Source organism: Barbus barbus (genome assembly GCF_936440315.1).
Source record: "Barbus barbus genome assembly, chromosome: 48".
Lineage (NCBI taxonomy): Eukaryota > Metazoa > Chordata > Actinopteri > Cypriniformes > Cyprinidae > Barbus > Barbus barbus.
Genome location: NC_136726.1, coordinates 2,829,374 through 2,973,552, shown reverse-complemented (window position 1 = coordinate 2,973,552; position 144,179 = coordinate 2,829,374). Strand labels below are relative to the sequence as shown.

The following is a 144,179-nucleotide window of genomic DNA, read 5'->3' as shown; positions in this document are numbered from 1 at the left end:
AAAAAAGATAGAAGAGACACCAGATAGCGCAACTGTTAGGTCACTATATTATTTTAATTAAAAAAACAAAACAAACAAAAAGCAGCAAACATGTTGATAGAAAAGAATTTAGGGATAGGTTGTAGGTTTCTAAACTAACTACTTTAATTTGCAAAAAATGTACACAGCAAACCATCAATTTGACCTAAATTAATTAAATGTTGTAATTAGGCTTTACTGCCTCTAGATGGCAGCAGTTGATAATTCTGAGCAGTTTGATGATCAGTGATCCGAGTCAAGCTTTTTATAACCTTTTACTTGTTTACATAATTGAGGCGATTCTCTCACACATCAACTTTGAAGCGAGAAACATCTTGGACATGACTGACCGAAGTGAACATTTAAAACGCTGATCATGACATAATATTCTCTGAAATAGCTTTTTCACCAAGACATTGTCCAAATAAACAAACCAAAGCACAACGGATAAAATAACTTCGAAATAAAAGAATATACCAGAAACTATGTTTAACCAAGTTACAGCAGAGAAAAGCAACTTGTTTAACTGTTATTTTAGTATTTACCCCCAATTCCAACAACATATCATCCAAGACGTTGTAGAAAATTTGAAGCTCTTAAAGAGAAAACGTGAGTGGCTCTAAAAAGAGCCTTTGTGTTTAGGAGCGCTGAGTTTAAGCGCGCTCTCCACGGATGCGGCGGGCCAGCTGGATGTCTTTGGGCATGATGGTGACTCTCTTGGCGTGGATGGCGCACAGGTTGGTGTCCTCAAACAGACCGACCAAATAAGCCTCGCTGGCCTCCTGCAGGGCCATGACAGCGGAGCTCTGGAAGCGCAGGTCCGTCTTGAAGTCCTGAGCGATTTCTCGCACCAGACGCTGGAAAGGCAGCTTGCGGATCAGCAGCTCGGTGGACTTCTGATAGCGACGGATCTCTCGCAGAGCCACGGTGCCGGGCCTGTAGCGATGAGGCTTCTTGACGCCGCCGGTGGCCGGAGCGCTCTTACGGGCGGCTTTAGTAGCGAGCTGCTTCCTTGGGGCTTTGCCGCCGGTGGATTTACGAGCGGTCTGCTTGGTTCTAGCCATCGCTGCGATGCACTTCGTTCTGCGTAGAAAATGTCGCTTTATCTCTTACGCGCCTGCTTTTTAAAGCATCATACGGCCACGAGCTTATGGCGTCATAAAGGGGCGGAGGCTTATGATTGGCTGATGTGTGACGTCTGCGCAAGACTGTTAGCCAATGACTGCGCAGCTTCTGTTTGCAAACGGGGCTGTTTGTGTGCTTTGTCCTGTTTATTACTTTACGCGGCAAAAGTCCATTTCAGGGATTTATTAGTCTTTGTTTACGCATCAAACGCACTCTTTACAGATTTCATAGTAAGCTTTAATGTATTCATTATGAAATATTAATTTACTCTTTGGCTTAATCTTCAGCTGTTGATGGTATAAGTAATTATCGAAACTCAACAGTTGTCATTTAGTTCATATCCATTTCTTCTTTAAAATAACGCATGTGTAGTTACTGATGAAACAAAAATAAAAGTGCTCTCTGGTAGATGAAGTGGGTGGCTCTTAAAAGAGCCTTTGGGTTTGAGAAACACAGGAATCTGCTTATTTGGTTTTGGCGGGTTTCTCGGTCTTCTTGGGCAGCAGCACGGCCTGGATGTTGGGCAGCACGCCGCCCTGAGCGATGGTCACTCGGCCCAGGAGTTTGTTCAGCTCCTCGTCGTTGCGCACCGCCAGCTGCAGGTGACGGGGGATGATACGGGTCTTCTTGTTGTCCCGAGCGGCGTTTCCAGCCAACTCCAGGATCTCAGCCGTCAGATACTCGAGCACAGCGGCCAGATAAACCGGAGCACCGGCACCGACGCGCACGGCGTAGTTACCTTTGCGGAGAAGCCTGTGAACACGACCGACGGGGAACTGCAGCCCAGCTCTGGAGGACCGAGTCTTAGCCTTCGCTCTGGCCTTACCGCCGGTTTTACCTCTTCCACTCATGATGTTATTACAATTTCAATCACTACAAAATAGAGAAAGTAGTGCCGTTATAGCGTGACACAACCTGTTTTTAAGGGACCGTGCTCGTCGTCTATTGGTCAGAATCTGTCACAGCTGCAAACCAATCACAGCGCGTCCCTCCAAAACTCCAAACCCCTCCCCCCTCTGCCAGCCTTTCATTCTCATCTGTCCTTGGAAAATGTAAAAGTTTTTTTCATGAGAGAACTGTGGCCTTTTTTTAATTAATTTCACATTAGTCCTATTAGTATTTACTGCGTATGCTTTTATTCAGAATGTCAACACATGTAAGCATAAACTACAACTATTATTATTCCTCCTAATACCTAGTGAGTGTATTGCAGACAGTACCAAAATATTTACTTAAACAACAAAACAAAAAACGCCCTGTTTGCATTCTGAAGTGCCTATAGAGACCATATTCAAGGACTAGGGTACAACGGCGCCTTTGATTTTATTTCCCTCTAAACCACTGGATGGCACAAAAACGTGGCACAGCACTTTCCAAAACATTAGCTTTTCAAGATGCAAGTGCAATTAAAAATATGCAATTTGTCTGATCCTTGATGCATCACGGGCAGCAGCGCAAAGTTGATTATGTGCTTACTTGATCTTGTTCTAATCTAATGTTTTTTGGGTTTTTTTAAATGTTGAAGATTTAAGTAGCAAATGAGAATAACTAAAAATAATGCATATATTTTGAGACAAATGTCTTCTTAACGATTTTCAGTTTTGTTTAAAATAATTAAAGCAACAGTTTTTAAATAATGAAAGAACATGTACAAGTATGGTATTTGGGGTAAAAGCGCCCCTACAGTTGGGGCTAAAGGCGCTTAATTAACATAATAGTTAACAGATGGCTGACTTTTCAATTTGTTGACATACCATGGTTAGATGGTAAATATCATATATTATGTTGGGTGTCCATATAGTCATAATCACCATGCTTAGAATGAAACAAGAATATATTTAAAAACATGATATGATATAATAAAATACCATTTGTTGTTACGACTGCAAATCTATATTCGATTATTATGGGATCTCCTTCAATGCTTTCCGAATCTTTACTTTATTTAAAATTATTTAGTTTCTGTATTTTAAAATATATTTTTACACATTTTACATTTTAATGACAGTATATTTATTGAACAAAAAAAAATATTATTTATTTTTTTCAAATAAGCAGAAAATAGTACAAACTTTGCTAAAGTGATTGTTTTGAACAAGCAGACATTATTACATTAACATTATTTTAGTTTAAGTATTCAAGTATTCGTATCAGTATTGTGTGCCTTTACCCCGTGTGTTAAGGTTGGAATCCACGCACTCTCCACTTTTTGTCCAGCGCTGAGGTCTATCATGCTCGTAACTTCATTAAAAAAGGTTCACTGTGTTGTCACATTTACTGGTTAAAACGGATCTAAGGTCCTGATGAATGAGGGACAGTTTTTAATACATTTAAATGGAGCGCTCTTTGCATGCTGTATAGGTTAATATATTCAGAATTTAAATAAAATGTTGTTTTTTCCATGCTTGACATGGCTCATTCTAGAATTACGGGTACATTTCAAGCTGAGAAAGAAAACAAAAACATATGAATTATTTTTGGTTATACTTTTTTATTTTCATATAGAACACACTTTACATTTAATATTTTCTATATTTGCTGATCTTAAACTTGTAAGATTTTAAATATTTATTCTGAAAATCAATGTAGCTACTAACAGAAAAATCTGTCATCTCTGTTGTAGACAAATTAGGTCAAACATATACAGTTAACAAATGTAACACAATTTAAAACCCTGTCCTAGGAGAACATCTGTCTCTTAATCCATTCATTTAACTTAAAAACTAAAACTTGAAAAGTTGCCAACATGGTGTGTATTTTCTGTAATCATAGCTTTAAAAATGAATTAAATTCTTAAAAATGTCATGTACTAGTAGTACTATTTAGGCTAATTAGATGAGCAATTTGTTAACATTAAAACACATATAATTATAATTTTTAAAGCAAAACTTTAAACAAACAGAGTTGACATTGATGGTAACAGAGTTGACATCAGAAAACAGAGTTGACCACCTGTAGTTAAAAGACCAAAAACAGCAACATTTTCTGCCAGATTCTGAAACTGAAACCATTTTAAATGTAACAACTATGTAATTTTATAAAATACATGTGAATTACAGATCTTTCATGTAATTAAAAATTAACTGCATTTGTCCGAAGATCTGGAAAATAAAAGGACATAGCTGCTCCCTCACCCTGGGCATGCAAAGCAGTTATTGGCAATTTCTGCCCGTCTTTATTTAGTATTTAAATGTGCACTATGCAAGTTTTTTATAGACATAATAAAAGATAGAGCTCTTGATTCAAGGAAAAGCAGTTTGCAAGAATTTTAGATTTACTTTGTAGCCATATGTTTACATTAGTATTCATACACATTAGAGCAAAACATTTATTTGGAGTAGTGGTGCTTTTTTCCCTTTTGTGCCGTCTATATCTCTCTATTTTCTGCCTTCCTTACAGGGTCAGTATGTTGCTGTGCCCTCTGTTGCCCTTCCCCTTCTGCTGCTGAGAGTTTAATTTACCTGTAATTCAATTTCTTTAGCCTGTAATGATATAAAACAAATGTATAATTTACAGTAAAATGACCCAGAATCCAAAATAAACACAATAATAATGCAAAATACTTAAATGTGATTGGGAACATTTGATTCTGTTACTCATTGTCAACTCTGTTGTCATTAAACGTTTTAAACCACTAACAGAGATGAAATCTTCCACCATTTTGTGCTTTAGTTCAAGATGCTAACCCTCAAACCAGATACCACATGGCATGTCTAAAACAGAATTTTATGGATTTCCATCATATTATTGTTTTTAAAAAGTGAATGAGAGATTCACTGCAAAATCACAATAACAGATATGACAAATAATTAATTTGGTGTATCCTAAACATTTTGTACAAATTATTGGGAATAAAGAATAAAGACATACATCAATGCCTTCCAAAGATTCCTACCAGAGGAAGTGACATCACTTGGTGCAAGTCACATGTTTTTTCTATGAATGCTTTAAAGATTTCTATGCCTTTTTATAACTCAGGTAACAGAGTTGACCAGAACGTAAGGACAGACACAAAATATATATATATATATACATTTTTTTGTTTGTTTTGTTTTAATGAAATTACCAATATTAGATATTTTATGCAATTGTTTAAGTAACTTAATAGAGTAAACACAAAAATATGAAAATTAGACTTAATACTTTTCATGATAATTCAAGCTGAATGTATGAATCAGGAGGCGAAGACAGCCAGTAGGTATAGTGGCAGTCTTTCTGTTATTATTTTCAAGACAAAATGTCCCTTAATATAGGCCTACATAAAGGCATTGTTTTTGGTGATGGCTTAATATAAATTGTGTTATTATTCAAAACTGATTCAGTGAAATTTTTGTTTTGAAAAATAACAGAAGGTGGGAGACGCAAAATGTACCCCCTATACTAGAACTGAGTGCATGAGATGTGGATTTTTATATTATCATATGATTAATGATAATTAAGCAATATCACAAGAGCAAGAGAACTGTTTAAAAAAATATATATTGCTTTTATAAAAACATTCAGTAATTTTTTTTAACATTATTCTCAACATTATTTATGCATTTGTAATTGTACCAATTCAGATGCAGCTTGTGTGCCACCACTGCAGTGTAAAGACAATTGCCTTGGTCTCGGCTTAGGTGGTCTTCATTACAACACAAGGTGCTACTTTGCATAACAGTGGAAACAAAAAAAGCTACAAAATACCACAAAAAAAAAAGTCTTATGAAGCACTATGTCACTATCATTTGGTGAATTAAATGTTTTAAGAAGAAGGAAGTTGTATTTCTATAGCCCCTTTCTGTAGATCAAGGTCACTTTACATATAACACAAGTTGTGTTCAACACAAGCAATATAGATATTATATAGCAATATAATGCCATTATCAAAAGAACATATTAAACAGATATGGTTTTAAATGACTCTTGAAAGCAGACTAACATACAGAGATTAAGGGATAATGAGTTGCATAATTTAGGAGCATTGACACTAAATGACCTTCCACCTACACTGTAAACCCCAAAATAAAGAAATCAAGTTATCATAACTTAGCATTACTTAAAATGACAAGTTTTGGTGGCAAAACTTAAACAGGTATGTTTAATTAACTCATTTGGGAGCAAAAATCTTTCGAATTAAGATTTCAAGTGTAATGAACTCAAAATGTCAATTTATTGTAATCTGTGTCTCTGTTTAATATGATTGGTCGTGTTTAAATTCTGGCTTGACAAACGCGCTGATTGGTCGATATAACACAAGGCGGTACATTTTTGGTCGTTGAAGCAGCATCCAGAGGCACTTGCAGAGTGAGCCATCTAAGATGAAAATCAAACGTTAAATTGGTAAATAGATATTAAAACGCATATATACACTTTTCTTAATTACCTTACAAGTTTTATTGTATTGTTATTTGAAAGGTAATTGCAAATTTCCCGTTTTTCTCCGGCAGCGGCACTAGCAGACAGGCGGTTGTCCTGAAGACTCATTGAAGTATGCTGGTAGGTTAAAGGGATACCTAAAAATGAAAATTTGCTGTTAATTTACTCACTTTGCTTCTCCAGCATAGTGCTGGTAGCCGTTGACTTGCATTATATGAATCACCAAAGACCACAGTTTTAGTTTCAGCTAAAAACTTCTTTAGTGTTGAACTGAAGAAGAAAAGTCACCTACATTTGGATGGCTTGAGGGTAAGTAAATTAACAGAAAATGTTCATTTTTGGGTGAAATATCCCTTTATTTTGCACCTTTTGAAATGTACGTGAGTTTGGATGCAAGTGAATTAATTTTAATTTGATGATGTTTATTCATCTTCTCTAGATGTCCGATGATAGCAGCATGATCCTAAATGTGTTCAGTGTATTCTACTTTCCATGGGGAAGAAAGACCTGCAGCCTAAAATGCAGTCTTTGGCAAACCTATTTGGTTAAAAAGTAAAAAAAAAAAATTTTTGCACACTTTGAATAGCTACTACCATTCACAAATAGTGTGCAAATTTCTATGCTCCATACAGATTCACATTTTGTTGACTTAATATGAGCTTACTCTTATAAAAGCATAGTTTCTGTTACATACATTAATGTAATGCAAACTAAATAATAGCTTTTAATCTTTTGTATCTGCCTTATGTTCAACTGTCCCAATACTTATGCTCACATCAATGAGTGGCACTCTAAAAGTGTTGATCGTTTTATTTGGTAAAACATTTTGCCGTTTAAAAACAATCTGGGTATAATAACCACCAGCAATACACTTAATTTCAACTCCAAGTAGTTAATTCACAAAACTCGTATTGTTAGTTTAAACCAAAAACAAATATCAGCAACATTACTTCAACTCTTTGTGTGACAGTGTGGGTGGCTCTTAAAAGAGCCGTTGTGTTTCTGGTAATACGGACGTGTTTATCCTCCGAAGCCGTACAGAGTGCGTCCCTGTCGTTTCAGAGCGTACACGACGTCCATGGCGGTGACGGTCTTTCTCTTGGCGTGCTCGGTGTAGGTAACGGCATCGCGGATCACGTTCTCCAGGAACACCTTCAGCACACCGCGGGTCTCCTCGTAGATCAGACCGGAGATACGCTTGACTCCGCCGCGGCGAGCGAGACGACGGATGGCGGGTTTGGTGATGCCCTGGATGTTATCCCGCAGAACCTTCCGGTGCCGCTTAGCGCCTCCTTTCCCGAGTCCTTTACCTCCTTTACCCCTTCCAGACATGGCTAAGATACTTCTTCTACAAAACGAAAACGAATGTGTGCCGCTACATGCTCCAGGAGGCCTTTTACATTTGCTTACAGGACCTAACTGAAACCAGCCCCGGTCACTTGGCGCGCAGCCTCACCCCAGCTGTTTAGAGCAGGAAATAATGTGGTTTAACCACAAACCTTGATCTAATAATGTCTGTTTGTGTTCAAATTCGTGTTTTAAAATGTTAATTTGACAAAGAAGATTTATAAGATCATACATAAAATTTACATGCATGCATTTGGCAGACCAGTGGCGCTCCCTATGAGCAAAGTACACAGTTTGTGTATAGGGTACCACAAAAAAACATTATATATATATATATATATATATATATATATATATCCCTCTATGGTACGTGTTGGCTCCAGGTTTTATTTTAGGGTTTTCAATAAAATGAGACACCCATTTAATTGATAATGCTATCTCAGGGTAGCAGAACTCAAACACTAATCAATGAAAATGCAAAAAAGTGGTCACATGATCCACAGGAGTCCATTTTGCTTCCAATTTCAGGACATGTGTACATAATAATAATAATAATTCATTACATTTATATAGCGCTTTTCTGCTTTTTCTAAGCACTCAAAGCGCTCTACATTGTGAGGGGTGGCGTCTCCTCGTCCACCACCAGTGTGCAGCATCCACCTGGATGATGCGACGGCAGCCATAGTGCGCCAGAACGCCCACCACACACCAGCTTACTGGTGGAGAGGAGACAGAGTGATGAAGCCAATCAGTGTAAGGGGATGATTAGATGTGTCATGACTCAATGTTTTCTCCAATGAAAAGTACATTTATCATCAATTTTCATGAAAAAATCTGAGTCTCCTTCATTGGTAAGTAAATAAGTATTTTCAAAAACTTTACATTATATATCACCATTATATATTTGGGGAAGTCGTGGCCTAATGGTTAGAGAGTCAGACTTGTAATCCAAAGGTTGCGGGTTCGAGTATCAGGTCCGGCAGGGATTGTAGGTGGGGGGAGTGAATGTCCAGTGCTCTCTCCACCCTCAATACCACGACTGAGGTGCCCTTGAGCAAGGCACCGAACCCCCAACTGCTCCCCGGGCGCTGTAGCATAAAATGGCTGCCCACTGCTCCGGGTGTGTGTTTACGGTGTGTGTGTGTTCACTGCTGTGTGTGTGTGTGTGTGTTCACTGCTGTGTGTGTGCACGTTGGATGGGTTAAATGCAGAGCATGAATTCCGAGTATGGGTCACCATACTTGGCTGAATGTCACTTCACTTCACAAATGTATTTTAGGAAATTACAAAAAAAAATACAAGTTTCTGATGTCGCAAACTTTTGTCAATGAACGATTAATATAAAATAATATTTATACATTTTATTGCTATAATATAACAAATGAAGTATACCACAGTAATATAATTATTTAATGAAGAGTTCCATGTCCCGTTTTGTGAGGCTTCTCAAACGTTTTTCACACTTCTCCCCTGGATGAAGAAACTCGTAATAAGTGGATTCAGAGTAGTAGATGTAAGGATTTTAACATCACTTCTGATACTTCAAGAAAGACGACAGCATGCGGTTCTACACCAGGTAAGATCTAAACCCTCATATACTTTACTATATTACCGAGCACAGTGTACGTCTATTGTGAATTTCTGTCGCTGTGGTTGCCAGTTTGTTTAAAAAGCTCTTCTGAGGGTCTGGGCAACACGTGTTAACGAGTTAACAGATGATTCACCCAAAAATAAAAATAAAGCTGTCATCATGTACTCACCTTTAATGCGTTGTAAACCCATATGGCTTGCTTTCTTCACTGGCATACAGAAATGTTGTAAATAATGTTCGTGTCAATCAGCTATTTAGATATTTTTTTCCCCCACGGAAGAAATTCACAATGGATTAGAATGACATGAGGGAGAATAAGCTAAAATCGTTTTTTTCATAAGAGTACTTGCATATCAATTTGAAAGTAACCTTCAGGTTCAGTGTAGGCAAACTGGCCTTACACAAAACACTTGGGATGGATTCATTTGGTTTTATTTGTACAGACTAGAATATAAAATGTAAATTAAATATAATGTAAATGCAAATACTTTAATACGGTTTCTTGCTCACTATTTTTAAAAAAATTAAAATCTTCCACCACTGTCATTACATGTTGCATACATTATGAATGGAGCCATATTAACCCCCAACCCCCAACTGCTCCCCGGGCGCCGCAGCATAAATGGCTGCCCACTGCTCCGGGTGTATGTTCACGGTGTGTGTGTGTTCACTGCTGTGTGTGTGTGTTCACGGTGTGTGTGTGTTCACTGCTGTGTGTGTGTTCACTGCTGTGTGTGTGTTCACGGTGTGTGTGTGTTCACTGCTGTGTGTGTGTTCACTGCTGTGTGTGTGTGTGTGTTCACTGCTGTGTGTGTGTTCACTGCTGTGTGTGTGTGTGTGTTCACTGCTGTGTGTGTGTTCACTGCTGTGTGTGTGTTCACTGCTGTGTGTGTGTGTGTGTTGTGTACTTGGCCGTATGTCACGTCACTTTCACTTTTTTTCAAAAGATGTTCCTATCAGAGCCACATATGCAAACAAACGTGGATTACCGGGAGCTCTGCTGTTATTTCCACTATCTCTTAGGAAATATAAAAACCTGCGGTGGACGGAGTTTAAAGCTAAACTCCAACTTAGCGATTTTAGCGCTGATCAAATCGGTGCAGCAACGTTATCCAGCCTTATTAGCTAGATTTGCTAGACGACAATAGAACAATACTCACCTTAAAGTTGTCGATGTAACTTGAAACGTTTAATGCCCTTTCTCCGTGCAATGAAATTCATTTACAGTAATCTGGGGAAATTCTTGTAAGGTGAAAAATCATCTTTATGGACTCCATACATCTTCTCCTCTTGTCATTTTGAAAGCTCTACGTATTAAGGAACAATGGCTTCCGGCACAGCACCGGATATAAGTAAGCCCCCTGAGGAAAAACGCGGAAATGACCGTGCATAGAGTCCATTGTGTGCAAGAGCAGAGCTAAACTGTCCAAATCGAAAATAATATTGATTTATTTTCTGCTAGATTCATAAATCGATACATTAAGATTACCAGGCTATCAAAACATTGTCAAAACACGTTGTTCATTTAAAAATCAACTACAAATATTAAGATCAATCACTTACATTGAGAATTTCTTGTGGCGTCTCAAGGAAATATCGGGTTTAACTGTCAACACTGCCGCCTAGTGGTCGGGAGCATTTCCGTTGTGTTGTGGCTTAATGTCGTTGTGTTGTGAGCTTATGTTTGCTTTTTTAATTGCGTTGTGTTGTGCACTACTGGGCCACCGTACTAACTTAATAAAAAAAACTTTATTTTTTAAAGAAAAAACTATTTAGTAACATGAATGAAATGGGTAACAGGAAGGAGTATCCATTATATTAGTATACAGGTTTGACTACACATATGAGGTATTAATGCCCGCACCGATATAGTGAAAGTGTTGAACACTGATTAGTGAGCTGACCTCACTGCTAAAAAGGCCAAATCATGTTTCTATCTCGTGGTCTGCAGAGGTTTTTGTTTAGGGGTAGAGGACAGGTTATTAGATAAGATATAAATAACGAAAAAAGAATAAATATTAAATGTTAAAGTAAAATTGATATTAACAATAATAAACTTAACAAATAATATGTTTTCAGTTTTTCTGTGGATATTGTTTTCTTATAGCGTAGCTGACACTCAAACGCCATTCCATATATGAGTCTAATACATAATTGCTACAGGACAGAAATTTCAAGTACATTTTCTGTCATACATGCAGGAATGTAATATAAAATGCAGGAACAACCATAGGTTTTCTGTGGGCAAAAGCATTGTCTTAGTGTGGATAGAAGGCCAAAACTTTGAGAAAAAGATGCATTTTCAAATTTATCTAGATTATTATGGATGTAGCCTAATATTTACATGAATAAATCTGATGACACTACTTACTCCTGTTACTTTTACTCAGTTACTATGTATAAGTATAGGATATACGAGTATGAGTAACAGGACTGAAAGTAACAGGATTGCAATTTTAGGATAAAATCAGCAAATACATATAATCTAGCCACATGGAGTACATGCTAATAGTATGAGAATACTCAGCAAATTATAGTGATTCACCAAAGATTTGTATTTTTAAAATAAACAAGTAACATTTAAGAAATTATTTGGGTAACAGGACAGTATATTTATAATAGCGCACCCAGCCACTGTTACAATATCATCAAATATACAGAAAAGAAAATAAGACCAAATGCTTCCGATCATTTCATTGCCTTCAGAAGATGTTGCAATATTATGGAAAAAATGTGTCTTGTGGAGTCTTCCCAGTTTTTTAGAGGGGGGATGTGTTAGGGTAACAGGACTCGGTGAAAACCTGGGGACATGACTAAAATGTGTATTTTACCCAAAATATTATACATTTTTGAAATAAAGGTATTTAAACCACAGATGGGATATGGAGGTACAAAATATGCAAAATAAAAATGTTTTAGATTTCAAGTTAGATTGATGTCTGTACCTATAATACCCAGGGGACACAAATTGCACCCATTCGGTGGAATATCCCATGTGCCATCTGTTACGTTTTGCCTGTGTCCTTTGAAGTAATGGCGAACTAAAATAAAGGAAGACCTAGACAAATTTAATTCAAGGTAGTCTTACATTCTACTTGTTATACAGCGGAAGTTGTCTCATTTAGCATGATTTTGGTGGCTCTGAAAAGAGCCTTTGGGGTTAAAGACTTATGAAACCAGGAGTTTAAGCGCGCTCTCCACGGATGCGGCGGGCCAGCTGGATGTCTTTGGGCATGATGGTGACTCTCTTGGCGTGGATGGCGCACAAGTTGGTGTCCTCAAACAGACCGACCAAATAAGCCTCGCTGGCCTCCTGCAGGGCCATGACAGCGGAGCTCTGGAAGCGCAGGTCCGTCTTGAAGTCCTGAGCGATTTCTCGCACCAGACGCTGGAAGGGCAGCTTGCGGATCAGCAGCTCGGTGGACTTCTGATAGCGACGGATCTCTCGCAGAGCCACGGTGCCGGGCCTGTAGCGATGAGGCTTCTTGACGCCGCCGGTGGCCGGTGCGCTCTTACGGGCGGCTTTGGTAGCGAGCTGCTTCCTCGGGGCTTTGCCGCCGGTGGATTTACGAGCGGTCTGCTTGGTTCTTGCCATCGCTGCGATGCACTTTTTTCTCCATTCTGCGTAGAAAATGTCGCTTTATCTCTTACGCGCCTGCTTTTAAAGCATCATACGGCCACGAGCTTATGGCGTCATAAAGGGGCGGAGGCTTATGATTGGCTGATGTGTGACGTCTGCGCAAGACTGTTAGCCAATGACTGCGCAGCTTCTGTTTGCGAACGGGGCTGTTTGTGTGCTTTGTCCTGCTTATTACTTTACGCGGTAAAAGTCCCTTTCAGGGATTTATTGTAGTCTTTTTTTAAACATCAAACACACTCTTTACAGATTTCATAATAAGGTTTTATGTATTCATTATGAAATATTAATTTGGCTTAATCTTCAGCTGTTGATGGTATTATTAATTATCGAAACTCAGTTGTAATTTATTTAGTTAACCATTTTTTCTTTAAGATTATGCATGTGTAGTTACTGATGAAACTAACAGAATAGTGCTCTCTGGTAGATGAAGTGGGTGGCTCTTAAAAGAGCCTTTGGGTTTGAGAAACCGGAATCTGCTTATTTGGTTTTGGCGGGTTTCTCGGTCTTCTTGGGCAGCAACACGGCCTGGATGTTGGGCAGCACGCCGCCCTGAGCGATGGTCACTCGGCCCAGGAGTTTGTTCAGCTCCTCGTCGTTGCGCACTGCCAGCTGCAGGTGACGGGGGATGATACGGGTCTTCTTGTTGTCCCGAGCGGCGTTTCCAGCCAACTCCAGGATCTCAGCCGTCAGATACTCGAGCACAGCGGCCAGATAAACCGGAGCACCGGCACCGACGCGCTCGGCGTAGTTACCTTTGCGGAGAAGCCTGTGAACACGACCGACGGGGAACTGCAGCCCTGCTCTGGATGACCGAGTCTTAGCCTTAGCTCTGGCTTTTCCACCGGTTTTACCTCTTCCACTCATGCTGAAGTTCGTTAAAGCTGATATAGAAATAAAAGCACTCCAGCTGTACAGTCAGTATTTAAGAGAGTGCTCGTCGTCTATTGGTCAGAATCTGTCACAGCTGCAAACCAATCACAGCAAGCCCCGCCAAAACTCCAAACCCCTCCCCTCTCTGCCAGCCTTTCATTCTCATCTGTTGTAATGAAAGGAGGAATGAACAGGAAAAAATAAAATGGAACAGAACATTTAAACGCAGAAATCATTACCTATTATTTTATATATGTACATTTGATGAATAGAAAACACAAAATAACAGCATGGGATACAAAAGTAGTTGTTTTGAATCATCTATTCTTCAAAGAATCCTGAAGAGAAAGAAAAACAAACTTACAACGGTTTCCAACAAAAAGCGTGAATATGTAACACGGAGTAGAAATCTTGTGATTGTTTCTTTATTTATCGCTTTAATAAAACTATTAGAATTACAATGATGAACACTGAGCTCTATGTATGCTATTGAAGTGCGTCACTGCGCCTTTTAAAATACTTCAGATGTTACTTTAGAGAACTGTTCTGAATAGTTTTTATTTGCGAAAAATGCAAATTCATTTGTAATAAAACGAATTACCACAAAATATTAAAACACCACAATCTCTTTCACTGATAAGTTGTGTGGCTCTTAAAAGAGCCTTTGTGTGTCGGGAGCTGGAGCGGAGCTCTACTTGGAGCTGGTGTACTTGGTGACGGCCTTGGTGCCCTCAGACACGGCGTGTTTGGCCAGCTCTCCGGGCAGCAGCAGACGCACGGCGGTCTGGATCTCTCTCGATGTGATGGTGGAGCGCTTGTTGTAGTGAGCGAGACGAGACGATTCACCGGCGATGCGCTCGAAGATGTCGTTGACGAAAGAGTTCATGATCCCCATCGCCTTAGAAGAGATCCCGGTGTCAGGATGAACCTGCTTCAGCACTTTATACACGTAGATAGCGTAGCTCTCCTTCCTGCTCTTTCTGCGCTTCTTTCCTCCTTTAGCGGCGGTCTTAGTGACGGCCTTCTTGGAGCCTTTCTTAGGAGCGGACTTTGCTGGTTCAGGCATGATAACTAACGATCAGTTAAACAGCACGATACAGTTCAGGGGCATGTACTGGGTATTTATGGAAATCTCATGCTAATTTAAGAGGGCTGGCTGCTATTCCCTGATTGTGTCTTTTCGCACAACGACTGAAAGAAACTAATTTCATTGGTTAGAAATCTGCTGCTAGACAGACATCAGCCAATCACAGGCTTCTACATTTGAAAGCTGTCGCCTCCCACACAAGCTTCTTTGTCTCACTTTCCCGCTCAACATATCTTTTTGATAAACACAAAGATTTAAAAAACATATTTGTTTTACAGCGTTTTGCACATTAATCAGCACGGATTTCATAATATTAAATCAGTTAATCCACCAATAAAACCATGTAAATTCGGTAAGAAGTAGAAGCATTTGTAAAACTTTTACTTCAGAACAAGGTTCTCTCTGGAGCTACTTGCCATATTTTGGGGACAGAATTGTAACGAAAGGCGCGCTAAATCGAACCAAATATTCCCACAAATATTAGTGGGAATATTAAAAGATAGTAAAAATCTGAATCCACCGTTATCATTTTATTTAGAAAGTGCAAAAATGCAACGTTTTCTGTAATAATTAAGAGTAAGATTTAAAATCTGAAGACTGCACAGAGCATAAAAATCTTTTATTTATACAAAACCTTTTATTTAATTTTTTTATAAACAAGTCTGATTTAAGCTTGTGGGGATTCTCCTTTTTTTTTTTTTATACAAACAGTATATTTTATATTTCTACACCTAACTCTCTGATGCACTGAGAAGAGATCCAGGCAGACGAAGTCTTTCAGTAGAAGTGTAGTTTATTAAAAATCAATTAGGATAAATATATCAACTTAGAAGACAGTGTTTAATACCAAGAAAAATTAACCCAGCAACATCTGTGCATAAGAAAAAACATGCATAAAGAATGAGTTTCCAACATCCTGTCCAACATAAAGGGAACAAGGTGTACTTATGTGAGACATAAGCCATAAAGGCAATACGTCAGAGGAATATGAACATATCTAGAATTAGGTATTAAAACAGACAGATATGAAAAATAAATGTAGTACCACTAAATCTATGAATAACTGCATTAACATTAAACTATAAATTGATACAATCAAATCATGACATTATATATCAAAACGAATACATGATGATAAATTAATATATTTTAAACACACCACACTCAAAGAAAATTATCTGCATTTTCACTTTTCAAAAATGTCAGTTTATTATCTTCTTGTTTACCAAAGACCTCAATATAACGTTAGATCCCCAGGGTGACACGAGTTGGTGTGTATTCAGAAGTTCCCATAAAAATATAATAACGCATATATTGAAACGCTCTTTTTGAAGATGTGGGTGGCTCTTAAAAGAGCCGTTGTGTTTCTGATAATACGGACGTGTTTATCCTCCGAAGCCGTACAGAGTGCGTCCCTGTCGTTTCAGAGCGTACACGACGTCCATGGCGGTGACGGTCTTTCTCTTGGCGTGCTCGGTGTAGGTAACGGCATCGCGGATCACGTTCTCCAGGAACACCTTCAGCACACCGCGGGTCTCCTCGTAGATCAGACCGGAGATACGCTTGACTCCGCCGCGGCGAGCGAGACGACGGATGGCGGGTTTGGTGATGCCCTGGATGTTATCCCGCAGAACCTTCCGGTGCCGCTTAGCGCCTCCTTTCCCGAGTCCTTTACCGCCTTTACCTCTTCCAGACATTATTAAGATTGATCGAAAATAATTGTCTTGCGATTGAACTTAACACGCTGCGTAGGAGCTTTACAGTCAAGAAGAGGACCTGTTTGAAACATGTCAAGGCGGAGCTATGCAATGTCACACTGGACTGGAACGCATCACGTGAGACCCACTTTAGACACGCCCTGCGTCCCGATGTATATACTATCCACCCTATCTGCCCTAAATAGTATTGAAATGACTAATATCACATAGAATTTAGGCTGGATAGTATGTACATTGGGGATAGTATGTACATTGGGACGCAGACCCAGTGTCACCAAGTAGTTATCGCTGCACTGTGCTCAAGATGGAACAGTAGCTTACTGCTTACAGACCAGTACACAGCACAAACTGCTCACTATATGTAGTGAATAGTAAGAATAGCATGTGAAACAGTATACAATAATCATACAATAATCAGCAAATAATATTCCAGAGTAGAGTACTGAATCAACACTGAGAAATTTCTTCTTTAAATGAACAATGATATTAATTTATTTTTGGCAATTGCAGTAAGTGGATAAAAGCGTCAGCTAAATGAATAAATGTAAATGTAAATGCAAGTGGAGAAAACGCTAGGTGCAAATCATGATAAATTCGGTTTACACTTAAAGCAGTATTTTCTTTAGCAATAGGCTAAGTTTAAATAGTAGTTAGGTGGCAGTTATTTATACTTTAGTGCTATTGTACATTATAAAAGTCTGCAATAGCATATTGAGTGTAAATTATTAGTATTACATGAATGCCACCTTATAGAGCTCCGGACCCCACGTGACCACCAGTGTTTGGCAGTAAAATGACAAGCGCCAGTGCCAGCGCCGAAGCTTTCAAGCCATCGGAGTACTCATCTCACTTTAATTCGCATGACATTGAGCTTTATATAAAAAAATTAAATAGGTTAAATATTACCGTAAATATAATATATTATATAAATATTATAAATAGAACATGTTGGTCTGTGCATCAGGTTTTTGTTCAGTTAAAAAGTTTCACCAAACCTGCCTTCACATGAAAAGGGTCCCAAAACAGTGGGTATGTCCCAGCTGCCGAAAAGTAATCAATGCCCAAAAAATAAAAAACCTTAGTGAGGAGACTGTGAAATGAGTTAATAGTAGTAGCTGATACTGTACTCTCTTATTTATGAATAAACAGTTGTTAAACCAACGTTGTTCTCTTCCCCATCATTAGTATTAAGTATCTGTAGCAATCAAGGATATGAAACATGGGTAGGTCATTCATATCAAACACACCAGAACATATATCTGCTTGGGTGGAACTCAGTTAGAATGGGTGGATGTGCAGCTTGATCTGTAAACAGAATGTGATCGCATCAGAATAGCGAGTGATCAAAATGATAAAAAGTAATGTCACAACAAGGAAGCAAGAAGTGAGAGTAAAAAAGGTTTATTTCCTGGTTGAGCACATCTGTAGCCAGTCACATCAGTTCAATTTACTGTACATCCCATCACTGGAAGGGCACCACAGATTCAGACACATTTGTAAGTGCACAACGGCTGGGGGGGTCCCATCTTTCAGTCTTGTGTTGCTTGCTTCTGGCTCTTTTAATGGCGCTGATCCACTAAGCTCGCCTCTCCGCATCTTTAGGAATGCGGTAAAACGACGTACCTTTCTTTTTCCCTCGTTTATTTGTGCAACCTGGTGCACAACAGTTATCGAGCATGTTTAGCCGCCTTCACCACAACAGTCTGCCAATCTGCCGAATGCTGCCAAAATGGCGGTGCTATTTCCTGTCACGTAACTACGTCATCCCCCGGAACTCTATAGGGACAAAGCCAGCCACCTACCGCCAACAATTTCCAATAACACGGTCTTATTAATGAAGCTTTTTATTTCCACTTTTCAAATATTTCCTTATTTTTTTGTTGAAAATAAATTCCTTTTTGATCTGATATGTAAGGGAGAGCTGCTTTACAGCAGAACAGGCCCGGTTCTACGGGGGTGCTATGGGGTCCTAAGTACCTTTAAACAAAATCAAAAGCACCCTCAATTAAAGCTGTATTGATGGCATTTTATTGTAGATTTGGCAAACTATCCAGTACGTAATGGTTTGCGCTCTGGAGATCGAGTTCTATTTTAATGTGTTTTTGCAGCGTTGAGCAATGTAGCCAATCAGAGACATATTTGTTGATTTCTTTAATCAGAGACGTTTAAGTTAGAATCCACTCACTGCACAGATCGCTGGAGTTTTTGTTCAGGTATTGTGTTCACCACAAATCATCTCATTATAACAAAGTGTTGATGATAGAGAACTTTATTCATAATAACGTATCTTTGTGAGATCACAATGAACTAAGATGAGTGACAGTAATATATATATATATAAATAAATATACTGCATATGCTGCTTTCAAAAGCTCTGTTTGTCTGAGCAGCTCAACTAACCCGACATCACAACAAAAAGCGAGACTACATAGCCCATAGTTACAGCACCCTCAGTAATTTAAGAAGCAAAGTGATTTGATGAAGGGCCTGCAGCGGAATTAGGTGCATTCCAGGCTTGCCATCCATCCATAAGACACGCCCCTTTACTGCTGATTGGCTATAAGTGTGTTTTGGGACTCGGTCCAACATTGTGGTCCAAAATCACTTAGTCCACCTTTAAATTCTGTTTGCATAATTGAAATATATTTATTTATATATGTTATTTATATATTATATTATTGAAAAATTATTATTATTCAATAAACAATCTATACAGTATAAAGCGCAATACAGATAAAGGTGACATCATTTGAGTGGAGATAAAACGTGCTGTAGATATTATGGTATAATTTATGGCCTACCAACAATATTGCTTTTAGATACACAGCAATAGTTTGTAGTTTACAGTAACATGTATATATGTACATATAAAAGTTCTGCATTTATAGTTACTATTCCCCACCTCCAGTTCACTCACGCGTTTGAAGATGAAACGTCACATGGAGCGCGTTGCATTCTGGGAAACAATATCCCATGCAGTGTCTTCAGATGCATACATCAGATTTCAGCAAGTGTAGCAGGTAATCCGGGAACTCCATGCATACAGAAAATTCACATACTATTCACAGTATACACATAGCATACTGCAATATAGCAGGAGTTGTATGATAGATAACAGCTTCTGCACTGATTTCAGTGTACCTGAGTTATATTTAGCAGATTATGGCAAATATAGTAGGTCATCTGGGTATTCCTTTGCCCAGACACATAGGCTGAAAATGGTGTAAATCATCATCAATTTAATCAAGTGACGATAACAGCACATAAGTCAACCTTAACCTGTTTAGTCCCAAATTTTCCCAGACATAAAAATATCCAAATGGTATGTCATTAGCAACCCTTTGAAATAACCAATAACTTTATGTATATATTTATTTATTATTATTTTGGAAAAGTGTGAGAAAAATTGTGTTTTATGGTTGGCCACAATTGTGACCGGTGGGTTAATGTGTATACTAAATTAACGCATTTCTGCAGTCATAAAATGTTATTTATTTTAAGCTATTTTAAACTCTGTTTCATCACATTCTAGGGTTAGAATGTAACTTCAAATTCTAGGGTTATTCTAGGGATTTTAGTACCGGACTGGAACCAAATTAGCTCCTACTCCGGAGCAGGGTCTAACCAGCACAATTGGTACTACCCATGGCGTAAGTAGACGATTGGCCAAAAGTGTACGAAAACGTCCTCACCCGCCATGATTTAAAACGCCGGGTAAACGTACTGTAAGCATTGTGTCAACTTAATTTGCAAGTATGGAGAACAGCGATAGATGGACGGACGCTGAAGTGCAGGCACTTTTGAACATTTATTTTGAACATTAGCACTGCCAGTTGTCGTTGGAGATTCTTAGTCCTCCTTTCCATTCTTTCAATCGCTTGACCTATACGTCGAAATTCCATGTCAATTATTGTGAAACCCGCGAGACACAACAAAAACACAGCGCCGATCACAGCATGCTCCATCCTCATGTTGTTAACGTTGTTCTTTTTTGTTTCCGTTGTTGATTGCCATGCACAAATGAGTCGCTGTCGACCGGCTTACGTCACACCCACTGTCGGTGCGAATGCGACACTTTAAATGGTACTGGGAAATAGTTTGCGCAAAATTGTCCCAGTACTTTAGTACTGTACATTTAGTTCTGGAACTAAAGCTGTGTGAAAGGCCCTTATTATGCATAAAAACCCTTATACAACACTAGGAAGACTAAAAGACAAATAAATAAATAAATAGTTGTTCTCAGTCGCTTTGGTGCATTTCTCAGATTAGAAATGAAATTTTCAAAACTATTTCTTCAGCCACCACATCATCTAGTCACTTGTGCATATCATAAAAGCAGTTTCTCATTCTTATGAACAAGTTGAGATTGTTTTAGTACATTCATGCAACTTATTATGTACATTTGTCTGCGTTTTCCTACATTTTCAGTTGCCAATATCATGTTGCTCCAAATCTGTTAGTTCTCTGTGCAAAAGTCTTACCCCTCAAAACATCTAGTCATTAGTTCATCGTATAGGTCATTAAATGCAAAATGGTTGGTCTAGTTGTCATAAACTGTCAAGCACATATTCTATGCATTTCTATTAGACTTTTTGTAAATTTGCCATGAATTGTGCAAGTGAATCTTGACTTTCACTAATGAAGAGAATACAGATCAAGTCAAGTCAAGTCAAGTCAAGTCAGCTTTATTGTCAATTCTTCCACATGTACAGCACATACATACAGAGAATTGAAATTGCATTACTCTCAGACCCTTGGTGAATACAGTTAACATTAAACACGTTCAGATACAGATAAATACAGTTTAAACATATGTACATACAACTATACAAATATACAAATGAGGATATTGTAGAAAAAAATAAGAATTAGATCGATAAAGTGGCATAAGGCGCATGGCAGATAGAGTGCAAAACCAGTTAAATAAAAACAACACTGTGTAGATATATTTGTAGTGCAAAAGAGCTTATCAGTCTGAGGACATTGTAGAAAATAAAAAAAGAGAGACAGATAAAGTGCATAAGGCACATGGCAGAATAGATGGAGTGCAAACCAGTTGAATGTACAAAAACAAAACTGTGCAGATTTGTTTTGTTTTGTTTTGTTATGAGTGTTGTGCAAGAAGAGCTTATCAGTCTGTTAAAGTGACAAGTCGAAGTGACTGTTCGGATAGATTTTTGTCAGACTATCCGAAGAGGTAATTTGCAGTCAATGTTGGATGAGTGATCAGCCAATGCTGCACAAGTGACAGGTGCCGGTCACAGTTTGTTGGTCGGTGGGGGGGTGTCACAGAGTCAGAGTTCCTAGTGTGTTGCTGTGTTAAATGGGGGTGAAAGAGGGGAGGGGGGGCAAGGACGGGAGGGAGTTCAGCTTCCTGACAGCCTGATGTATGAAGCTGTCCTTCAGTCTGCTGGTCCTCGCCTGGAGACTCCGCAGTCTCCTCCCTGATGGCAGCAGACTGAAGAAGCTGTGTGTCGGGTGGGTGGGATCGCCTGCAATGCGGAGGGCTTTGCGGGTGAGACGGGTGCTGTAGATGTCCTGGAGGGAGGGGAGAGAGACACCAACGATCTTCTCAGCTGCTCTCACTATGCGTTGAAGTGACTTGCGGCAGGATGCGTTGCAAGCGCCATACCACACAGTGATGCAGCTAGTTAGGATGCTCTCGATGGTGCCTCTGTAGAAGGTGCACATGATGGGGGCCGGGTCTCTGGCTCTTCTGAGTTTGCGGAGGAAGTAGAGACGCTGCTGTGCTTTCTTGGCCAGTGCTACAGTGTTGTTAGTCCAGGAGAGGTCCTCAGTGATGTGCACACCCAGGAACTTGGTGCTGCTCACTCTCTCCACAGTCGCACCGTTGATGGTCAGAGGGGCATGCTGAGTGTGTACTCTCCTGAGGTCAACAACAATCTCCTTATTTACATTTACATTTACATTTACATTTATTCATTTAATAAATGAATTAATGTAAATGTATGCTGACGCTTTGATCCAAAGCGACTTACAATTGCTATATATGTCAGAGGTCGCACGCCTCTGGAGCAACTAGGGGTTAAGTGTCTTGCTCAGGGACACATTGGTGTCTCACAGTGGATTCGAACCCGGGTCTCTCACACCAAAGGAATGTGTCTTATCCACTGCGCCATCAACACCCCAACATCCTTCGTCTTCTTCACATTCAGAGAGAGATTGTTGTCACTGCACCACCCGGCCAGGTGGCTCACCTCGCTCCTGTAGTTTGTCTCATCTCTGTTGCTGATGAGACCCACCACAGTCGTGTCATCCGCAAACTTAATGAAAATATTGGAGTTGTGTGATGGTGTGCAGTCGTGGGTCAGCAGAGTGAAGAGGAGGGGGCTCAGCACACATCCTTGGGGGGCCCCAGTGTTCAGTGTGATGGTGCTGGATGTGTTACTGCCGACCCGTACTGCTTGAGGTCTCCCGGTCAGGAAGTCCAACAGCCAGTTGCACAGAGAGGTATTGAGCCCCAGCTGGGCCAGTTTGTGAGTGAGCTGTTGAGGGATGATTGTGTTGAATGCTGAACTGAAGTCTATGAACAGCATCCTGACATATGAGTCTTTTTTCTCCAGATGTGTGAGGGCTGGGTGGAGGGCAGTGGTGATGGCATCATCGGTCGAGCGGTTGGACCTATATGCAAACTGGAAGGGGTCCAGGGAGGGGGGGAGGGAGGATTGGTTTATAACCAATTATAAACCAGTTCTCTGAAATAGCTCAAAGGTGCATCTCATGAACCTTCAATTGGAAAGCATATATAGACAGAGGACAACACAAGAGTTACAAATTCTGGCAGTGGATGAACATCCAGGAAATGATCAGGGTCAACAGACGAGAGGAAGAAGAGGAGTAAGGATGAATGGTGGAAGTGTACACAGGCAAAACAGAGGAAGAGGCAGAAGAGGCCATGGACAGAGGTGCATATCAGATGAAATTAGGGCCTCTATTGTGGACCATGTTGTCAATCATGGCCTTACATGTCTGAAGCAGCGTTGATCCTGTAATCACCGTGTCAGAGGATGAGGTTCGGAGGGCGCTAAAGAAAGTGAACGTCAGGAAAGCAGCCGGACCTGATGGGATAACCGGCCGTGTTCTGAGGTCCTGCGCGGATCAGCTCGCTGGTTTGTTCACTTCCATCTTTAATGAGTCCCTTGCTACCTCCGTGGTTCCCACCGCATTTAAAAAATATGTCATTATCCCTGTGCCAAAGAACAAGAAACCCTCTTGCCTGAGTGACTATCGCCCAGTTGCTCTCACATCTATAGTCATGAAGGTTTTTGAGAGACTTGTAAAGAGCCACATCTGCTCCTCCATACCTCCATACGTAGGAGCCCCACAGGGCTGTGTCCTGAGTCCCCTGCTCTACTCTCTCTACACGCACGACTGCGTGTCCTCTCACAGCTCCACATCTATTATCAAATTTGCTGATGATACTGTGGTTCTGGGCCTCATCTCCAACAACGATGAGACCGCATACTTGGATGAGGTAGAGAGACTCACATCTTGGTGCCAGGACAACTGTCTCTCTCTGAATGTGAGCAAAACTAAAGAGCTGATCATGGACTTTAGGAAGAGACAGCAGCAGCCCTACACTCCTCTTATGATCAGTGGGACCCCTGTGGAGAGGGTGAGTAACTTCAAGTACCTCGGTGTAAACCTCTCAGAGAACCTGACTTGGACTACACACAACCAAACACAGGTTAAGAAAGCCAGGCAAAGACTGTACCATCTGCGACAGCTGAGGAAATTCAGGGTCTCACCAGCAATCCTGAAAACTTTCTATTCAGGGACCATAGAAAGTGTATGACTCAGTGCATCTCAGTGTGGTATGGAAACAGCTCCAATCAGGACTGCAAAGCACTACAGAGAGTTGTGCGCTTAGCTGAGCGCATCTCAGGGTCTGCTCTCCCCTCTCTGCAGGACATCTACCTCAAACGCTGCAAAAATAGAGCTGTCAAAATCATCAAGGACTCTAATCACCCTGGCAACCGTCTATTCACTTTGCTTCCATCTGGTAAGCGCTTCCGTAGCCTGATGGCAAAAACTGAGAGACTTAGGAGGCGCTTCTTCACCCAGGCCATCAGGCTCCTAAACTCTAACTCTGTGTCATAACATCACTTGACTCCATACACTATATCAATAGCTATTCATAATTTTTCTACCTCATATTGCTGCTATTTAAATACCCTGGACAACGTTTTGCACATTCCTCTTATTACTATTTAAGTCAACAACATACTGACCTGCACATTTATATTAATATTTTTTATCTTTTATTTTATTTTATTCTCTTATTTTTTCAACTTTTCTTTTTCTTAATATTTGTATACTTTATAATTGCACTGTCCTTGGAGCGGACCTGATCTACATTTCACTGCTGGTTATACCCTATAATTGTGTATGTGACAAATAAAAATCTTGAATCTTGAATCTTGAAGTGTGCAGCTAAATATTGGGAGATCAACCATATCCTCAATAATTCAAACATTTCGAAACCGTCTCTTTCAATCAATATCCCACATACAGTAATGTGTAAATTTGTACTTTTGAAGTCGTGACGTATTGTCAAGTATGGTGACCCATACTCGAAATTGGTGCTCTGCGTTTAACCCATCCAAGTGCACACACACAGCAGTGAGTAGTGAACAAATGCACACACACACACACACACACACACCGTGAACACACACCCGGAGCAGTGGGCAGCCATGCTGCAGCGCCCGGGGAGCAATTGGGGGTTCGGTGCCTTGCTCAAGGGCACCTCAGTCGTGGTATTGAAAAGAAGCGCAGCCTTCTACATTTCAGTAGTAACTGTCATCCAAACTGTTGCCATAGTTTACATCAGGTAATACTGCAGAGTGCACTGTTATATTGACAACATGACTAAGCATTTTGACTATCTTGTTTGTGAACAATGACATAAATACTTACTTCTGAGAGATGAACTAAAGATTTTGAGTAAGTTATAGGCTTTTGCAGGTTATCCATTGTGTGGTGCTGTTTGTATGAGTTGTTTTGAGAAATGCACATACATTTTTGCAAATATTAAGGACGAATCGAGAAATGCACCAAAGTGACTGAGAAAAACTGTAAATAAAAAAAAAAAAACAATGTATTTCAAAATTCACTGCAACTTGTTCATTGCACCATTTTAGTGCAACCTTCACTAATAGCTGCAATTAGATTAATACGTATAACTAAAATGCACTGTATAATCCCACCGGTCACTATTGTTGCCATCAACATGTTTACTCATTCTATAACCACACTAAAAATTATGTATCTCTTCTTACAGAGAAAGAAAGCAGTGAACAGATCACAGAAGCCTCACTCAGAAGTGTCAAATATCTCACATCCAGCAGCTCTTTAAACGCTATAAGACATGTATGTTGATTTTAGATCACTGAACTATTTAGAAGTAGCTGATTCCAGTCTCATTTGAAGGAAATAGCCTGGTGTTGAAGCTCTTTCCATTACATCAACATAGAGTAAAAAATACCTCTTTGAATTGGTTTTGTGGATGCAGAACAACACAGAAGACATAGGGTTGAGAAGAAAGAGGAGTGAGAATGTGTGGACTGTGCAATTTTATGTTTTTTTTTTCCCACATGTGGAACCCATGAAAGCTTATTTCTGCCATGTAATATAAAGGCTAAAGGGTAATTGTGACTGTCTCAGAATTCTGATAAAGTCTGAATTCCAATTCCAATAACAGAAGTTCAAATTAAAAAGGTCACAATTACTGTTTTTACTTTTTTATTCTGTGATGGAAACAAGTTTGCATAGTAACCAAAGGCCATGTATGTTGATTTTTTTGTTGATCACTGGCATCAGCTACCATCCACATCCAACCCCCACAAACTGAAAGCAATTTCAATCAAGGCTTCCATTGAATTTCTGCAAAGGGGACCTAGTTTTTCTGCACATTCTATAAAGTAATGACTCATTCGGTTTTAGATAGTAGGTTGCCAAGAATTAACACATTCAACACTTACTAATGTAAAATGGGTTTCAGTTGAAAGTAAACTAAAGGCTAAATCACCAAAAAAAACAAAAAAAAACACTTTTTGCAAAACACAACACACAAAAATCTAACAGGAATTAATATAATGGCAAAGGTGTTTGCAAATGTTTGCTTTTGAGATGTGTTTATGATATTTTTAAGGCAGTGCTTGATTGTGCAAGAGATGTGAGGCATTTTATTTGTGCAATTCTTGGATTTGTGTTAAAAGTTTAGAAAAAAAATAGGCAAAATTTAAAACATTTTTGTTAAAACAAATCTTAATTGTTAGCATTTTGACATTATATGCACTATGACTGACCGTTTCTTTTGGAAAGAAAACCCAAAATTGTTTATTTGTGAACTGCACACTTGTAAATTAATTAATTTTTTTTTTTTTTTTTTTTTTTTTTTAATCACTGACAGCTATTTAATTTTGCCATTACTGCTGCAATTCTGTCACTTTTCTTTTACATTCTATACTGATGATCCTTCACTATGCTGTACACATAAATGAATCCACTGACACGCAAATGAACTTGCTGGCTGTATTATTATTATTATTATTGTTGTTGTTGTTATATAGTTTAATGGATCTCATATTGTATGTTCTCTACAGGTCGAACTGCATAATAAGTAATGCAGTTTTTGTAATGCCATTAATTGTTAGCATTTTGACAGTCTGCACTATAATTGACTACATGCTCCTATTGGATAGAAAACCAGTGCTAATGTTTTTACCGAATGACTCGATTTTGAATTGTGTTTGCTGTGTTTTAATAGAGTTAGCATATGAAGAAAAATGTATTCAGCATTTTGAAATGTAGAGTTTGTATTTATTTAACAAAATGTGGTTTTGACCAGAAAATTAGCTATTTGGCTAACTGTGTGATGTAGCAGTGTTGCTGTGTTAATAGTTTAGAAAAAGTACTTTAAGCATTGGTAAACACTTGTTAGCAATTGAGAAAATTATTTTTGGCATAAAAGAAAAAAACTATAATTTTGACCCATACAATGTATTGTTGTCTATTGCTACAAATAATGCACCTTGACTTTAGAATTTTTAGATATTTGTACTTGAAATAAGACAAAAAATACTCTGTAATCTGCATTTTTGCCAAGTGAATGAATGGGGTATTTAAACATTGCTTACACTTTAAAAAGAGGGTATGAGAGACTGAAATAAACTGGGTTTACAGAAGAAAACCTGCTCCTGACCAGGGGCCTGTACCATGAATCCAGATTAGCTGGCTAGTCAGGTAAATTTCAGTTTAGTTTGCCCCATTCCTGGATTTTAGGTACCATGAAAGCTGCGTTCATTGCCATAGTAATTTACACTGCACAGCTAACCTGCTCCCAGCAGGTTATGTTCTGGGTTAGAGATCTCAAACTGAAATTAGACCAATCAGATGTGAGCAAAGTGACACTCCCCCAGTTTCTCTTGCTCCAAATAAAAGGGCACTAGTAGTAAAAAAAAATAAAAACATGTCTGGCCAAAACCAAAAACTGAGTTATTTTATGTGATTTAAATATTTATATTATCATTATTAATCCATTACACACAAGCAATTTTAGTTTAACAGGTATTATAAATAATTTATTTTAAATGAATGTCAATATAATAAACTGTAGAATCAATAGATAACACTTTAAAAATGATTATGTGACCTTACATGTTCGAGTCTGTATCGCTGTATATTTCCAACTATATAACTTAAGTTTCACTTCTGACTGCACTGATGAAGCAAGATTTCATTTATTTGTCCTCTTTCATGAACAAGTACTTTTTTCATTGCGAATGCATTTAAATTCATCATGTTCTTCAAATCTCTTAACCTTTAGCAAAACCTTTAACCTTTAACCAAGGCTCATGATTGGCTTTTCACCATGATGTTATACATTCATGAGCACATGATCCACAAACTCAAAATCAAAGCCCGAGTTGACAAAGAAAGTTGATGAGCAGCATTATGTACCAACAAAGCCGGATTGGAGTGGTTTGGTTTTGTCAACTCGAAACTAATCCTGTAACTCTGAATTTGTTCATCTGCCATCATGGTACAGGCCCCAGGTGTTTGTGCTTCAAGCTGCCCAAAACAACAGCTGTATGAAACAATACACACGCCCTTCACTGATGCTCATTACATTATATTCACTGTCAAACTGTTTCTGAAACACACAGAGGACGATTTTAATCTTTTATCAACTTTTTCACTTAAATAAGGCATTAGATTTACACGCGGCTTTGTTCCGTCGCTGATGCTCGCCTTGAGTTTGATCTGACCGGGGCACAACAAACATTTCTTCTTCGCGTATTTCAGTCTCCAAAGAAAGCCAAGAGCCTATGCTTGGTGTTCGCTTGGTTTTTACTGCGTCAAATTGTTTTACCACTCGAGTTTACACTTCAATGTAGGAGAAGAAAACACAAGCGCTTCTCGCAGAGGCGCGCAGACACAGAGCGGCTGGCTGAGTCTATAAGGTTCTCGTGTGGTGTTTAAGAGCGCAGCGCTGCTGATGTGACACTCATCTTTGAACTCAGTATTTGAAAGACTGAGAATCCGCTCGTATCAATGGCAGAAACCGCTCCAGCCCCGGCTCCTGCCGCCCCGCCGGCCAAAGCGCCCAAGAAGAAGTCCGCTGCTAAAGCCAAGAAAGCAGGTCCAGGCGTCGCTGAGCTGATCGTCAAAGCCGTGTCCGCGTCCAAGGAGAGGAGCGGCGTGTCCCTCGCTGCGCTGAAGAAAGCTCTCGCCGCCGGCGGCTACGACGTGGAGAAGAACAACTCCCGCGTCAAGCTCGCCATCAAGAGCCTGGTGACTAAAGGCTCCCTGTTGCAGGTCAAAGGGACCGGCGCCTCCGGCTCCTTCAAGATCAGCAAGCAGCAAGCCGAGACCAAGAAGAAGCCGGCCAAGAAAGCGGCTCCTAAAGCGAAGAAGCCCGCGGCCAAGAAACCCGCTGCTGCCAAGAAACCAAAGAGCGCAGCGGCAAAGAAGCCCGCCGCTAAGAAATCGCCCAAGAAGGCCAAGAAACCCGCCGCTGCAGCCGCCAAGAAGGCGACGAAGAGCCCCAAGAAGGCAAAGAAGCCGGCAGCGCCCAAGAAAGCAGCCAAGAGCCCCAAAAAAGCCAAGACTGCCAAACCCAAAGCGGCAAAGCCTAAAGCTGCCAAGCCTAAAAGGGCAGCTCCCAAGAAGAGATAAATATCTACTGTTTTATTCCCCAACGGCTCTTTTCAGAGCCACCCACTAACTCTAAAGAAAGAGCCTGTTTGACTATTATATTATTGTAAGACTGCATCTGAGTTTACCTCGAGTCGCAATGTTATGTTGACTGAATGTATAGGAAAGGAATAGTTATTCACGTTTATTGATTTGAACAGCTTTAATGGATCATAGACCTAAATTTAATTAGTTTTAAAAACTATTAAAGCTTTTTTTGCATTGACTTTTTTATTTAAAAAAAAGTTTCATAAACCTTTTTATATCAACCTCCCATCACTTACTACTTATTACTTATTCAACAATTCACAATTTATTTAATGTTTTCTGTCATGTGCTCAGCTTAGTCTAAAATGCAGCACAATCTGAAAGCCAGTTGTGGAGGCGTGGCTTTGGCGGTGGGTGTTGGAGGGAAGTTCAGTGATTGGTTTAAAATATTACAAGGCTCTAAACCAATGGGCGAATAGCAGGTTCCTTTAAATACAGTATAGCGAGGCTCCCAGGTTTATCATTTCTGCTTTACGAACGTAGGAGTTCCATAATCGACAATGAGCGGAAGAGGTAAAACCGGCGGTAAGGCCAGAGCTAAGGCTAAGACTCGGTCCTCCAGAGCTGGGCTGCAGTTCCCCGTCGGTCGTGTTCACAGGCTTCTCCGCAAAGGTAACTACGCCGAGCGCGTCGGTGCCGGTGCTCCGGTTTATCTGGCCGCTGTGCTCGAGTATCTGACGGCTGAGATCCTGGAGTTGGCTGGAAACGCCGCTCGGGACAACAAGAAGACCCGTATCATCCCCCGTCACCTGCAGCTGGCGGTGCGCAACGACGAGGAACTGAACAAACTCCTGGGCCGAGTGACCATCGCTCAGGGCGGCGTGCTGCCCAACATCCAGGCCGTGCTGCTGCCCAAGAAGACCGAGAAACCCGCCAAAACCAAATAAGCAGATTCCTGTGTTTCTCAAACCCAAAGGCTCTTTTAAGAGCCACCCACTTCATCTACCAGAGAGCACTATTCTGTTAGTTTCATCAGTAACTACACATGCATAATCTTAAAGAAGCAATGGTTAACTAAATAAATTACAACTGAGTTTCGATAATTACTAATACCATCAACAGCTGAAGATTAAGCCAAATTAATATTTCATAATGAATACATAAAACCTTCCTATGAAATCTGTAAAGAGTGTGTTTGATGTTTAAACAAAGACTACAATAAATCCCTGAAAGCCGTAAAGTAATAAGCAGGACAAAGCACACAAACAGCCCCGTTTGCAAACAGAAGCTGCGCAGTCATTGGCTAGCAGTCTTCGGCAGACGTCACACATCAGCCAATCATAAGCCTCCGCCCCTTTATGACGCCATAAGCTCGTGGCCGTTTGATGCTTTAAAAGCAGGCGCGTAGGAGATAAAGCGACATTTTCTACGCAAAACGGAGAAAGAAGTTCATCGCAGCGATGGCAAGAACCAAGCAGACCGCTCGTAAATCCACCGGCGGCAAAGCCCCGAGGAAGCAGCTCGCTACCAAAGCCGCCCGTAAGAGCGCACCGGCCACCGGCGGCGTCAAGAAGCCTCATCGCTACAGGCCCGGCACCGTGGCTCTGCGAGAGATCCGTCGCTATCAGAAGTCCACCGAGCTGCTGATCCGCAAGCTGCCCTTCCAGCGTCTGGTGCGAGAAATCGCTCAGGACTTCAAGACGGACCTGCGCTTCCAGAGCTCCGCTGTCATGGCCCTGCAGGAGGCCAGCGAGGCTTATTTGGTCGGTCTGTTTGAGGACACCAACCTGTGCGCCATCCACGCCAAGAGAGTCACCATCATGCCCAAAGACATCCAGCTGGCCCGCCGCATCCGTGGAGAGCGCGCTTAAACTCCTGGTTTCATAAGTCTTTAACCCCAAAGGCTCTTTTCAGAGCCACCTAAATGCGTCTAAACAGTAGAATTTCCTTTATTTCTGTAGAACATGCTTGTGCTCCGAGCCCACTCAAAGTGAGCTTCGGAGAGGAAAAGCAACCTGCTTGTAACGAATTTATGAAAGAAAAAAATCAACATACAGGTTCTCCATGACGAGTGTGAAAGTGTTTGATTATTTTAGTTTGACTACAAATGATTCAATCCCAGAGTGCAACAAACTCTTTTTCTTTTATGATGTTAGTGTGACCAAGTATGGTGACCTATACTCTTAATATGTGGACTGGTTAAATGCAGAGCACAAATTCTGCGTACCTTCTCAAATCATGTCCAATCAGTTCAAAGTGGTCTATACAGGGTTTAACAGATGAAAATGCATACAAACCAAAGTCATTAAATAAAAAGAACTACCTGCAGGACTCAGACATGATTTCTGCTGCATTGAAGGTTCCCAAGAGCATTGTGGCCTCCATAATTCTTAAACAGAAGAGGTTTAGAACGAGGACACTTTCACATTAATACCTGGTGTAAACTGCGATTACAGGCCATGCGCACTTTGAGTCTTTAATACTATAGAATAATGAAAATAGAAATGCTAACAGATAGCTCTCACCATCTCAATCATTAACTTGAAAGACAAATGCACTCTAAAGAGACACTTCATTTACTAGATCATTTTCTTCCAAAAATGCTTTAATAAATGTTTGTAAAACATAACGCATTTGCAGACAGCATGGTGAAATCCATAAGTACTTGACAATTTAAAAAGATTCAATTCAAGATTCAAGATTTTTATTTGTCACATACACAATTATACAGGGTATAACCAGCAGTGAAATGTAGGTCAGGTCCGCTCCAAGGACAGTGCATGCAAAAAGCATGCATCTTAAATCTTACTTTTCATCATTTATTATAATGTACATGAAATAAAACCCACTATGACCAAAAAGACAAACTATGGCCGTGTTCACACTTGGCGTCTTTTTTGACTAGAAAAAGTTGACAAGAGCGTTGTTTTAATGAAAAACAAAGCTGGCAGCGTCTGTTACAAATAGCAGCTGAGAGCGTCTTTTGTTGTCATAGCAACAGCTGTAACAGTAGCCTAGCGCTGTGTACTGCAGAAATGTCAAGAAAGAGTAAAAAGTTGGCTCTTGCGTTGGCTTTTGAAGTTAACGGGAAAGAAAATTCTGTGAATCGAAAAAACTGTGTCGATTCACAACGACGTTTGTGGGTGCACGACATTATACGGGGAAGGAACCAATATTATGATAGAGTTTTGTGCTCATATCATACAGCTCCCTGTGCTCCGAAACTAGTACGAGCAGTCTATCTACCGGCACCTTCTCCATTTTTCTTCTTGTTGTTATGGAAACGACAGATCTCGCTACTCGCTTGTCATTGGTCAGCTGTCAAAAAGGCGCTTGACGTAGGGCGTTTTTTTCAGAAAAGTTGAAATTTTTTCAACTCGAAAAAACGCTCTGAGCTGCAGAAAAAGACGCCGGCGGTGGCGTTTTAAAAAGCGCTCAGGACTTTTTTGAAAACACGGTTTACTCCATAGGATTATAATGTAAAACAGACGCCGGCAGCTTCGAAAAAGACGCCAAGTGTGAACACGGCCTAATGTGATTAAATAGTTAAAAGTTCTCTAGCATTCAATGTATATTCTGCAAACACTTCTGAATTTTAATAAAAGACAAGAGATGCTGAATCCATGTCAGAGTCGGCTGTAGGAGGTGTGACCGCCCTCATGTAGTCTACAGTAGTCCTGACCCACCACAGCCCTCTTTTTGCATGGCTGACCCAGCCGAGTGATACCGCTGCACAGCGGGCGACCTGGATAAGAACTTCACACAAAATAAAAATAAAGTTTGAAAAGTTAAGTGAGAGAACAGTGAAAATAATGCATTTTCATGTAACGATGTCAAAATATGACGGTACAATAATACCTTGATATAAAGTGCATGGTACAGTATTTATTTCAATATTTAAAAAACAACCGAAGACTTTGCTAATTTGTACATCATTGTAATGTTCAAGCATTTAATAAACACTTATGGCATTTTTTTCCATGTCATATCGTGTCCTCTTTTCTTTAATCTTAACTGTTGCTTAGAGGTACAGGATATTATAAGATGGGTCAAATGACCTAAAACTTCCTTTTATAAAATAAAGCAACTGCACCAGCCGCACCTTGACAAAGGTAACATCTATTATTATTTTCCTCTATGAGGAAGGTAGGTAGTAGCATAAAAAAGTTAGATTAGGTATTAATTTAAGGGCAAAAAACAGTCAAGTCACATGTATTTCGCCACAGTCTGGTAGTGTCTGCATATCATTTTTTGTTGTCTGTCCATCACCTTTTCTTTCTCCTGTATGAATGATTATATGTTCTATGGTAATCATACACCAATATGTGACCCTGGACACAACGCCAGGGCCCAAACCCTCCTCCATCTGGTGTAGGTGAGACAAAAACAACTGATAACAGCTCTCAGTGATACGTGTCGGGTCCCCGCTATATTAGCAACGTCATTCACAAATGTTTACAGAACAAGCGGGAACCCAGTGTGCCTTTAGCCTCCTCTATTTCGGTTTTATCACGTGATAGAAAGTCTAAGGCCTTATCAGTGCAAGCAAATGTCATTTGGTCAGGAGTTGTCTTTTGAATATAAGTATTGTGCTGAAAGGAGCTACACGCACTCTGTTTATCATTATTTACAGGCCTCCAAAATATTCTCCAGCCTTTGTTGAAGAGCTCACTGAACTGTTATCAATGATTTCAACAGAGTTTGACCGTTTTGCTATTGCAGGGGATTTTAATATTCACAGATGCAGGAATCAAAACTACAAAATAACCATTTTAAACACTTTTGACCTGAGTCAGCATGTGCATGGACCCACACACAATCGTGGACACACTCTAGATTTACTCATCAGTAGAGGTCTAAACATTTCATTCATTGTTATTAAGGATCTGATCACTTCTCTATTTTCTTTGATATATTGATCTCGGTCACCACTGAATCTAGATCTGTCTCTGCAGAAATGCTTGGTGTTAGAGATATTGCCTAGCATTAATGAGAACACTAGTGCGCTATTTATGATCTCTTTCTGACAGAGTCTGTTGATCTTCTCCTGGATTCATTTAACTCAAAAGTTAAGAATGTTATTGGTGATATTGCTCCGTTAAAGGTCAGCAAGAAGACTGAACTGCTGTTGATTTTCTCAAATGATTTTTGTCTGCCAGAGTATGAAAAGACGATGCAGAAAAGCTGAGCGGATGTGGCGGAAGACGAAACTGGAAATTCACTATAGCATCTATAAAGACAGCCTTCATGCTCTCAATGTGGAACTAGCCACAGCTAGACAGACCTTCTTCTCAAACCTTATAAACAGCAACTTAAACAACACTCGCACTCTTTTTGCGACTGTTGAGAGACTGACAAATTCAGTATTCACCATATTAATAATGCATAGTTTACAACGGCAAGCAGATGAGGCCGGAATATGAACGCAGTCCGCTTAACGGTGTTTTCCTTCTAATGGTTTTCTATGGGAAGCCATTTTACTTTACTTTTACTTACTTTTGTCATTTAGCAGACGCTTTTGTCCAAAGCGACTTACAAATAAGAAAAAGTAACTAAAACTAAAAAGTTACAACTCTATAAATACTATCTACCCACATATTTAAGAAAATAAAGAAATTAAATAAAATTAACACATGCATATAACAACAACATTTCAATAATAAACATATCAATGACCTATGGTTCTATGGACCAAAGAGGCACTGCTAACCTCTGCCTCAATGGCCATGGCCTTGAATTTCCTGCATGAAACAATGGTTTTTAGGAGCAAACAATGGCAAAATGAGTATATTATGTGTATTCCTGAAAAACTGTGTTACAAAAAATAATATTTGGAATAAAATAAATGCAATTAATAATGTGGTTTGAGGTTAATTAATAAAGCTCTTGGAATTAATAAATGTAATGTCAACATTGGTGAGGCACTGCCTACCCTGCCTACCCTGACTGCACCTCCCTGTTCAGAAGAGCTTTTCCTGTTGTAATTTTTACGCAAAACAAACTACGTATGCAGTGTATTTTCATTTCACAAACTGTTTTTAAAAACCTAGTAACCAAGCAGGCTTATCTTAGATTCAATTACTAATGTCAACCCATTTAATGTGAAACTTTGCACATTGTCTATATTCTGGCTTCTTCCTCTTGCCTGTACAAAATATACATCAATAAGGTGTCCAATGAATCTCGCGTTTTAATATCTGTGTTTCACTACATTATTACTTGATGCAATCTGCGTAAAAATAACTGGCTGTCAGTGGAGCAAAGCTTCGTTTTGCCCTCCAGGTGGGTGTTCCTATAAGGGTGTGACGTCACATGAAAACTACCAATTGCTACAAATATACCCGTGCTACTCATGACAGGTTTTGTGGTCCAGGGTCACATAATATTTTGTATATGTGCCAGTTTTATTGTACACGAGAAAAAATAAATAAATAAAATAATAATAAACAAATTTAGCGTTAATACAGATATTGCACATCTATAGTCTTTGGCTGCATCCATTGCATCCGGCATGTTTAAGAAATTTTTTGTTTCCCACTCATAAGGACAACTGTGTGGTGGCTTTCATGTGCATTCAACTTGTAAATACTGGTGCTTTCAAGTCATGTTGGATAGATTGTAGAGGCAGCAGAGAGCAAAGGGCATGCATGGGTGGATGGGAACTTCCCTCTGCTCTATCGGGCTGAAAAAAACTACACTTTTTGAAGTGAAGTGAAGTGAAGTGAAGTGAAGTGACACACTTCCAAGTATGGTGACCCATACTCGGAATTCGTGCTCTGCATTTAACCCATCCAACGCCCGGAGCAGTGGGCAGCCATTTATGGTACGGCGCCCAGGGAGCAGTTGGGGGTTCAGTGTCTTGCTCAAGGGCACCTCAGTCGTGGTATTGAGGGTGGAGAGAGCGCTGGACATTCACTCCCCCCACCTACAATCCCTGCCGGCCCGAGACTCGAACCCGCAACCTTTGGATTACGAGTCCGACGCTCTAACCATTAGGCCACGACTTCGGGAGTGGTTCACGGTCTCCAACACACCTCCTAGGTTCCTCTGAGGAACATTCTCCAGCACTGCCTGCCAATCAGACAAAGACTTCAAAACATGCTCAAAGAAATGTGCAGTTTACAATCTAATTACTATTTATGATACAAAACAGCTACTCACTGCTCCAATGCTGTAGCGACTCTTGAGTCTGGGGGTTGAGTGGTTGGGTGTGGCTGACATTAGATGACTGAACTTTGATGGACCATGAGACTGAGATGGGGAAAGTATGCATGGATCACCTTCACCAGGAAAGGAAGTGGTGAAAAGAGAGGAGGGAAAAATATATCAAAATCTAGATTTTACATTTTCTGAAGCGGATGAGAGTTATGGTCGTCTGTGTTAAAGTGAAAACCCACCATCATCATGCTAGTGGTTGGCAGCGGATTACAATTGTGCTCGGAGAGGCTTCAAGACGGACCTGCGCTTCCAGAGCTCCGCTGTCATGGCCCTGCAGGAGGCCAGCGAGGCTTATTTGGTCGGTCTGTTTGAGGACACCAACCTGTGCGCCATCCACGCCAAGAGAGTCACCATCATGCCCAAAGACATCCAGCTGGCCCGCCGCATCCGTGGAGAGCGCGCTTAAACTCCTGGTTTCATAAGTCTTTAGCCCCAAAGGCTCTTTTCAGAGCCACCTATATCACACTGAATGAGAGAAATTCGGCTGTAGAGCTAAATATAACGTAGAAGGTAACACTGCCTTAATATTTTAAGGAATTTTGCCTGGGTTTTAATTTTATTTGATTCATCAATTTTAATTTCACGTTACTAAGAATTCACATACAGAGTCAAAACATAAGATGTTAAGTACTGTTAAATCACGGTTTAGCCAAGTGTGGCATCGCACACTTCTCTAAGACAAAAATATATATTTCTAATGTGTATAATTCAGCTACGTGTAACTTCATAGATGTTAAGTTCATAATTGTATAAGTTGTCAAAACGTCGTAGCTGTTTAATGTGTGTCGAGGTAATTTCATTATTATTTACGGAAGAATTGAGAACCACTGATTTATTGTTTGTTCTCAGTTTCCTTCGGAGCGCGTTCCTGCAGCTCAAATGATGAAGATATAAAAGTCTGCCAAATGCATGTAGATATGATTTTATAAATCATCTTTGTCAAATTAACATTTTAAAACGAACTTAATTAACATGACAGACATTGTTAGATCAAGGTTGGGCTTATAAACCATGTTCTTTCCTTTTCTAAACAGCGGGGGTGGGGGTGCGCGCCAAGTGACGCGAGGTGGGTTTCAGTTAGGTCCTGTAAGTCTATGTAAAAGGCCTCCCGGAGCATGTAGTGGCACACATTCGTCTTCGTTTTGCAGAGGAAGTATCTTAGCCATGTCTGGAAGAGGTAAAGGCGGTAAAGGACTCGGGAAAGGAGGCGCTAAGCGGCACCGGAAGGTTCTGCGGGATAACATCCAGGGCATCACCAAACCCGCCATCCGTCGTCTCGCTCGCCGCGGCGGAGTCAAGCGTATCTCCGGTCTGATCTACGAGGAGACCCGCGGTGTGCTGAAGGTGTTCCTGGAGAACGTGATCCGCGATGCCGTTACCTACACCGAGCACGCCAAGAGAAAGACCGTCACCGCCATGGACGTCGTGTACGCTCTGAAACGACAGGGACGCACTCTGTACGGCTTCGGAGGATAAACACGTCCGTATTACCAGAAACACACAACGGCTCTTTTAAGAGCCACCCACATCTTCAAAAAGAGTATGTCTGTTCTTTCACTTTTTTTTTTTTTTTTTTTTCCCACAATATAATAAAATTTTTGCGTAAAGAAAACTACTTGGAAAACCACTTTGGTTTCAAACTAATCTTATTTCAAGGGGTTTATTTGACCGGTAAAGAAGTACTTCACAAGTGTCCATTCTATGAGTTTCAAAATAGTGAAAGTTTTGATAATAAATGGTTACATTTGACCTTATTCTGTTTTACTCTGTAATTATAGACTATAGTAGACTGTTGCATCCTTGTTAGAGACATGAGCAACCGAATGAACGAGTAAATATAAAGTCAAGAGTTAACTAGAATAATCAAATATCAGAAGAATACAAATTAGAAATAGACAAGCAATCAATTTGTATTTCAAGCTAAATACGAGGTCGTAATAAAATGGAGTCAGATTAAATGATAAAATGGAGTCAGATTAGAGTTTAATTTAAATTGAAGAACTTTGCACACCGGAAAGACCGAACACGCAGGAAACCTATAACAGCGTTCTATGTTCCAACGTGTGTTTTGATGGTTTTATTACGTTAGTAATGCATTAAGTTAACGATAAAGTGACACTATGCTTTGAGAAATCACACCTTTTCAGAGATCTTAACCCTACTCTAAGCCTTCCCAGACACTTCAATGAACTACAAATAACAGCGGCATGATTTCCCGTTCCATTGATAGAATAACGGAGTGTTATGGGTAATGTAGTTTAAAACATTTAGTATATAAACAATATAATTACTATCTTTACTGGACAAGTGGATATGTAAGTATATTCATTATGAAAACCTCTATGACATATCTGAGAGGCAGGTTGAAATTTGGTGCATTACTGTGAGCATTTTAAAAAACACCCTTAAGCCACCTTTCCATATATGTCTGAACATTTTGCCCAACATTATTTAGAAAACAGAGCATAAGCAATTATCCTGTCAATTTTCTCTTTGGTATTCTTAAAGGAATTTGAGTTATGGCCGTTTGAAATGTGTATTTTTTTGCTCTTCCATTGGGCTGCTACTGGGCCCCTGGGGGTGGAATGGCAGTAAATTGTACACATATGTATTCTCCTCGTCATGGACAATAAACTGTGTTGAGTCACTTTTATGTCTAGTACTTTTTCTTTTTCCAAGAATAACAAGTTACACACACATTATGGCACTTCATACGTAATGAAACTACAAAATCAGTGCCAAATTTTCTTCTTCATTCCCATTTTCTTACTCCTCATGTGCTGGACATCAGTGATGTGCATGCTCTAGTTTTAATGCAATATAAGTTATATGTTGTTCATTCATTGATACTGTACATCATCCTCAGTTATGCATTAAGTGTTTGTAGCAATATAGCCCACTGCAGCCTCTTGCAATTCACAATCCTTCCCTTTATTTCACTGAAAATCACACACACACACACACTTGTTTGAGCTACATTTGTGGGGTGCAAATGTCCCCTAAAGATAGTCAAATGTTAAAAGTATGACATTAGTTGGGCCCCCAAAAGACCATACCCCTACAATAAACATATCCCTAAACCCACCCATCACCGAAAACTGCCTCAATTTTATCTGTGATGGGTAGGTTTAGTAGAATTGTAGTGTATATACTGGCAAAGTATGGTTTGGACGATATCAGCATAAATCCTTATAAATGTTTGGGGCCAATACATTAAAGTGGGAAGTCGTGGCCTAATGGATAGAGAGCTGTACTTGTAATCCAAAAGGTTGTGAGTTCGAATTGTAGGTGGGGGTAGTGAATACAGCGCTCTCTCCCAATACCACGACTGAGTTGCCCTTGAGCAAGGCACTGAACCCCCAACTGCTCCCCGGGCGCCGCAGCATAAATGGCTGCCCACTGCTCCGGGTGTGTGTCCACTCTTGTGTGTGTGTGTTCACTGCTGTGTGTGTGTGTGTGTGTGTGTGTGTGTTCACTGCTCCGGGTGTGTGTTCACTCTTGTGTGTGTACTATGGATGGGTTAAATGCAGAGCACGAATTTCAAGTATGGGTCACTATACTTGGCTGTATGTCACGTCACTTTAAAGTAACTTGACATTATCATTGAAGACCAGCAATAATAATTTTCATTTTGATTACATAATAATGTCAATATATGCATGTCAAAGTCAGACATGCCCCTTTGCCAGCTGTGATGCCTGGTTACTGGTTTAAACTTGGCCCAGGTTTTTAAAAGATTAATATATTATATAATATATTAATATATCAAGTGAATGTTTGAATAATCTGACAGCTCGGATGCCAAGATTATACAGAGCTGTAATAGCTGCTAATGGTGGATATTTTGATGAATCGAAAATGTTTCTTTCGTGCAGAAAGTCTGAAACGGCCTAGAAGTACTAACTTACGAGTCGTCGACGTGCAAGAATCCAGCAATATCCTGATTTTGATTCATATGAACATTTGATTCTGAATAATGCAGTGCTAGTTGATAGCATTTATTACACTTGGCAATAGATATGTACACTATATAAAATATATCTTCTGCCCAGTGTTGGGAAGGTTACTTTGGAAATGTAATCCGTTACAGAATTAGACTTGCTTTAAACTCATTCTGAGGTTAAATACAGATTTAAAATCATCAGATATAGTTTAATAGCTATCATAAAGTTTTTGAAATCAAATCTTTTCATAGCTATGACGAGAATCACTGGAATCTAACATTTCCTTAGAAAACCCATATAGGAAATATAAGAGTTATCGGATAAGCATGTTATAGTATAAACTTATGAAGCATTGGTGTTTCATATTTCGAGCAGTAACTGCAGAAATCAATTAAATCTGTACTGTATGTGGGAGTGTGTGTGAAAAAAAAAAAAAAATCACACACCGGGACGAATATCGGCGCGCGTTATTCGCCAGCGTTTTTCAACGCTTTTTTTGTGTTCACACCCAAGCGATTTTCGCTGATGATGAGCCGAGTGAACATGCAAATTCATTCCCCTGACATTAGATGGCGCTTAATGTAGAACAGAAATACCCCGGTACACAACTTTACGCTTCTGACACTCGCTTGTCACGCAGAAGAAGAGAGCAAATATTTATACGCGCTTGTCAAAATCATACAAAGAAAACATGGATATTTCAAGCACCAGTAGCTCCAGAGATGAAGAAATTATTGTTCTGTTGAATGAGGCAGGCTGTGTCCAAATTCAGGGTCTGCATCCTTCGGAGTACTCATTTGAAGGATGTTACGTCACAGCGCCGCGACGAAGGCTGTCCAAATTCGTAGGATCCTTCAAATGCGGCCCACAAATACGTCCTCCTTTTCCCCGAATTGGAAGGATGGGTGTGGTGGATCCTTTCCCGTCCTACCTATCCCATAATTCTTTTCGGCAGAGCGTAATGGCGGACGAAGCGAGCGGTAGCGGAGTGGGAGAGGAGTTTCTCTGACAAAACAAGCTAAAGTTTATGCTTCGGCTCAATGAATTTGTAGGAGACATTAGTAGAATACTTAAAAACAAATAAAAATAGGCTATAATGGCTTACCTGGATGTGACTGTCTTGTAGTCTGATATAAAAAAACTCCGACAACGAGCAAAGAAAGTATTTAATTTATTTAATTGCTTTATTTCTTCCAAAATAATTAAAATGAGGAGAATAACTCTTTGTTTGTCCATTTTCCCGCTTCTTGCTTGGCGCTGTCACGGTTGCTAGGCGACAGGATATGAGCAACGGGTAAGGGAGGGAACTGAAAGAAGGGTAGGCTGTCCAAATTCACAAACACCGACTTCCGGGTTTTGCGGACGTCGGAGGATCCCTCCTCCTTCAACCGGGTAGGAAGGATCCTAAGGAGGATGCAGACCCTGAATTTGGACACAGCCGCAGTGTAGCTACTTGGCGTATTTCTTCTTCGTCGTTGTATGTGTGCTAGGCAAGACCGTTTTGTGTTTGAGCGCCCCCAAGTTGTGTTTTACTGTAACTTCAGCAGCTCCAGACACGTGAGCAAAAGCGCCAATCTCATTGGTCCGATAGTTTTTGACGAGGCGCCTCAAACCAAAAAAAACAAACCCGAGGCGTTTTTTTTTTTAATGACGCTTTTACGCGTGGCGTTTTTCGCGTTGGTGTGCACACTCACATTGGCGCCCTTTGTTTAGTCACGAGGCGTTAAACGTCGGCGAATATCGCGCGCGAAATTCGTCCCGGTGTGAACAGGCCTTTAGACAAGAAGATAATAAGGTAAATAAACATAACTATGACTATATATATATGTAAGGAATAATTGACGACGGGCCGTTGAATTATTAGAAAAATAATGCACACCCGAGGTGGTGATGCGAAGCGGAGTGGCCGTTACACCTCGGGTGTGCATTATTTTTCTAATAATTCAACGGTCCGGAGTCAATTATTCCGCTTATACTACGGTTGCCACACCTCAAGACATCGATCAGATGATATATTTCAAGGGATTCGTCCGGTTTTTCTACTTAAATCGCTATTGTGAGTAGGATTATTTCTTCCGCATCTCATCCAACGACTCTTTTGCTAGTTCCAAAACGTCATTTTAAAGCTGGCAATGGAGGCTTGAGCCGTTGATAGCAGACTAATGCAGTTAATAATGAAGTTATTAGAAAGAGAGCGAGAGAGACAGAGACACAGAGAAAGAGAAACAGAGAGAGAGAGAGAGAGAGAGCTTGTATGAATTAGGCTACCTCTGTGTGTCCCTCAACGGTGTTCTGAAGCACCGTCTCTAAACTGTAAGTCTGCTTTAAGATGCAGCGCTGTTATTACCTCGCTAGTGAGAAATGTCATGTGTAGCCTTTAAGTTGCTACACTAGGCTAACTGATAAAATCGTCAGGGCAGCGCTGACAACGATGCGAAGTGATATGGAACTGTAATGCGGTCAAGAGAGCTGCCTGGAACTACGTCCGCCGTGCGTTTCCCTGAAAATAATTGCACACCTCAGAACGTTCGTCAGCCAATCAGATTCAAGCATTCAACGGCCCCGTAGTATAAATAATAAATAAGTTGACTAAAACTTAATAGGATAAGGTTGACTACATATGATTTAAAAACAACTCACAAGGACATTTAACACAGGACTAAATTGAAAATAGCTGACAAAATTAACATTACTGCTGAGGATAATGAAGTCATTTATTCTAACTTCGATTAGTTGTAGTAGTTGCATTTTAGTTATTAGCACTGTAAGCCCGGATAAGTTGAATTTACTTAAAAAATTTGAGGAAACCGGTTGCCTTAAAAACTTAAGTAATGGGTTATGAAAACTTGAGTGCATTTAACTTAAATGCATGAAAGGGTGGACTTATTATTTTAAGTTCAAAACACTGAATGCCAAGTTGATTTCACTTACAATCTCTTGTTATATTAATTGTCTTGTCACATGAACTCCACTTACTATTTTAAGTTAAAGTAACTAAACCTTTGTATTCATTGAATATGCTAAACTAGAACATTTAAATGAAGACAAATACGCAATACAAAAGTTATTTTTTTACCGTTTTATTTGAAAACAGCATCAACTTACAGGTTGCTGTCCCCTGCTTTAACAACCTTGAATAAGGAGCCTGAAACAGTGACAAAATGTGTCATTCATGCCCTGAACATTGCATAAAACAAAGCACCATCATGCCAACAAAAACACTTATTGTGCTCAAGCATGTGTACATCACAACAAATCACATTAAAAGCAGTTCCTGTTAGGGAAGATTTCCATATAGTTGAACATTCCCATTTATATGACTAAACATGACTAAAATATCTACTCTATATATCTTGAAAATCCAAAATGCACCAAGACATCTGCCTTTTAGTTGGTAATGTTACAAATACCCAACTAATTTGAAATGAAATTTTATCAAAGCCTGTGTCATGGAATCTTGTGCAAAAATCAGTGCAAATACCACAGGACACATGTACCCCAAACCATACACAACAGTAAACATTTTCATAAAAGTCCAACGTTACAAACTGTGGCAAACAAATCTGGAACAGTAGTAGAGCCACTTCGAACCCCGTTTTATGCTTCCAGCTGATTTTTCAAAGTTTGAATTTTACATTTATTAATTTCATTTAGCTGATACTTTTATCCAAAGCGACTTACAATTGCTATACATGTCAGAGGTCGCACGCCTCTGGAGCAACTAGGGGTTAAGTGTCTTGCTCAGGGACACATTGGTGTCTCACAGTGGATTCGAACCCGGGTCTCTCACACCAAAGGCATGTGTCTTATCCACTGCACCATCACCACCCCAATTTTGGGTACCAGCTCAATTCTACCCAGTTTGAGCATTACTTGCTGAATAAAGTTGAAAGTGTTTTTCATGCACTTGGGGTAGTCCAGGTGCAGGGCATAGATCAATCCAAAAAGGACACAGAAGGCCTGAGGCAGGTTGGCCAGTTCATCTATTAACACAGACCCTTCCAAGATGATTCCTACACTGGATGGGTTGAGCTGGGTATTTTCTTGACCAAGGCAAAGAATTCCCACTGGAGTTTCAATGTACAAGTCCTTGTCAGTTACATCCTAACAGAGAACATAAACATGCCAGTTAGACAATGGTGCTTTGTCCACCAAAAATAACCTGTGACTGTTTATAATGAAAAGTATCGTACAATATAAACCACACTGAAAGTAATTTATATTAAGAGGATGATACCAGTCTTGAATTTTTATCAAATGCCATATTCAGATCTGTACAGTTTGCAACACTTTGGCCAAAATATGGAGTTTACCCACTTTCAGTCACAGTCGTGCTGAAACATTTTTTTTATGACTCTCAGTACCTTTCACCTTAATTGCTTTTTTTTGTTTTTAACTTTACCAGTTGAAAGTAACATACACAATAAGATCTTTGATGACTGGAGCAACCAGAATCTAACAAGTGCAATCAGAACTCCCCATTTGAGTTTTAGACCCAAAAACAATTTCACAAGTTCCAACCAGTGACAGTAAAATCAAAAACTAATAGGGCAATTGTAAAAGGATTCATACAACCTTAGTTATTGGGAGAAATGTTCTACTTTTTCAATAGGACTGGGACTGAAAGTGGGTAAACTATCTTTGTTCGGCCATAAAATAGACACTTAATGGAGACACTGATGCTGATCAAATAATTCTGAAAATGAATGGAAGTGTTCATTAACAGCTAAAAATTAGACAAAAGGAGCATGCACCTGCAACATTTACAAAAACAAATTAACTTACAGAGCATGTCTTGAAGGCAGAAGAATCATCCGCCAAGATGACAGGCAGTCCCCGAAGACATAGGCACCTGATGTCTGTTGGCTCAGTGGTCTGCAAAATAGTGGACACAAGCGTTAAAACATATCTTGCTAAGCATACTCACATCAGGGTTTCCCATACATTCATTAATTTGTTTTGGCCCGCCACAATATCAATATCAGTGTGTGTGTGTGTGTGTGTGTGTAAGTCTGTGTGTGTGTGTCCACCTCCAGGTCGGTGTGTGTGTGTGTGTGTGTGAGTCGGTGTTTGAATCTGTGTGCGCCAGTCTTTTTGAATGTGTGAGTGTATGTGAGCCTGTGTTTGAGTGTGTGTGTGTGTGTGTGAGAGAGAGTTTGTGTGTGCGTGTGTGTAAGTCTGTGTGTGTCTAAGTACCTTAACGGGTGACAATGTTAATGTTCATCGACGTCAAACTGCTTCACTTGGACTTCTCACAAACAGCGCACCAAGTGAAAAAAAAAAAAAAAAAAAACTTTCAAACTGTAGGCTAACCGTTAACGTTCTAGCGGGTGAAAATGGCTGCCGACCTAACGTTAGTTAAAGTTATAGCGTCCCACTAACGTTACCCACCAACATCACCTTATATCCACACACAAACACATTAAGTTGACTGACTCCTCAACAGCAACGTTAGATAAACAATGGACATCGGGAGGGCGAGACCAAAGCTACTTACCGTCTCTGGCGAGTTTTAGCAGCAACTGGACTGTCTGGTGCGTGGCAGGAAAATGACGTCGTCTTCTCAGCAAAAAGCATAGACACGGCGGCAAAGTGACGGCTTTCACGTTCCCATCATGCATTGCATGACTAAAACTTGGGAATTTTAAGCTATTTCACTTAAAGTTATTCACAGACTCAACTAGGTCTACAAATTAGTTTAACATACTTACATTTGCTAGTAATGCAATCAAAACTTAATCGATTTGAGTCATGTAAGTACATTCTACTTGAAAATTTGATTAGATATGAAATCCGGGTTTACAGTGGCATGATCATAAGCTGTTTCAGACCTATTGCCAGACTGAAATCAGATAGTTTGCCTATTATGACTCAAATGCATTGTCCTTTTTTTCTTCATTATATCGACCTGTCTTATAAAACGTTGTAAAACGTTAATGTAATAAATATACAATGATTGTTTAGACTATTAGTTTGGGTTAACTTTTGATTTGTGTTGGCTGCCTCTTCAGCAGAAGCTAATGTGTTTGTAAATATATCTGCAGGTGCAAATGTTTTGAAAGTGCTTTATATATGGATGTTGATGCCCCATCAGCAGATATAAAGTGCGTCTCTATAGGCCTATATATCCATTAATTACCCATCACTTCGATCGGATCACAATAGAAGAGGGAGACACATTCCCGTTCACACCTGGTGCTTTAATCCGTCTCTTCTGTCTGCTTTCGACCATTTCTGTCCTGGTTTCTTCTGAGGGGATGCCTGGGCTTATTGTGATCGTTTGGTGTAATTTTGTAAGCTCGAGCAATTCACATAGGCATTTTTTATGGCTATTTTAAAATGTTATATATGAAATGTTAAATGTTATGTGTAGCGAGAGAGGCTCAGGCACGATCACAGATATTTGCGTGAAAAGGGGAAGGGGAGGGGGAGGGGGAGGGGGAGGGAGGGGGGGGGGGGGGGGGTATTATTAGGCTAAGACATCATTTGAAACTCTAAAAATGATGTTTTTATTTATTTATTTGTTTGTTTTTACCCAAATGCTGGGTTCAGCCTGTTGGGTCATTTTATTGGCTTGTTTTTAATATGTTTTACCCAGGTGGGTAGTTTTTCTTTTGCTGGGCCATTTTTAATGCTGGATTATTTTTTCCCCAACCACTATATTGAGCTTGTCTCCGAAGAAAAAATCCCAGCTGAGTCAGATCGCGTGTTTTTTGAGTCCTCTACAGTTATTGAATTTATATATTTTGTTACTGTGCTGTAAATTAGCCTGTATTATATGCAATGCAACATAAGGAGATGTCAGTCAGCTGCATCAGCAGAGGTCATTTCGCATGATAGAAACGCTTTGCCTTGCATAACATAAACTGATTTTATTCGTTATATAATACTGAATTTAGTTTAATTCGATTTTTAATTATGTTCTCTAATCTCAGTATAGGCCTAAAGTTTGTTTACGGCAGGTTATGGAGTCAGTCACGATATTTTCAGCTACGAGTAAAACGCGGTCGGAGGTTCGCAGTTCCCCGCCAACAGCAGCCCTTCACCGGCTCAGGTTTCGCCGAGAATTAGCGCTATTTCGAAAAAAATATGAAAATAAATAAATAATGATAAAAAAAAAAAATACAGAGAACGGATGAGTACACTTAAATTAAAACGATACATTTATTTATTTTTTATGTCTAAAATGCATGTTAAACAAGTCAAAATGTATATAGCTTGTAACCTAAACTATGCTTTATTCACCCAAATAAAAATATATATATATAGGCTATTATATATAAATATATATATATATATAATTTATAAATAAACTAATAAATCACGGATTTGTATTATTTGCCTCCAAATAAGATCCTGATGTCATGCCTCTTTTAGAGTTAAAATGCTTTAAAAACACTAGGATATATGACTCTTGCAAAGTGTAGAAGAAACAAACACAATCTAGTAACTGTTATAGAAATCGTGTTTACAAAAGGTCAAACCTTGATTGATTTTCTTTTAGTTGTAATGTTTTAATGCTGATACCTGCACCTCTATTCATATGATAATGATCTGATGCAGCCATATGGTAACGCCCCTTATCAGTACTATAAAACTGGCAGCAAACTTCAGCTTTAGTGACTTTTTAATCACGATGGCACACGAGGAAGCTCTCCAGACGACCACAGACAGCGAAGAAGAATGCTCTTTTTCCTCAGAAGAAGAGGAAGAGCTTGATGATGAACTCCTGCATTTCGAGGAGCGCTTTGATGCTGCGGAGGATACAGTTTCTAACGAGTAAGTCCTTTATTCTAACTTCGATTAGTTACTAGAGTCGCATATATTCCTTATTATTAGTTAGGGCATGATCCTAAAGCTGTTTCAGACCTATTGCCAGACTGAGTTAGCAAATGCATTGTCCTTTTTTCTTCATTATATCGAACAAAACGTTGTAACCATGTGAACGTTTTAATGTGACATACGATAAAATGAATGTTTGTATAGTTTTTGGTTAACTTTTGATTTGTGTTGACTGCCTCTTCAGCTGAACTGTTTGTAAATATCGGCTCAGGAAATGTTTTGAAAGTGTTTTAGGCTATGGATATTGATGCCCCATCAACATAAAGCCTGTCTCTATAGGCCTATATATTCATTAATTGCCCATCACTTATGCATGCACTGGTATGTTACCTTGGACAATCAATGTTTACAAACTATTTGCACTTTTCTTTAGGAAAATGCCTTCACCTGGACATCATACAAGGAAGCCTCTTTCAGTTTTCAACTCAGTTGAGAAACTTAACGAGTAAGTGGGCATTTACCCGCCATTTTATGTCTTACAGTTTAATGTTGCTTGTATACTGTCAGATATATTTATATCAATGCTTACATAATGTAAAGTATAGACGTTTGTAAATTGCTTCTTTTAAAGATTCATGTTATCACCATGCTCATTTATTTATTTTACAGATGTAAGAATAAGATGCCTGCTGCAAAGAGAGCCAGGACTCTTTCATGGAAAGCAGAGACGGATGTTGACCGGGCTCCACAGACTCTGAGATTCCTGCCTGCTCGGGAACCTGGACCGCAGTTATCTACTGCTGACGCACACTCTCCCATGAGTCTCTTCAAACTGTTTTTCACAGAGAGCGCCGTGGAAAACCTGTGCCACAACACAAATGTTCAGGCTGCCAGAGCAGCTGCAAAGGGCCGCAAGTACAAGTGGACAGATGTCAGTGTTGATGAGCTGTACCGCTACATCGGACTCGTATTGTACATGGCCACGCTGAAGATGAGCTGCATCGCTGACTACTGGCGGCAGGGCAGCCCTTTCTCTCTGCCTTTGCCCGCCACAGTTATGTCAAGGGACAGATATCGCACCATTTCATGGAATGTGCACATGAGTCACCCAGACGCAGACAAGGAGAACGACAAAAAGAGGGGCACAGCCCAACATGACCGTCTGTTCAGGATCAAACCCCTCATGGACACTATCCGTCTTGCGTGCAAAGCCTTCTATCATCCTAGAAGAAATCTGGTTGTGAATGAAAGATCGGTGGCATGCAGAGCAAAGAGAGAAGTGACACCATTCTTGAAGGCCAAGCTGACAAAGTTCAAGTTTTTCATCCTTTCAGACTCATCAAATGGATATACTGTGGACTTCTCTGTCTACACGGGCAAGAATAGCTTTCCCACGGGCCGTGGGCTTTCGTATGATGCTGTGATGTCTCTCCTGGACCGTAAAGTTTTGGGCTCTGGGTACCACGTGTACATGGATGATTTCTACACAACTCCAAAGCTCTTCACAGACTTGTTTGCTCTGAAGTTTGGTGCTTGTGGGGCGTACAGAGACCAGAGGAAAGACTTCCCGAAGACTGCAGCTAATTCACTGAGCAGAAGCTCCAGCAGAGGATCCATCAGATGGATTCGGGACGGGCCTCTTGTGTGTGTGAAGTGGATGGACGCGCAAGTGGTGTCTGTTTGTTCCACCATCCATGCTGGCTATACGGGAGAGCGTGTGAAAAGGAAAATCAAAGCACAACACACATGGAAGGCAAAGTCTTTTCCATGTCCTGCACCTGTGACTGCATACAACCAGCACATGGGGGGTGTTGACCTGTCCGATCAGCTGTTGCAATACTACGCTGCACAGCACAAAACCATGAAGTGGTACAGAGAAATCTTCCTACACTTCTTGGACATTGCCGCCAACAATGCTTTCATATTGCACAAAGAGCTGCACGGCAACATGACTCACGATCAGTTCATGGAAGAGCTTATTACAGAGCTCTGTGGCGTGCCACAGAAAGCAGCACCAAAACAGTTTAGCACAGTCCATGTGCCGGTTCCAGGAGCTGAGCTGACTTCAGACGTCAGAAGAATTGCTACGGTCGGTCGCCGGATCTGTGTGCATTGCAAAGCCATGCATGGAAAGAAGCAACAAACACCTTGGAAATGCCAGACTTGCGACGTTCACTTGTGTCTTCAGTTGAACAGAAACTGTTTCCAGGAATGGCACAAAAGTCTGTGATTGTTTTAAAATTGGGTCTGCAAAAAATGCGATGATAGATGTAAACCATTTTGCTAAATAATTTTGGCAAAGCTCAGGCAAATACATTTAAGTGTTCATGAACAAAATCTATGAAATGGAAGGCCAAAATGTTCAGAAAGAGACAAATTAACAACAATTTAAAAAGACTCGAAGGACAAAGGAAAGAAAAAAAAAAACTTGCATAAAAGCCCATGCATGAAAAATATCAGCGTAGAAAATGTGTCCTTTTGTCTATTTGAAAACTCGTTTCTTTTTCCTGATACAAATGTACAAAAGATGTTTTGTTTACTTTTTAAAGCAGTAGGCTATTAATACTCTAATAAAGTTTAATTGACACTGAATTATGAATTGCTTTTTTTCTTCTGATATTAGGGAATGTTAATACTTGAAGTGGGTTTTGATAGTATATGTTGTGTAAATATAAAATGTTAAGGAGTTTCAATAGGCCTACTCTTCAACAATGTACTTCTACTGCATGTATGCTCTCACTTGTCCTTTCTGTGTAGACTTCTGTTTATACACATTTGTTTATCCAAAGTGACTTCAAAAGAGGTACAAAAACAATTTCAGGCTAAGATCATGCCAATCTTTTAGGATTTACAAAATTGGTTTTGGATGCTCCTGGTTTAAATTACAATTTAGCGGAGGAGTAAAATAAAGACTTTTTAGATTTACACAAAATATCACATTTTATCAGAATGAATGAATTAATAAATACAATATATATATATATATATATATATATATATATATATATAAAATGAAAACTAAAAGACTTTAAAATCACATGAGCCAATGTTTTATTCACAATATAACATAGATAACATAAATGTTTAAACAGAAATTTTACACTTTTATGCACAAAATGAGCTCATTTCAAATCTGATGCCTGCTACAGGTCTCAAAATAGTTGGGTCGGGGGCATGTTTACCATGGTGTAGCATCTCTTCTTCTTTTCAAAACAGTTTGAAGACGTCTGGGCATCGAGGTTATGAGTTTCTGGAGTTTTGGTGTTGGAATTTGGTCCCGTTCTTGCCTGATATAGGTTTCCAGCTGCTGAATAGTTTGTGGTCGTCTTTGACGTATTTTTCGTTTAATTATGCGCCAAATGTTCTCTATAGGTGAAAGATCTGGACTGCAGGCAGGCCATTCAGCACCCGGACTCTTCTACTACGAAGCCATGCTGTGGTTTTGCATTGTCCTGCTGGAATACACGTCATCTGGATGGGAGCAAAACCTTTATATACCTTTCAGCATTCATAGTGCCTTCCAAAACATGCAAGCTGCCCATACCATATGCACTTATGCACCCCCATACCATCAGAGATGCTGACTTTTGAACTGAACGCTGATAACACGCTCAAAGGTCTCCCTCATCTTTAGCCCGGAAGACACGGAGTCCGTGATTTCCAACAAGAATGGCAAATTTAGACTCGTCTGACCATGGAACACTATTCCACTTTGAAACAGTTCATTTTAAATGAGCCTTGGCCCACAGGACACAATGGCGCTTCTGGACCATTTTCACATATGGCTTCCTTTTTGCATGATAGAGCTTTAGTTGACATCTGAAGATGGCACGGCGGATTGTGTTTACCGACAGTGGTTTCTGGAAGTATTCCTGGGCCCATTTAGTAATGTCAATGACAGAATCATGCCGATGAGTGATGCAGTGTCCCGAAGACCACGAGCATCCAACAAAGGTCTTCGGCCTTGTCCCTTACGCACAGAGATTTCTCCAGTTTCTCTGAATCTTTTGAATTTGCAGACTCATCAGCCTTTGCAATTTGACATTGAGGAATGTTGTTTTTAAAGTATTACACAATCTTTTTATGAACTCTTTCACAGATTGGAGAGCCTCTGCCCATCTTTACTTCTGAGAGACTCTGCCTCTCTAAGACATCCCTTTCATAGCTAATCATGTTACAGACCAATTCAATTAACTTAATTAGTTGCTAGATGTTCTCCCAGCTGAATCTTTTCAAAATGTCTTGCTTTTTCAGCCCTTTGTTGCCCCCGTGCCAACTTTTTTGAGACCTGTAGCAGGCATCAAAATTGAAATTTACATTAATGCATTTAGCAGACGCTTTTATCCAAAGCGACTTACATTGCATTCAAGTTACAGTTTTTACATTTTATCAGCTCTTGCTTTCCCTGAGAATCAAACCCTTGACCTTGGCGTTGCTAGCGCCGTGCACTACTATTTGAGCTACAGGAAAGCCCTATGAAATGAGCTCATTTAGTGGATAAAAGTGTAAAATGCATCTGTTTAAACATTTGTTATATTCTCTATGTTCTATTTTGAATAAAATATTGACTCATGTGATTTGAAAATCTTTTAGTTTTCATTTTATTCAAATTTTAAAAACGTCCCAACATTTCTGGAACTCGGGTTGTAAACAAACAAACAAACAAACAAACAAACATGTATAGCAACTGTGCGAGTTTATGTTATCTGGTACAGCCTTACTGTTTTCTGGCATACGAAAGTTTCTTTCTTTTTCTTTCTTTCTTCTGGAAAAAATAAGAAAAACAATAATTTTTAGTATAAAAGTTAGAATAATACATCAGATATTTATCTGAACATTAAAAGAAGATCAAATTATAAATTATAGCAAATCAAAACTATGCATACACCGGCCATGGCATAAATGCTATTGCGTAGCCATTCATAAATGTGACCCTGGACCACAAAACCAGTCTTAAGTGTAAATTTTTCTAAATTGATATTTATACATCTGAAAGCTGAATAAATAAGCTTTCCATTGATGTATGGTTTGTTAGGATAGGACTATATTTGGCCGAGATACAACTATTTAAAAATCTGGAATCTGAGGGTGTAAAAAAATCAAAACATTGAGAAAATCACCTTTAAAGTTGTTCAAATGAAGTTCTTAGCAATGCATATTACTAATCAAAAATTAAGTTTTGATATATTCACGGTAAGAAATTTACAAATTATCTTCATGGAACATGATATTTAATTAATATCCTAATGATTTTTGGCATAAAAGAAAAATTTATAATTTTGACCCATACTTTTGGCTATTGCTGTAAATATACCCCAGCGACTTAAGACTGGTTTTGTGGTGCAGGGTCACAAAAAAAAAAAAAAACAAAAAAAAAAAAACCTTAGTCACATTGCTGTCCTCATCATTTAGAATGAACACTACTCTGACAACAGGCTATACACTTCACATAAAACAAATAAAAATAACATAACATGACATATAACATAAGAGCACTTACCTGAAGCCAACCACAGTTTGTCTGGGCAATGGTTGAGCAGAGCAGAGACGTAAACTGTGGACATAATCTTTTAATCAAAAGTTAATCATAATTTAACATATTCCATGGTGTTCCACAACTAAGCTAAGTATGGTTCTCATTGCTGTCATTTGTTTATTCTCATGTTTACTTGACTGCATGTTGTTTCCATATTCTTGTCAGGTTGGCAGTTTTTAATGTTATGGCCTATCAGTTTATAGATCTTCTCAAGATTTATGACTTATCATTTGGCGGCACCTCACATTTGTAGTGTAAGACACTTAATACTTAGTCTTTGTGTATGTGTGTGTGTGTGTGTGTGTTTGTGCATGTTTATGTGGTTTATGAGGACACAAATTTGTATAATGACTTGGGTATGACAGAGTTATTACAATATGAAGGTGGTTTATGAGGACACTGCCTATGTCCCCGTAATTCAAAAGGCTTAAAAAAACATACTAAATTGTGTTTTTTTGAAAATCTAAAAATGCACAAAGTCTCCTGTGAGGGCTAAGTTTAGGTGTAGGGCAATAGCACACACAGTTTGTTCAGTATAAAACCATTACGCCTATGGAGAGTCCCCATAAACCACAAAAACCAACGTGTGTGTGTGTGTGTATATGTGTGTGTGTGTGTGTGTGTGTGTGTGTCTGTGTGTTTATAGTTGCAACTAGTGTAAAGAAAATTAAGTCTTAATTAGTAGATTATTGGAACATGTATCAAAACTATTAAAACATTTTTTCTATTTTTTTCAATCTTGGGACGATGGCAGTGTATCTCAAAACCCCACTGACAATACTAGTTTATATTTAAAAATGTCCATGTAAAGATTGTCTTTAATTGTTAGGGAGTCTCATCCCTCTTTATAGATGTTTACTAATAACTCTGTCCCGTCAGTCCTGGATTGACATGTGGCTCACTTCTAAAGAATTATGCAACAATTCCTCTGACATTTTTCCTAACTATTCCATGACCATTAGTGTACCTCTACACACACCCATTTTCTAATGTGGATCAAGGCAAAACCAAAGCTGAGTATAACTGTCTGTGTTGAATGACCTATTACAGTTTTTTACATACTGTTCCCAAAATTCATCAAACTTACTGGTACACCAGCACACAGGCCTGTTGTTGCTGCCATCGGACCTCTTAAAATATCTCTTCTACACTAGAGATACTATGGATTTTGTCACTACTATACAATACTGTTATTTTATTTTCATTGTTAAATAATGTGATCATTATTTAATTGTATTATAAGAGTTATTAAACTTTGGCAAAGTGTGGCTGGAAGCAAAGTTTTCTCTACACTTTCCTCATAAACCTTTAAAACGAAAGGTGCTATATTGTACTTAACTTGTTTCAGGAGATTTATTATAACAAATTAATGGCTTACTCTATATCCTTTAGCATAAAAGGATCATCACAGAAGTGTTCTATCTATATCACACAATTGATTTATGTTATGTTCAAGAAATCGCTCATGTGAAAATCTAGAGTTATAGAAATATTTTTAATATTTTAACATGTTTGCGATATTCTTTGGGTCTTCACTAACATTGACATTGATCACTGAGTTTATGAATTTGGATTCAGATTGCTGTCCAATCAAAAAAAAATAAAACTGAATTTTTGTTAACTCTCCTTAATCCATGTTCTGCTTGGTCTAGAACATACCCCTTTATCTTTATGATTATATAAGTTGTCTAACTTGTGTTGTAAATTAACAACTTCTGTTTATCTGTCTATAGGCTGTATCTCTCTATCTACAGTGTCTATCTTTTTTATGTATGATTGATTGATTTATAATTGAATAGTGGTGCAGTACTGCCACATCCTGCAACAATATAATTTTGCTAGTTTTAGGGAAACTGACGCATTGTATAGCACCATTATTGTATCAAAAAATTGTGTTGCATTGTGTTTCTTCATTTTAGTTTATTTACAGCATAATGCATGACAATAAAAAATAAAAAATTATTTGGAAATCATTAAAATATTTTTGAAAGAAGTCTTCCCACCAAAGCTGAATTTATTTGATCAAGTAAGATGTAAATACAGTAACGTAGAGAAGTACTATAAATGCCATACATTTTCAGAAGCCATGACTACAGTCTTCATTGTGACGATCCTTCAGAAATCAACTCAATTATTATCAGTTATTATCGATAGCTTTTAACAATGTTGAAAATGGTTTCCACAAAACATAATAAGCAGGGAAAACTATGATCCATTTTAAAACAATCACAGACTTTTGTGCCATTCCTGGAAACAGTTTCTGTTCAACTGAAGACACAAGTGAACGTCGCAAGTCTGGCATTTCCAAGGTGTTTGTTGCTTCTTTCCATGCATGGCTTTGCAATGCACACAGATCCGGCGACCGACCGTAGCAATTCTTCTGATGTCTGAAGTCAGCTCAGCTCCTGGAACCGGCACATGGACTGTGCTAAACTGTTTTGGTGCTGCTTTCTGTGGCACGCCACAGAGCTCTGTAATAAGCTCTTCCATGAACTGATCGTGAGTCATGTTGCCGTGCAGCTCTTTGTGCAATATGAAAGCGTTGTTGGCGGCGATGTCCAAGAAGTGTAGGAAGATTTCTCTGTACCACTTCATGGTTTTGTGCTGTGCAGCGTAGTATTGCAACAGCTGATCGGACAGGTCAACACCCCCCATGTGCTGGTTGTATGCAGTCACAGGTGCAGGACATGGAAAAGACTTTGCCTTCCATGTGTGTTGTGCTTTGATTTTCCTTTTCACACGCTCTCCCCGTATAGCCAGCATGGATGGTGGAACAAACAGACACCACTTGCGTGTCCATCCACTTCACACACACAAGAGGCCCGTCCCGAATCCATCTGATGGATCCTCTGCTGGAGCTTCTGCTCAGTGAATTAGCTGCAGTCTTCGGGAAGTCTTTCCTCTGGTCTCTGTACGTCCCACAAGCACCAAACTTCAGAGCAAACAAGTCTGTGAAGAGCTTTGGAGTTGTGTAGAAATCATCCATGTACACGTGGTACCCAGAGCCCAAAACTTTACGGTCCAGGAGAGACATCACAGCATCATACGAAAGCCCACGGTCCGTGGGAAAGCTATTCTTGCCCGTGTAGACAGAGAAGTCCACAGTATATCCATTTGATGAGTCTGAAAGGATGAAAAACTTGAACTTTGTCAGCTTGGCCTTCAAGAATGGTGTCACTTCTCTCTTTGCTCTGCATGCCACCGATCTTTCATTCACAACCAGATTTCTTCTAGGATGATAGAAGGCTTTGCACGCAAGACGGATAGTGTCCATGAGGGGTTTGATCCTGAACAGACGGTCATGTTGGGCTGTGCCCCTCTTTCTGTCGTTCTCCTTGTCTGCGTCTGGGTGACTCATGTGCACATTCCATGAAATGGTGCGATATCTGTCCCTTGACATAACTGTGGCGGGCAAAGGCAGAGAGAAAGGGCTGCCCTGCCGCCAGTAGTCAGCGATGCAGCTCATCTTCATCGTGGCCATGTACAATACGAGTCCGATGTAGCGGTACAGCTCATCAACACTGACATCTGTCCACTTGTACTTGCGGCCCTTTGCAGCTGCTCTGGCAGCCTGAGCATTTGTGTTGTGGCACAGGTTTTCAACGGCGCTCTCTGTGAAAAACAGTTTGAAGAGACTCATGGGAGAGTGTGCGTCAGCAGTAGATAACTGCGGTCCAGGTTCCCGAGCAGGCAGGAATCTCAGAGTCTGTGGAGCCCGGTCAACATCCGTCTCTGCTTTCCATGAAAGAGTCCTGGCTCTCTTTGCAGCAGGCATCTTATTCTTACATCTGTAAAATAAATAAATAAATAAATGAGCATGGTGATAACATGAATCTTTAAAAGAAGCAATTTACAAACGTCTATACTTTACATTATGTAAGCATTGATATATATATATATGACAGTATACAAGCAACATTAAACTGTAAGACATAAAATGGCGGGTAAATGCCCACTTACTCGTTAAGTTTCTCAACTGAGTTGAAAACTGAAAGAGGCTTCCTTGTATGATGTCCAGGTGAAGGCATTTTCCTAAAGAAAAGTGCAAATTTGTAAACATTGAAGGTAACATACCAGTGCATGCATAAGTGATGGGCAATTAATGAATATATAGGCCTATAGAGACAGGCGTTATGTTGATGGGGCATCAATATCCATAGCCTAAAACACTTTCAAAACATTTCCTGAGCTGATATTTACAAACAGTTCAGCTGAAGAGGCAGTCAACACAAATCAAAAGTTAACCAAAAACTATACAAACATTCATTTTATCGTATGTCACATTAAAACGTTCACATGGTTACAACGTTTTGTTCGATATAATGAAGAAAAAAGGACAATGCATTTGCTAACTCAGTCTGGCAATAGGTCTGAAACAGCTTTAGGATCATGCCCTAACTAATAATAAGGAATATATGCGACTCTAGTAACTAATCGAAGTTATAAAGGACTTACTCGTTAGAAACTGTATCCTCCGCAGCATCAAAGCGCTCCTCGAAATGCAGGAGTTCATCATCAAGCTCTTCCTCTTCTTCTGAGGAAAAAGAGCATTCTTCTTCGCTGTCTGTGGTCGTCTGGAGAGCTTCCTCGTGTGCCATCGTGATTAAAAAGTCACTAAAGCTGAAGTTTGCTGCCAGTTTTATAGTACTGATAAGGGGCGTTACCATATGGCTGCATCAGATCATTATCATATGAATAGAGGTGCAGGTATCAGCATTAAAACATTACAACTAAAAGAAAATCAATCAAGCTTTGACCTTTTGTAAACATAATTTCATAACAGTTACTGGATTGTGTTTGTTTCTTCTACCCTTTGCAAGAGTCATATATCCTAGTGTTTTTAAAGCATTTTAACTCTAAAAGAGGCAAGACATCAGGATCTTATTAGGAGGCAAATAATACAAATCCGTGATTTATTTGTTTATTTATAAATTATATATATATATATTTATATATAATAGCCTATATATATATATATATATATATTTATTTTTATTTGGGTGAATAAAGCATAGTTTAGGTTACAAGCTATTATATACATTTCGACTTGTTTAACCTGCATTTTAGACATAAAAAATAAATAAAATAAATAAATGTATCGTTTTAATTTAAGTGTACTCATCCGTTCTCTGTTTTTTTTTTTTTTTTTTTAATCATTATTTATTTTATTTTATATTTTTTTTCGAAATAGCGCTAATTCTCGGCGAAACCTGAGCCGGTGAAGGGCTGCTGTTGGCGGGGAACTGCGAACCTCCGACCGCGTTTTACTCGTAGCTGAAAATATCGTGACTGACTCCATAACCTGCCGTAAACAAACTTTAGGCCTATACTGAGATTAGAGAACATAATTAAAAATCGAATTAAACTAAATTCAGTATTATATAACGAATAAAATCAGTTTATGTTATGCAAGGCAAAGCGTTTCTATCATGCGAAATGACCTCTGCTGATGCAGCTGACTGACATCTCCTTATGTTGCATTGCATATAATACAGGCTCATTTACAGCACAGTAACAAAATATATAAATTCAATAACTGTAGAGGACTCAAAAAACACGCGATCTGACTCAGCTGGGATTTTTTCTTCGGAGACAAGCTCAATATAGTGGTTGGGGAAAAAATAATCCAGCATTAAAAATGGCCCAGCAACTTAGTTAAAGAAAAACTACCCACCTGGGTAAAACATATTAAAAACAAGCCAATAAAATGACCCAACAGGCTGAACCCAGCATTTGGGTAAAAACAAACAAATACATAAATAAAAACATAATTTTTAGAGTTTCAAATGATGTCTTAGCCTACTCCTATCCTTATAACCGAAATTAAAATAATACCCCCCCCCCCCCCCCCCCCCCCCTTTTCACGCAAATATCTGTGATCGTGCCTGAGCCTCTCTCGCTACACATAACATTTAACATTTCATATATAACATTTTAAAATAGCCATAAAAAATGCCTATGTGAATTGCTCGAGCTTACAAAATTACACCAAACGATCACAATAAGCCCAGGCATCCCCTCAGAAGAAACCAGGACAGAAATGGTCGAAAGCAGACAGAAGAGACGGATTAAAGCACCAGGTGTGAACGGGAATGTGTCTCCCTCTTCTATTGTGATCCGATCGAAGTGATGGGTAATTAATGGATATATAGGCCTATAGAGACGCACTTTATATCTGCTGATGGGGCATCAACATCCATATATAAAGCACTTTCAAAACATTTGCACCTAAGCAGATATATTTACAAACACATTAGCTTCTGCTGAAGAGGCAGCCAACACAAATCAAAAGTTAACCAGAACTAATAGTCTAAACAATCATTGTATATTTATTACATTAACGTTTTACAACGTTTTATAAGACAGGTCGATATAATGAAGAAAAAAAGGACAATGCATTTGAGTCATAATAGGCAAACTATCTGATTTCAGTCTGGCAATAGGTCTGAAACAGCTTATGATCATGCCCTAATAACTAAAGTGCAACTACTACAACTAATCGAAGTTAGAATAAATGACTTCATTATCCTCAGCAGTAATGTTAATTTTGTCAGCTTTTCAATTTAGTCCTGTGTTAAATGTCCTTGTGAGTTGTTTTTTTTTATCATATTTAGTCAACCTTATCATATTAAGTTTTAGTCAACTTATTTATTATTTATATATATATATATATATATATATAGTCATAGTTGTTTATTGACCCTATTATCTGACCGAGCAGTGGACAGCCTTGCTGCGGCACCTGGGGAGCAGGTGGGGGTTCGGTTCTTGCTCAAGGGTCTCACCTCAGTCGTGGTATTGAAGGTGGAAGAGAGCGCTGCTTATTCACTCCAAACTCAAAATGGTTTGATAATTGAGACTGTTTAGGTTTTTGAGGGATTAAAAATAGGGCTTTTTATCATTTTAATTGTTTTTATCATTGTAGGGTGGTTGTGTCTACACACTGCCAAGACACATTTATATGCAAATGAAGATGTTTGGCCTCCAATGTCTCCTTTAAAATTTAAATATTACAATCTTAATTCAAGTGATGAAGGATTTGAAAGTCCGACAGTAATCGGTGTTGAGCACTACTGTAAGGTTAACCCTGTCTGCTTTACATGTTTGAAAGTGATTAACAGTTGAAAACATTAGGAATTTAGAAAAGTAATCAAAAAGTAATCAGTTACATTACTTTAATAAAGCAATTGAAAAGTTACACTGTTACATTTTAAGTAGGGTAACTTGTAATCTAAAAACTATTAAATTTCCAAAGTAACCTTCCCAACACAGAAGATATATTTTAGTAGCATATCTATTGCCAAGTATAATAAATGCTATCAACTAGCACTGCATTATTCAGAATCAAATGTTCATGTGAATCAACATCAGAATAGCTGGATTCTTGCACGTCGACGACTCGTAAGTTAGTACTTCTAGGCCGTTTCAGACTTTCTGCACGAAAGCGCTTTCCGCTTCGAGTTGCCTATAAATGAAACATACACTGCATGAGAATGTTTAAATCTCGTTCCTGACCACATCACTGTCTTTACTGGATGTTTGTAGGGAATATAAAGACAATCTGGCTGGGGTCAGAATTCGGCACAACATGGGTTTTACGATAAATCATGAAAAATTTCTGCACGGTTAGTATTACCGTTTCCGTTTCATATTTTAATTATCATTAAAACCATATTCGGTTACCACAATTTGAACAACTGAGGATATAGATAAATAAATACTGCCCAGCATAAAGCACACACTGTAAAAAAAAATCTGTTAAATTTACTGTAAAATAAAGTAAGCAGCTTTAGTTGCTAGAATTTTACCGTGAAAAATTTGAGAACTATTTTGCTTAAGTCCACGAAGAAAAACCTACTAATTTATGCAAAGTCATTAAAAACATCAATCCAACTCAAATCTTTTGCAGATAACAACACACATAAATGCACGATTAAAATTAGTGAAGAGATTCTCACTGCAACAGTTAATCCACAGTTACTGCGTTTAAACAACGCAACATGCAGCATAACATCAGTATTTCTCTGTCCGTTCTTGACTTAAACAGAGGATCTACTCTCCAGTGCAATGGTGACCCACAAAACACAACAGGAAATTGACTCCAAAAACAGCATCACCAGCTTCTTATCACTATCCACTTTGACTTTATTTCTGTCATGTGTGTACAAAAGCTCTTACTGAGATTTTAGGTGTTGTACTTTCCAGAGGCGTCATGCCCATTCAAAGTGATGGACCAGATTTTTTGAGCCAAGTGGATTTTGAATGCAGCTTTCAAAAGACAAAAAACAGCCAATTTATATTTTCTATATTTGATACAGTCACACCGGTGTGATTTGTTTAATCATCCTCTGCTGTTTTATTTCAGTTGATTTCATCTAAGGCTGTGGCTGTAATTCAGTTGTAGTCTTGTTTCTTGTTCTTTCCTTCAGTGATTGTGTTTGTTAACAGCAGGTGTTCATCAGTGTCTGAATTCACTCATATGTTCTCAATCACTCTGTCTAGTGGACTATATAGTGAACTAATGTAGGAACTAGTGAATGAGGGTTTAGGGTTTGGTTTCAGACGCAGACTATGTGTGTCGACTCTGAGGCTACTTTCTCGAAAGAAAAGGTTAGATCTATTACAGTTATTCACTAGTAAGGAAACGTAGGCTACTGTTAATCATTTAATAGGTTTTTACTGTACCATTTTTACAGTCTTTTACCGTTAAAATCACAATCTTTTTTTACAGTGCATTTTTCAGAAACAGTCTCACGCGTGCACAGCACACAGACCCAACAAACACACAAATTATTAATTCATCCCCCGGAGCCTGTGAGGCATGCTGTTTTATGGATTCACACACTTTATCTGATGTTGGACTGTGTAACACAAACACTCGCTGACTGCAATGATAGAGCTTAGAAGAGCCAGAACACATCTACGTGCACCATTCATCCACATTTAAACCGAGAGGACAGTGAAACTGCTGTAAATACAGACTGATAATAATAATAATAATAATAAAAATCTGCTTTAAAACCCATCCACACAACTCGCTGTATAAATTTTACAAGAGCAACACTACTTTAAAAAAAAAAAAAAACAGCAAGATTTATTTGACAATCGCTCTGATGTCAAACACGTGGTCTGTAAAGTGCTGCTTCAAGTCAAACAAATACACTTGTGGTTTGTTAGGAAACGCAGCAGTTGTTCTGGGGCTTTATAGGTAAATATTTTGTTTACACAATTTTGCTAATTCAATACAATATTGTGTCTAATATATACCACAATATTAACCTATTATTGAATTGTTGTAAATAAATATCACATTTGCAACTGCTGGGAAAAACAAATGCTGGGAAATCACTTCATTTAACCCTAGAAGAGTGATTACTGATAGGCTGTCAAAAAAAAAATCACATTTTAGAGAAGAAGAAATCAAAAATAAAATCACCCTTCAAAGCTGCTACATAGTAACGACTTTCTACTTTGGGAACCTACTGTAAAGCTGATATAAAGCCACCCAGCTTTATATCAAGCCGATGTAAAGCTGCTTTGACACAGTTTGCATTGTTAAAAGCACTATACAAATAATATTGACTTGAGATGAAATGTAATGGAGCGAAACGTGCGATATTTGTCTTTTAAAAGTAGTGAAGTTATAAAGTCTTACATTTCCAGAAAAAGCGTTTGCTAAATGACTAAATGTACATGTGAGTTAAGTGCTGATACTCCAAAAGTGTACTTAAGTACAATACTCAAGTAAATGTACTTCATTACTGTGCACCTCTGATTATTAATATATCGTCTGCTGATCAGACATGAGTCACAGACTCGAAGCTTCCGGGTGTTTGTGCTTCAAGCTGCCCAAAACAACAGCTGTATGAAACAATACACACGCCCTTCACTGATGCTCATTACATTATATTCACTTTCAAACTGTTTCTGAAACACACAGAGGACGATTTTAATCTTTTATCAACTTTTCCACTTAAACAAGGCATTAGATTTACACGCGGCTTTGTTCCGTCGCTGATGCTCGCCTTGAGTTTGATCTGACCGGGGCACAACAAACATTTCTTCTTCGCGTATTTCAGTCTCCAAAGAAAGCCAAGAGCCTCTGCTTGGTGTTCGTTTCGTTTTTACTGCGTCAAACTGTTTTAATACTCGAGTTTACCCTTCAATGTAGGAGAAGAAAACACAAGCGCGAGGAGCTCGCAGAGGCGCGCAGACACAGAGCGGCGGGTTGAGTCTATAAGGTTCTCATGTGTTGTTTAAGAGCGCAGCGCTGCTGGTGTGACACTCATCTTTGAACTCAGTGTTTGAAAGAGTGTGAATCCGCTCGTATCAATGGCAGAAACCGCCCCAGCCCCGGCTCCTGTCGCTCCGCCGGCCAAAGCGCCCAAGAAGAAGTCCGCTGCTAAAGCCAAGAAAGCAGGTCCAGGCGTCGCTGAACTGATCGTCAAAGCCGTGTCCGCGTCCAAGGAGAAGAGCGGCGTGTCCCTCGCTGCGCTGAAGAAAGCTCTCGCCGCCGGCGGCTACGACGTGGAGAAGAACAACTCCCGCGTCAAGCTCGCCATCAAGAGCCTGGTGACTAAAGGCTCCCTGCTGCAGGTCAAAGGGACCGGCGCCTCCGGCTCCTTCAAGCTCAACAAGAAGCAAACCGAGACCAAGAAGAAGCCGGCCAAGAAAGCGGCTCCTAAAGCGAAGAAGCCCGCGGCCAAGAAACCCGCTGCTGCCAAGAAACCCAAGAGCGCAGCGGCAAAGAAGCCCGCCGCTAAGAAATCGCCCAAGAAGGCCAAGAAACCCGCCGCTGCAGCCGCTAAGAAGGCGACGAAGAGCCCCAAGAAGGCAAAGAAGCCGGCAGCGCCCAAGAAAGCAGCCAAGAGCCCCAAAAAAGCCAAGACTGCCAAACCCAAGGCGGCAAAGCCTAAAGCTGCCAAGCCTAAAAGGGCAGCTCCCAAGAAGAGATAAATATCTACTGTTTTATTCCCCAACGGCTCTTTTCAGAGCCAACCACTAACTCTAAAGAAAGAGCCTGTTTGACTATTATATTATTGTAAGACTGTATCTGAGTTTACCTCGAGTCGCAATGTTATATGTTGACTGAATATATAGGAAAGGAAAAGTTATTCACGCTTGTTGATATGAACAGCTTTAATGGCTCATTAATTAGGTTTAGAAATTAATGCTTTTTTGCATTGACTTTTATTTTCTTTTTTTAAAAAAGGTTTTATAAACTTCCCCTTTTTTATATCAACCCCCATCACAATTGTGTTCAGCTTAGTCTAAAATGCAGCACAATCTGAAAGCCAGTTGTGGAGGCGTGGCTTTGGCGGTGGGTGTTGGAGGGAAGTTCAGTGATTGGTTTAAAATATTACAAGACTCTAAACCAATGGGCGACTAGCAGGTTCCTTTAAATACAGTATAGCGAGGCTCCCAGATTTATCATTTCTGCATTACAAACGTAGGAGTTTCTTAATCGACAATGAGCGGAAGAGGTAAAACCGGTGGAAAGGCCAGAGCAAAGGCTAAGACTCGGTCCTCCAGAGCTGGGCTGCAGTTCCCCGTCGGTCGTGTTCACAGGCTTCTCCGCAAAGGTAACTACGCCGAGCGCGTCGGTGCCGGTGCTCCGGTTTATCTGGCCGCTGTGCTCGAGTATCTGACGGCTGAGATCCTGGAGTTGGCTGGAAACGCCGCTCGGGACAACAAGAAGACCCGTATCATCCCCCGTCACCTGCAGCTGGCGGTGCGTAACGACGAGGAGCTGAACAAACTCCTGGGCCGAGTGACCATCGCTCAGGGCGGCGTGCTGCCCAACATCCAGGCCGTGCTGCTGCCCAAGAAGACCGAGAAACCCGCCAAAACCAAATAAGCAGATTCCTGTTTCTCAAACCCAAAGGCTCTTTTAAGAGCCACCCACTTCATCTACCAGAGAGCACTTTTCTGTTCGTTTCATCAGTAACTACACATCATGCATAATACCAGAGAAGAAATAGTTATTAACTAAATATATTACAACCGTTGTGTTTCGATAATTACTAACACCATCAACAGCTGAAGATTAAAACAAATAATAAATTAATATTTCATAATGAATACATTAAACCTTACTGCTCCGGGTGTGTGTGTGTGCATTTGTTCACTACTCACTGCTGTGTGTGTGCACTTGGATGGGTTAAACGCAGAGCACCAATTTCGAGTATGGGTCACCATACTTGACAATACGTCACGACTTTTACTATGAAATCTGTAAAGATTGTGTTTGAGGTTTAAACAAAGACTAATAAATCCCTGAAAGGGACTTTTGCCGCCTAAAGTAATAAACAGGACAAAGCACACAAACGGCCCCGTTCGCAAACAGAAGCTGCGCAGTCATTGGCTAGCATTTTTGCGCAGACGTCACACATCAGCCAATCATAAGCCTCCGCCCCTTTATGACGCCATAAGCTCGTGGCCGTATGATGCTTTAAAAGCAGACGCGTAAGAGATAAAGCGACATTTTCTACGTAGAACGGAGGAAGAAGTGCATCGCAGCGATGGCAAGAACCAAGCAGACCGCTCGTAAATCCACCGGCGGCAAAGCCCCGAGGAAGCAGCTCGCTACCAAAGCCGCCCGTAAGAGCGCACCGGCCACCGGCGGCGTCAAGAAGCCTCATCGCTACAGGCCCGGCACCGTGGCTCTGCGAGAGATCCGTCGCTATCAGAAGTCCACCGAGCTGCTGATCCGCAAGCTGCCCTTCCAGCGTCTGGTGCGAGAAATCGCTCAGGACTTCAAGACGGACCTGCGCTTCCAGAGCTCCGCTGTCATGGCCCTGCAGGAGGCCAGCGAGGCTTATTTGGTCGGTCTGTTTGAGGACACCAACCTGTGCGCCATCCACGCCAAGAGAGTCACCATCATGCCCAAAGACATCCAGCTGGCCCGCCGCATCCGTGGAGAGCGCGCTTAAACTCCTGGTTTCATAAGTCTTTAACCCCAAAGGCTCTTTTCAGAGCCACCTATATCACACTGAACGAGAGCGTTTCGACTGTAGCGCTAAATATAACGTAGAAGGTAACACTGCCTTAATCTTTTTTGGAAGTTTGTCTGTTTTAACGCTAGTTTTATTCGTTTAATTATTTTTAGTTTCCCGTTACTACAAGGAATGCACACGCTAAACGTTAAACACTTTTGCAATCGCACACTTCTATGAATAAAAAAATACACTCCAAGTGCAGTTTCATAAATGTAAGTTAATAATTCGTAAATTGTCAAAACTATCACTGGTTTAGTCATAGTTTTTACTTCGGTTTTGTTGTTACTGTAAATATGTAGGGAAATCAAGAGTGTATTAAGACGAGGATGATGACCTCGACTTTACCTCGACTAAAAACTAAAAACAAAAGAAAACTGAAAATATAATAAAATACCTAACTACGTAATGCTATTGTTGTTAGAAATTGCAACAATATAAAATAGAAATACATTTAAACTTGTAATTAAAACAATAAATGACAATCTCAAATGATGGAGGCTCTGGTCTAGACAGCCATAATGAATGATGATGATATGAAAGTCAAAGCGTCTGTCAAATTCATGTAAACATTATGTAGATATGATCTTATATGAATCATTGCCAGATTAGAAACCTTTTGAAACATTAAGTTTCATACGAGAAACAGGACAGACATTGTTAGATCAAGGTTGGGGTTACAAACCATATTATTTCCTGCTCTAAACAGCGGGGGTGGGGGTGCGCGCCAAGTGACCGGGGCTGGTTTCAGTTAGGTCCTGTAAGCAAATGTAAAAGGCCTACCGGAGCATGTAGCGGCACACATTAGTCTTCGTTTTGTAGAAGAAGTATCTTAGCCATGTCTGGAAGAGGTAAAGGAGGTAAAGGACTCGGGAAAGGAGGCGCTAAGCGGCACAGGAAGGTTTTGCGGGATAACATCCAGGGCATCACCAAACCCGCCATCCGTCGTCTCGCTCGCCGCGGCGGAGTCAAGCGTATCTCCGGTCTGATCTACGAGGAGACCCGCGGTGTGCTGAAGGTGTTCCTGGAGAACGTGATCCGCGATGCCGTTACCTACACCGAGCACGCCAAGAGAAAGACCGTCACCGCCATGGACGTCGTGTACGCTCTGAAACGACAGGGACGCACTCTGTACGGCTTCGGAGGATAAACACGTCCGTATTACCAGAAACACAACGGCTCTTTTAAGAGCCACCCACACTGTTACACAAAGAGTTGAAGTAATGTTATTGTTTTATGCTTTCGGTGAAAAACTGATAAGACTCACGTGAATTAATATTTTATACACAAGCGAAACTGTTGGTCTATTTACTGTAACATTAAGTATTTCCATATTTTAAAGTCGAAAACTGATTCTCTAAATTGGAGCTAGTAACGTTGTGTTTCCTTCAAAGCTACACAGAATGAGAGCATATTTATTTTTGTATTACATGGCATTTTCGTTTACTTTGCCATCTGATTGTTCTCTTTAGTTTTTAAATCAATTCAGTTCAATGATATTTAAGTTGGAGCAGAAATTAAATTGGCAGAACAGTAGAGAAAAACAAAGCATCTAATCCTCATTGCTCTCCTTTCTACTCTGTTGATTTGTATACTCCTTAATAAATTCATTCACTTTAATATTGTCATTTGTTTTATATAAAACAAACAAAAAAAAGAGCGGGAATTGATACAAAGCAAGCTTCATATCGGCTGATGCCGTTCAAACACGGAGCGGTGGGCGGGGCTATGTATTCACCGCCTGTGATTGGCTCTCGTTCCGATCTGGATACTTCGAGTCGTCCAATCACATATGAGTTTTGAAAACTTCAGCTTCTCTACAATAGCAATACACTCTGTAAGATATTACTTCTGTACTCCTCTGCAGTACATCTTTCAGGAATTACAAATTTTATATTACTGGCCGCTTTTGTCAGGGTGTCTAGTTCACACAAATTTCTCTCTTTTGAACCATGTACTCTTAAATCACATGGAATAAAGCTATACTCTTTCTAGCCTATATCTCTAAGGTCACTTCAGTTAACTACTGTAAAAGTATATAATTGCTAACTATTTCCTAAACTTGTATGTAACATATAACATTACAGACCTTTCAAAGCAGAGGCGGCGAGGTAAATTGTAATAGTTCCAGTTGTTCCAGTGAGCAACAAGACAACTTTACACATCCTCAATATTAGCAGCCTTCTCGCATCACTGCACATTTGAAGCTGAACACTTTAAATTGTCACATCTCACTACAGTAAAGCAGTGCCTCTGTACACACTGTGACACTAGCAAGGTTAAGAGATGAGTTTCTGGTCAACTCAAAATGACCAGAAACAGATTAAAAAAAGATGATAATTGGGACTTCCATGCATGTGGCTGCATGGCTCTGTCAATTAAAGAGCCCCACAGACACACACACACACAGACACATAACTTGTCTCCTCGAAAATAGTAGGTACACCTTTTTTTTGAAGTTGCTTTAATTTCATAAAAAAATAATTACAATTAATAAATTGTATACAAAGAGCTAACATTTAGAACAGAAAAGGGAATTTAAAAAATCAAATCAAAATTGATAATGACACAATCAAACATAAAAATAAACAGACAAATCCAAAATTTTCATTAAAACATTTAAAATAATGGAATCTAATTTAGTTTTAAGGTCAAGCGTGTTCAGGGCGAGTATGTTATAGGCCTGTGTTGTTAGGACTTTCTTCCATGTGAAGACATTGCCTGAGTTTGCCATTCTCCTGAAAACACAAAGACAGATTTGATAACATCCCAGAACAGCAAGTCATTAGATTGCCAAATCGTCCCCCATATTGGGAGCATGAATGAGTTAAGAGAGATGCTTTAACAGTCACTTCTACTTGAATCAGCTAAAAAAAAACAAAAAGTCTACAGCTGAATGAATGGAAACAAATGGAACATTTATAATACGAGTCAATAACTTGTTCAGCCCGGGACACACCACGCCGACGGTCAGCTCTTAATCAGCACGAGTGAGAGCTCTGATTGGATGTTCAGTTTAGCGAACGAGTCAGTGCTCGAGAATTAAAGTGAAAGTGATGAGAACCAGTAAGTAAATGCAGGCGGCTCAGACAGAACACTGTTCTAATGATACGTGATCTTTCCCAGGCTTTCCAATATGTGAATACTTTCATTACATGAGCCGCTTAAAATGAAGAAAGTTATCAACACAACTGATATTCAAAATGGTAAGCTAGCACTGCTTTGAAACAAGGATATATGAGATCAACGCAGATATACGAAACAAACAGTTTCTCATTTTAAATGATAGATATACTAATAAAAGATATACTATAGATAAAGTAATTCCACTGAATGTGATCTGAAGAGCACCGTCCGGTTTACTCCACACTCTGATTGGTGTTTCTGATGAAGAACCAAAAGTTGTTTATCTTAAATTTAATGCTGTATATTGAGCAGTTTTATACGAGTTTCACAACATTTGTCGGCGAGTCGCCTCGCTTTTTCGCATCACGCTCCGTGTGAAACGACCTTTATAGTTGTAGTCTGAGCAGTGTGTTCAAGCACAGCTTTTTGTTCTGATGCTGCCGACGTGAGGCGACAACGCCGTCGGCTTTTGTCGCCTCTAGTTCTGTGAAGTCGGTTTGGTGTGTCCCAGCCTCAACACCCACATTATCAGCCAAAACTGCAACCAAGCACTTTCTGTAGTCTGTGACTAAATAAACCCAAATGTCATCAATTGTTGCTTCCAACCTGTAAGCTTTTTTTCTGTAGAACGAGGTATTTTAAAATGTCTCTTAGAATTAATATGGTTTTAAGTTGTTTTGGAAAAAATGTTTCTTTTGTGAAATGTTTTGGGGTAAACAAGCTTACAGATAAACTCTAGGGCCTTCTACACACTGCACAATTGTATCAATCCTATAAGATCACACTGCGACATGGATCTAATAAACTTGGCTACGACGTGTGTGTAAACTGTATGATGATGATACCTATTGGCTCGTATGATATGACATGTTACTATAGAAGAATAAAACGTCATCAGCATGCGCTAATGGTGAGCAAGATAAATCACTCTTTAGCAGTTGTAGTTTTGGATTCGTAGCAGCAAACGATGATCATACTGTATCGTAGGCTATCTTTGGTCGCAAGACCGTGACAACGGCCGTCTTTGAACCTCTCACTGTACGACACAGGAGCCACGATCACAGAAATCACTACAATTGTTTCACGATGACAATCTTTCATCAAAATCTTGCAGTGTCTCTCGGGCTTTACATATTTAATACAATGATATCACAGGGTCCCAATTTGTCCTGGGCCCATATTCACAAAACATCTTAAGGCTAAACGCAGCCCATAACTCGCCGATTTAGGAGAAAATCTTAAAAATAATGGGTGTGTCAGTCCTAAAATTAGGACTCCTAAATTTCAGCTTTAAGAGTATTTCACAAAGCATTTTAGCACTAAAACTAGCTCCTAAATCTGTGAAAGGTTAGAAGTGAAGAGGACTAAAACTGCCAGCAACAGCCATTTTTGGATTGTTTGTTCAGAGGCAGATTAATCACAAACGTTTTAGAAACATTTGATGATAACGACCTAAAGGCACCACCTTTGGTTTTGGAGGTTAATCCCAACTCCAAATTTTCCTTTGATTATATCCGTTTTCATTAACCAGCTGGGCAATAAATAACAGCTGTTCTTGCGTCCAGTTTATTTTATTTTTTTACATTTGCATTTATTATCAGCCATGATTATTCTACTCCGTTAATTAAAAGGCTGTTCATATGCATATCCGCTAATTGTTTATGAGAAGCACACATGTAAGAGGCTGACAGTTAGCTGAACATATACTTGTTTAATTAGTGACAATTAGGCCAAAGTATATTTTTTTTACACGTACGTTAGCGCACAGCCTTGCAAAGTATACTTAATTCGACTCGTACGCTGACGTTCGACACATGCACTTTGCGCCAAATTGCAATACCTCTCCTGGCCTAACGGGACCAGTGTTTGCGCAATCTCTCGCCACGAGTTAAAACCCATATAAATATCTTTGTATAACTGTAGCATGAAAGAATACAATTGAGGATATTTTCGAACCTCTTCGAACAATCTCTCGTCTATGTAGGCCGAATTCTGGTTTGTTCTGTTTATGCAGTTTTTCTTCGGCTACCCTGTGAATCGATATCCCACCGGCAGGGTTTAAGTGTAGCAAGTGTAGCTGCCAATTTAAGTGTAATGATTTTTCCTATTTAACCGTGTACAACCTTCTCAAACCGGAGACTGTATGTTCATACTGACCTCCTGTAGTCTGGTGATCTCCTTTTTCAGTTTGACCAGGTACTCGATCTTCTGCTTGGGGTTCTGATGACCCAACAGTTTTCCATTCTCCTCGGTCAGATGGTCCACCTGCTTTCTCAGAACCTCGATTTCCTGCAAGACACCACTAGGGTTAAAATGAAGGAGTTTACATTTACATGCACTTAAAGGCAGTGTTCCCTCACTATTCAGAATTATAACATAAGATACCGTATATTCAGGGCCGGATTTAACTAATAATTTTAATAAATGTAACTATAAAAAACAAGGGTTTCTCAAAGTCTACATTTAAAGGTCCAAATCTGAATCTATCATCAATATCAAAGGTCTGGAAGAATCGGTTATTACAAAATTTGTTTTTAATAAACATGCATAACAAAACAAATTAAAAAATAAAAAATAAATAGTGCATTCAAAATACATTAATAAGTGTAAAAGTGGCAAAACATTTCATATAGGTATGGGCTTTTCTCTGGCCGATGCCGATATTTAGAAATCAGGGCAGCTGAGGGCCAATTATGATGCCGATTTTGTATTTTTTTTTGGTCGACATGTTTGGCTGATTTTCTCCCCCCCTCATCAAATAAAAGAGTAGGAGTAAATGTTTATTGCAGGGCACAAGATAGCAGTAGTAGCACCAGCCTGATTCATAGTAATAATGCATGGCTTTTATCCAAAGTATTGTTGGGCGATATGTAGGGATGCACTGAAGTGAAAATTATTGGCCGAAGCCAAACAAAATTAAATACCGGGCCGAATACCGAACATGGTTTTTCGGGGGGTTTTTCCCCCCATGCATTTTGACAATTTTTTTTCACCATCGCATAAATTAAATAGCCAAAATGTGCTTTTTACTGATTTGTCTTGCTTTTCAAAGAAACACATCTATTACAAAACAACAATTTAAAAATATTTACTAAACACTGAACATTTAACATAGCAAACATTATACCAACAAAGCACAATTTAACTTTAAATTAATAAGTAGAATAATAGGTTTTGGCCATTTTTGAGACCCCCTTCTTGAATCAGTTATGCATTTTTTTTTTTTACTGTACAAGTAAATGCAGCCTTGCTGAGCAGAAGATAATTATTTTAAATCGTACAAAAAAAATGTATATATATATATATATATATATATATATATATATATATATATATATATATATATATATATATATATATATATATATATATATATATATATATATATATCCTAATTTGAACACTATGTGTGAATGTTATAATAAACGTATTAGAGCTGTTGTAATTATTATTATCATTATTGTTGTTTTTATTTTATTTAAAAAATTCATAAAAATGTTACTGAGCAATTGACGAGTAACACAGTTTCAGTACAGATTTTCTCTTGCTTTGGACTTTGATCCCTGTCCCAGGATAACAAGCAGATAGCGCCGCGAGCTCGTGCAGCGCTGTTTGAATGCATGCAGTTCGTGCGTGCATTAGAAAACATAACGTTCTGCAGTTTATTTAATTGCCATTTTGCAATTTCATAACCAGCAACAGCCACTCTTCCTCTTCTCATTGAAGACATGCAGTGCCGTACTAAACAGTCTCTCGCTGTCGGTGCATATGATTTTCGCGTCTTTTAAATGCTTCCACACTGCCGACATGTTTGCTGCATTAGTGCGCCACATCATTGTTTGGTACAATTTATTCAGTCTTTGCCGAACATTCGGTGCATCCCTAGTGATATACTCAATTGTCAAATCATCCTATTATCAGGCTGTGAGATCGACGATACACAATATTATTGTGCCAATTTATTAAATGATGTACTTAGTTTCATTGCAGGAAAGTGAAGATATATTACCAGTATATAAAGCTAATTATTGTAAAACCAATGCAATTGCTATTTCAAGCGGTTCAAAGCACTTTTCAAACCTTGAAAACACTACGTTAAAATTCAAGCATTTTTGAGGATTTCAAGCATCCGTACGAACCCCTGAGTCTATCAGAAAGTGTGCGAGTACTGAATCTTTTGCGTCTATCTGCGCTTGAATGTTTTATATCACTTGAATGTTTAAATTGGCCCGACTGCTTTGCATCAGGAAAGTTTACCATTTGCACATTTTACAATTCTTTCACTGTCTACAGCATCTTTTACACCATCAAACCCGGATCATGCTGCATCTCGTTGCTTTCTCTCTGACCTGCTGCAGTTTGTCCTGCTGATGGTCTTTCTGCCGCAGATCCCGGAGCTCCAGGCAGCGGTTCCTAAGCTCAGTGGTCAGCTCCTGCACACACGTCTGAGACTGGACAAGGGTGGTTTCATTACGTTGCAGCCTGTAACACACACACGGTTTAATAGGATTAGTGTGTAATATGAATTTGATGGCAATTCACACATTTAAATGCATAATATGGAATGGAAAAACTTGGAATAATAGAATAAAAAATGTTTTTGGATTGGGGGGGGAGGTGGTAGTGGTTGTGGAGAAGCTTTGCATTTTTTCAAAACAGGCTGCTCATCGACTGAAAGAAACGTGCCACGTCAAGTACTTCCAGTGCAAACTGTGCAGACCTGCAGGTTTAAGGACTGAGCTAAAGCCAGTTTTTCCAGGAAACAAGCAGTAGAAAATGTGTAAATGTGACAACAGAACAACGCGACGGATCAAACAGATGAAACCATCAACGCACCTGAAATTAATAAATAAAGAGAACAGTGGAAGTGAAATATGGCATTACTTTGCATACAAAACAGATGATAAAGGTGAACAAACCGGGTGAGTGCATCATTCATAAATTCAGATTTAATTTAAAACTGATCAATGCACATACAGATGTGATACAGTAAGCTCAAATGTGCACACGCTAGAACCAGTGAAGTTTTGGTCACGTAATATATGCACTTGCTTTTCATACAATCAAATATTAATTGAATTTGAATTGAGCAAGAGTTTTGCTATATTAATTTTAGCATCAATAATATGGAGGGAATGTTTCTGCCAACCGCTAATATGAAGCAGCCAAGAGAGCGAGAGAGACAGATTTATATTTAACACTTTTTCTTTGGCTATCCGAGTCTGAAATCTGAAAACAATCCGAGAGAGAGAAATAACGTGATTGTGAATAGTACTTTGACTGTTAGAATAACACAAGCCTTTATTTCTTGAAATTTTGATGATTATTGCTTACAGATAATGAAAACCCAAAATTCTGTGTCTCAGAAAATTAGAATATTACATAAGATCAATAAAAAAGGATATTTTAAACAGAAATGTAAGGCTTCTGAAAAGTGTGTTCATTTCTATGCAGTCAATACTTGGTTGGGCCTCCTTTTGCATGAATTACTGCATCAATGCGGCGTGGCATGGAGGCAATCAGCCTGTGGCACTGCTCAGGTGTAATGGAAGCCCAGGTTGCTTTGACAGTGGCCTTCAGGTCATCTGCATTGTAGGGTCTGGTGTCTCTCATCTTCCTCATAGATTCTCCATGGGGTTCAGGTCAGGCGAGTTTGCTGGCCAATCAAGCACAGTAACACCATGGTCATTGAAGCAGCTTTTGGTACCTTTGGCAGTGTGGGCAGGTGCCAAGTCCTGCTGGAAAATTAAATCAGCATCTCCATAAAGCTTGTCAGCAGAAGGAAGCATGAAGTGCTCTAAAATCTCCTGGTAGATGACTGCATTGACTGTGGACCTCAGAAAACACAGTGGACCAACACCAGCAGATGACATGGCAGCCCAAATCATCACAGACTGTGGAAACTTCCCACTGGACTTCAAGCAACATGGATTCTGTGCCTCTCCACTCTTCCTCCAGACTCTGGGACCTTGATTTCCAAATGAAATGCTAAATTAACTTTCATCTGAAAAGAAGACTTTGGACCACTGAGCAACAGTCCAGTTCTTTTTCTCCACAGCCCAGGTAAGATGCTTCTGACGTTGTCTCTGGTTCAGAAGTGGCTTGATAGCCCTTTTCCTGAAGACGTCTGAGCGTGGTGACTCTTGATGCACTGACTCCAGCTTCAGTCCACTCCTTGTGAAGCTCTCACAAGTGTTTGAGTCAGCTTTGCTTGACAGTATTCTCAAGCTTGTGGTCATCCCTGTTGCTTGTGCACCTTTTCCTACCCAAATTATTCCTTCCAGTCAACTTTACATTTAATATGCTTTGATACAGCACTCTGTGAACAGCCACACCTTTCCGTAATGACCCTCTGTGACTGTCTTCCCCATTTTTGTGGTTTCAAAGAACAAAAGATGTAGGGATGGTCATTAATTGAAACTCAAATGTAAATATTCTAATATTTTGAGATACTGATTCTTGACTCATGAGCTGTAAGCTCTAATCACCAAAATTAAAACAACTTTTGAAATGTTTTACTTTACATGTAGTGAATCTAAAATATATCACAGTTTCACTTTTTGAAATAAGTTACAAGAAAAAAATTAACTTTTTCACAATATTCAAATTGGAGATGTACCTGTATGTTTTGTTACATTGAGACATTTGCATTGTGTTTGCACTGAAGTAATACAACGAACATATATTCAAATCTTTTTATCTTTTCAGTTGTATATTTTTTTTTCTCCAACAACAAAATGTAACCTATGTTCCCTGTAGGTTTTTTGTTACAGTTTGATACAAAGGTATTAAAGATATGAAGCTGTTTTTATCATTATTTTAATACAATTGTTTTCAATTCACTTATCTTTTGAGGCTGGATATTTGTCACCTATGGTATCAATTTAGTATCGATACCGATGTATTACATTCTGGTTTCATACCGAAGCTAAAATTATGGTATCGAGCCATCCCTAATTCATCAGATAGCTATTCGATTTGCTAAAACTGTAAAATACTTTAGTCAAATCAAATTAGAATACACTATATTATACATAAACAGAATATAATATATTATATATTATATATATATATATATATATATATATATATATATATATATATATATATATATATATATATATATATATATATAAAATTAATAAATAATAATAATATTTTTTTTTACAAATTCTGTTGAATATTTTCTGGTAATCAAATGAACATGAGGATTCGTATTTAAATGGTCTTTTTGCAGTTTAATATTCACAGACACTAGTCTATATCACGATTTGATTTAGTGTACTGACCTGTTTTTTATTTATTCATAAAAAATGACAAATTCCATGAAATTCCGCGTTATACAGTAAATTCAGTTTTTATGATTGGATTCCCCGATTCCGTCCATGTTTTCTGCATCAAGGAAATCATAGGGCCCTACTAATGTAGCAATCGAGTATGATAGGCTCATTGTGAGAGTAAAAAAACAGGGACAATGTTGTTTATTTACTTTAGCATTGAGTCTGTCTGTTCAAATAGGTGACAAAGTAGCGTTAAATCTCCATTCAACAGACTCAAGCCACCACCGAGAGATACTAACTTTTCAATCTGCTACGTTACTGACTGTACTGACAAACTATGCTGACACACCATGTCTACACTGGACGCGACAAAGCGACGGTCGAAAATCATTTGTACTTTGTGTCAGCACATCATAAATAGAACAAAAATAGAACATCAGTTTACTGTCAGGATTTGTCGTGTTGCACCGCATCCAGTGTAGACAGCATCACTGATTATAATGGGTTCTATTGTATTTTGTCACACCGCTCACGTCTGGTGTAGACACGCAGTTAGGATATGTGATAGTCAATGCTGGTGTTTATACCAGAACTCATGCTTGAGTGGCCGCGATCAGCTCCAGTGGTCGTGGAGCCGTAATGCGCCGCAGACACGTGCCGTGATGCGCAGATCAGATCTAACGTCACTGAATCTGCTGTTAAAAATTAACCATCCATTCATCATATCATCATGCAAAACTAAGAATTACAATCATTGTAATGTGACGATCAAATATAGGTGCAGGTGGGTGGAGGGCGGATCATTTATTTGAAGCAGCGGACTCGGGTGAAGTTTGAGCTCATCCGCGCATCTCTACACTGACCTGGGTCGCCAGTAGCAAACAATGGTGGACAAACTAAGTAATTACACCATTTAGAAGCATTTAATCTGTGTTATAGGCCGATGTTCTGTAAAAAAAATTCATATAGGTGGCATATTCGCCAATGCCAATACCGATGTATCTGTCGATAATATTAGCAAAACAATATATCGGTCGGGCTCTAGTTGCAATAGCGCTGTGGTATCTGCTATCAGGAGCCGGTAGTTATAACATGCGGGGAAGTCATTGGGGAAGAACATGGGGGAAGTCGTGGCCTAATGGTTAGAGAGTTGGACTCGTGATCCAAAGGTTGCGGGTTCGAGTCTCGGGCCGGCAGGGATTGTAGGTGGGGGGAGTGAATGTCCAGCGCTCTCTCCACCCTCAATACCACGACTGAGGTGCCCTTGAGCAAGACACCGAACCCCCAACTGCTCCCCGGGCGCCGCAACATAAATGGCTGCCCACTGCTCCGGGTGTGTGTTCACGGTGTGTGTGTGTGTGTGTGTGTGTTCACTGCTGTGTGTGTGTGCACGTTGGATGGGTTAAATGCAGAGCACGAATTCCGAGTATGGGTCACCAAACTTGGCTGAATGTCACTTCACTTCACTTCACCAAGTCCTACATGCTCTTGCACCTTTTTCTTTTGTGTTGCTTTGGTAGGAGTACAATTTACATATGTGGCTTCAGGAAGCAGATGCTTTTACCTTGTCTGGAATGCGTTGCAAACCACCTTTCAAAGGCCATTTATACCTGATCTTTTTGTAATTGGATAGACATCTGATCAAAGAAAATGCATGAAGTGGACAAGTCCAAATAGGCCCAAAAGTAGCATTGGGTTTCAACCACAAATAAAACCGTTTTCATTCAGCTTCCAAAATGATTTCAACAAAAATCAGCTCACTTACTCTGTCTGAGCGTCAGTCAACTGCATCATCAGGGCACTCTAAGGAAAAAACAAAACAAAAAAATTTCAACTTAACAGGGCCTCCTATATAAATGTTTGTATTCAAAAGGGCATAATATAAATTCTAATATGCCTTTCCTCAAATAATGAATAAAAAGTGAAGTCATGAATCAAGGTAATTTGACAATTGAGTATAGACAATTTTGCCTTGACCTACTTTTATTTTCTTCTCTTCTTGTAGTTCTCTCAAAACAGAAATGTGCATGGCCTCCCTCACATCTCTATAAAACAAATAAATGGTTTAATTGCATGGACAGAACACGCATGTATGAACAAGTGCATGAGTGAATTAGTCTTACTCTTGCACACAGCCAGTCGGTTTGTGTTGATTCTGGACGGTGTAAAACTTGTCCAACAGCGTCTGAATCTCCATTCGCACAATTTCTTTTTCATTCAGCTGGGCCTATAGATGCACAGGCAAACATGTACGAGTGAACCTCACAGTAACTTTTAGAAAAAACAAACTCAAAAGTATAATATTTTGGGTGCACTGCAATGAAAATTGACAATATACACAATGAGTAAATAATATAGTATATAATAACTAAAACATTTATTGACGATTATTTAATAAGTTGCTAGATTCACACATACAGTGGTGTGAAAAAGTGTTGGCCCCCTTCCTGATTTTGTATTTTTTTGCATGTTTATCACACTTTAATGTTTCAGATCAAACTAATTTAAATATTAATCAAAGATAACAAGTAAACACAGCATGCAGTTTTTGAATGAAGTTTTTTATTATGAAGGGAAAAAATCCAAACCCACATGGCCCTGTGTGAAAAAGTGTTTTGCTGCTTCAGGACCGGGAAGACTTGCTGGGATAAATGAACCATGAATTCAGCTGTCTACCAAAAAACCCTGAAGGACAATGTCCAGCCATCTGTGGGTGACCTCAAGCTGAAGCGAACTTGAGTTCTGCAGCAGGACAATGATCCAAAACACACCATTAAATCCACCTCTGAATTGCTGAAGAAAAAAAAAAAAATGAAGACTTTGAGTGGCCTACTCAAAGTCCTGACCTGAATCCTGTTCAGATGCTGTGGCATGACCTTAAAAAGGCGGTTCATGCTCGAAAGCCCTCCAATGTGGCTGAATTACAACAATTCTGCCAAGAAGAATGGGCCAAAATCCCTCCACAGCGCTGTAACAGACTCACTGCAAGTTATCACAAACGCTTGATTGCAGTTGTTGCTGCTAAGGGTGGCCCAACCAGTTATTAGGACTAGGGGGCAAGCACTTTTTCACACAGGGCCATGTGGGTTTGGATTTTGTTTTCCCTTCATAATAAAAAACTTCATTCAAAAACTGCATGTTGTGTTTACTTGTGTTATCTTTGATTAATATTTAAATTTGTTTGATCTGAAACATTAAAGTGTGACAGACATGCAAAAAATAAAAAATCAGGAAGGGGGCCAGCACCTTTTCACACCACTGTATAAAAATTGGCCAAAATTGTTAGAACACCTGACAGATATGAAAATATTGACCATTTTTGCCTCCAAAACATGATTTCATCTCATGTTCATGAAATATGCAGATGGTTTCTCTGAGCACAACAAATATCAGATGAAGTGAGTAATGCTGTTTTATCCACTTTTAAACTTTAAAATTTGGCATGTCCACCTTTTGCAGCAATTACAGCAGCACATCTCTCTGGCATAGTGTCGATATATTTTCTGAAAACTTCAACACTAATGTTATCCCATGCCTTCTGCCAATCAAGCCAAAGTCTTTCCTTTGAATGTACAATAGATCTGTTCAGTTAATTTTCCTACTCGCCCCACATTTGCTGGACGGGGTTGAGGTCCGGACTTTGAGGGGCTAGTCCATCATTTTTAATGTTCCAGCAGATTCCTTCCATCGCAGGTAGATTCGGCAGGTAGTTTGTTTTATGGGTATTGTAATAGCCAATTCAACAAACACAACTGAAACCTCTTAAATATGCCAAGTGTTCTAACAATTTTGGCCGCCACCGTATTTGCTGTACATGAAGTGGGACCGTGCATGAGCATGACCTTTAATCTGTCGATCTCTTGGTTCTTAGCTGTGCGTTCTGCATTGAGTTCTTTCAGCAGAACTTCCATGGTGATCATGGAGGAGCGTCGGCTCTCCAGCTCTCTCTCCTGACACTCCAGCACCTGAGACAGATTCGAGCCAAAGCCACAGGGGGTCTGCGGTGTCTGAAAGCACAGACATTGAGATGAAACAGTTAAGTTAAAGATGATTTTTTTACAAATGAGGACATCCCCAAGAGGACTTTTGTGAGATTTTATCAGGTTCAGCTCACATCTGGGTACAACTTTGTCCCACAAACACTGTTCAGACGACACACACACCTGTATTTTTCCTTTGGGAGTGGCAGCTTCTGGAGGTTGACTGACGTGGTCTCTCACTCTCAGAAGGTTAATCTGCTCATTCAGCTGTTCCACCTGTGTGTGCACAAAAATCCTTCTATGTTACACTAATAATACACTACACAACTTTTGCCCAGATTTACAGTCTAGAGAAGTTGACATAAGGTGCCAAAAGTCTGTAGATTTGAGTTGACAGATTTAATAGAAAATCGTATAGTGTGGAGTCACGTGACGTGCTCATGAACCTAGTAGCACTTGAGTAGAGCTCCATACGTTTGACCCCTTTTTGCAGTTTTTTTTTTTTTTTTCGTTTTATTTTAAGTTTTATTCATTAATAATACTTTCACTGATGGCATACGATCGGAAACAGCAGGAGTTCTCCGATTAAGAAGAAATCCAAGTTACCGACCATGAGGGATATGATGGACAAGATGGCGAACACTGTTACACACTTTGAGGACATTCTAAGAACCGAGTTGACAGCGATGTGGAAAACAAATTCTCTTTAACATGTCAGTTGTTCAGTCGCTATGCATTAAACTGGACCTTCTTACAGGGGAGATGAGAGAAAAGAAAGTTGTTGCAGATCACGATAGATGCGTTGACGTGCTCGAACAACAGGTTGTTGACTTACAGGATCGCAATAGGCGCAGCAATCTGTGTCTGGTTGGATTGCCTGAAGGTTCTGAGAAGGACGATCCTATGGGCTTTTTGAAAAGATCGCTACCGACGTGGCTCCCGTCTCTGGCGGGCAAAGAGATTGAAGTGGAGCGAGTGCATCGCGTGTACACAAGGCTCTCCTCAGATCGCGCTAAACCACGGGTTTTCATCTTTAAACTGCTGCGGTACACGGACAGGGAGCTCATTCTGCGGGCCGCCAGACTTCATGCCCCGGTGAAAACATCCGACGGAGCAACGCTGTCTTTCTTTCCAGATTTTTCTCCAGTCACCGCAAAAAGAAGTGCATTTGCGCCAATCAGGAAGGAAATGAGAGACGCTGGCATCCAGAATTTTCTCCTTTATCCTGCAACGCTGAAGGTCATTCTCAATCAAGGTGAACCTAAAATGCTACACTCCCCAGAAGCAGCAAGAGTTTTTCTCAGATCCCTGTCATCCACCAACTCTCAGTGAACTTCAACTGGTCATTTGCGGTTTAATCGGAGAAGAGATGCTCTAAATGGTTAGGTGACTGTCTTTCAATGTTCACTTTAATGTTCACTTCTTAATTCATAGTTACTAGAAGCTTTCATTGTGCATACAGTGTTTACTGATTATGATGTTATTTTATTTATGTTTCTAGTTGTATTCCTTCTCTCTCCCTTTTTTTATTTATATATTTATTTTTTTAATAGAAATACTACCTAGTCAATATGTGACTATGGGGCCAATGTTGGTGCTTCAGTAATGTGCAGGTTTTTGTTGACACCACGGACCATATTTTTTTTTAATGGTAACGGGGAGGGTGGGGGGGGGTTTAATGATAGACTCAACTGGTTTTATTTTCAAACTTGTATTTTGTCTATGCCGTAATTCTGTTTGATACCTACTGACCTTAATATTCGAAGTTGTAATATTAATGGGCTAAATGGCCCTCACAAACGTACAGGTTTCTGGATTTTTTGCGAAGAACAAAGATTGATATAGTGTTAGTTCAAGAATCCCATTTGAAAGAGGAGGATATACACAGGTGTAATAAGTTTTATGAAGTGGTATCTCACTCATCTTCGGATACTAAAACCAAGAGTGTCCTAATATTGGTGCGGAAGACTTTAAATATTACTATTTTAGAGAAAGGTTGTGATACAGACAGTAGAATAACACATAAAATATTCCTATTCTCCACTATTGTTTTTATATCTTTCCGTTTAAGCCCCATGTACTCCTGGTCCTACTTTTTTCTCTGTTTTGTCAACCTATCCATTGAAATTTGAAACTGTATTGAATGCAGATATGAATTCTGTAATGTTGCATATCCTAGATAGATTTGGACCAAAGTAAATCACACTCAAGGTTTTTTCTTTTTTTTCTTCTGAATATGAATCGGTCATCTTCTCCTAAGGGTAATCTCTGTTTGCAAAGGATCTTTAGGCACGCTTTCGCATTGTTTGTTTTTTTGGGGGAGTGCCCTTCTCTCTCATCTTTTTGGTCTCAGCTCTCACAGGACCTGTTATATTTGTTGGGTACTGAGATATGATTGACTCCGCGCCATTTTTTCATGAATGACTTTTGGGACGTCACCTTGTCCGTCCAACAAAGATGTTTACTGTTAGCTGCTCTCACAGCAGCAAAAAATTGCAAGTCAACCGTTGGAGTCCTCCTCACACAATAGACAGACGAACCTGGACTGTGTGTTTGCTGGACATTATCTCGATGGAACACTCAACTTCTGGTGTGCATGGATCTAGTGTGGAAACTATACATTTGTGTCATTCAGCGTTGGATGTTGTCATCTTTTCTGGAATCCATGTGAAAATTATTTTACTGTGGGTTGGGGTGGGTTCTGAATTTGCACAGTTGTTTTTTGTTTGTTACTGCTGTTTCAGGAAGAACATTTAATAAAAAGTTAACCAAAAACAATAAAAATCGTGATGGTCACAGACGCAGATTTTTTTTAGCTTCAGACTATGAGTCTATCCATTTGTCGGAGATCAGACATGTTTGATATTTTCAGCTGATTTTAGAGTCTTAAGTGACAAATTTGCAGCCAAATGCTGTAGTATGATTAGATGAATGACATTTGAGGTCCAAAAGATATGGGAATCATTTTCTCCTCCCTTTTAAAATTTGATAAATACTGTTATCATAACTATAAAATGATTATATTTAGCATTTTATTATTTGCATTTCACATTGTTGTTTGCCTGCAGTCTACGACACATCAGAACAACACAGAGACCCATTTTTGATTTGCAACTAAGCTGTGTAGAACCACGAGTTTAGAGCTCATTATACAAAACAATTCCAGGCTGCAGAATTTCACGACTGATCAATCAGAAATCAAGCAATCCAGAGAACTATTGACAATAACCCACTGACACACACTACATTAGGGATGCACAATATTATAGCAATGTTATCGGAATTTGAAAAGAAAATATGCCAATTAGAGCAAATTTAGGCCCAAGCCCGGCCCGTGTCCGACAGCTAATCAGAATTATCAGCCCGAGTCCTACCCGAGCCAGTCTTTTTTCCCCCCTCTCCCAAAACACCATATTCTACTGTTTCAGCTATTAAAAAAGTTCAGTTTTGTATGTAATGGCAAAGTGATTATATTTAGTTTCGTTTTTTTTTTATTAAGTTAATTTAGAAAACGTTCTAAATTGGAGCATTTTTGTTCGTTATAAATAATTTTTTTTAAAGAAGGCTAACGACCAAGTGGCCATCGGCATACAGTGAGCTGATCATATTTGTCTGTTTGATCAATTTAGCCTTCTCAAACCATCACCACTTGTCTAACATAAAATCTATAGATATAAAACAGTTCAAGCATATAACAATGTTTAAACGTTAAACTAAGAAAATTGTGAGCTATATCCAATAGTTTGTGCAGAGAGTGGAAGCTAAAGTGCGCTTTGCAGGACGCCAGCACGATCACTTGCATTTATTTCAGTGGATACGCCACAATTTTTGCTCATGAACGTAAGAGTAATACATCATTCAGAACTATAAAGGGTCTACTTTTATTTGTGTGCACTCACAATAAAATCAACAAAACGTTGTGCTTTGATAAAATAAAGAAAACATACACGATGCGCTTTCTGCTGTCTCGTCTTGAATAGGAGCGCTTCACAAAAATAAACTGGAACTCAGCGAATACATGCCTTACAGACATGATAAATATACAGTTGGGCAAAAAAGTATTTAGTCAGCCACCAATTGTGCAAGTTCTCCCACTTAAAAAGATGAGAGAGGCCTGTAATTTTCATCATAGGTACACTTCAACTATGAGAGACAGAATGGGGGGAAAGAATCCAGGAAATGTCAAAATGATCACAAGAACGGTGAGCAAAAATCCCAGAACCACACGGGGGGACCCAGTGAATGACCTGCAGAGAGCTGGGACCAAAGTAACAAAGGCTACCATCAGTAACACACTACGCCGCCAAGGACTCCAATCCTGCAGTGCCAGATGTGTCCCCCTGCTTAAGCCAGTACATGTCCGGCACGTCTGAAGTTTGCTAGAGAGAAATTGGAGGATCCAGAAGAGGATTGGGAGCATGTCATATGGTCAGATGAAACCAAAATAGAACTTTTTGGTAAAAACTCAACTCGTCGTGTTTGGAGGAGAAAGAATGCTGAGTTGCATCCAAAGAACACCATACCTACTGTGAAGCATGGGGGTGGAAACATATGCTTTGGGGCTGTTTTTCTGCAAAGGGACCAGGACGACTGATCCGTGTAAAGGAAAGAATGAATGGGGCCATGTATCGTGAGATTTTGAGTGAAAACCTCCTTCCATCAGCAAGGGCATTGAAGATGAAACGTGGCTGGGTCTTTCAGCATGACAATGATCCCAAACACACCGCCCGGGCGACGAAGGAGTGGCTTCGTAAGAAGCATTTCAAGGTCCTGGAGTGGCCTAGCCAGTCTCCAGATCTCAACCCCATAGAAAATCTTTGGAGGGAGTTGAAAGTCCGTGTTGCCCAGCGACAGCCCCAAAACATCACTGCTCTAGAGGAGATCTGCATGGAGGAATGGGTCAAAATACCAGCAACAGTGTGTGAAAACCTTGAAGACTTACAGAAAACGCTTGACCTCTGTCATTGCCAACAAAGGGTATATAACAAAGTATTGAGATGAACTTTTGTTATTGACCAAATACTTATTTTCCAACATAATGTGCAAATAAATTCTTTAAAAATCCTACAATGTGATTTCCTGGATTCTTTCCCCCCATTCTGTCTCTCATAGTTGAAGTGTACCTATGATGAAAATTACAGGCCTCTCTCATCTTTTTAAGTGGGAGAACTTGCACAATTGGTGGCTGACTAAATACTTTTTTGCCCAAATGTATATATTGAAAGCTTTCCATTGCTACTTAACTAAATAAATCAAATTGAAAAAAGAAGAAAAAAAAAAACTAACTTTCATTATAATCATAATCTATCCATAAAGATGCATTTCTCTCTAAAGGCGCGTCTAATGAGGAGAAGGCAGGTCAGGATTGGCAACTTCATCCTTGTGAAACAGACTCAGAAAACAGTAGTTTATTAGTAAATAATTAAAATCTCATGACTATTTCCCCCAAACACATTCATGGTAATTACTTTTGCTGGGGCTTTGCGGCAAGCTTTGGCCTATTGTGTGCAATTGAACACAGAACTCTTCAGCTGCGCTGACGGCACTCACTGCTGCTGCGGGACACTAAACACCGTTGAGCTGCTCTTGGCAGTCGTGGTAGCACGGACTTGTGTTGTTTCCACCAGCGCAGCAATTTTTTTTTTTCACTAATTCATGGATGTCTAAAACCTAAAAATAAGGAGAAGCCTAAAACAGCCCCGAGGCCCGGCCTGTGTCTGAACTATGATGTGAAAATTGGCCCAAAGCCCGGCCCTAGAGGCGTAAAAAAGTCGAGGCCCATCGGGCCCGGGCTGAAATGCAGGGCTCTAATGCTGATATGCCTGGCCAATAAGATGGATAGCTCACATGTGTGCAAGATATGGTGATAAGATCACGTCAGCAGTGTGGTCATTCTTGAAGCAAACTTTTGCCTGAATGATGATTAGATTCACTATTTTGGATCACGGCATTTAATTTGAGAATGCATGTACAGAACGAGTCAACAGTTTCTATCGCAGCCTCCCCTGGGTCCTAATGCCTGACCAGCAAGGTGTTTTTATTTACTTAGAGGGCGCTGTTGGCCTACTTGTAATAAAATGAAAGTAAAATACACAAATATCATTAAGATACTTGTGTTTCTGAATAAATAAAGCAGCATCGATGTCATAAAATCACGAGTCTTTTGATTTAAATGGGACCTGTTACGCAAAAGTCACTTTTATAAGGTGTTTGAACACAGTTGTGTGGCTGCAGTGTGTGAAAACAACCAGCCTGTAATGGGATTATTAAAAAATGAGTGGGTGGATTTTTACCAATAAATCAAACCAGATTTCCTCCTAGGTACACGTCACCATAGGGAAAAGTTCTGCCCATTTGTGACGCTCTCTGCCAAATTAGCATAGACACAGGCCTGAGTAAGAAGCTGCAGTCCGCCATTACTGGAGATATATACAATGTCAGAACCAAAGAGGCAAGTGTTGTGTTTTGGGATACACTAATGAACATAGGAGATCCATAGACTCCCTCTATCTGAGCCGCTGAGGACACTGAGGTGAGGTTAAATTTCATTTTTGAAGGAAATGTACCGAGAAAAAAAAAAATAAAATTGTGCCAATCATTTTACACCAAACTGCCTAAAAACAAGGGTCATTTCAACATTGGAATTTCGCAAAGTCTGATTCTGAAAGAGGGATGAATACCAACGCTTTGTGCGCAAACGTCAGATCCAGACAAAGTAAGCGCTTCATATTTTGTTTTCAAATTGCCTTTCTGAAAGAGCTTCCCAGCCAACACATCCACGTGGGCCCCACATGGGATTTCTCTGGGCTATATGGGCATCAACTGGGCATGGGCTCAGAGTGGGCACTAAGAGTATGATAAATTGGTAGATATACATTAAAATACATGTATAGTTTTCTTCTGCAGCATGTACGTATTATTTTAATTTTACTTGCTCACTTTCCTAGTAAACTAGTATTTTCCTCCCGCAGCGGCACTAGCAGACCAATGGGGAGACTCGTGAAGATGAAAAGTTGTACGAATACGTTAAATAGGTAAGTAGGTGAACTTTAAAACACTTGCAGTTGTCTCATTTGTTTTATCAATTAAGCCGTGCTAACTAGCATTTCCCTCCTGCAGTGGTGCTGGCTGACCAGCTGGACCATCGGGAAGTCTATTATTATATAGAAAACCATTTTAAATGTTTTGAGATGATGTGTTCTCTGATTATTGTTGTATAGTCAAATTAAGTACATTAACTCTTCAAACTTTTATTTTTATATATTTACACCATTTTCCACTGGCACAATGTGTTTTTATATATATATATATATATATATATATATATATATATATATATATATATATATATATATATATATATATATATATATATATATATATATATATATATATATATATATATATATATATATATGTTCACTGATGAAATATGGTTAATATGCTGGTAATTGTGTTCAGCTGTGAAATATAAAAGATGAATCATGAATAAAGCTGTTGGTGTGAAGCAATAACTTCTGTTATTGAATATATAACAAAATAAAATAAAAAAATAATAATAGTACACTTAACTACTGTACTTAGTTTCACAGTAATTATACTGTGGTATGAAATGCAGCAACTACTGGATAATTGTTGCCAGTAAGATGCTGTTAATTTGACGGTTATACAATCTTTTGAAATCAAACTGTTGCATTGTTGTGTAGGCTGTCTCGCAACAAAAATAGCTCCTAGAACATAATTACATTTCTAAACTTAATAGTGTCACTTTTAACTTGTTCATATTACCTTTAGTAGTATAACTATCCCTTTAAGTGACAGTTTTGTCACTTAGGCAGAAATATGAAGTACTGACACATCTTAATTATAGCCATGCATGCTTTTTAATGCCTGTGAATATTTTAGTAGTATTTTAAAATAATTGCCTTTTCTGTTTTTCTTTCTTTACTGTGTTTTTTTTTTAGGTATGAAGCTGAGAAGTCTACACAGGCCCTGGAATAATACCATTTCATCCTGTTCTGTTCAAGTATTTTTATCCAGTTTTTATCCTGTTTTGTTTTTATTTAGTTTTACCCAATAAAAAAAATAAAAAAAATTGAGATTCTGAGTTGAAGTCATTTTCTTAACAGTTGAAATATTTTAACATGTAATTTAAAATGTATTGAGCACCACATACAATCAACTGATATTAGGTCAAAAAACATTGCAATTTAGAGTTTTATTATTATCATTATTATTATTCTCATCACATTAATTTTATCCAGAGGAATTAATAAAGAAATATAAATGGGGCCCAGTTCTGACCCACTGTGGTTCCACAAAAAACCCATATATGGGCTATTTGTAGGTTCAGTGTGGTCACCCATTTGGGCCCCATAAGGGTTCTGTAAGTGGCCCACCTTGGCTCCAATTAATAGAACCCATTTGGGACCCATGTGGGCTCATATAATGAAAATCTACATGGGGCCCACTTGGAGCCCACTATGGACCCATCATGTGCCTCTATGGGCTAACACACATGGGGCCCAAGTGGAGGCGATGAACAAAATTGTATGGGTCCCATTTGGGTTGCCCATGCAGGGCCCAAGTGACAACCCATCAAAAACCCACATGGGGCACACATGGAAATGTTGGCTGGGTTCTTGGCACTCTGTAAGGCTAATTTTGCTAAAGCTACCATCGTCCCTGCCTGTTTTTCACTGATACTTCCAGAAGGATCGTAAATAAGAATGTGGAAGTAAAAAAATGCATATGAAAGCAATGCGAGTCGATTGCTTGACAGTTTCAGTGTGTGAGTTTGTTTGTTGTTGCCGGTGTGCTGGACTCTGAAGGTCCGACCTCTTCTGAAAAGGGGGCCGGGAACACCAGCTCATTTGCATTTAAAGGGACAAAGACAAAAAACGGTGTGCTTTGGCTCATACCCTAAAATATATATTGGCATCGACTATTTGAAAAATATTGGCAAAAATCTAATATCGTGCATCCATACTCTACATTACCTCATATTTGATTTAAAAGCTGTAGCGTGATGCATGAGGAGCAGTACCTGTCCTTTCAGGGAGTTTATGTCGTTCTCTTTCTCGGTGTTCAGGGTCCGGGAACTCTCCAGTAAAGCAGCCTGCTCCTCCACCACTTTACTGAGTCTCTCCACCTCATCTGTAGCATAGGACAGATCTTCCTGAAGCAGCTCCGACTGTGACACACACATGCACACTTTAGTTTAGGCTTTTGACAAAAACTCAAAACATAAACCCAGTAGCACACATACCTCAATACGGTCAGAAGTAAGGTGTCTCTCTAAAGCTTCTCGCAGCTCCTGCAGTTCATTCTGCATGCGTGTCATGCTCTCCTTCGTCTGATCTTTCTCAATACAAACAGTGCTGTACTTCCCCTGTGGGTCCAAAACTCACAATATCAATACAAACTGTGAGTAGACCGGTCAAGTCACCTTATTTCTATAGCACTTTATACAATACACTCAACTATGAAGACAGCTCGGATTCTGCTAATCTAAAACAATAGTCATTATTTAGTCAGTTCAGTGTTGGTTCAGTTCAGATAGGGCTGCATGATAAGTTTGAGATGAGAATGAGCTTTATTGCCAGGTATGTTTACATAAGTTATAACAAGTGACAGCTGTCCTGTCGCTGTCATTCTGTTGCACTGTGGAGTTTTATGCATTGTGATGACAATTCCTACTTCTCTCCATTAAACATAAATGTGTGTGATATATTATCTGCTGGTTATTGATCATGAAAACATTTAATTTAACCTGCCAACAATGTGCACAAACGCTCTCTACATTACGGAAAAGCTGAGCTGAAATATCTGGCAAGTTTAGCAATGTTCTTGTTCAAACATGTGACCCTGGACCACAAAACCAGTCATAAGGGTAATTTTTTTTAAATTGAGATTTATAAATCTGAAAGCTGAATAAATGATCTTTCCATTGATGTATGGTTTGTTATGATAGGACAATATTTGTCTGAGATACAACTATCTGAAAATCTGGAATCTGAGGGTGCAAAACAATCTAAATATTGAGAAAATCACCTTTAAAGTTGTTCAAATGAAGTTCTTAGCAATGCATATTACTAATCAAAAAGGAAGTTTTGATATATTTACGGTAGGAAATTTACTAAATAACTTCATGGAACATGATCTTTACTTAATATCCTAATGATTTTTGCCATAAAACAAAAATCTGTAATGTTGACCCATACAATGCATTGATGGCTATTGCTACAAATATACCTGTGTTACTCATGACTGCTTTAGTGCTCCAGTGTCACATATAGAGATACTCACACTGATGTCAGTGATCTCTCCTCGCAGCAAACACACAGTCTGATCTCTTTCAGCAACCTCTATTCGAAGATCTCTGGTCTGCTGCATCAACTCCAGCACCACATCCTACACAAACACACGCATCGTGAAACACAGCAGGAGAAACACAATCCTACTGTAAATCAGTTCATCTTAGACTTATGTGCCATTAAAATATAGATCTTAAATATAGTCTTTTAAATTAAGGATCAATTAATCGTTAACTTTAATACTGCAAAATACGTCTATTGCAGTAGCATATAGTCACCGGCATGAAAGGATGTGCAAATGCCACTCAAAACGCCAGCTTCCTCACCCGAATGAAGAGGGTTTTTAGTCTAAATAAAAGGTTAGTAGCAGGATCGCAAAATGAATGGATTTGATTATGATCATTTGATAAAATGAAGAGAGCGAGCCGTAGTTACGCACGTGATCATTACACTTTGTGTGCCGTTTCATATCCTGTCACTTGCCTTTTTAAATGGTTTCATGGTGCTCGTTGTTTTAATTTAAAACATCATCGCAATGTTTGCAATTGACATTATCGGGATTTAAAATAAAATGATCCCAAAAGTAAGTACGGCAGGTGGGGCTGTGACGTGCAGCCAGTGACCTGTTTCCAGCTTTGTGTTCCGTTTTGCCGGATGGTAAAGAATTTAATATTTGTTTATTGTTTCTTTTCCCAAATCCTCACTGTCTCACCCTCTAGATTCGCAGGTTTATTTTATTGTTGTTCACTTTTAAATCACTGTTTTCGCATCTCTTACTGTGGTAAATGTGGGGGGCAATGAAAGATTTTGTGGCCATGAATTAAGAATCCGTTACTATGACTTAAATTGCTCCCGCATTTAAGTTAAATCATGGGTTTTCTAGGGAACAAATGAATGAAACATGGACAGTAGCCACAAATTAATATGTCGTAGGAACAAATTAACAAGTTGTAGGAATGAATATACCCTATATCTGTCCTGCTCGAGTGCGCAGGACAGATAAAGCGAAGTGCCCGATATGCAACAATTATCTAGAGAAATTATAATTGAACATGACTTATTACATTTTTCAAAACAAAAGAACTTTGTATTGTATCTGTTTTAATGTACTTTTAAAGTTTGGATCCCATTAAAAGCGCAGTTTGTACATTAGTAAATAATTTTCATGTAAGACCCAGCCCCTTCACCGTTTGCACGTTTTGCGCATGAGTGCACCCCAAAATGAAACTGCTTAAATCGACAGCTTTTATCAATTACATCAATTATCGACAATTAATCTGTCGTCGATTAATCGTTGACATCCCTAATATAGATATATAAAGTGCCCTCCAAAAGTATTGGAAATATATATAGCACCTTTTGTTTGAACCCAACCATTTTTCATGTTACCAAAAGTATTGGAACAGATAGAATTAACAGATTAAAGTGAAAAAGACTTAATATTTAGTTGCAAATGCTTTGCTTTCAATAACTGCATCAAGCCTGTGACCCACTGACATCACCAAACTTTTGCATTCTTCTTTTGTGATGCTTTTCCAGGCTTTCACCGCAGCCTGTTTCAGTTTTGGGGGGTTACTCCCTTCAGTCTCTTCTTTAGCAGGTATAATGCATACTCTACAGGGTTTAAGTGTGGAGATTGACTTGGCCAGTCTAAAACCTTACACTTCTGCCCCTGATGAACTCCTTTGTTGTTTTGGGTCATTATCTTGCTGCTTGATGAAGGATCTCCCAATCAGTTTGGTTGCATCTCTCCTTAAATTGTCAGACAGAATATTTCTGTAGACTCCGGAGTTAATTTTGCTGCTGCCATCATGTGTTACATCATTAATGAAGATTAATGAGCCTGTCCCAGAAGCAGCGATGAAAGCCCAAGACATTACATTACTTGTGTAATGTGTACTATAATGTACACCTGTGTACACTGTGTTTCAGATGAGCTTGTATGTTTGGGATCATGAGCAGATCCTTTCTTTCTCCAAACTTTAGCCTTTCCATCACTTTGGTCCATAAAATCAGTCCATAAAACCTTGTCCCAGAATTTGTGAGGCTCGTCTCCTATTCTTCTTGCTAATGAGTGGTTTGCATCTTCTGGTGTAGCCTCTGTACTTTTGTGCATGAAGTCTTCTGCGAACAGTAGATTGTGATGCCTTCACTCCTGCCCTCTGGAGGTTGTTGCTGATGTCACTAACAGTTGTTTTAGGGTCTTTCTTTACAGCTGTCACAATGTTTCTGTCATCAACTGCAGATGTTTTCCTTGATCTACCCGTTTGAGGTGTTACTCAGTACACCAGTGGTTTCTTTCTTCCTCAGGAGATGCCAAATGGTTGTACTTGCTATTGCCAGTGTTTGTGCAATGGTCTGATTGATTTTTCAGCTTCACAATTGCTCGTTTTTCACCCATAGACACCTCTCTGGTTTCCATGTTGGTTACACGTCTAACTAACTATAAATGCAGTCTGCACGGATCTGAAACTGAGCGCAGACATTCAGTGCTATTTATTGTTTGAATAATCAATTAGTAAAACACACCAGGGCAACAAAACACACCTGTCAGCCACATGTTAACATACTTCTGGTAACATGAAAAATGGGTGGGTTCAAACAAAAGGTGCTATCTTCTAAATTGTGTATCAGATCCAGATGAAAATACCTGTAAATAAAAGCTGAAATGTTAATCTCTCATCTCATATTCATCTTTTGATGTCAAACCCAAATGTTTACAGTCTACAGCAAAAATAAAGGAATTGGCCTTACTGTTCCTATATATATATATATAGATAGATAGATAGATAGATAGATAGATAGATAGATAGATAGATAGATAGATAGATAGATAGATAGATAGATAGATAGATAGATAGATAGATAGATAGATAGATAGATAGATAGATAGATAGATAGATAGATAGATAGATAGATAGATAGATAGAGATAGCTATTTTCAACAAATTTATTCAGGAATTTATTAATTCAACCTAATGACTAACATTAAGCTGCTTTACCAATAACACACTTTGAAAATGCCTGCAGAAGTTGTCTTATTTCAAGCAATGTGCTGACATTAAAATGATGAATTATTGGAATAAATTAATGAATGACAAACTTTTCCAACTGATTTCAGTGTAAATTCGTATGTAAATTTGAATTGTTTGCAAAACTACAGTGCACATTTTTTAGTAAATTTGAATTGTTAGTAATACTACAGCATAATGTATTATAAGCATAAACCTCATTAAAATTAATTATTTGGACACTTAACTATGGTTAACGTGAACTATTGTAGCAATAAGTAATATATTACATTGATGTTAACTTCAACATTTACTGATATATTTTGACATGCTGTTAATGCTAACATTAATATTAATTCATAATTATAGCACTTATTAGCAAACAATACCGAATAAATTAACAAATCTTGTCCTAACTAGCCTAACTATGTTATCATCTTTATTTCTCAACCTCCAACAGCTGTTTTTACAGCGAGTGAGTGAAAGATTCCTGCTGCGCGATCAGTGCATTGCGGTCTCACTTTGTCCTGTTCGATCTTCTGCTTGAGGCTGTTGACAGTCATGTTGGATGAACACAGACTCTGCTGTAGAGCACTGATCTCGTCGCTCTGCACACACACAGCAGATACATCAGAACCAAGAAAGTCATGCAAAACAGTTTCAGAACACTGCAAATTACAAACCACAAGACTAAAACTGTGTACAGACACATACCTGTTGTTGATTTTTGTTTGTCAGCTCTGTAATGTGTTTCTTCAGAGAGGCATTCTCTTCTACAGACTGCACAAGCTCCCTGAAACACACACTCAACATCACAACGCCTATAGGTGCATACGCTTTTACTAAAGCAAATGACAAGTGCATACAGATACAGCTGCTACAAAAAGTATTTGATCCACTATTATGTGTAACGTTCAAAAATGACCAAGCTACAAAAATTGCTTATACATTTATGCTATATTACCAAATATTGGATTTCATTTTTTTTGTTTGTTTTTTTTCTCTCAATCAGCACAGATTTCTTTTTAGAACTGACAGCTCATAGGCCTCATTAATCTGAGCTTATGCACCTCAGTTTTTCAGCAAACATTGCCAGAATTATCCAATTTGTATTCAAAAACTGAGGTGCGTAAGGACAGATCAGGTGCATGAGGCCTGCGATCAATTGGTTCCAAAAAGAAATACAAAACCTCTGCTAATTTAAAGAAAACAAGATGACAAAGATTAAATCCAGTATACCATGGTCAATTCCAATTCCGAAAATAGTTTAATGCACAGCTAGCCATGCATTATTCCTTACATATAAAATGATGAGATTATATAGATAGATAGATAGATAGATAGATAGATAGATAGATAGATAGATAGATAGATAGATAGATAGATAGATAGATAGATAGATAGATAGATAGATAGATAGATAGATAGATAGATAGATAGATAGATAGATAGATAGTTTAACCATTTAAAGTCCAAAAATAAATAAATAACTAAAATAAACCCAACTCACTTTGACATTTGGTTTTAATAAACTAAATAACATTTCACTTGTGTGTGACGCAAGTGTCTAAATACTTTTGGTGCCACTGTATACAACAACAAAACTATTCAGAGTTAAATCAACAAGTCCTTTTTCCACACATTTCCTCTGTATTTGATATTATAAAGTGGGTTTGATAGGTGTTTGCATGTCTCTCTCACTCACTTGGACACACTCTCTTTGTGTGCGGTCAGCTGGGATCTCACACTGTTGTTCTGCTCTTTCTCTTCCTGAAGAGTATGCAGCAACTCCTATAAAACCATACCATACAGTCAATACTTTGATAACAGCTAGATCTTCAACAACACAACAATTCAATCGGGCATGTAACTTAAACCCATTCAACCCAAGCATGTTTGAAACACTGGTATATAAACAGGTACATTATGTAAGAGTGTGAAAGAATACGGACATTGATCTTGGTTTGCATATCTGAGCACTCTCGTCTCTTGAGCTCCATCTGCTGTGTGTGCTGATCCAGCTCGAACTGAAACTCGGCCTGCAGTGTATCATATGTGTCCTGAAGCACACGATGCTTCTCCAGCACCTGCTCCCACTCCAGCCTGAGACGACATGCAGGACTTACTGAGCAGCATTCAAAGACAGCCAGTCGTACATGTATTGTTACAAAATATAGGTTACAAAATTACAAAAAAAACACTGACCAAGCTTTTGGCATCTCTCGCTGCATTAACAGCACATTAACTCTCTTACAGACGAGAGATGAATCTACCTCAACACATGCTGATAACGGTAGGCTATCTCAAATATCTTAAATTATTGGCTCCATAGCTCTCGTTGTGGCCCATACATTAATTTTTTTAAACAACTTTTCCTTTTGATTTTCATCCATGACTGATTATGATGCAGTGTTTGGACCCATAAACCCTCTGACTGTTGTTCGGTCATTTTAGGAAAAAAAAAAACAAACAAAAAAACAATAAAAATCGCTACTTCATCGGAATGGTATGAAGACTTACAGCAGTCGCTAAACTCGGTAAAGTCGGTATTACAGGTGATTTACATTATTTTTTTCCACAAGGTGGAACAAATCTGCCTCAAATCAATGGATTTTAAATACTTTCTCTATTTTTAACTTAAATACTGCATTAATTGAAAAATTATATCAAATTATTTTTATTTTTTTTACATTTTATACAGAAAAGTGTCCATAATTTAGATATGATTATTAATTAGTAACATGAAATACACTCAAAATGCTAATTACAGAAAAAACATGATTGAAATGAAATATAGTATATTAATTTCACAAAAATAAAATTGGTACATGATTGTGCCCTGGAGGTTTTGACCGGAAAACAATACAAATGTGACTCCCAAATGAACAACACCAGAGGGTTAAAATCTTTGTTAATTTTATAGCCTATAATTTTAGTCAGATTCTTATTATTATTTGTTATAAGTGTCATTAAAATGCTCTGGAAACAACATGCTGATGAATAACGATGCCCTTTTCACCCTGGCTCAAACAGCATCTGTAGAAGAACAAGGAGTTTTTTACACGCACTCAATTGTGAATAGATCACTCAATTCAGTTTTGATGTGGGTCTAGTTTTGTAGTTTTAAACATTTGTATTGAGGCGTCCGCAATCCTCATACCCATGTGTCAGTGTCACAAGCGATTTGTTTGACTTTTTGGTTAAGTTACTCCATAATTCCTCTATTTCAATGATATGTACTGTTATGAGAGCACTAGTGTGTGTTTGTACTTGACAGTGTCCAGCTGCAGCTGTGTGCTGATCAGGCTCTTGGACAGATCTGTGGTCTCTCTCTCATGCTCTGCTTTCTGCTGCTGCAGTTCTGTCCGCGTGGCCTCCAGCTCCTTATCAGAGGACTGCAAGACGACACGCAGATCTCGCACCTCCAGCCGCAGCACTGCAGAGAGGTCACAGCAAACAGAATCCCTCAGATCGGCTTCTATATCAACATACTGTATGACTCGCTCGCTAAACTCCACGTCAATGCACACGAACCGTGTATCCGCTCGGCTCAAAGCTCAAACGGTAGCGCCGCAGGTTGCAAGCTGACTAGAGCAGATGCGTTCACTCGCTGATGAATCTCAGTCACGCGACACTAAACAACCGCGCTGACAAACAGGAGCAGCACTGTGCGCAATGGATACAGTCAGAAGGCTTTTCAATCTACTAATTGCCATCTAGGGCTGAGTATCGTTCAAACATTTGCATTCGAACTCGTGCTTGTTCGTTTTAAAACGCATAGCTCAAACAAAATCATAATTTCTATTCATTGTGCACTAATTTACTGATAAGCATCAGCACCTTCCAGTGCTGTCTGCCAGTATGTTTAACATTATAAGCCTTCTCTCTTCCGCAATCACTGTTCTGACTCAGAGGACATAGCATATTTCAGCAACATTACATGGCCAAAACACACATTAGACAGCAATCGGAAGTTATTACAAACACTCGATGGTGGTTTAAAGTGAGTTTTGAGTAAAAGCGGAATATAAATCCTATTTATTGTCTTATGTATCATGATGCTAGTGTGCATGAATGGTCACGTAATGCGCACTTTTGGTCGTGTAGTATGGACGGAGATCTTTTCTGAAATGCCAGTATGGACAAGGATCATTTTCATTATTAAACAAAAAAGCACCAGTGTAAACGTAGCCTTACATCTAAGGGGGTTGGGACGCTATCGAATCGCTCTCGCGGATGTCAAACACCAATTGATCTGCGCCCTGCCGCTTCTAGTTCGAACACACCTCGTGCTGCAGGCTTTATTGGCTCACTGACGTTGACGAGTTTAACCCCTTAGGTATCGAAGTTTGGTAGTGAACAACAAGACGTTTTTTGATGCTCGATGGTATCGAGGCAATTCAGTCGGTGCCCAAATAGTATCGAACTCGATACCCAGCCCTATTGCCATCATTTACCATGGATTTACTGGAATAACACTAAATGCACCATGGTTGTGTGTCAGATGTGTGTGGCTTTAACTGTGGATATCATGGTCTAAATGTATGCTACTATAAAAGAACAAATATTTTTTTTTTTAAATAATTAAATTTCACCATATAAAAAGGGGGCTGCTACAATATTTACAGATATTACTGGTTTTGATAATAACATAAATTTGCATCTGCGTCCAAACTCATGCTGCTACTTCAATCAAATGTGCATTTCTAAGAGACAACAATTGCATTTATTATTATTATCATCATCAGGCAACACATTTCTTGATTTGAAACACTATCACTCATTAGAACATGCAGAAACCAGTACATTAATTTTTCCTATTAAGGTATTTATTTTGTTAAGGAAAAATGACTGGAAAAGTGTAAAGAGTTCAAAAAAGTGTGTGTCATGTTCTGACCATAAAGAGTAGTTTAAAACCAAAATTCTGGGTCTGGGTCCGTATTCACAAAACATCTTAAGGCTAAACGTAGCTCATAACTTTAATTATCGATATCGACTGATATGAAAATGTTTTGGCCATACTGCCCAGCCCTAATCTGAAGTGCTCAAGACTCACTGTGCATCTCTCTGTGTTCATCTTCCAGCTGCTGTTGCAGCGTCCCGAGTCTCTCCTGCAGACGCTGCTGTTCTTCCAGCAGCGAGTGTCGCTCGGCACCAAACATCTACAGTCAGAGAGCAACATCAAACCAATGCATGGAGCAGAGCACCAGAAACACCAAACACTACAGCAAACACACCTCCTCTGTGCGACTGCACTTCTCCGTGGCTATGGTAAGCTGCTCTTCCAGCTTGCTGATCTGCTGAAGCAGCTTCCTGTTCGTGGCTTCCTCCTCGTCCAACTGGCCCTGAACACGAAGAGCCTGTTCCTAAAACCCAAAACAAAAAAAAAGTTCAAACGCATTCACCACAACATCATCAGGAAGCTACACTTCAGAAGAAATACATCACAAATTCTGGACAGTAAGACTAGGGATTTCTTATATATTACATAATATAGTTTTTTGTTTGTTTGTTTTTTTTAACTAAATATTTTTGATGTTGTTGTTGTTTGTATACAGTGGCCCCAAAAGTATTTAGTCACTTAATGTTACTTAATTGAAGTTTAATATTAAAACCAAATATCAAAGTGAGTCGGGTTTATTTTAAAGAGATACTTTTACTTATTATTTTTTTAACTTTAAATGGTTAAACGTGAAGAGCCTGTTCCTAAAACCTAACCAAAAAGAAGTTCAAACAGATTACCCACAACAACATCTACAGTAAAATGCAATAGGAAATTACACATCAGAAGAATGACATCAGAAAATACTCATTTCAGTGATGCATCCAAATTATCAAAATGTTATGCAATATTATGAAAACCGTTTTTGATTACACTTTAGTTTGGCGACCAGGGGGCTGTTTCATAAGAGACGCTAAGAAAAGCGGGGATTAAAGTCCAAAACCTGACTTTAAATAACGTAACAAATCAATCGGACTAAAGCGGTTTCATAAACCACAATTCAAGTTCACGCAATCTGACTAATGCTATCCAGGTTCAGTGAGTCAGGATAATGTGACGTGCAGCTTATTCTGAAGCAGCCCTTGATGTCGATCATGGCTCAGATCGATCCACCATAGCAAACAGCGGATATATCTGTGCTGTTTAACGCATTTGAAACATTGTGTTTTCCTCCGTGCATAACTGACACGTCACAGGTATGTTTTTCATCTGTAAATGTTAGAAAGTCATGCAAATATATCCATTTAGCTGTCAGGAGTGGGCGAGGCTTATGCGAGAGAACGAGTGCTGCTGAGCGCATGCGTGCTACACAGACGGAGCAGAATAGAGGACTAGCGCAGTAATTCTGAATAAAATATACATTCTGCTAAAATATTTGTTGTTGGACATTAAATGTGACACGTATAATTTCAATCCTACATATAAGTGTATTGTCCGTGTTAGAGGAGCTCAGCTTAGCCTGACAGTTAGCCTGCTCCGGACCAGGTTAGTTTCTCAGCATAAGTTGCCACAGTGACTGAGCTTGAACTATGGTAATTTTGCTTTCGGAAACCAAATAAAGTTAAAATAAATCAGAATTACTGAAATAAGCCTGGCTTGTTTAAGTTAGTCAGTCTTATTGTCAATTGATGTGGTTCAAAATAAGTAAAACTGAAATAAACCTGGCTTATTTGGTAAACTTGTTTAATGAAACAGGCCCCAGTTCTCACTAACTAAACAACTATGATTTTGACTCTACAGACTCCCAGTTTGCTAGTAATTAGTTCGTAATATGCATGCTAGTCAATATTGGTCCTTAAAATAAAGTGGTACCTTTTTTTTTTTTTCCTAGAGAATAAGATGCACAAATTCTGGACAGTAAGATGAGGGATGTTATATTATTTGCATAAAAAAAAAAAAAAAAAAAAACTTTCATAAACTACTTTGATATGCTGTTTTGAAACTTTACAGAAGAAAATATACAGTTCTTTCTGAGCACCTGCATTTGTTTGAGTTCTTCAGTGAGCGCTTCACAGGCCAGCTCGTTCATCTCAGGAGGCGGCTGTTCGTTCTGGATGTCATCGACGTCGATATTCTCGTCCTGCTCATTCAGATGGTCTGGGCTAGACAGCGGCACCAGTCGATTGCGCAGGTTATACGCTTTTGTGGGCGTAGTCAAAATCTGAGGAGCAGCAGCAGCCATAATAAGAGGTTTCCTTTCGAAATCATTTAAAACAGACCAACTCAAAGTCTGAGCTCGCTACCTTTATGGTCTCGGCATGAATCTTGTTGAGTTGAGACACTTCATGTTTGCTGTGGGCTTTAGTGGCTTCTAGGATCTTCTCCAGATGTCTGTTGGACTTCTCGAAGTAGCGCTTCTCAGATTCCAGCTCAGCCAGCTGTTTTCTAAAGGGAGTATAATGTGCTGCGCTAAAGACTCAATTTGACAAGCATTTGTTACATCATGGATGTGACATGAACGTACTTGTTGACCTCCTTGAATTCCTCAAAGGCTTGAATTATGGCTGTGAGCTCTGACTGTTTCTGCAGCAGCTGAACCTTCATCCGCTCCACAGAAACTGAGGACAGCGTCTCCATGGTGACAGGGGTGGAGTAGATGGGCGGAGCTATTAATAAAGAGTAACTTAGGTGATCTGCTTCTGCTTCATATTTAATGATAAAGACAAACATACCAAACAACTTTTGCATTTACTTTTTTTGTAGAGGTATGTAATAGATTCAGATATGTAATAGCAATTATTGCAGTGTGAACATTCACATGTAGATGACGCTCATAGCATCAATTCATGCAACAGTGATCTTCCTTAGTTTGCAAACAAATAGTTATAAATGTCCAATTCAAATTAAGTTTTAACTGTTAAAACCATCACCTCCTGTGCTCTCCTCTGTTGTCTGAGCCTCCAGCAGCTGCAGGAAGGTTTTCTCCAGCGCGGTTAACGACTGAACCTTGGTCTCGACTGCAGAGCGGACAGAATCCAGAGCACGCAGGGCTTGAACCTCCTCCCGCAGGGCGCAGTTCTCCGCTGCATACCGCATCATTCGTGGGTGGTGCTCCACCTGAGAAAAAAAGAAAAAAAAAAAAGTCAAGTAGGGGTGTGCAACATATATCGTCTTTGATAATATCGCAATTGCTGTTTTAGCGATGTGCAATTTGACATTATCGAGTATTTTGTCAAATAAAAACGATCAAAACACCCCTACAGAGTGCACGCATTCATTAAGTGATGAAGTCTAGACTAGAGCGTGCGCACTTTTAGAGTGTGTTCTTTCACTGCATGATTCAGTCTAATAAACTGCATTAAGAATGATCACAATTCAAGATATGGGGGCAGAAAATGTGTATATATCTTTCATATAGTTAAAATTACACGAAGAGTGCTGTTTTTTGTTTAAATGAGCATGATTGTGATATTGATTTCATATAACAGTTCAATAAACAATATATTAAGAGATGTACTATTTAGACACCATATTGCCTGTTTTTGCTCCATTTCACCAACAAAACAATTATTCCAAACAGCTACAGCACTGTTTTGTGTCTTGATTTGGTTCAGTCACAACGACTCACTTATTAACAGGGACTTTCTGCCACCTGCTGGCGGTTTTAATTTCACAAAGTATCAAAATTTCACAAAGTTCATTTTAAAATAATTTCAAATATCAGTATTCAAATATCAAAACATTATGCATTTGTAAGTGCAGGTTAAAGCACTCCATGTCCCTCTGAGCTGCATTAAAGTCCCTCTGAGCTGCATTAAACAGTGTGTAAATACAGCTAAACAGTGTTTAAATGCCACTTCAGATGCAACTTCTGCAAATATTAATTTTGTTGACAATGGTTTCATTTGTTTGGTAACAGCCTAAATGTCTTATTCTAATTGACTGATTAAATATAACAATTTGACTCAAAAGATGCACACTTAAACAAAAAAAAAAAGCTTTATTAAAAGGTAAAATTAGTAGAGCTCAAATAGTAGAGCATGGCGCTAGCAACGCCAAGGTCATGGGTTCGATTCCCAGGGAAAGCAAGAGCTGATAAAATGTAAAAAAAAAAAAAACTAGTGCAAATGCAATGTAAGTCGCTTTGGATAAAAGCATCTGCTAAATGCATCACTGATGTAAAATGACCACACAGCATATGAAGAATATCAAAAACTGCAGCTGTCCACGGTAGACAGATATCAGGACAAAAACACACTTGGCAAAATATTGTTTAATCATCGTTATCGCAAAAATCCAAAAGAACATTGATATATCATTTATTTTCAATATCGCACACCCCTAGTCAAGTCATCTTTATTTATACAAATAAATATAGTGCTGTCAAACGATTAATCGCATCCAAAATAAAAGTTTGTGTTTACGTGATATGCATGTGTGCTGTGTATATTTATTATGTATATAAAATACACACACATGCATGTGCATATTTCAGACAAATATGTTGTTTATATATTAAATATATTTATTTATAATATAAATTATATGAATATACATACAGTGGGTACGGAAAGTATTCAGACCCCCTTAAATTTTTCACTCTTTGTTATATTGCAGCCATTTGCTAAAATCATTTAAGTTCATTTTTTTTCCTCATTAATGTACACACAGCACCCCATATTGACAGAAAAACACAGAATTGTTGACATGTTTGCAAATTTATTAAAAAAAAAACACTGAAATATCGCATGGTCCTAAGTATTCTTTTCCCCCAATAAAGTCATAATTTGCTGCTTATTAATAGTTAGTGAGTGAACACTACAGACAAGCATCTTCCCTTTCAGTCTCCAGATTAAATCTCATTTAAAAAATGTGCCGAAATCTGAAAAAAAAAAAAAAAAGCAGTGGCAATGTGAAAATTTGTGGTCGACCGATATGGGTTTTTTGACAGCTGATGCGGATATCTTGGAAAGCAGGGTGGTCGATAGCCAATATATATATTTTTTTAATTTTACTTAATATTTAAGAAAATTTAAATCATTTGAAAATCGATTAAAAATGCGTTTAAATTCAAAGATTTGTTTAAATGATATAAATGCGTATTTGATGAATGCTGACGGCAAACGAGAAAGTATTATAATGTTTGCCTTTCTATTACTAATAATATAAAAGCAATCGTTATAATACTTTTCGTATGCATTTAATGACTTTGTTTACCTGATTATTAGACAGACTTCTATCTGTACTAGACAGAACTGTTCACGACGACAGCGAACGAGGGAGAATGAGAGCACTGTGTGCTCAGGAGCTGCGGTTCTCAGCGCTGTCACAATAAAAGACCTGCCTCGAATGCATCGGCCAAACAGAAAAACGTATCGGCTGATGCAGATATATCGGTCGACCACTAGAGAAAACCAAAGATAAACAGTGATCTGGAATCTTTTTCCAGCAAGAAATGGACTGATTCTAGTAGAAAGTCTCAGAAGCTTGTAAGAACTACATTCACACTGCAGGCAAATGTGGCTCAAATCCAATTTGTTTGCTCAGGTGACATCTGTTTTTGTCATGACCGTGTGAACAGCACAAACCACATGGAGTCTGATCTATTCGATTCTGATTTGTGCCACTTCAATATATGGTACTAAATGACATGTTTTGTTTAGAGGTACTGATTGTTTGATATGTAAAATTTACAAAGCGCTAGCCTTTCAGCCAGTACACACAAACATGTCTCAAATAAGCCATTGTCTACCTGAATTAGTTTAGGTGTGTGTACCTGCTCTCGAAGCAGACGTATCTCTTCCTGCAGCTGCTGGTTCTGCTGATCAGGGTCTGATCTCTGGCCTGTCTGGAGCTCTCTCTTCAACTGAGCGATTTGATCATCTCTGAACTTCAGGATCATGCGGCTGGACTGGATGAATTTCTCCTTCTGGGCCGAGGCCGCTTCCAGATGAGACACTTTCCCCTGAAGAGCCTGGAAGCAAAGACAGCAGCAGGAGTCAACTGTGCTTTACACTGAGCAAGAACAGGGAGAATACGCAAATATGCAATACTATTATTAGGGTTGTAACGATATACCGGTATGATGGTCTATCGCAGTTTGAACGTACACGGTAGAGATTGTATCTAATCTCCATCTCCCGCCGAAAAAAAGTGTAAATTTGCAGTATGAATCTAAATGTTCACATACTGCTTGCTACATGACACACTGCATGAAAGGTAATATTCAAAAAGGCATAATAGGCGCACTTTAAGAACTGAACATGACGGAGATCTGACACGCATCATATTTTCTCTCAACTCTACCTTTTCTGACCGATTTCATGTCGGACCCACTCTTCTAATGAGCTGACGAGTTGAATCGGGTGTGTTAGATGAGGGAGACAGTGTTAGGATGCGCCAGGACAGTTTTGAAAACCATTTCAGAGACATGTTCCTAATGTAACTCATATAACATATTACATGCATGCACAGTTTTATGCCAGCTTTAATCGCCTTTTTGGTAACTTTGGTAATGTTACATGTCCCAACAGAGACAGTAATATATTGGATCACTGTTACACTGCAATAAAGAATGCATATCAATCTGTTCCACGGGCAGCTTTCTCTGATCACTGCCTGGTTCATCTTATACCAACCTACAGCCAAAAACTTAAATCTTCTAAACCTGTAGTAAGGACTGTAAAAGGATGGACCAATGAGACCGAGCAGGTTTTACAAGTCTGTCTCGACCTTACTGATTGGAGTGTTTTTGAAGCTGCTGCCACCGATCTGGACGAGCTCACAGAGACTGTAACTTCATATATCAGTTACTGCGAGGATATATGCATTCCCACCAGGACTTATGTAATATTCAACAATGATAAGCCATGGTTTACAGCAAAACTCAAACACCTCCGTCAGGCCAAAGAGGACGCCTACAGAAATGGGGACAGAGTATTGTACAATCAGGCCAGGAACACACTGAATAAGGAGATTAGAGTGGCTAAAAGGACCTACGCTAAAAACCTGGAAGATCAGTTCAATTCCAATGACTCCGCTTCAGTGTGGAAAGGCCTGAAAGCCATCACCAAGTACAGGACACAATCCCCCAGCACTGAATCAACAACTTGCTGAAGATCTGAATGAGTTTTATTGTAGATTTGAAACCTCCCACACCCATCCTGACCATCTCTCTACACAACCGTTAACACCTCCTGCAACCCCCCTCTCCTGTATTATGTACTATTTGTGTATTTAGCAGAGCGTTCAATTAAATTGAATGAACAAATAAAGATAAAACACTACATAGAACGATTCCTAAAGCAACTGTATTAGTATTATAAGTTTTTCATTCAAGAATAGTAAGTGATTTCTCTCTTTGTGTTTTGTTTTGTTAACGTTAAATGAATAGTTCCCCCAAAATGAATATTCTGTCATCTGTCTGTCAATTCTGTCATAGTGTTTTATTTTTATACCATCATTTACTCAACAGTTGTTTTAAACCTGAATGAGTTTCTTTCTTCTGCTGAACATAAATGCTATTTTGAAGAAGGTGGAAAACCAAACAGTTGCTGGTCCTCAGTGACTTCCATAGGATTTTTCTTTCTATCAAAGTCAATGTGGACCAGCAACTGTTTGGTTACCCTCGTTCTTCAAAATATCTTATTTTGGATAGAGGTTTGGGACAACATGTGAGTGAGTAAATGACAGAAATTAAATTTTAGGGTGAACTATCCCTTTAATGACAGTCGACAGCACGTTTAGTGTCCTGTCCCTTTAAGAGCTGCACGCATCTAATATACAGGCACGCATCTGTTTCTCTCTTAACTATTTACTTTCATTTTAGAGATAACCAACTGAGTCTGTATGTAAACCTTGTGTGTTTTGACAGTATTAGCGCAAAAGATAAGTTAGTTGAGTAATCAAGCGCTTTTTAGTGTCCGTGCTTCAGGTGTATGCGCTCAGAAAAAGCGCACGTCAGACCAGCGCGCGAATTAAACATTTAACCAGCAAGGCTTGTGTGCAAATAATGTAGTTTTGCGATCGCGAATAAGTGCAGTGTCCTGTCAGAGTAACTCTACTGCTGTATGTGGTGTTGTACAGTATATAGAGACGGAGGAGCCAGAGCTGTATTTGATATAATGTGTGCTGTAGCACGATACTACCATATTTCTTCAAAAGCAGATCGTGGAGACATTTTTTATTGTCCACGATCAAAAATCGTCACATCGCACACCTCTAAGTGGAGACATTCAAGTTCCTGGGATCCATCATCCCTCAGGACCTGAATTGGGACACTCACATCAACTCCATTGTAAAAAAAAGCCCAAGGATTGTACTTCCTTCGCCAGCTGAGGAAGTTTAACCTGCCACAGGAGCTGCTGAAATAGTTCTCTTTCAAGCATACGTTTCGGTGTCTCACTATGGGATACGCCCCTTCCGCGTATTCCTCAGAAGCCCTATTACATTACGCCAGCCCCAATTGGCTGGCAGACGTGACGCTGTGTCTGGGAGTGGCCTCCCCACCCCTCAGTATAAAGGAGCGACACAACGTCACTACGACATTCAAAAACCTCTTCTCGCTTCACACCAGAAGCCTTAACGAACTCTCGGACGAACGACTGGCCACCACGCCGTTTTTTCGCCTGACTCCTTCAATTTTGCATTCCAGCCGATTGCAAGGAGTGTTCGATACTACGATGGCTGCTGCAATGCAGACTGTCCCGGCTAGCGAGGGAGATGCTGTGCGACTTTGTTCATGCGGGAACAAAATTTCATGCAAAGACACACACCAGGTCTGCTCTGCATGTCTTGGGCTGAAACATGCCCAAATGGCGATCGAGAACCCCGGTTCCTGCGAACACTGCGCACGCTTCACTACGAAGAGCCTTCGTCGCAGGCTAGCACGCCAAGCTAGCCTGTCAGGCCACGATCCCCTCATGTCGCCTAGCCCCGTTCCAGCTGCCACTCCGCAGGTATCCATCCCTGTAGAGCTGCCCACCACGGCAGCTTTATCATGGGGTGAACAGCTTGACGTTTGCGTCCCTCTGACCAGTGTGTTTAGCACGGACGAGGAAGAAGACGCGCTCGATTTCGAGGAAGACGGACAATCGGACTTTCTTCTCTCTGAAGAAGAGGAAGATTTCGAGGACTCCCCTTTCATTCCCCCTGCGCACACGGCACAACCCTTCGCCGCGGCGGGGACCACGGAAGATGCGGATGGGGCACCATCCCCGCTGCTCAGTGTGGATCTGCAAGATGTGTGCAAACGCGCTGCAGAGAAACTAAATATTCTGTGGCCGACCGTGGTAGCAGAGACTGCAAAGTCTCGCTATGAGGGTAAGAGGCTGCCGAGGGCGAAACGGGCAGCACGGCAGCTCCTTCCTGTGTTTCCAGAGCTCCTGGAGGAGCTTGCGGTGACCTGGAAGGACAAACCGTTCACCAGCAAGTTACCCGTGCAGGGAGGATCCGCTCTCGATGTGGAGGGAATGGAGAAAGCAGGACTTCTCCGAATGCCTCCCATGGAGCCATTAGTTGCCGCGCACTTGCATCCAAAGCACACGGCAGCTGCAAATCCGACGTTGCCATCCAAAGCGGACCGTTTCCAGTCAAGCATGTCGGAACGCGCTTATAAAGCGATTGCTCTCTCTGTCAGGGCGCTGAACGCTACCTCTATGCTGACCGCGTACCAAGCGGAATTGCAGGACGAAGCGTCGACCATACCAGGTCAGACGCACTGGGAAGAGATATGTGTAGTGACAGATCTCTCTCTGCGTCTTCAGAGGTGCGCGGTTCAAGCCGCGGGCAAAGCCATGGCCACAATGGTCATCCAAGAGAGAGGACGTTGGCTTAACCTGGCTAATCTCTCTGACAGGGAGAAAGAAGCTATCCTGGACGCACCGGTGGTCACAGAAGGCATTTTTGGCTCGGCGTTGACACTGATGCAAAAGAGATGCGAGGAAAAGAAGAGGGATGATGAGGCTTTGCAGCTCTGTATGCCTCGGAAGGCACAGACTGCACCCCCCCCCCCGCCACCTCGGCAGACTTTCGCACAAGTTACGGCCCGCCCACCCCCCAGCTATCGCATTCCTCGGCGGCAGAGACCGAACGTGAATGCAGCGGGTCACAGCGGAGTCCCGGAACAGAGAACTGCCTGGCCTAGGAAGAACTACCCGCCTGCAACAGCTCAGGTGGTCCAGCCAGCTCCTCAACCTCATCCTCACTCCCATCCTCAGGGAGCGAGGAGGGAGAAGAAGGCAGTTTGATGGGGTCTTCCCCGGGGAAAGGAGCACAAAAGCCCCCCCGTTCGCGAGCTCCCGTCCCCCAGATGTTCAGCGTTCGACAGTGGACGAGTTCCAAAGTTCCCGGATGTTCTGTGGAAAGATAGAGCCCGGTTGGGCCAGGGGAACCAGAGCAGTGAAAAGGACAAGGGATGGTGCAGTGGTGTACACCCACCCACTAGTCACAAGCATTTTTCATGTCCAAAACTCAATAAAGTTTTCATTGTATTCCCAAAACATGTTGCAAAACATAATTCCCCAAAAAACGTTGCAAAACACGTTGACAGACCACAGCATAACATCACCTCGGGGAGCTTTAGCTCCCTTAGGGGTGATGAGACGCTTAAACTCTGTCCGAGCGCTGAATGCCCACGCATGCGCAATACAGACAACAAACTCGCTCACGGCTCAGCCACACGAGGGCGCCAGAACGCTGCAAATAAACAGTTGGCGAGAATGCACACGGTCCCGCTGGGTACTAAGGACAGTACAATTCGGGTACCGACTGCAGTTCGCCGCTTCCCCCCCGCATTTCAAAGGGATAATTCATTCTCAGGTGCGGGAAAAATTAAAGCATGTTCTTCAGGAAGAAATTTCCTCTCTGTTGAACAAAAGGGCTATAAGAGTGGTCCCACCCGAGCAGAGCCACAGCGGGTTTTACTCGAGGTACTTCCTCGTCCCAAAGAAAGGGACTCAAGCTCTTCGTCCCATATTAGATCTGCGGGCACTGAACAAGTACTTAAGAAAGTACAAGTTCAGAATGCTCACTCATTCTACACTCCTAAAATTAGTGCGCCATGGCGATTGGTTTACGTCAATCGACCTGAAGGACGCATATTTTCACAAAGATATATCCACCCCACAGGAAATTCCTGAGGTTTGCTTTCCTCGGCGTGGCATACGAGTATCTGGTTCTACCATTCGGGTTGTCTCTCAGCCCCCGAGTGTTTGTAAAATGTACAGAAGCGGCACTCACTCCGCTCAGGGAGAAGGGCATTCGTCTCGCTACTTACATAGACGACTGGCTGGTGACAGCTCAGTCAGAGCGAGAAACGAGAGAACACACAGTTATGCTTCTGGAACACATACAGAAACTGGGTTTCAAATTAAACATCGAAAAGAGTGTTTTAATTCCCACACAGTCTATAACATATCTGGGGCTGTCACTGAACTCGGTGACATTCAGAGCACGACTGTCAGAAGACAGGGTGAGAAAATTCACTCGGTGCATGACCGATTTTCAGAGGGGAAACAGTGTTTCCTTTCGCACATGCCTCAGGCTATTAGGACTGATGGCTTCAGCCCTGATAGTTATTCCCTTAGGCAGACTGTTCATGAGAGAATTTCAACGCTGGGTAGCGTCTCAGGGACTGGACCCAATACGTCACTCCCGCAGGAGAGTAAGAGTGACGTCAGAGGCAGTCTTAGCACTGCGCCAGTGGAGACACCCGACCTTTCTGGTTCAGGGGGTACTCATGGGCGTGGTTCGAGCCAGAAAAGTGATAACAACGGACGCGTCGTTGTCCGGTTGGGGGGGCATTCACGAGGGCAGGATAGTGAATGGAAGATGGGATCAACATCTGACCAGTCTTCACATAAACTATTTGGAAATGCTAGCCGTTTTTCTGACGTTGAAGCATTTTCTTCCTTTTCTCAAAGGGCATCATGTTCTCGTGAGAACGGACAACACTACGGTTGTGGCTTACATAAACCAGCAGGGAGGTCTCAGATCACTTCCCTTGCACATGTTAGCACGCAAACTGATTTTATGGAGCAATACCAATCTTTTATCCCTGAGAGCGACGCACGTACAGGGTGTTATGAACCAGGGTGCGGATTTGCTTTCCAGGGGCAATCCTCTCTACGGGGAGTGGAAGTTGAACAGGGAGGTGGTCGAACAGATTTGGAGCATATACGGCAGAGCGACAGTAGATCTGTTCGCGTCACACGACAATGCTCAGTGTCCTCTGTTTTTCTCCCTGAAAGATCAGAGCGCGCCTCTGGGGATAGATGCGCTGGCGCACGAATGGCCTCGCACTCTCCTTTACGCTTTCCCACCGATAGCATTGATATCCCCAACACTTTACAGAGTGAGGGAGGAGGGACTAAAACTGATATTAATAGCTCCGAGGTGGCCAGGGAAGTATTGGCTAGCGGAGATCATACATATGCAGTACAAAGACCCGTGGTCTCTCCCGCTGCGCAGAGATCTTCTGTCACAAGCAGAGGGGGAGATTTTTCATCCTCATCCAGAACGCCTGGCACTATGGGCATGGCCTGTGAGTGGGTCAATTTAAATATAACCGGTCTGCCTGACAGCGTTATTAGAACCATACAAAATGCTAGAGCTTCATCGACTAGGTCTCTTTATGAATGCAAATGGGGCGTGTTCGAGCGCTGGTGCGCAACTAAACATGAGATACCCTTTCAGTGTTCAGTGGCAGTGGTTCTATCATTTCTTCAGGATTTGATAGACCAAGGGAAAGCGTTTTCAACCATAAAAGTGTTTCTGGCTGCTATATCTGCTTGTCACATTGGTTTTGATAAAACTGTGGGGCAGCATCCTTTGGTAGGCAGGTTTATGAAAGGTGCGCGCCGCGCCTTGCCAGTTTCGAGACCGATTTCCCCCTCATGGGACTTGGGATTGGTGCTAGATGCTCTTTCCATGTCCCCATTTGAGCCGCTGGATAAGGTTGATTTAAAAATATTGTCATTTAAGACGGCACTGCTGTTAGCTTTATCCTCGGCAAAACGCGTAAGCGAGATTCACGCGTTTTCAGTGCACTCAGCGTGTTTGCAGTTCATGTCTGGGGATGCAGGGGTAGTTCTGAAACCTAATCCTGCATTCATGCCCAAAATAGTTAAGGCTATCATTCCTCTTGAGTTAAGAGCCTTCTGTCCACCACCTTTTGCTTCATCAGAACAGCAAAGGTTAAATGCATTGTGTCCAGTGCGTGCTTTACGCATTTATACAGAAAGAACTAGAGGGTTCAGGGAAAGTGATCAGCTGTTCGTATCTTGGGCGAAACCTCGTACGGGGAAGCCGATTACTAAGCAGCGGTTGTCGCACTGGATAGTGGAGGCGATCTCGCTGGCATATTCCAGTAAGGGTCTTGTGTCCCCATCTGGTTTACGTGCACACTCAACAAGGGGAATGTCAACGTCCTGGGCCCTGTTTAAAGGAGTCTCGTTACAGGATATTTGCGAAGCGGCGAGCTGGTCCTCACCGCATACATTTGCAAGGTTCTATAAGCTGGACGTTACAGCTCAGACTCTAGCGCATGCAGTATTGAGCGTTGGAATGTGAATCACGAGTCATGACTCGTTCAGCCCCGCACGCAGTATTGTGGTTGGCAGGAGACTTCGAGGCAGGCTATCTGGCAATACGGGAGTTAGGATATCCCATAGTGAGACACCGAAACGTATGCTTGAAAGAGAACAATAGGTTACTTGCGTAACCCCGGTTCTCTGATAGCATTAAGTGAGGTGTCTCACCAGATCACCCTCCTTGCTGTGCGAAGCGAGGAAGAGGTGTGCTTGTTTTGAATGTCGTAGTGACGTTGTGTCGCTCCTTTATACTGAGGGGTGGGGAGGCCACTCCCAGACACAGCGTCACGTCTGCCAGCCAATTGGGGCTGGCGTAATGTAATAGGGCTTCTGAGGAATACGCGGAAGGGGCGTATCCCATAGTGAGACACCTCACTTAATGCTATCAGAGAACCGGGGTTACGCAAGTAACCTATTGTTCTACTCAGCCGTCATTGAGTCTGTCCTGTGCACATCAATAAGTGTCTGGTTTGGCTCAGCAACAAAATCAGGGATCAGAAGACTACAGAGAACGGTTCGGGCTGCTGAACGGATTATCTGTGCCCCCCTGCCCACCCTCCAAGAACTGTATACATCCAGAGTGAGGAAAAGGGCTCAGAAAATCACTCTAGATCCCTCACATCCAAGTCATCCCCTTTTTGAACTTTTGCCATCTGCCCGGCGCTACAGAGCCCCAATTACCAGGACAGCCAGGCACAAGAACAGTTTCTTCCCCAGGACTTTTGTAGCTTTAATAAGAAACAAGGGAAGTTTTATTTTACAGTGAAGACTGTAAGAATTAAAGCCTACTGAAATATTCAGTAGGGTTAACTGAATATTTAGACTTGCATTTAAAAAAAAAAAAACTTAAATGTTTCATTTGCATGTTTTTTTGTTTTGTTTTTTGTTTTATTGCATTCCTTTGCTTTTTTTTTTTTATTACTGGCAGTTTAATTATTTTCTATAATTTAGAGGACCTTTTTTATTTTTTTTTTACAAATATTAGTCCCTCTAGTACTCTGCTGTGGTATTGAGAAATGTGACATTTCGCTAGTCTCTAAAATGTAGTACCAACCTTATTTACAGAACATATATATTTGATGTATATCACTATGTTTAAATAAATCGTTCATATAAAGTTTTGGTCATATGGCCCACTAATAATCGTTTTAAATAATCATGATTACAATAATGTAGATTATGATTTGTCATAATCGAGCAGCCCTATCCAGAGGCAAGATCAGACATGAGGTGTTCGGATCGAAGCCTCATAATACAATAGGGTAAGTTTAGTTTGTATTGATTTAATTCTTCTACAAAAAGCAACTGTACATAAAAGGCACCTTCTTCTCCTCCTGTGCCTTCTTCCAGAAGCTCATGGCCTGAATGAACTGAGTCTTGTAGGAGACGTCAGAGTGTGCTGCAACACAAACACTAGTTTAAACAATAAGAAACAAATGAGTATTATGTCAGGACAGATGTATTGTAATGTGTGTGTACCTGTTTGCTGGTCTGATGGTGTGACCTCTATGACCCCTGCTTGTGAAAGAGCATTTGCGAGCTGCTCCTTCAGTTTTCTCACTTCCGCTTGCAGTTGTCTGACATTACCCTGAGTGTCCTCATTTACCATAGCCTACAGACAGACACAGATTAGCCTCCTAACTGCACCAATTCTTCAAGAATATTGAGAACATAGTGAATGTTTGGCTGAATGATTCTGTTGTTCAACCTTATTTTTGATGAGTTTGGCTCTCTGAGCAAACTGCAGAGTGGAGAGCGTCTCTCCGAAGCACTTGGAACCAGGATGAACGTTAGCGATGATGTACGTCTTAGCATTTCCGCCCAGAGAGTCCTGAACACATGAACAGCAATTAGACACGATTTAATAAACATGCATTTTTACAGACATTCATAAAGAGCCCTCACCCTGAGCAGGAAGGTCAGTTTTGAGTCTCTATAACAAATGTGACGGTTCTTCCCATTCGACACATCCATCAGGGCCATGATCACCTGACCAAGACACATCAGTGACCGGTTTATGCTGCTCGCCTCCTAAAGCACAAGTCAAAAGGCTAGAGTTTAATATAAAGTAATAACAGTAGAGTAACAGACATGTCTTTAAAGCAGGCGTTTTTAAACTGTTCAGTTGTTGGGCCACATCTCCATTAAAACAAGAATTGCATATAACTAAGTAAACATTGTTTTATTAGGGTATGAATTAGCATGGTTTATAAACTTTAACTTGAAACAGCCCCACTTTTAAGATCCTTATTTTAAAACACTATCCCCCGGTTTCACAGACAAGACTAAAATGCAAATGTGAGCTTTTTCCACTGAAAGAAACTTGCACTGACTAATCTTAAAATATATCAGTGCCTTTGTTTCGTCTCAAGATGTGCACCAGTAATGATTTGTTTTCTAAGGTACGTTTATAAAAATTACTTAAATGTCCTAACTGAATTACGGCTTAATCCTGGCTTAGTCTAAACCCTGTCCGTGAAACCAGGCCTAAGAATAACTACGAACATTATTTTATGATGTATAATGGTCAGCCTTAAGAGTTACAAGGTATTCACAACTAAACCCAACCAACTGCTGCTCAAAACTAGCCCAATGGCGTTTTGAGGGGGTCCCCTGGTAAAAATCTGGGGGTAAAATACACATTTTTGGCGAGGTTCCCCTGGTAAAATTTGCATTGCAGGTAGGGGTGGGCGATGTAGCCTTAAAATGATATCACGATATTTCAAGAATATTTGTGATAATGATATTTATGATGATATAGAACAACATATGGAACAACGGTGATTTTATTAGTGCAACACAATGAAGAGCATTGTCCATCCTTTTCCAATGAGCTACTGTCATTGATGACCGTAATTCGAAGTGTAACTCTACTGTCATAAGGTGGCAGAAGTAGCATTATAGTGCAATAGTAGTGACCAGTGTTGGGCAAGTTACTTTAAAAAAGTAATTAGTTATAGTTACTAGTTACTTCTCACAAATAGTAACAGAGTTACATCATTATAAAACCATTACCAGGAAAAGTAACTATTGTACTACTTAAAAAAATAAATAAATAAAATGTGTCAAATAACTTGGATGCATCCAATATTAAAGGGGTCATATAATGCTACATGCACTTTTACAAGTAGTTTGAACTGAAATGTGTGTTGGCAGTGTGTGTACACAACCACCCTATAATGATAAAAATCCACCCAGTGGTTTGTTTTTAATCTACTAAAATCTTGACCCCTTTCTCAAATGGAGCCGTCTGTCTGTGTGACGTCACACTGACAGAGGCCCCTCCCACTATAGTTTGATTGACAGTAGCGTTTCAGCACAGACTGCACTGATGTCTTACCTCAGACCCGCCCTGAGTGAGCTGTCATCAGTCGTTGATGTAGACAAGAATGACTCCTAAGCGATTGAGGTGTTTTGTTGTTGGATGTAATAATGAACATAGCAGTCATCATTTACTCTCGACATCTGAGCAGCTGAAGAGGTTTACGTTTGTTTCTGAAGGTAATGCATAAATGCGTTTGTTCACGCGAATCATTCGTGATCCAGCTTCACCTTCAGAAGTAGTGAGTACAAGGTTTTTTTAAATGAATCTTTGCAAATCACCATAATGTGTTAATTAGCTATTTTCACGATGAATGTGGCTAAAGTAAACAATCCCTCAGCGAGTGGCTTGGGAGAGAGGGGCGGAGTCCCTCATAAACAGTGCAAGCAAGAATGCAAGGCATAGGAGGTCATTTTTGTTATTGTGTGAATTAATACTATTTGGTTGTTTCAGTTTGTTATTTGCCCAGTACCTGACATTTTTAGATTTAAACAATATTTTGACAGAATCCTAAAATATTTGTGTTTTCTCTTTATTGTGACAGGTGGTCTAATAAATTGTTAAGCACTGTATGTTTTCGTAGCATACGTTTGTTTGAAGGACATTGGACAGAATGTGGAATAGTGTTTTTTGTCAATAAAATAAAAAAAAAGTTAAAAAAAATTATCCGATTAACCGAAAGAATAATCAGCCAACTCATCGATTATCAAAATAATCGTTAGTTGCAGCCCTATAATTGTTTAAAGCCATTTCATGATTTCAATCATCTTACAGTAACCAGCAACCCCTTCCTCTTCTCACCAGAGACATGCGATGCAGCACTAAACAGTCTCTCGCTGTCGGTGCTTGTAATGATTTTTGCATCTTTCTCTGACACTTTTAAATGCTTCCACACTGACATCATGTTTGCTGCATTAGTGCCGCCTCTTTTTGATCTCGTCATGTCATTGTTCAGGTTTTTTTCTCCATTCTGTCACCGAGGGAGTTTTGGTTCCTTGCCGCTGTCGCCTCTGGCTTGCTTAGTTTGGGACACTTCATTTCCAGCGATATCATCGACCTGATTGCACAGATACTATTTTAACTGAACTGAGCTGGATGATGACATCACTGAATTCAATAATGAAATGCCTTTAACTGAAAATGTGTTTAATCTTGTCATTTTACATTATTGACACACTGTTTTCCTTTTTTGATATTGTGCAGTTGCTTTGACACAATCTGTATTGTTAAAAGCGCTATATAAATAAATAAAGGTGACTTGACTTGTTCAGTACAATTTAATCAGTCGAACACCGAGAGAGCTTTTTTTTTTGGCTATTTTCGGCCAAATAATTTCGGCTGCCGAACATTCGGTGCATCCCTAGTACATACGTCATCACGTCGCTATATCATTGATATCGCGCTATGACACTTTTTTGACCATGTAAAAATGTTATCGTGGACAGTATGAAATGGCACACCCCTAATTGCAGGGGCTAAATATCACGTTTTCTGGGTCGCTTCAACCCAGACATGAAAAACAACCCGAAGCAACAGTGTTAAAGTAACCCAATTCCACAGGAAAACCGCAGACTTGGCAACACTTGTAAAGTCTTTGTTGCATTACTAACAAGGCTGACCAATGACATTCATCGACACTGACTGCTATGATTTAAGAAATCATTCAATTAATTTAGTGTTGGTAATTGTTTGTCAATTACATTAGAGTGGGGAAAATATCACAGGTATAATATTGTAATAAAATATGCACTGCACTAATGGTAAAAATTAGACTTTTTATAGCACTTGCATATCGTTGCTCTTTTGTTGATTTTGATTGCTTCTATGGTCCTCATTTGTAAGTCGCTTTGGATAGAAGCGTCTGCTAAAGGACTAAATGTAATAGTGATATTAACAAGTGTTTCTGTTAAACCTAAACCTCTACTTTGTTTGAAAACGGCACATTTTGACAGGTATATTTTCAGCGTAAGCACCTTGAGCCGTGAACCCTCGGCATGCGTGTCCCTCTGTCTCTCTGAGCCGGCGAGATCCACCAGGTTGAGCTGAGAGGTTCTGATGTTGACCACTTCCTGTCCAGTCTCCTTTGACTCCAGTGTCATGGTGAACACTGCGTGTGAACGAGAGGACTCGCGGTTCATTGAGGTGGACGCCACTCGCCTGTTCCTCCATCCCATCGACAACACCTGCACACACAAACACGCAGAAATCAAGCAGAGCTCCCACAAATGCCAACATTGCATGAATAAATATTTCAGTAGCTCTGAGTAGATATTATTATTGTTAGTGCTTAAAAACATGTGTCAGACCTGATAGGCCTCTGCAGCAGATGCTGCGTATTTCTCCACGGCTCCTTCTACAAAGACACCCCTCTTGATGTCCTCTCGCAGGAACAGGCTGGTGGACACACTGTCCAATAGGTCATAAATCTGCTCATTGTAGATCTCTATGAATGAACACTTGCAGAGGAAGCTCTTCATCCCACCAGACTGCAGAGAGAGAAAAAAAATCCATTCAATTAAATGTTTAAGTGAACACTATAAACAATATGGCACATTTAGGAGGATAAAAAAAAAAAAAAAATTTTAAGCAATGTGAGCAATGTTATATGCACTTAAAAGGATACTCCACCCCAAAATCCAAATTTTGTCATTAATCACCCATGTCGTTCCAAACTCGTAAAAGCTTCGTTCGTCCTCGGAACACAATTTAAGATATTTTGGATGAAAACCGTGAGGTTTGTGACTGTCCCATTGACTGCCAAACAGTCAAAGCACAGAAAAGTATGAAAAGCATCGTCAGAATACTCCATCTGCCATCAGTAGTTCAATCTGAATTTTATGGAGCGACGGGAACACTTTGTACGCAAAGAAAATAAAAATTAAATTTATTCAACAATTTGTCTGTCTCTCTGTGTCAGCGAGCGCCATTTTGGAGAGCATCCGATGGACGCAAAGTGCGTACGCTATTCTGTCATCAGTAATGCATGGGGGATTAGTGACTAAATGATTAATGACAAAATTAGCATTTTGGGGTGGAGTAACCCTTTAATTAAATATTTTTAAAGCACTTCAAAACTAAACTGAAGTGAGATCTACACCACAAAAAATGTCTTTTGATTTATTTATGTATCAATATATTGTAACCAGTGCTGGGGTAACACATTGTCAAGTAAAGCCCGGCTCACACGGTGCGATTTTGGCCACGATTTGGTCGCCTGAGACAAAGTTTGAAAATCCTAAAAGATTCCTAGGAACATGGTTTGACATGTTCACCAACAGCCGATTAATGACTGTTGCGATCAAATTTCAGCTCCGACGAAATTCTGGCAGTGTCAGAAAATTTGGTGCACAGTCCTGCAGTGTGACTATACCTACGATGAATGTCAAACTATCTCTGTTTTTCCAAGACAAGCCATGAGCCATAAACTCCGGCGCTCCCGTCCTCCACTCACGGAATTCATCAGGCCACATTTTCATCTGGATCTTATACACAACTTAGAAGATAGCACCTTTTGTTTGAACCCACCCATTTTTCATGTTACCAAAAGTATTGGAACAGATAGAATTAACAGATTAAAGTGAAAAAGACTTAATATTTAGTTGCAAATCTTTTGCTTTCAATAACTGCATCAAGCCTGTGACCCATTGATCACCAAACTTTTGCATTTGTAAGAATCTATAGTCTGCCTCGACCCAACTTCCACTCCACAATATATTTGATCATGCTCATTTCCCAAAATGGCTTAATTATTATAGAGAATAAGAAAGTCAGCAGTTGTTTGTAGACCATTTGGGATGATCACATCCTGAGCAAAAGGTGACCAATTGTAAAATGGGACACTGAGAACCACCTCAGACAAAGGGGTGTCAGAACTTAATTAACATACAGACTACAGCTGTTACAAAAGGAGAAACTTCATTTACATGTAGGATAGTAAACTTGAAATGTATAAAAGGCTTGAACTTATGATGTTCTGGGTTCATTCCGACTCCGTTGAACCCAAGGTACTACATGTACTTTGTCACTGCTATGCTGCAATAAACTTCATCAAGATCTTCAAAGCCCTCTTCACTTTTTCTTACACATTCTTCTTTTGTGATGCTTTTCCAGGCTTTCAGCGCAGCCTGTTTCAGTTTTGGGGGGTTACTCCCTTCAGTCTCTTCTTTAGCAGGTATAATGCATACTCTACAGGGTTTAAGTGTGGAGATTGACTTGGCCGGTCTAAAACCTTCCACTTCTGCCCCTGATGAACTCCTTTGTTGTTTTGGCACTATGTTTAGGGTCATTATCTTGCTGCATGATGAAGGATCTCCCAATCAGTTTGGTTGCATCTTTCTGTAAATTGTCAGACAGAATATTTCTGTAGACTCCCGAGTTAATTTTGCTGCTGCCATCATGTGTTACATCATTAATGAAGATTAATGAGCCTGTCCCAGAAGAAGCGATGAAAGCCCAAGCCCAAAATATGCAGCAATAACTAAAATTTGCAAGCTCTTGCGAAAATTGCGGAGTTTGCGATAAATTCAGTGATCGCAGAATCCTGGAGGGACTGATTCTTCTATAGGATTATACAGAACTTCAGTGAATGTAAATGGATTGCTTTTTGTGTGATTCAGTCGCAAAGTTTGTTTTTCAAGGCGTTTTGTGACTTTTCTTACTTCCACAAAAAGTGCAAAATTGACAAAATTTGATTTGATGATTTGATATTTTATAATAGTGATTTTATAATTTAAAAAATAAAAGCAAAACGTAGAAATGAATGACTAATCAGCAAATATGTCCTCCTCTGCAGCCATCTACTGGTTATGTTGGTGATTTGATGTACTTTTTAATCTTACATAAGTGTTTGTTTACCACAAAGAATATTTTGGTCATCCCATTAAAATAACATTTAATTTGGACCATTTTTAGAGCTCTAAAGAGCTGAAAATATCGGTCTGAAAGTCATTTAAAAGTGCTTGAATTTCTCTCTCAAAAGGTATTGTACAAACCCTGAAAGGATTCATGTAACAACATTTGACTATTTCAGCCACAACACCGTGGTTATAGTCAGCGTTACTACCTCTGGTTTTCTACGCGCTGTTTGAGGTTTATATTAGAGAATTCTGTGCTGAATTTGAATGCTTCTCACTAGATCTAGATCGTTCTGCGGCAAATGCAAATGCTTCTCATTGGATCTTGCAGCAGCGCTGTGCAGTAAAAGTATCACGAGATCAACACTGGTTCCCGAGTACACCTGTTCTGAGCTTGGACCTGGTTTGCTTGCGTTGCGCCGCTCAAACGAATAGCGCAGTTGTTACGCGTTTGTTTCGTTTGCCATTTATCATTTGCAACAATGATGGTGGTCGCAGCCACTTCAGTGAACAACACAGATATCCCGGAATCATTAATCATCGTTTTCAGCTGCTTCTAACTTAAAAAGTGCTTCCTGATTGCCAATCATATAAGCACATAACAAAAAAAAAAAAAAAAACAGCATGATACTGCGATTTAGGGCTGTGTAATTAATCACATGCGATTAATTCCGAGTATGGGTCACCTTACTTGGCCACACACCACTTCCCTTTTTAATTGCACAGCCCTACAGCAATTAATGCGATGCTACATTTACCTGAAATTTTACATTTAAAGGACCCATATTGTACACCTTCCTGGAGTTTTATTTTAGGTTTTGATGTCCTTAAGAATATATATTTGTGGTATAAGTACCTAAAACCATCTCAATATATTTTTACAGCTCCTTTCTCATGAGCTCTGATAAAAACAGGTTGATTTGGCCTATCTTCTGATTGGCCTGTTGTTTTCTGAGTGACGTACCGCTAGGCCAACCACAGGTAACTAGGGTCATGTAGGACCGACATCACAATTACGTCACCGCGCTAAGCTGTAAGCAAAACAAAGGGAAACTTGCCCTGGAGGTGGCCCATTCAAACCAAAGCGGCTATCTATATGTAGATTTGATAAAATAGTTGCCTGCTGAAATTGAAATATATATACATCATGACTAGATAGACACGGTGAGATTGTGTTTACTATACATGTTAGATGTGATCCACCTCATAGTAACAATCCTGTCAGATCGTCCATCCTTTGAGTGAAGAGTGTAACTTTACAGGTCGGCCGATCTGGTTTCGTCTGTTAAAGTGAAACTTTGACATGTTTCCGGTTTGGCAAAAGGATGGAAGGTGGTTCTCGGTGTGGTGACTGAAGGCGGTGACTGAGGGTGCTTTCAGACCTGTAGATCGTTTGCTTCGTTCCGAAACAGGGATTGTTACATTGTTGCATTTTCTTCTTGGTTCGGTTCGCTTTCACACGGCAACATTGCAAAGTGTACCAAACTGTGTGTATGCAAGTCACGTGAGTAAAGCTGTCCTCTTATTGGTCAGAGTTCACTTGTTTACGTTCCTCTGCGTCATTCATCATGATGGACTGACAAGTTTGCTCCGCGGGCTTATTGCGGCTTTATAGCTGTCCTGGCAAACGCAAAACGAATGTAGCTGTATGTAGCTGTTTTATATATATATATATATATTAGTGTTGTCACGATACTGGAATTTCTAACTTCGATACGATACCTTGAAAAATATCGATATTCGATACCATTTTCGATACCACGGTGAAAAAAACTGCCACAATATTAAGGGGGTAATTTTTTTAATTTAAAGATAAATGTAACAAGTCGAGAACATGCGGTATATTTTACATGAACAAAAAAATGTCTTGAGGTACTGTATTTGTTGATTTATTTATTAATCTTTTATTAATTTTAGTTAAATGTTAATTGAAACTAACGTTTACTAATACATGTACTAATTAAAATCCAAAGTTCTATTTGTTGATATTCTCATTTGCTTCATAACCAAAATATTTCCAGATATAGGGCCCTATGAAATCCCTTTTATTTTTCCCCAAATTCCGTTTAATTTTTTTTCTACATTCAATTTTTTCCATTTTAATTTTTCTGGATTCCGTTTTTTTTCCGTTTGAATTTTTCTGGACTCTTTTTTTTTTATGGTCAAATTAAATGCTATTAATCTAAAAACATGTCTAATTAATTAAAATCATGAAAATTATACAATTTAACATTTAATTTATTAAAAGTGTAACAAAAATGGCACGTTTAGGGCCGTATGAAATGTTTTATTTTTTTCTCACCTTATGTTTTATTGTTACCAAATTCTGTGTTTTAGCATGTCTATTATTTGAATGCATACAAACTATTTTTATTTATTCTTACAGTAGCCTTATGAAATGTGTTTTCCCCCTCAGAAATTCTGTGTTGTGTATTTAAATTTTACTGGATATCAGATGAAGGGATAAAACTATTTTAATTAATTTATATTTGAATTAATGAAAATTAAACATTTACATTTTTGGCAAATGAAGGGGATTTACTATAAAAATGTTTTGTGATTATTTCTTTAAAAAAAATGAACAGTAGTAGTATTATGTACATTCTACTAAATAATAGTAATATAGCCTATTTCTGGCACACGGTCTTTAATAGGATAAGTTAAACCGAACTTTTATTTTGACGGGTTGCCGTGAATACTTCTAAAGTTCTGTGTGTGTATGATATGATGCTAGTTTTACTCAAATTAAATGGTAAAATGCTGGTAAAGTGCCTTTCAGGTCAGTTCTGGAGATATTGTTGATGTATTTATGTCCTCATTAGGACAGCAGACGCTGAAATCACCGCGAGCGCCACATTAATAAACACAACCGCATGTGCAGCACATTCACACAGAGACGCGCAGAACATGCAGGATTCATATTTAAATCCACTTTTGCAGCTTAATATTTACAGATACTAGTCCATATCGCGATTTGATTTAAGTGTAATGACCTACTTTTGATTAATTCATCCAAACTTTGACAAATTCAGTGACATTCCGCGTTAAACTGTAAATTCCGTTTTTATGACTGGATTCCGTGCGCGTTCTCTGCATCGCGGAGATCATAGATCCCTACAGATAGCGCTCCTGCTGTGTTCTTTAACAACCAGAGCAGTCATCTTTCTATTCACTTCACTTGTGCTATTTAACCAGAGCGAAGGAGACGAGTGCGGTCACGTGTGGTGCTTGTCCAGTGCCTTTGAAGAGAAGTGAAAGAGACAGCTCGGCTAGTATCGGTGTATCCATACTTCGGGAAATTAATATTGGTACCGTTCAGATATTTCAGTATCGATATTTATCGAAATATCTATATTTTTGACAACACTAATATATATATAGTGAAAACATAATTCTCACTTGCATTCACAAAATAATAATTTGTTACATTTATATAGTGCTTTTCTGGGTACTCAAAGCGCTTGACTGCTAGACACAAAAGACACTGACTGCTGCTTTTTATATAACATATTTCCCGTTATGAATTATGATACCGCTTGGTTCATTGGTCCGTTGGGTCGGATTGCTTTCTCACCACAAACGAACCGCTCCAGGGTCCGTTTGAAAGCGTGCCGAGACCACCTCTTCAAGGACCTCTTCACGCTTGTTTGGTCCGCATTTGGTGCGCACCCGAGTGCGATTGCTGTTTTCTCACCTGCCCAAACGAACCGCACTAAGAGGGAAAACCAACTCTAGTGCGATTCAACCGAACTAAATGAGGCAGGTGTGAAAGCACCCCGAGTTGTTCGGATGTCACATTTTTACGGAAGTCACAGCGGCTCGTGAAAAAACACAGCAACTTTATGCAGGCTGTGTGCACTTTACGGTGGACTGACTGTTTTGAAACTTATATGGTAGTTACATAGCCCCTAGACCTCTGTTATCATGAAAAAAGCCAGGAAATTTCAGTTTTGACAATATGGGACCTTTAATGAAACCTGTCTTACCCGTTCCACCTCTCTGTTGATGAGGAAGAAGAGGTATTCAAAACTTCGAGGAATCACACCACGCAGCTCATCAGAAAAGTTATCCAGCTCTGAGGGACCTGCACACACACAAAATACAAATCACCTTTACTTTTGTGTATTCAGACTAACTTTCATACAGCTCTTCCCAGATATAAATACAGTGGTCGGAGCAAGTGATGGAATGCTAAATATCTCCAAATCTGTTCCCATGAAAAATAAATAAACTCTAAATTATCAGAGACAGCGTGATACGTGTCATAATCTGAAATCCACTCCCACCGGCTCTCCATTGACTTTATTTTGTGGGAAGCTGCTGCTTTGTCATTTCTGACTTAAAACAAAAAACAGAACAATGCCTAAAAGCTGCTGTGTGACGAGGTGTACAGTAAACAAGCTAAAAAACCCAGAACTACGTTTTTATAAGCTTTCGACCCAAAAACACGAGCGTTTAAGGACAAAAGTAGAGCGCAACATGTCTTACTCTGAGAAATGCACGCACTGGAGGGAAACGCAATCGGCGACAGGAAACATTCATTATTTTTAACCATGTCAAAGGATTATTTTACCACCCTATGTGAACGTGGGAGGACATTTGAGAAACTAAATTTGATTGGTCTATGCAGTGTTTCCCACAGCCTTACACTATTTGTGGCAGCAAACCCCCGCCCCATATATACAGGTCCTTCTCAAAAAATTAGCATATTGTGATAAAGTTCATTATTTTCTGTAATGTACTGATAAACATTAGACTTTCATATATTTTAGATTCATTACAACACAACTGAAGTAGTTCAAGCCTTTTATTGTTTTAATATTGATGATTTTTGGCATACAGCTCATGAAAACCTCTCAAAAAAAAATCTCAAAAAATTAGCATATCATGAAAAGGTTCTCTAAACGAGCTATTAACCTAATCATCTGAATCAACTAATTAACTCTAAACACCTGCAAAAGATTCCTGAGGCTTTTAAAAACTCCCAGCCTGGTTCATTACTCAAAACCGCAATCATGGGTAAGACTGCCGACCTGACTGCTGTCCAGAAGGCCATCATTGACACCCTCAAGCAAGAGGGTAAGACACAGAAAGACATTTCTGAACGAATAGGCTGTTCCCAGAGTGCTGTATCAAGGCACCTCAGTGGGAAGTCTGTGGGAAGGAAAAAGTGTGGCAGAAAACGCAGCACAATGAGAAGAGGTGACCGGACCCTGAGGAAGATTGTGGAGAAGGACCGATTCCAGACCTTGGGGGACCTGCGGAAGCAGTGGACTGAGTCTGGAGTAGACACATCCAGAGCCACCGTGTACAGGCGTGTGCAGGAAATGGGCTACAGGTGCCGCATTCCCCAGGTCAAGCCACTTTTGAACCAGAAACAGCGGCAGAAGCGCCTGACCTGGGCTACAGAGAAGCAGCACTGGACTGTTGCTCAGTGGTCCAAAGTACTTTTTTCGGATGAAAGCAAATTTTGCATGTCATTCGGAAATCAAGGTGCCAGAGTCTGGAGGAAGACTGGGGAGAGGGAAATGCCAAAATGCCTGAAGTCCAGTGTCAAGTACCCACAGTCAGTGATGCTGGTGTTGGTCCACTGTGTTTTATCAAGGGCAGGGTCAATGCAGCTAGCTATCAGGAGATTTTGGAGCACTTCATGCTTCCATCTGCTGAAAAGCTTTATGGAGATGAAGATTTCATTTTTCAGCACGACCTGGCACCTGCTCACAGTGCCAAAACCACTGGTAAATGGTTTACTGACCATGGTATTACTGTGCTCAATTGGCCTGCCAACTCTCCTGACCTGAACCCCATAGAGAATCTGTGGGATATTGTGAAGAGAAAGTTGAGAGACGCAAGACCCAACACTCTGGATGAGCTTGTGGCCGCTATCGAAGCATCCTGGGCCTCCATAACACCTCAGCAGTGCCACAGGCTGATTGCCTCCATGCCACGCCGCATTGAAGCAGTCATTTCTGCAAAAGGATTCCCGACCAAGTATTGAGTGCATAACTGAACATAATTATTTGAAGGTTGACTTTTTTTTGTATTAAAAACACTTTTCTTTTATTGGTCGGATGAAATATGCTAATTTTTTGAGATAGGAATTTTATCATCAAAATCATCAATATTAAAACAATAAAAGGCTTGAACTACTTCAGTTGTGTGTAATGAATCTAAAATATATGAAAGTCTAATGTTTATCAGTACATTACAGAAAATAATTAACTTTATCACAATATGCTAATTTTTTGAGAAGGACCTGTATATATATATATATAGCAAATTCATTCTCTGCCAGCAGGAGGTGCGTTTAGAGTGCAAGAAATAGAGGTATCTCCAGTAACGCTGTACACAAAGCAGTGCTCCGCTCACAAACACTGCTTTATCAGGAATCACATGCAAGATAAAATGAAAATGACATCAAAAATTCTGAAGACAGCTGGATTTCTTTTGAAATACAGTGATATAAGAACACCCGTGCCGGATTTTGATATTTAAACGTGCAGTGCTCATGTTTATTCAACGAAATCAAAGCCTTTTGGAAAATCTATTTGTGGCAGTCAGTTTTGATATTGTAGCGGTCCACCACATATAAGTCAATGTATGGGAAACACTACTATGTCAATGCCCCTTTTCCTTACCTTCCTTTTGTTTGAGAAATGATCCAACTGAATGGCCCAACATGAAATACCCCAACATCTACAATTATTTGTGTCCTTAAACGCTCGTTTTTTTGGGTCGAAAGCTTAGTTCTGGGTTTTTTAGCTTCTTTACTGTACACCTCGTCACACTGCAGCTTTTAGGCATTATTTTGTTTTTTGTCTTAATCAGAAATAACAAGGCAGCAGCTTCCCACAAAACAAAGTCAATGGAGAGAGTTGGATTGCAGAGACTTCATCACTTACCCAACATGGTGAAGGTCTTTCCTGAGCCCGTCTGTCCACTGAAAAACAACCGCACCACATCAGGAATATGCCACGGCTCCAAAACATTTCAATACAAGCCACACAGCAACTCACTAGGCAAAAATGGTCCCATTGTATCCATTCATGCACGACTCCACAATGTTTTTAGCCACGCTGGAGAAAACCTCCTCCTGAGAGACATAAAGAACAGCGATGAGATGATTACTCGACTCATCTTCACCTAGAGAAGATGAACCTAACCCCTGCCTCACCTGGCTTGTGTTCATGTCAGCCACATGGTCGTAGGTGAAGGTGCGAGGCTCTGGTTTGCAGTGCAGTCTGACGGTGTGCGGTGCGCTCACTGTCAAACACAGACTGTGATCTCCATCTGTCATTAACCCAGTGCCTTGAGTCAGCGGCCGGACTCGCACAAACACCTTGATGGCATCTCCATCACTGCAGGAGGATTTCAGAGGCATAGTTCACAAAAACTCTGTCATCATTTACTCACTTCTGTTGAACTAAACATGCTGGCAACCACATATAGTAGTCCATATCTGAAGTGGATCAAAAAAAGTTCAAAGTTGTCCTAAGACAAGAACACATTTTGGTTTTAAGTTTTAGGACAACTTTGATAAAAGGTTTTGGTTACACTTTATTTTAAGGTGTCCTTACAGTGTAGTTACACAATTAAGTACTGAGTAATATTAATTACATGTATTTACTATATGGTTAGGATTAAGGTTTGGCTAAGGGTTACTTGCATGTAATTATGCAAAATTAATTGTTATTATAATATAATACTAAGTACATGTTACATGTTTAACAAGGACACCTTAACAAAGTGCTTTTGATCTACTTCAAATGTCGACTATTGTAGTTGCCAGTAGACACTGATTCCAATGCATGCATGCATATATATATATATATATATACACACACATCTACTTTAAATCTCAATGGCTACCGTCAATACTCTTCAAAATATCTTATTTTGAGTTGAACAGAAGAAATACCCTCAAATTGTTCCAACCCTGTATGAGTTTGAGTTAATGACAAAAATGTAACATATTGGGTGAAAGTAGAGCATAAATTATTTTTATAATGATCTCCACAGTCGTTTATTAAACTTGATGTGCTTTAAAACTAGCGAAGATATGAGGAACAAAGTGCGAATAAATGTCAACAGACCAGCAACTATATCACCTAATGTTACCTGATCTGTTATAAACACTTGAAAAAAAGAGTTTAATCGTGTAAAAACGAGCAAACGTTAATGGTAGAAAACATAATCTCGTTTGTTTTCAATCACTCCCTGTGTTGGACCGTGATATCATTTATTTGTGTATATTTATTTAATGTTAAGTTAACTTTACCTGTTGGCGTTTGATTCCGCGGCTGCTGCACAAAAAAACATACAATACAATTAATTTAAAAAGCAAAATTATAGTAAATAATATGCTAATAGTAACGACAACAAAAGCTGATCAGTAAACATTAGCGTGTGCTAATACTACCCTCCAGTAATAACAACAACAGCTATCTACTGTTACTGTTTATCAGTGTAAGAAATGAGATAACATTTCCGATATTTAGTTTAGTATCACGCGAAGATTATAAACAGTACATTAACTCATAGCAAGAGTAAACAAAATCCCCACCTTTGCCTTTTATATTCATTCCTTTATCTCCTCCGTTCTTGAAGGACAGGAACTAAATTTGGCGCCTCGTTCTTCTTCTTCTTTGTTTTTTAACGGCAGCCTGCATCCCGGAAGCTGCACTACTGCCATCTTCCGGAGAGAGTTGACAGTGTCATATGTTCCCCTTTATTCACCTGTTATCCTTGAAAAACTGGTCAAGAGTCTTTATAGGCGGCTGCATATATGAAAAAAAAACACCTGACCCTAAAAAATTCTAACAAAAGGTTTCTCAGTTGTTTTTTGTAGTATTAGGTGTCCTTAATAACATACTAAAAGTTTACCAAAGTTTGACCACTAGAAAGGTGTAATTTTCAAGATGGTGTCCAAGATGGGCAGGAAGCCCTTAAAATATCCCAACTCCTTCATTATTTGACCTAGCCAAGTAATCTTGGTGTCTAACCCAATGTTTTCTTGGTCTATGAATCCATTGGACTTGTCTAAATTGCACTGACATGATTACATACTTATGGAATACATGATTTTGTGAGATTACTGTAAGGTTTTATCATTGTTTGGGGTGAACCAGCGATGTAAACGATTTAGCCATGTAACTCCTACGCAGTAAGTGTTTTTGAACACATACCCTTTTTTTTGCTAAATAGATGTTTTCCTCTATAGATGTTTTGAGTATAAAGGTGGCATTATACTTATCCCAACAAAACTAAATTCACAATTTTCAGCAATTCAGGAGATGGTGGAAGAGAATACTGACATTTGATATTGCTTGTCTCATTGAAATGTTGTTGGCAGCACAGTGTATACCATTTTGCTCAAACAAAATGCATCCTTGACTACTTAAACCACCCCCTCACCAAGATTTCTAACACATGAAAAAGGCCAACAATGTGTGAGTGTGTTAAGAGAGGATGACATTGTTGAATTAGCTTGAGAAAAAAGTACACTCCAAATGCAATTTTGACCATGAGTCCTGTTGTTGTAAACCAAGAAACCTGCCCCATTTGCTGTAAAAACTTAAGAGATGGCTCTGATGTGGTTGAGGTTCATCAGAAGGGAGCTGATGGAATCAACAATGCAAGTGTACAAAGAGACGACGACGTACACATTTCCGCTGGTGAAATAGTACACTCAAAATGTTGACAGAAGTATAAATAAAAAAGACATTAAAATCCAACAAGATAATAAATCTGAGCCACCAAAAAGAAGTACCAGAGAAGCAACTGGTCCTTTCAACAGCCAAACTGATTGTCTTTTCTGTGGGACTACGATAACACATGGAAGTAAAGACACAAGTAGTGTTAAGACTGATACGCTCGCAGAGTCCATTCTTGAGTGTTGTGACAATCGTGCAGATCAATGGGCTTTCACTGGATTGGAAAGGAAGACATGAACACAGTGGATTGGGGATGGAAACTGGTGAAAGCCTCCTGCAGATGATCCACTGTAATTGCACAACTGCCTGCCGAACACAACGGTGCAGTTGCAGGGCATATGGACTACGGTGCATGCCTGCTTTACCCCTTTTCCACCAAAGCAGTTCCAGTGTTGGTTTGGAGCCAGAGCCTAGTTTCAAACCGGTTCTTTGTTTTTCGACACCCAAAGCACCAGCTCCGAACCAGTAAAAGTGGTTCGTAAGTAACACCAAAACATTGCTGGGCTAGAAGGAAGAACCGCTTGCGTCAGGAGCTGGGGGCGGGGTTACCGTGACCAACAAGACGAACAGAAACTTGGACCGCCATATTTGAAATAGCAGCTAAACACGAACACGTTTGATTCGCTGTTTGGATGCCGATGAAGGTTCGCAAAGCCATGAACATCAATAGCAACGCAACGTCCGCCATTGCTGATAGTTTGTTTAGGCTTGTTCGGGATAGATCGGCGCTGCGCGGACCGGTCGGTGCGAGGCATATCGGGGTGCTGCGGGAGTGACTGGAAAGCAGACGGCTCTTTAAGCTTTTGGATCGCTCTCGCGGTGCTTTAGTGTGTTGTGTGCCGATCGATCTGCGTGGCGCTGATGCACCTCGAACAAGCCTGTTGTGCCACGCTAGTGAACCGAAACATGAAACGTATTCAGTGACGTAAGCCCTGGCTCTGTATTGGCTCTCTAGCCTGTGGAAAAGCAACCGGTTCTTAAAGGGTTCGCCAGTCGAACCAACTAAGAACCAGCTATAGCACTGGCTCTGAACTAGCACCTGGAACTGCTTTGGTGGAAAAGGGGTACTTGTAGACCATGTCAAGTTGGGAATTGTGAGAATCACTATAATCAACCTCTATGGGAGGAAGAGTGTGACGACTAATGGTAAATCTAGTGAAGGTCACAGTGCAAAAAAGTATAAAATATAAACCAGAATAAGAGGAAACAACTGAAGAAAATAGAAAAGTATAAAAAAATATATAAAAAACAAAAGGCAAAAAAAAAAAACCATTAAAAAACATATAAAAAAAAATTTAATAAAATAAAACACTATTAAAACAATAATTTTACAGTACCACACAGTTTTAATGAATTTATTCTTTATTGGAATCTAAAGAATTGTTATGAACCACAGAAACCACCAACACTAGGCAAAACAATATGAGAAAGGAGAAATATGCAATTACTTAAGGGGAATTGTACTTATTTTTGCATAAATATGCTTGTAACCAATTGATTTAATATATAATTGTACTTGTAATCACTTATCTATAATGCAAATATGCTAATTATAAGATTACATGGCCAAAACATGTATCAGGCACCAGTATTCCTGGTCTAGGAGGAATACAAAGGAGTAATGGTCATTTTAAGGACCTGACAGCCGTCATTTTGAAAATGGGGCCTTTCTTGGAGTCAAACTTTGGTAAACTTTTAGTATGTTTTTAAGTACATCTGATACTGTAAACCACTGAGAAACCTTTTGTTAGAATTTTTTTGGGGTCAAGCCATATTTGCAGCTGACTATTAATCTTGTCACTCCAGTATTCTCCTTTAACCTTTTCATTCCTAATCTTTCTCTTTCTCCCATCAAGTCCTGATATCTGACAATATTTAAGGGGAAGAGGAAAAAACTTAATAATAAATATTTAGATGACAGTATATATTTTTTATTTATTGCTACAGATCTTCAAATATAAGGCCTCTCCTAAAGGCAAAGGGGGCATCATTAAGACATGCAGCGCCCATCAGAATACAGCAAATACTGGAAATACAGGAAAGGAGGTGAAACACAATCAAACCCATGCTAAATGAAATGCAGATATTTCATAATGTCTTCAGAGCTGGGTATATTGTAATCCGTTACTGATTATACATGCTCCTGAAATAACATGACAAAAAATTGTAGTTATAATTACATTACACATTAGGTAATCAGACTACTTTTAATTACCTTGAACCTTGAACACTGATTTAAACAGGATAATCTTGTACCATATATAAAAATACAAAGAGTAAGAATATATTGTATTGGTTCAACAGCATGAAGTGTGTTAAACCTCATGATTATATTACGTCGAGGTCTCCCAAACTGGGTTTGTGACGGAGCTGCGGGGGGGGTGGGGGAGGATTTAAAATAATTCATTTTAAATCACTTTTAAAATGAATCAAAATAAAACACTTCTGAAAAAATGTAATATTGTATTTGTTTACCTGCATGTCATGTGAGCACAACCAACAGGGAACAACATGCAGATGTGTTAATTAATTATTAAAACATTTATTTAAAAATCTCAGGTGTACTTAAAAACATGTATTCGGTGAAAGAGGATCAGATGACAAAAAAGTTGGTGAATTTGTGCATTTTAATATGTTTAAAAGACAAACGCCTTGCAAAATAATCGTTAAATAACTGATAATCCAAATAAAAACTCATCAGTATAGTTGATGCAGTGTTGAAACACTTCTTAAACCTGAAATTATTATTATTATTTTTGTAAATCCACTGCTCAAATGCTCTGTAGCACCTGATTAATGTATGAATCTCAACAAAACTGGAAAACTGTGTGTATATTATAAGCCAAAGGCTATTTAGAAAGGAGCAGGAGGATGAGAGATGAAAAAGAGGAATTAGGCAGAATCAATAAATTATGAATAAATTATTGCTATTGTGTTAATAATATAATCATGTAATCCATTAAAAGTAACTGGTTTGATTACGAGTGTTTTAAAATGTAATTTACTCTAATTACAAGTACGTCATTTTTGTAATCTGATTACAAAATCCAGTTTACATGTAATCAGTTCCTACCCAGCAAAATGTCCAGTGTTCAAATCCTAGTGTTGAGGGCTTTTAGAGTAAAGTGTTGAATAGTAGAAGATTAACAGCAGCTAGTGTAAACAGCACCCTCTGGCCGGAGTCACTCTTATTAACACTGCGGAGTGGATTAGTCACATCCGGGACATTTGCGCGAGATGCGGATCATATGAGGACGGAAAACTGCGAAATTAAGTGTCTAATCTTCTCACAAAATGTGTTTTGTAATATCACATCGTTTCATAACTATATTTAACGTATTTGCTGTGTGCATAAACAACATTTCCTTTCACTCGTGATGCGGAACAGACGAGGACGTCGTTTCTTTTCTACAAGGGAAATCTGAAAATAAGTGTTTTTATCTCATTTAATATATGTATTTTATAAAATAATATGATTTAATAATGGTATTTGTATTCTGTGCGCGCCTAAACGATCCGAAATGTTTCTCACAGATGAAATTTGAATTGATGTCAAATGATAAAAAAAAAAAAGTTTTCATAATGTTGATGTGTCACTATATTGGATTTGAGTGATTTTTCCGTATATATTTCATATTTGTGTGTGTTTGTATATTTAATATATATATATATATATATGTGTATATGTTTGAAAATAACTTTTCAGCATACGCAGACTCTCTATACTGAGTGAGTTAAATGGTTCAATATTCAATCTCCACAAAAGGAGATTAATATAAAATATCCCGATTGTCCATCTAATGTCAGTCTATGGCGATTAAGCTTTTAAAATAGAAGTAAAAGTATAGTAGAGTGGTCTTATGCATCATGAGCTGTATATTCCAGGTGTTCTGCGGGTATGCAATAAGGTGGAGTGAATAAAATGAAATTTGACATATTATTTAACAAATATCCTCACTTGATTGTTGGTCTCTGTGCATGACTGTGTGTTCATGAGACATTATTATTTCAGTCCACTCTGAATTGCTCACAAGTTGTGAAAAAAATCAAGATTAATAAAAATGTGACATAAAAAATCCCCCAAAGAATATTTGTGTACTTTCATCACTGAGTTGAATCTTTTTCTCTGACTGTCAAAATGACAGCTGAAAGATGAACGTGGTAACTTAAGTTAGGTAAGGAACCTGTTACAACGAGCACAACAGATATATTTACCTCAGAGAAAAAAGCACATCAATTGTATTTCATGTTGTGTTTTTATTAATCTTAATTGTTCACTACTTTTCCTGGTCGAGTTAGATTCAAGATTTTTATTTGTCACATACACAATTATACAGAGTACCTGTATAACCAGCAGTGAAATGTAGGTCAGGTCCGCTCCAAGGACAGTGCAATTATATAGTATACAAATATTAAGAAAAAGAAAAGTAGAAAAAATAAAATAAAAGATAAAAAAATATATAAATGTGCAGGTCAGTATGTTGTTGACATAAATAGTAACATAAGAGGAATGTGCAAAAAGTTGTCCAGGGTTAAATAGCAGCATATGAGGTAGAGAAAAATTATGAATAACTTATTGATATGGTGATATTTACATGGAGTCAAGTGATGTTATGACACAGAGTTAGAGTTTAGGAGCCTGATGGCCTGGGTGAAGAAGCTCCTCCTAAGTCTCTCAGTCTTTGCCATCAGGCTACGGAAGCGCTTACCAGAAGGAAGCAAAGTGAATAGACGGTTGCCAGGGTGATTTGAGTCCTTGATGATTTTAACAGCTCTATTTTTGCAGCGTTTGAGGTAGATGTCCTGCAGAGAGGGGAGAGCAGACCCTGAGATGCGCTCAGCTAAGCGCACAACTCTCTGTAGAGCTTTGCAGTCCTGATTGCAGCTGTTTCCATACCACACTGAGATGCACTGAGTCATACACTTTCTATGGTCCCTGAATAGAAAGTTTTCAGGATTGCTGGTGAGACCCTGAATTTCCTCAGCTGTCGCAGATGGTACAGTCTTTGCCTGGCTTTCTTAACCTGTGTTTGGATGTGTGTAGTCCAAGTCAGGTTCTCTAGACTGAACTACTTGGCTAATAGAGTCTCATGAATGTTCATTTATGCACAGACCACCAGTCAGGTCAGGATATTCTGGAAATAATATGTTCAGTTTGTTTCTCACCAGACCCTATCGTATATACCCAGAACACTTTGAATGTACGGCACGTGTCACATGGGACCACTCTGTGATACTTTTGCATGTAAAAAAAAAGCTTTTCATGTTCCGAAAAAGGAAGAAGGTAACGGCATTTTTATTTTTTTGGGTGAACTGTCCCTTAAAACAAATTGTTCACCCGAGTTGTTCTTTATTATACTCGTGCCGTTCCACAGACACTATATGACATCTATGCCAAACAGGTTTGGAATCACATTAGGATAAAAAAAAATGACAGAATTTTGGGGTAAATGTTTTGAGTAAACTATTATTGTAATTGATACTTGTCTCTGATATTTCACCTGTTAATAGTTTTGATATGATTCTGCCCCCCACCCTCCCCGTATTTTACAGGAGCACTTTTGTGAACCTCCGTGAAGTTGGTACCCCATAAAAATAAATAATCACCAAAAGTGTCATTCGTTTGTGCTCGATTTGTGCTGGTTTGTGCCGTTCAAATTTACATTGTATCTATTTCCCGCCCTCAGAACAACAAATACAAAACGGGCCAGTGACGTCACTCTCCACCCCATGCAGTCCAAATCCATCCAAAACGGTGCAGTTCGTTTGTGCTGCTGAAACAAACCTGGTATCTCCGAGCCCTCCTTAAATATAATGGGGGAAAAAAACTTCTTATGGATTGTTATGTATTTCTCCACCCGCCCAATATCGTCTAAATCGCTCCAAAAAGGTGTCATTCGTTTGTGCCGTGGAAAGAAACACAATAACTTATTCACTTCTTGAGAAATGGTCAAATCTCTGGAGGAGAACTGACGTCACGCAAGCCGTCCTCCTCCATCCATCTCATCTACACACCTGTCTCTCTTTAGCTGCTCGCGCGGTGCTGGTTTCTGTCAGTGACTTAATCAAGCTCAAAATCAAACGAAGGTGGTCAGTATTTGTTGACGTTTATCACATTTATTCACATTGTGCGTCACAATGTTTAAACTAGTCCTACTTACTATAACGCCCTTCGTTTGTTTGTGATGAGGTTTATCGTTGAAACAAATATTTAATCTCCTTTGTTATCATTATTCACCTTTTTCTTTCTTTCTTTTTCTTGGTCTAACTTTATCTAACGGACTAGTCTAGTTTAATTTACTGTATTAACATCTGTTGTCAGGTAGGTTTGTTTTAAATGTTTGCCTATTGCTTTACTAAAATGATCAAATAATAGAAGCGTAAACATTCTGCAAGATACAAAGACCATCATATTTTTCTCTGAAGAAGATGCATAACCAGTGAAGCAAGCAAGGACAGGTGAGGTGTGTTTATTTTTGTTCAAAATATTTTTAAAGCAATACCTGGAAGAATTGTTTAATTACCTGTAGACTTGATAGTGTTCAGGTTTGTTGTCAGCATGATTAACCTTGCCAACATAACACTGTACAACCCAGTTAAAGGAAGAGATATACCCAACAAGGAGAATTCTGTCATTGTGTACTTGCCCTCATGTCATCCTAAAATATCTGTGCATTTCGTTCTTCCCAGCAACACAAAACAAGATATTTTGAAGAAAGTCTATACAGTAGAAAAGAGCTCCAAAAATCATGTTTTGGTATCTATTTACTATTAATTATGGGAGCAAAATCATTCTTTAAAATAACACCTTTTGAATTTTTTTTTTTTCCTCAGCAGGGTAACAATGTGAATAATTAAGGTCAAATAATGTTGCTAGTTATGTATTTGTTAATTCCAACACATTAACAGTATTGGAGGTATCAAACAGAATGTAGCACAGTGCATTATCATTTAAACATGGAAAAAAGAACAGATATGTCTCCCAGAATTAGTTTCCTTTTAAGTGCAAAGATGAAAACTTAGAATTTCTCAAGAAGTGAATAAGTTATTGTGTTTCTTTCCACGGCACAAACGAATGACACCTTTTTGGAGCGATTTAGACGATATGAGGTGCATGGGTGGAGTTAAAATAACTCTTTTGAAAGTGTGAAATATGTACATTACTCACAGAGTACATTTTAACACCATAAGAGTTTAAATGTAATCTGTAAATAATGTATATATGCCACTCTTTCAAAAGAGTTATTTTAACTCCACAATGGAGGGAGTCATATATACATTTCAGGAGTGTTAAATTAAGTTGAATTGAGTTAAATGTACACGGGCTCTGAATGTCCCTCAGCAGTCATTATATGTATGCTCACAACATGAATTTGTGAAAATAATATATACTCTTTCATAATTTATCATTTTATATTATTAAAAAAAAACATCCATTTTATATTTTGTCAATTACACTTGTTTCCTAATTTTTTTTGTTTTTCACCATTTATCTATTAGCTGCAAATCTCAAAATCGTAAACTCACCCCTATAATAGTTCAAAACAGAAAATGTGTGAAGTTAGTGAATGTGAAGTCGATCAGTGTCACAAAAATCACCACCAGATGCACAAGCTATGGGCGGAGAGAAGGGTCTGTGAACTGCTGCTGAATTGGTTTTTAAACCAGTTTTAAAGTGAAAACTAATGACTGGTTGGCTGATCATCATGGGAGTTGTCATTGTTGTCAGGCATGCAAGTGTTTTAATAGTCTGTAGACTTAGTGGCCCCTACAGCTTAAGAGTCCTATAAAGTTGCTAGAGCTCTTGACCAGATAGATGAATGTACAAAAGTGCTGGCAGTACATTCATGGTTTAAGTTCTCAAGCTAAAAAGTACATTTAAAACATGTTTCAAGCATGTGGTTAAGATACTATCACGCATGTAAGCAAGTATACCACTCATTATTCCTTTAGAGGTAATATGTTGACTCAATATAGTTATTAACTGAATGAACACAGAAACCTGAATACTTTTCAGCATACTCAAATGGGGCCTGTAGCGATGAGGCTTCTTGACGCCGCCGGTGGCCGGAGCGCTCTTACGGGCGGCTTTGGTAGCGAGCTGCTTCCTCGGGGCTTTGCCGCCGGTGGATTTACGAGCGGTCTGCTTGGTTCTGGCCATTTTCTCGAGGTCGTCTTCTGAAGAGGAGTAACATTCTCTGTCATGCAGCAGCAGCGAAGCTATTTAAACTACTCCTGCATCGCGCTCGTGTGCTTTTAGAGGCATTTGATTGGCTACTGCGTTTACGTAGCGGCGTGACGTGTTCTTTCTGGCCAATGGCTATGAGTTTCCTGTTTTTTAACGAGTGAGAGCGGCCTGATTTTCCCACTCAAAGATGCTTTTTTTTTCTTTCTTTTTTTTACATTCACAAGGGATACATACAACAGAAATGTTTTTTGAAAAAAATAAAATAAAAAAATATGTAATTCAGATTAATGCAAAGCAATAAAATACATAAACAAAATATAAAACACAGTTAGTACCTGAATAATAATTTTATATTATATATATATATATTTATGTTTACACTTAAGTAAAAAAAAATGCTCCCAGCAATATGCTATGTCTTGGCATTCAAAGCTACATTCTACATTGCGCAAGTTATTCTTAAGTCAAATCTGTATGGCTGTTTGACCCAAAAGTTAGTTATTTTACTTTATAAAGTGTAAAATATGCTTCGCATAGGCCTTTATTAACCCACTGGAGCCATGTTGAGTACGTTTATGATGGATGGATGCACTTTTTTGAGCTTCAAACTCATGGCAGCCATTTACTGCCATTATAAAGCCTGGAAGAGCCAGGATGTTACTGATATAACTCCGACTGTGTTTGTCTAAAAGAACAAAGTAATATACACAAAAGATGGCTTGAGGGTGACTAAATCATGGGGTCATTTTAATTTTGGGTGAACCATCCCTTTAATGGGTCAAGTGTTCAAGAAAAAAAGCAATTTTTTAGCCATTTCTTGAAAATGGGCTGTTTATTACAACAGCAACAAACAGTCAAAGTAAAGGTCTGTGAAAGTGAATTTCTACCTCTTTGGGAAGTGATGTGAGCAGCTACTGGCAACCAGTGCAAAGTGATGAGGTCTGTGATGTGCACTCTCTTCAGCTCGTTAAAGACCACTCACAGTGCCACATGCTGGATTAGTTACAGAGGCTTGGTTGTACATGTTGGAAGGTCTCCTAAGAAAGCAGTATAATAGCCCAGTCTGGAGAGAACAAAAGCTTGGACAAGGAGTTCTGTATGCCCTGTAAGGAAGGGTCTGATTTTCCTAATGTTGTACAGGACAAATCTGCGGGATCGGGCCGGTGCAATGTGGTCAGTGAAGTTTATACGCGTCAACTGTAACACCAAGGCTGGGTTGGCAGAAAACATGAGCAGTTCTGTCTTGGCAAAGTTGAGTTGATGGTCATTCAACATCCAGCAAGACATTTCTGTCCAGGAGGCAGAGATGTCAGCAGCAACTGTCAGAACATCCAGCTGGAATGAAAGGGAGAAATGTTTGTCATTATAATAGCAGTAATATGAAAAGCCATGTTTCTGAATGACAAAACCCATTGTAATGATATGCACACGGAGAGGAGAATTGTTCCAAGTACTGTGCCCTGAGGCACACCAGTAGCAAGAGGTTGCGACTTAGAAATCTCATCCTGACACCCTGAAGGACCTACCTGAGAGTTAAGACTTGAACCACTGGAGTGCAGTTCCTGAGTAGGGATGGGTATCGTTAAGGTTTTAACGGTATTACTACTCTTACCGATACTGCTTATCGATCCGGTACTTTAACGGTATTCTTATCGGTACTTTTTGTTTTACTTTGTTTCTTTGTTCATATTCTTATCTTATCTTATGTATATAAAACACTAAAAATGCCTGCACTTCATCAATTTGTAAATGCACCAGTGTGCAGGCATTTTTAGTGTTTTATATACATAAGATAAGATACAGTAACAACATGAACAAAGAAACAAAGTAAAACAAACTGACAAATACAATAAAACAAACACACAAACGAAATGAAGTGCTTTCATTTTTCCATGAAGGTCTACTAATATTAATGTTCAGGTAAGTAATAGTTACAAAAGTAATCAAATGTAAATAAGCACTGCATAGTTTTCACTGTATGTACTGATAGATTCATGCTTATTAAAGCTATAACGTTGTTCAGATTAAGAGCTGTGGGTGATTTTCTCTTTGCATTTTGTTCTTTGATTAACGTCGATGGCTCAAGCTCCAGTCTGACACTTTAAGACAATATACTGACACGCATCGGATTTTCTCCCAGCTGTTCTCATCCACTTAAAACATAAAAGTGAAGACTCTCATAACCGGCCATTTTGACACATTGTGTGTGTATTTTTTGGCATATTTTTGTGTTATTTCGACACGCCCGAAGCTCGAAGTGTGCTTGTCCGTTTTGGAGCACGCCGCCGCGCAGGCACACGCGCGCACACACATTTCAGCCTGAACAGCATCACTTGTGCAGATTGTACTTTCAAGGTTTTACTATCAAATATGTCCTGCAATGTAGCAACAGTAAAGACGGCATTTTATAACAATCACCGATTGAGCTGATTCAGATGTTAAGTTTTGGTTCGAAGGAACGAATCCGCGCCGCTATGAAGGGAAGGGAGTTGTGCTAGAAGAAATGCGGCTATAATCCTTGGAAGCCAAAATCGAAAAAAAAAAAAAATACTTAGCTTAATACCGACAGAAGTACCGATAACGTCAGAGCTTATCGATACTCCGGTCTTTCATAATTTAGCCCCGAGACCGATTTAATACCAAGTTTCGGTACCCATCCCTATTCCTGAGACACCCTTTGTCAAGATGGCTGACAGGACAATCTGGTGGATAACTGTGCCAAAAGCCACAGACAGATCCAGTAAAATGAGTACAGATGACTTAGAAGTTGCTCTTGCCAGTCGCAGAGCTTTAGCAGGACAGTCTCAGTTGAGTGGCCTCGTTTAAAGCCAGACTAGTCCAGGAGGTTGTTCTGTGTGTGAAAGCAGAAGTTGAACATGACTCATTAATTTGTATTAAATGAATACAATTGTCTGATAAAGTGTTTTATTGATACAATGTTTGTTTTCGTATGAAAAAATAACTACTTCAAATTAGTTTTTAACTCTAGGCCCACATTACATGTTTTCTTGGTCCAAGTTAACCCAAACAATAATCAATAACAATACCTTGACTTTGATACATGGTTCCTGAATTTGTCAAACTCTTAACCCCCTTGATGCCTCGCCACAGCCAATCACCAGCACTTGATTTGGGCACATCAAGCATTCACCATGCTTACTGTTTCACTGACGTTGAAGTATTAAATTTGGTATCGAACAACAAGACATTTTTTGATACACAATGGTTTCGAGGCAATGTGGACAGTGCCTTAAAAGTATCGGATACCCAGCCCTACCCAAATGTGAACATTATCTTATGTTTTACTCACCCTCATGCCTTCCAAGATGGTTTTCTTTCTTCTGCAGACCACTTTTGTAGTTCAAATCTGTTGAGGCATAAAATGCATCTGAGTGGGCATTTTTATTATCCAAAAATGTAATGTAGAAAGCATAAATGTAATCCATATGGTTCTAGTTAATGAAACAAAGCACTACGGTTTAACTATAACTTTTGCTTCTGCTTAAAATGACACTGATTGTTGTTACAATACATAATGTAGATTTCTTTAAAAGTGCTTCCCCTCATACAATAAAATTCACAGACATCTTTTAATGCAGCTGTTTTACACTGACTTTGGTTTTAAATCAGGGGTGTCAAACTCAGTTCCTGGAGGGCCGCAGCCCTACAGAGTTTAGTTCCAACCTTGCCCCAAAACACATACCATGTAGTTTTCAAATAAGCCTAAATGACTCGATTAGCTGGATCAGGTGTGTTTAATTAGTGTTAAGTCTGAATTGTGCAGGGCTTGACACCCCCGTTTTAAATGGTCCTTGGTTTATTTATTTCCCTCTTACACAAACAAGAACCATTTAATAAAGAAAGAGCTGCATGAAAAGAAAACACAGAATTTGTTGTACTACCATATGACGTTAGAAGACTTGTCTACGCAGATTACAGATTGAAACAATATTAATAATAATAAAATTGACTTATTCCACACCTGTATTGCTATGCTTATCTCCTGTAGATCTCCACAGTCTTTCCACACAGCCTTTGAATTTTTGAAAAGGATATTTTATTTAGACACACAAACATCAAGAATCAACCTGTGAATCTCAACAACGGTGACTATCAAAAAAAGCACGTTGCAGTGCATTCTGGGTGCCACCAATCAATTTCATTCATGGCTCCAAATGATGCATTGCAGTAAGAATAAATTATTAGCTGAATTGTCTTAGAAATTTACTTTATTCTTACTATTGTATTTTTTGTTTTTTATATGACTTTTAGTACCTTGTTTTCTAATGTTTAGAGTTTATCTATTTTGGGGTTTTTTTATATGCTGTTTGTCACCGTTGTTGAGATTCATACGCTGATTCTTGATGTACCTTTGTGCATAAATTAAGCTTGTTTGTTTTATCAGAACAACTGTAAACAAA

The 144,179-nt window shown here is 39.4% G+C and overlaps 18 protein-coding genes and 1 long non-coding RNA gene across 20 annotated transcripts in view; 9 read left to right on the top strand and 10 right to left on the bottom strand.

The window, feature by feature from the left end:
* LOC306866303 (histone H3.2) overlaps window positions 1–1,111 on the bottom strand; it is a 1,330-nt gene extending 219 nt beyond the window's left edge. The window contains exon 1 of the mRNA XM_079411401.1: window positions 1–1,111. This exon is cut by the window's left edge and continues 219 nt beyond it. Coding sequence (XP_079267527.1) covers window positions 672–1,082 — 411 coding nt within the window. The 5' untranslated portion in view covers window positions 1,083–1,111 and the 3' untranslated portion in view covers window positions 1–671.
* A 496-nt stretch (window positions 1,112–1,607) lies between these two features.
* LOC306866953 (histone H2A-like) lies at window positions 1,608–1,994 on the bottom strand (the record flags this gene model as incomplete). The annotated part of the gene is made up of 1 exon (XM_079412407.1): window positions 1,608–1,994. One exon carries the CDS (start codon window positions 1,992–1,994, stop codon window positions 1,608–1,610), a length of 387 nt encoding a protein of 128 aa, XP_079268533.1.
* A 5,527-nt stretch (window positions 1,995–7,521) lies between these two features.
* Window positions 7,522–7,833, bottom strand: LOC306866649 (histone H4; the record flags this gene model as incomplete). The annotated part of the gene is made up of 1 exon (XM_079411918.1): window positions 7,522–7,833. One exon carries the CDS (start codon window positions 7,831–7,833, stop codon window positions 7,522–7,524), a length of 312 nt encoding a protein of 103 aa, XP_079268044.1.
* A 4,207-nt stretch (window positions 7,834–12,040) lies between these two features.
* Window positions 12,041–13,070, bottom strand: LOC306866683 (histone H3.2). Its single transcript, XM_079411965.1, has one exon. It carries the CDS (start codon window positions 13,032–13,034, stop codon window positions 12,624–12,626), a length of 411 nt encoding a protein of 136 aa, XP_079268091.1. The 5' UTR covers window positions 13,035–13,070; the 3' UTR covers window positions 12,041–12,623.
* A 486-nt stretch (window positions 13,071–13,556) lies between these two features.
* LOC306866687 (histone H2A-like) lies at window positions 13,557–13,943 on the bottom strand (the record flags this gene model as incomplete). Its single annotated transcript, XM_079411969.1, has 1 exon — window positions 13,557–13,943. One exon carries the CDS (start codon window positions 13,941–13,943, stop codon window positions 13,557–13,559), a length of 387 nt encoding a protein of 128 aa, XP_079268095.1.
* Window positions 13,944–14,640: 697 nt separating this feature from the next.
* LOC306866691 (histone H2B-like) lies at window positions 14,641–15,015 on the bottom strand (the record flags this gene model as incomplete). The annotated part of the gene is made up of 1 exon (XM_079411973.1): window positions 14,641–15,015. One exon carries the CDS (start codon window positions 15,013–15,015, stop codon window positions 14,641–14,643), a length of 375 nt encoding a protein of 124 aa, XP_079268099.1.
* Window positions 15,016–15,743: 728 nt separating this feature from the next.
* Window positions 15,744–16,819, bottom strand: LOC306866692 (histone H4). Its single transcript, XM_079411974.1, has one exon. The coding sequence runs from the start codon at window positions 16,731–16,733 to the stop codon at window positions 16,422–16,424; it is 312 nt and encodes a 103-aa protein (XP_079268100.1). The 5' UTR covers window positions 16,734–16,819; the 3' UTR covers window positions 15,744–16,421.
* Window positions 16,820–29,333: 12,514 nt separating this feature from the next.
* LOC306866677 (histone H1-like) lies at window positions 29,334–29,957 on the top strand (the record flags this gene model as incomplete). Its single annotated transcript, XM_079411959.1, has 1 exon — window positions 29,334–29,957. The coding sequence occupies one exon, from the start codon at window positions 29,334–29,336 to the stop codon at window positions 29,955–29,957; it is 624 nt and encodes a 207-aa protein (XP_079268085.1).
* A 566-nt stretch (window positions 29,958–30,523) lies between these two features.
* On the top strand, window positions 30,524–30,910 carry LOC306866686 (histone H2A-like; the record flags this gene model as incomplete). The annotated part of the gene is made up of 1 exon (XM_079411968.1): window positions 30,524–30,910. The coding sequence occupies one exon, from the start codon at window positions 30,524–30,526 to the stop codon at window positions 30,908–30,910; it is 387 nt and encodes a 128-aa protein (XP_079268094.1).
* Window positions 30,911–31,423: 513 nt separating this feature from the next.
* Window positions 31,424–31,834, top strand: LOC306866682 (histone H3.2; the record flags this gene model as incomplete). Its single annotated transcript, XM_079411964.1, has 1 exon — window positions 31,424–31,834. One exon carries the CDS (start codon window positions 31,424–31,426, stop codon window positions 31,832–31,834), a length of 411 nt encoding a protein of 136 aa, XP_079268090.1.
* Window positions 31,835–38,345: 6,511 nt separating this feature from the next.
* Window positions 38,346–38,657, top strand: LOC306866693 (histone H4; the record flags this gene model as incomplete). The annotated part of the gene is made up of 1 exon (XM_079411975.1): window positions 38,346–38,657. One exon carries the CDS (start codon window positions 38,346–38,348, stop codon window positions 38,655–38,657), a length of 312 nt encoding a protein of 103 aa, XP_079268101.1.
* Window positions 38,658–44,184: 5,527 nt separating this feature from the next.
* LOC306866698 lies at window positions 44,185–46,702 on the bottom strand. Of its 2 annotated transcripts, XR_013783955.1 has the most exons (4): window positions 46,623–46,702; window positions 46,322–46,373; window positions 45,911–46,000; window positions 44,185–45,229 (listed from the first exon to the last, which is right to left on the bottom strand). It is a non-coding gene; the product is annotated as an uncharacterized lncRNA (long non-coding RNA). The 2 variants fall into 2 exon arrangements; XR_013783956.1 differs by lacking the exon at window positions 46,322–46,373 and having other exon boundaries at window positions 44,200–45,229; window positions 46,623–46,693.
* Window positions 46,703–48,761: 2,059 nt separating this feature from the next.
* On the top strand, window positions 48,762–51,137 carry LOC306866572 (piggyBac transposable element-derived protein 4-like; the record flags this gene model as incomplete). The annotated part of the gene is made up of 2 exons (XM_079411833.1): window positions 48,762–48,904; window positions 49,577–51,137. 2 exons carry the CDS (start codon window positions 48,762–48,764, stop codon window positions 51,135–51,137), a joined length of 1,704 nt encoding a protein of 567 aa, XP_079267959.1.
* A 5,532-nt stretch (window positions 51,138–56,669) lies between these two features.
* Window positions 56,670–59,041, bottom strand: LOC306866571 (piggyBac transposable element-derived protein 4-like; the record flags this gene model as incomplete). Its single annotated transcript, XM_079411832.1, has 3 exons — window positions 56,670–57,101; window positions 57,223–58,231; window positions 58,899–59,041. 3 exons carry the CDS (start codon window positions 59,039–59,041, stop codon window positions 56,670–56,672), a joined length of 1,584 nt encoding a protein of 527 aa, XP_079267958.1.
* A 5,734-nt stretch (window positions 59,042–64,775) lies between these two features.
* On the top strand, window positions 64,776–65,399 carry LOC306866678 (histone H1-like; the record flags this gene model as incomplete). The annotated part of the gene is made up of 1 exon (XM_079411960.1): window positions 64,776–65,399. The coding sequence occupies one exon, from the start codon at window positions 64,776–64,778 to the stop codon at window positions 65,397–65,399; it is 624 nt and encodes a 207-aa protein (XP_079268086.1).
* Window positions 65,400–65,913: 514 nt separating this feature from the next.
* On the top strand, window positions 65,914–66,300 carry LOC306866688 (histone H2A-like; the record flags this gene model as incomplete). The annotated part of the gene is made up of 1 exon (XM_079411970.1): window positions 65,914–66,300. One exon carries the CDS (start codon window positions 65,914–65,916, stop codon window positions 66,298–66,300), a length of 387 nt encoding a protein of 128 aa, XP_079268096.1.
* Window positions 66,301–66,928: 628 nt separating this feature from the next.
* Window positions 66,929–67,787, top strand: LOC306866681 (histone H3.2). The gene has a single exon (XM_079411963.1). It carries the CDS (start codon window positions 66,965–66,967, stop codon window positions 67,373–67,375), a length of 411 nt encoding a protein of 136 aa, XP_079268089.1. The 5' UTR covers window positions 66,929–66,964; the 3' UTR covers window positions 67,376–67,787.
* LOC306866695 (histone H4) lies at window positions 67,679–69,050 on the top strand. Its single transcript, XM_079411977.1, has one exon. The coding sequence runs from the start codon at window positions 68,277–68,279 to the stop codon at window positions 68,586–68,588; it is 312 nt and encodes a 103-aa protein (XP_079268103.1). The 5' UTR covers window positions 67,679–68,276; the 3' UTR covers window positions 68,589–69,050.
* An 842-nt stretch (window positions 69,051–69,892) lies between these two features.
* On the bottom strand, window positions 69,893–130,517 carry LOC306866671 (kinesin-like protein KIF15-A). Its single transcript, XM_079411952.1, has 35 exons — window positions 130,421–130,517; window positions 130,136–130,160; window positions 129,032–129,215; window positions 128,874–128,950; window positions 128,760–128,797; window positions 125,844–125,941; window positions 119,311–119,490; window positions 118,978–119,187; window positions 115,588–115,713; window positions 115,391–115,513; window positions 115,162–115,294; window positions 115,005–115,081; window positions 105,870–106,067; window positions 103,024–103,210; window positions 102,618–102,759; window positions 102,397–102,538; window positions 102,132–102,314; window positions 100,389–100,517; window positions 100,208–100,313; window positions 98,422–98,587; window positions 97,104–97,254; window positions 96,857–96,942; window positions 95,866–95,944; window positions 95,673–95,759; window positions 92,133–92,237; window positions 91,093–91,215; window positions 90,871–91,017; window positions 82,008–82,100; window positions 81,687–81,851; window positions 79,968–80,071; window positions 79,826–79,889; window positions 79,610–79,647; window positions 74,914–75,046; window positions 72,722–72,853; window positions 69,893–70,176 (listed from the first exon to the last, which is right to left on the bottom strand). The coding sequence occupies exons 1-35, from the start codon at window positions 130,437–130,439 to the stop codon at window positions 70,114–70,116; spliced, it is 4,113 nt and encodes a 1,370-aa protein (XP_079268078.1). The 5' UTR covers window positions 130,440–130,517; the 3' UTR covers window positions 69,893–70,113.
* Window positions 130,518–144,179: the final 13,662 nt, after the last annotated feature.

What these genes read in the sequence shown, in the direction of transcription:
- LOC306866695 (XM_079411977.1), top strand. Translation starts at nt 68,277, where the DNA reads ATGTCTGGAAGAGGTAAAGGAGGTAAAGGACTCGGGAAAGGAGGCGCT.
- LOC306866681 (XM_079411963.1), top strand. Translation starts at nt 66,965, where the DNA reads ATGGCAAGAACCAAGCAGACCGCTCGTAAATCCACCGGCGGCAAAGCC.
- LOC306866671 (XM_079411952.1), bottom strand. An exon ending in CCGAGGGTTCACGGCTCAAG is followed by an intron (nt 115,714 to 118,977) that starts GTGCTTACGCTG and finishes CTTGTGCTTTAG; the next exon opens with GAGGCGAGCAGCATAAACCG. An exon ending in AGGCACAGGAGGAGAAGAAG is followed by an intron (nt 106,068 to 115,004) that starts GTGCCTTTTATG and finishes CTTTGCTTCCAG; the next exon opens with GCTCTTCAGGGGAAAGTGTC.
- LOC306866683 (XM_079411965.1), bottom strand. Translation starts at nt 13,034, where the DNA reads ATGGCAAGAACCAAGCAGACCGCTCGTAAATCCACCGGCGGCAAAGCC.
- LOC306866692 (XM_079411974.1), bottom strand. Translation starts at nt 16,733, where the DNA reads ATGTCTGGAAGAGGTAAAGGCGGTAAAGGACTCGGGAAAGGAGGCGCT.